Source organism: Conger conger, chromosome 16 (genome assembly GCF_963514075.1).
Source record: "Conger conger chromosome 16, fConCon1.1, whole genome shotgun sequence".
Lineage (NCBI taxonomy): Eukaryota > Metazoa > Chordata > Actinopteri > Anguilliformes > Congridae > Conger > Conger conger.
The window spans coordinates 33,429,666-33,542,903 of NC_083775.1; the positions used below are offsets into that span (position 1 = coordinate 33,429,666).

At 43.3% G+C, this 113,238-nt stretch overlaps 7 protein-coding genes across 11 annotated transcripts in view; 1 reads left to right on the plus strand and 6 right to left on the minus strand.

The window, feature by feature from the left end:
• Positions 1–3,514: 3,514 nt before the first annotated feature.
• LOC133114328 (tripartite motif-containing protein 16-like) lies at positions 3,515–7,382 on the minus strand. The gene is made up of 5 exons (XM_061223614.1): positions 7,091–7,382; positions 6,629–6,862; positions 6,308–6,467; positions 5,646–5,696; positions 3,515–4,865 (listed from the first exon to the last, which is right to left on the minus strand). The coding sequence occupies exons 1-5, from the start codon at positions 7,196–7,198 to the stop codon at positions 4,336–4,338; spliced, it is 1,083 nt and encodes a 360-aa protein (XP_061079598.1). The 5' UTR covers positions 7,199–7,382; the 3' UTR covers positions 3,515–4,335.
• A 7,822-nt stretch (positions 7,383–15,204) lies between these two features.
• On the minus strand, positions 15,205–30,004 carry LOC133114316 (E3 ubiquitin/ISG15 ligase TRIM25-like). Its single transcript, XM_061223603.1, has 7 exons — positions 29,984–30,004; positions 21,756–22,392; positions 18,716–18,811; positions 18,254–18,487; positions 17,942–18,101; positions 17,280–17,330; positions 15,205–16,506 (listed from the first exon to the last, which is right to left on the minus strand). The coding sequence occupies exons 2-7, from the start codon at positions 22,344–22,346 to the stop codon at positions 15,980–15,982; spliced, it is 1,659 nt and encodes a 552-aa protein (XP_061079587.1). The 5' UTR covers positions 22,347–22,392; positions 29,984–30,004; the 3' UTR covers positions 15,205–15,979.
• LOC133114327 (E3 ubiquitin/ISG15 ligase TRIM25-like) lies at positions 29,913–35,049 on the minus strand. The gene is made up of 5 exons (XM_061223613.1): positions 34,459–35,049; positions 31,422–31,517; positions 30,960–31,193; positions 30,646–30,805; positions 29,913–30,034 (listed from the first exon to the last, which is right to left on the minus strand). The coding sequence occupies exons 1-5, from the start codon at positions 35,047–35,049 to the stop codon at positions 29,967–29,969; spliced, it is 1,149 nt and encodes a 382-aa protein (XP_061079597.1). The 3' UTR covers positions 29,913–29,966.
• A 5,324-nt stretch (positions 35,050–40,373) lies between these two features.
• On the minus strand, positions 40,374–55,698 carry LOC133114314 (E3 ubiquitin/ISG15 ligase TRIM25-like). 5 transcript variants are annotated; one of them, XM_061223601.1, is made up of 8 exons: positions 55,074–55,698; positions 53,374–53,469; positions 52,912–53,145; positions 52,607–52,766; positions 51,000–51,009; positions 49,587–49,603; positions 41,181–41,210; positions 40,374–40,822 (listed from the first exon to the last, which is right to left on the minus strand). In XM_061223601.1, the coding sequence occupies exons 1-8, from the start codon at positions 55,662–55,664 to the stop codon at positions 40,374–40,376; spliced, it is 1,587 nt and encodes a 528-aa protein (XP_061079585.1). In that variant the 5' UTR covers positions 55,665–55,698. The 5 variants fall into 5 exon arrangements, with proteins under 5 accessions (XP_061079585.1, XP_061079583.1, XP_061079582.1 ...); XM_061223599.1 differs by lacking the exons at positions 41,181–41,210; positions 49,587–49,603; positions 51,000–51,009 and adding an exon at positions 51,869–51,932 and having other exon boundaries at positions 52,611–52,766; XM_061223598.1 differs by lacking the exons at positions 41,181–41,210; positions 49,587–49,603; positions 51,000–51,009 and adding an exon at positions 51,869–51,919.
• A 3,637-nt stretch (positions 55,699–59,335) lies between these two features.
• LOC133114322 (tripartite motif-containing protein 16-like) lies at positions 59,336–63,518 on the minus strand. Its single transcript, XM_061223608.1, has 6 exons — positions 62,928–63,518; positions 61,737–61,832; positions 61,279–61,512; positions 60,971–61,130; positions 60,306–60,356; positions 59,336–59,969 (listed from the first exon to the last, which is right to left on the minus strand). Exons 1-6 carry the CDS (start codon positions 63,516–63,518, stop codon positions 59,443–59,445), a joined length of 1,659 nt encoding a protein of 552 aa, XP_061079592.1. The 3' UTR covers positions 59,336–59,442.
• A 6,235-nt stretch (positions 63,519–69,753) lies between these two features.
• On the minus strand, positions 69,754–75,389 carry LOC133114178 (E3 ubiquitin/ISG15 ligase TRIM25-like). The gene is made up of 6 exons (XM_061223347.1): positions 74,772–75,389; positions 72,048–72,116; positions 71,587–71,820; positions 71,279–71,438; positions 70,601–70,651; positions 69,754–70,283 (listed from the first exon to the last, which is right to left on the minus strand). The coding sequence occupies exons 1-6, from the start codon at positions 75,387–75,389 to the stop codon at positions 69,754–69,756; spliced, it is 1,662 nt and encodes a 553-aa protein (XP_061079331.1).
• Positions 75,390–82,976: 7,587 nt separating this feature from the next.
• Positions 82,977–113,238, plus strand: part of LOC133114627 (rho-related GTP-binding protein RhoN-like) — a 53,175-nt gene continuing 22,913 nt past the window's right edge. Inside the window, exons 1-2 of the mRNA XM_061224166.1 lie at positions 82,977–83,313; positions 84,067–84,154. Coding sequence (XP_061080150.1) covers positions 83,212–83,313; positions 84,067–84,154 — 190 coding nt within the window. The 5' untranslated portion in view covers positions 82,977–83,211. The remainder of the gene's footprint in view (positions 83,314–84,066; positions 84,155–113,238) is intronic.

A 113,238-nucleotide genomic window follows, 5' to 3' on the forward strand; every position in this document is an offset into this window, starting at 1 on the left:
GTCATCCCTGTTCTATCCCTCAGGTTTAGAGATGGACTCAAGCCAGAGTACAAAGACAGTGGGAACTGTAGCAGCACTGAGCTTGCAGTCACTAAGGCATCGCTCTGTCATTCGATGCAGTTGCACACCATGGCCTGGGGATCACACTCTGGTCCTGCCAGATCCAAGTATGGCGGGCCCATGAGGGAGAGGCATAATTGGGCCGCTGCTCCGAGGGTGTGGGGAGCGACTCGGCAGGGAGGTTTGGAGGCGTGTTGGTATGGTCAGGAGAAGGCCACAAAACAGAGGAAGAGCCAGAAGAGGCACATGGTCTCCCGTGAAATGAGGGCCACCATTGTGGACCATGTGATCAACCATAGTTTTACAATGCCAGAGGGCTGGTTGATGATGTGGGCCGGTCGGTGTCTTCAATTATACAAACATTCAGAAGAGAAAACAGGCGCTCATTCTGCATGCTATTTCAATGCATGTTTGACGTTCATAAAGAAAACACAAACTGTGATGTATTGGTGATTTACAACTGATTCTCCTGCATTGTTGTGTTTTCTGTTTACTGTATTGCACTCTGTCACCGTGAGATTGATTCTCAACAAGTGAGATTGTTGTCCAGTCTCTTACCGAGGTGTTTTACATATTTCAGTGTGAAAAATTGTACTGAAGAAAGAGAGACTAATTTTAAGTTACTGGAACAAATGCTCTTCGAAAGACAATGTTCCCTGTCAAAAAGACAGTTTCTCTAACCATTTTGACTGTCTTGATTTCAAACAATGATAAAGGGACTTTTCACTTTGATCACACTGAGTCATTGAAACAATGAGTTAAAGATTTCGAGTGAGGGATGCATTTTTGGTGGAGAACCATAACATTTCACTGTATGCATGAAATGTTTTGGCAAATGCTCCTATAAATGTTGTGGGAAATGTGCCAACGCGATTGAGAAAAACTTTAAAGGAAAAAAACAATTAACATTGGCTACAGCTAAAGGCATTCAATTAGCAGCAATGTAATTAATTTTCTCCCTGGCCCTGCATTGATTACAGTGCCTGCCAATCACCTTGCAGGACCTTCACATGGCAGAGATGCAGCTCGCTTGAAGCTAGCACACTCCAGTGGTTACCAGAGGTATTGCAGTTTACTAAGCCTAAATCTCCCCATTGACATTAATTCAAACTATGACTTTACCCTGGCAAATTTATGCTATTTTGGACAGTATGTTTAAATTGTAAAATTTCTTTGCACTGAACAAATTGCTCTCTAATGTCTCTTTTTTTTATGAGCCGCACAGAAGGTATACAAATGTTTAATTCCTATTCACTCCTTCCTGTTGTGGTATGCAGTGTGCATGATCTGGTGCCCGTAGGAATCCATGAAAATGATAAGTGGAAGCTGTCTCCAGGACTTGTATATCTCAATGGACACTCCTCACTGTTTAACTCTGGGGAGTATACTACAACATACCCAAGGTTTCTTAGCATTAGCTGGGTTCGCAAAACCAACAACTGCAACCAGCCTGAACCGGTATCACAAAAGTTTTCGATCAAATGGCTAAGTGATGACAAGCTTTGTTAATTAAGCTTTCCCCATAAAAGTGGCAGTATCAGCAGAAATTAGCCAAGCCTACAACAGTACTGATCACTGATATGGAAAGATTTAATGACAGACACAAAGACCATCAAACAATTATAATAATTTTTAAAAAAGGCAACTAGTGTAAATTTGTTAGTTAATCCCAACAGTGGGCTCCAGAATTATTGACACCCTTGATGAAAAGAAGAATCTTTATTATTATTTATGTTTTCATTAAATAATGACACATTTCTGAAAACCATAGGTGCCAAAATTATTGGCACCCCTGGTTTAATACCCTCTGCAAACACCACTGCTGAACATGACAGCCATGAGACTTCTCCTATATTTTCTGATATGGTTAGAAAACACATTTGGATGGATTTTTTACAATTCCACCAGAAATAAAATCATTGATATCCTTTGGTTTATGCTTATCCTTTCTTCAGTTCAGATCACAGGTTTTTAATAGGATTTAAGTCCGGAGACTGAGATTGCTATTTCAGAACATGGATGTTGTTTTTTCTTCACCATTTCTGTGTGGATTTTGACATATGTTTAGAGTCATTGTCCTGCAGTCAATCTACCTACGACCATGCCCCAGCTTCTAACCAGATTTTCTGCCAAAATGTCTTGGTACTTTGTTGAATTCATTTTGCCATCTGAAATAGTGCCCCCTGACAACTAGCAACAGACAATACCCAAAATGTGAATGATCCAGCTCTATATTTGACAGTATCAGTGCAGTATAAGGTGATTCTCAACATGTTTGGTTTTGTTTATTGTGTTCAGTAAGGGCTGTCTATGTGCCAGCCTTCCATGGTGATGTACCCATTACCAGACTTGTGACAGTCAATTACCATCTGTCTCTTCCAAATGGACAGTTTGGCTTTGGCTGAAATGCCAAAAGCATGACAAAGGCATTTTGCATGTTTGTTCACCACTAGTGAAACATGAAGTGATGGAGTGACACAATAAGGTTCCCGAACTTATTTACAATAATTGTGACGGTTCCCAATAATTTTGCCACCTATAGGTTCAGAAAGGAAGGAAGGAAAGCTTCTTCCCTTCTGCTGGCTCTCCAGGGTGAGGGGCTGGTGTGAGTCACTCGTGTGCCTGTGCTGGCCTCTCTTCCCAGGGCACTGTGAGCTCCATGAGCTGTTTCACGCCTCTCGACCAGACCATGTCTGGACTGAGGCTTGTGTTGGTCATTTCCTCCACACATTTTAGTTACCTCTTGAGATCCACCAGCATCTCCCAGTCAGCTGCTGTGTAGAGCTCTTCAAAGTTTTTGGTGCACTCTCCCTTGTTCTGAGAAACTTACTGAATACAGAGATTATTAAACCATCTGGATTACTTTTTCAACAAACCGTACCTGTCCCACTACTTCAGCCAATGCACCTATTTTAAAGATCTTTGAGTCAATCCAACACTGCCAACAAGCTCCCTGTATCTCTGTGACCTCATTCTCTATAGTGGGTGTGGCCAAATAGAAACTGACTGACCATGTTCCTGACTGAGTGAGTCATATGCTCACTCAAATGTGTCAGTGATTCTGGAGTCCCAGAAGCACCCCTGGTTGTTTCAGTTTGTCTCATGTACAGGAGCATTTATCACCATATCCAGCAGAGGGCGGCAGTGAGCTGCATACTAAGAACAGCCTTCCCTGTCCTGTGATGTCTATACATTTTAGATCTGCTGTTGACACAGTTATTTTTTTTGACAACAAAGAAACAATATAATTTTGTTCCAAAACCCTGCTGGAGCTCCCCTCCTCACTGCCTACCGCTGTGGGTCCTCCAGAGGGCTGCTTGGCGCTCCTGTTTTGCCCTCTTTCCCTGCTATACTTAAACAGTACTCTCCTTCTCTTGAGCCCTCCACCTAATTTAAACATGAGGATATCAAATGTAAGTTTCTTTCACCATAGAAAACCCCTGTAGACAGTGGCTTAGTGAATTAAGTTTTTATTGAAGATTTTTCATAAAGAATCAGAAATAACTTGCACAAAAAATATATAGGATACATGTTTTTTGAATTGTAATGATTCATTTAAAGGCAGTTCCATTTTGTAGTGAAATCAGCTTCTTACAGTAAAGACAATAACCCCTCCCATTCTGGCCAGCCAACCCCACATTGGTACAAAGACACGTGAACATAAACTACAGAATGACTTTCTGTCAACAGAGTAATTATTACAAAGCGTTATAAGTCTTGTGTGGAAGAAGCAGAAATAAAAGCATTTTCCACACCCACATATTTCCTGTCTTATTCCAGCTTTATCTCTGTTCAGTTTCTGATCCATTATTTTGATCTTTTTCTCCATGTCAGGATGGAGGACTGAATTGAAGGCCTCTTGCAGTCCACTGGGTTAATGAGTGTTCAGAATTCAGCTCACATATTTATTAAACGGACAGTGCAGGTAATCCTTTTGACAGAAAAAGATGTTCCACCTGTTTTTCACGATTTAATCATATTATAATCCCCATAATGTACAATTTCCCAATTTACAATTTTGCTCAGAACTGTGTAAAATGTGCTCCTCTGACCCCAGTGTGGTAGAGGTGTAGAGGTGTGTAAAATGTGCTCCTCTGACCCCAGTGTGGTAGAGGTGTAGAACTGTGTAAAATGTGCTCCTCTGACCCCAGTGTGGTAGAGGTGTAGAGGTGTGCCCCTCATCAGACCCTCAACTTTCATCTTTTATGTTTTATTTACTTCTCCTCCCTTTCTCCCTGCAGTGTTTTTCTCTCACTCTGGTTACAGCTGGTCTCATCAAAGATCACACAGTTTTACAGAACTTCCCAAACTAACCCAGTACCCAGGATAGAGGGGCTGAGTGAATGTGGTCTGGACTCTGTGCAGGAGGGATATTGTGTCAGAGACGCTGTAGAAGGACAGAGTTCCTGCCCTGTGATCCAGGTACACTCCTATTCTGGAGGAGGAGGGGGGGACAGGGATATCAGTGCTAACTTTATTGTGCCTGAAAAAGTAACTGGAGAGAGCGCGGTAAAAACTCCAGGACAGGTTATTATTTCCCAGACCACACTGATGACCCTGTCCTTCTTTCCTGCTGATGTGTTTATATGACATGGCTAAACAAACCCAATCCCCACTCCACTCAGTCTCCCAGTAACAGCGTCCAGACAGACCCTCTCTGCACAGGACTTGTGCCGTGCCATCAAATCTCTCTGGATGATCAGGATATGACTGGCTCTCTCTCACATGGGTCACCACTCTGTTCCCCTCTGACAGACGCAGGTTTTTATACACTGTGTTGGGGTCCAGTGTGAGCTGACAGGAATCTGATAGAGGAGAAAGTTTAGATTTAATATGAGGACAGGTAAGGTCTGTCTATAAGTCATTATTTTCTCCATACTATCAGTGTACAGCATTTATTCATTCATTATCCTAACCCGCTTAGCCTGAAAAGGGTCACAGGGGGGCTGGAGCCTATCCCAGCATACATTGGGCGAAAGGCAGGAATACACCCTGGACAGGTCACCAGTCCATCACGGGGCACACACACCATTCACTCACACCTCTGGGCAATTTAGACTCTCCAATCAGTCTAACCTGCATGTCTTTGGACTGTGGGAGGAAACCAGAGTACCCGGAGGAAACCCACACAAACACGGGGAGAACATGCAAACTCCACACAGAGAGGCCCCGGCCAACAGGGATTCGAACCCAGGACCTCCTTGCTGTGAGGCAGCAGTGCTACCCACTGCACCATCCGTGCCGCCAAGTGTACAGCATGATTTAATTTATTTTCCATCTCCACATGTGTGTACAGTATGCATGTGTGTTCATGATTGTTTCAGAGGAAATACACAATGATGGAATAGGAGAAGTTATGATAAATGTTTTGTAATGAAAATACTTGTTTTAGGGTACATTTCAAGTGTAATACCTTATTAAATAGACAGTGTGTGTGTGTGAGTGTGTGAGTGTGTGTGTGTGTGTGTGTGTGTGTGTGTGTGTGTGTGAGTGTGTGAGTGTGTGTGTGTGTGAGTTTGTGAGTGTGTGTGTGTGTGTGTGTGTGTTTCTGTGTGTCAGCTCAGAGTTTCAGAGTGAGCACTCACACTGTAAGAAATCCTCTCTGGTCCTGGGCTCTACAGTAGGGACGTTTTTCACTGCAGAGACAGAGTGAGAGAAAAATGCACTTCATTGGTTTTGTGTGGAATGAAAGCTGGTTAAAATACAGTACTGTGCAACAGTCTAAGGCACCTGTATAACACTGTCCAGATAAGATTCTTTCAAAATAATTCAATGAACGGTCCTAAATAAACGTACTATACATTTTACATTACATTTCAGTAATTTGGCAGAATAGTTAAAAACTGAATCAAATCAATATTTTTTGCGACCACCCTTCGGCGTTAAAACTGCATCACTTCTCTGAGATAGCCAACACTGTCCTGCAGTTCTATAAGACAATCAGCAGGGAGGTTGTTCCAAGCATGTTGGAGAACTTCTGTTCTTCTGCAGGCTTTGGTTGGCTCCTTGCTTCTGATCTCAGTTTTTAGGTAAAAAGTAGTCAATTGCTTACAGTAACATGTTACTTTTTTAAATTAAATACTAAAATGTCTCTGTAAAATGAAATCTTTTGGAAAATTTATATTTGGAAATCTCAAATGTGTTCTTTTATACTAGCACACAGAAAAAAAGAAAAGAAAAAAAAAGTCTTGGGTGCCTAAGGCTTCTGCACAGTACTGTATATTTTGCTCATTAAAGTTTTTTCAACCTGATTGAGAAACTTTGACCAGTTCCCCCTTGCAGATATCCTCCAGTCGCTCTTTCAGTTCAGAGACAGATTTCCTCACAGCCTCAAAAGACACATGTGGACTGACAGTGATGCTGGGTAAGTCTGCAGGTCCAGGAGGGGCACAGAGAGACTGACAGCTCTACAGACAGACAGACAGACAGACAGACAGACAGACAGAGAACAGTCTCATTACATATTGCTGTGCAGATACCAGGAGCTGATCTTTGTAAATTAGGAACACACATCACCAAGCATGTACAATGTACATAGTGCAGACTGTCAGAGAGCCAGTGATGTTACCTGGAGGAAATGTATGTGGTCCTCTGTGTGTGAAAGCTGCTCCAGCTCAGCATCTCTCCTCCTCAGCTCAGCAATCTCCTGCTCCAGTCGCTCCAGGAGTCCTTCAGCCCGACTGACTTCAGCCTTCTCCTGATCTCTGATCAGCTCTTTCACCTCAGAGCACCTTCTCTCAATGGAGCGGATCATCTCAGAAAAGATCCTCTCATTGTCGTCCACTGCAGCCTGTGCAGAGCGCTGTTAGGAGACACAGAGAGAGAAGGCCTGTACATTTTAACTAGGCCTTACACTCAGCCCTTATATGGACCCCAGAGAGCTTGTTCCCCACAGTGTGGCTCAGTGAGCTTCAGCCCCACAGAGCTGGAATGTGGTCCAACACTGGGCTCCTCACTGACTGACTGGAGGAGAGCCCTGACTGAGCTCCAACATAGTCAGCTGTGGTGTTCTCCTCTGGTCAGTACCCACCTTGAGTGACTGCACAGCCTGCCTCAGATCCTGCAGCTCCTTCTCTCTCTCCTGGATTCTCTGCTGGAACTTACTCTGTGTTACCCCCAGCTGCTTCTGTGGACACATTATTTTTATGTAACATGTTAACAAGGTACAGTATATCCTGTTTTCAACTACATCATCATATTCCAAATTAAACAGGACTATGACATGTTTCAAAAGCTCATTGATGCGGGGGGCGCCGTGGCTCAGGCAGTAAGAGCAGTCATCTGGCAGTCGGAGGGTTGCCGGTTCGATCCCCCGCCTGGGCTGTGTCAAAGTGTCCCTGAGCAAGACACCTAACCCCCCAAATGCTCCTGACTATCTGTTCGGCGCCTTGCATGGCAGTCAATCGCCGTCAGTGTGTGAGTGTGTGTATGAATGGGTGGATGAGAAGCATCAATTTTACAGCGCTTTGGATAAAGGCATGATATTAATTCCAACCATTTACCATTTACTGTGTGTAGCATTGCCTTTACCACACCAACAAGTTATCGTGTTTGAATCCTAGATGATGGCCTTTCTGTTTTTAGTTCTCTTTTTGCCCAAATGGATTTCCTCTTTGTACTCTGTTTTTCCCCCACAGTCCAAAGACATGGAGGTTAGGCTAACAGGAGAGTCTAAACTACATTAGGTAGATAAAGAAAAATAAATCCAGTCTGTCTCTCTCACTCTCCCACTCACTCCTGTAGCTGAGGGGTGCACTGCATCAACACCACTGTGTCCTTGTTTGTAGAATCTGATCTTCGGTCCATAGTGTTTACATTACATGTCCTGCATGTGACCTGTGTGCTTATATGTCCCTGCGGCTTGTATGGTGCTGAAGTGCACAGAGTACAGATACCAACATGGAGCCCAGTGAAGTTACAGTTACGTTCAGTTTTTTATAAGTCCTGTGTGTCAAATAACTCTGCAACAGTAAGGGTTCACATTGCCCACCTTGTGGGTTGGAGGAGAGTGTTGCAGGGAGAGGCCGAAGGAGTGGATTAGTGGTAGGAAGGCAGCAGCCTGGGAGGCTTCAAGGTGGATGTTGAAGTCTCCAAGGAGAATCAGTGGGGTGCCATCCTCAGGGAAGGAGCTGACAACTTTCACTTACTTTACCTTAGGCTCTATAATGAGATGTTTCTCATAGATTTTTCATATTTATGAAAAATATTTTAAAAAGGGTTGTAATTTTGGAAACAATGTGAAGGCGACAACCAAAGTGGCAAACTATTCCTATTACAATGATTGTGTGTTTATCTGAACTATTGGTCTCAATTTCACATTCTCAACCCCAGACATAAGAGGTCAAAAGATCTTAACATTATAGGAGTGTCAATGTTTAATATTTCACTCTTGTGTTTTCTTCAGGGTCAAAATTGACCCGCCAATATGATCTTTTTTCAACTTTAAATTTGATGATGCAGTTTGTGATGAGTTACAGGCTTTTTCTTCATTCAAAATAGATTTGGGGTTTTAAATTCAATTTTGTGGCTTTATTTTAGGAGTTGAGTGAAGGTGGATCATTTTGTACCCTTAAGACAAGGGGTGCATCGAGAATGTTGAGACTGCACAAGGGTTAAATGTAATATTTACTGCTCGCCCAGTTGAGAGAAGGCTTTGGATGCACAGCTGGAATCAGGAGTGTTGGAACTGTGTTGTGCACTCTTTCAGTGACTCCTATTGGTGGGACATTTTTAGGATATCCAGAGCGACGTACAATTGATTAGACTAAGCAGGAGACAATATCCCCTGGGAGTAATGTGGAGTGAAGGGCCTTGATCAAGGGCCCAACAGCTGTGCGGATCTTATTGTGGCTACACCAGGGATCGAACCACCGACCTTGCATGTCCCAGTCGTGTACCTTAACCACTATGCTACAGGCCACCTTTGCTTCCTGTTTACTGCTTTATTGCTGTGTACTTCAAACCTGTAATATGTAAACATTCAACATATTCCATGAAATACAATTGATAAGTATGCAGGTTGTCACTCCAATCACTGTAATTATGTGTCAGAGCTCCAGTCCCTACCTGTTTCTCTGTCCATTCTGCTGCAGCTGAGACTGTATCATGGCCTCTGTGTTCATGCATCGTACACAGCAGACAGATACACTGCTGATCGGAACGACAGTAAACTTCCAGCAGTCTGTCATGATGAGAACAGATCTTCTCCTGCAGGTTTCCAGTGGCTTTGACCAGTTTGTGCTTCTTAAAGGCAGGAGATTCATAGTGAGGCTGGAGGTGAGTTTCACAGTAAGAGGCCAGACACATCAGACAGGATTTAACGGCTTTGCGCTTTCTCCCAGCGCAGACATTGCACACCCTATCTCCAGGTCCAGCATAGCAGTGAGCAGGAGGAGCAGCTTGGAATCCTGTCTTCTTCAGTTTCTCCACCACGTCAGCCAGTATGGTGTTTTTTCTTAAAACAGGCCTTGGGAAGAAAGTCTCTCTGCACTGGGGACAGCTGAAGACACCAGTATGATTATCCTGATCCCAGCAGCCCTTAATACAGCCCAAACAGTAACTGTGTCCACAGGGAATAGTCGCTGGATTCTTCAGTAGATCCAGACAGATCGAACAGCTGAACTGGTCTTGATCCACTGAGACACTGGCTTCAGCCATTCTGCCTCTCACACGGACAGAGAGTTGAGTTTCTGTTTCTCTGAAACTGCGTGGCAGAGAGAGAGAGAGCGGGAATTATTTCCTGGTTCTGTGCACAGCTGCAGGAGGTGTGGTGTTGGACTGAGGCCAGGCTGAGCAGAGCAGTGAGTGTAGAGAGAGCAGACTTTCAGTAAGTCATCAAACACAATCTCTCAAGTGCGGTGAAGTTAGTTTTGTGTTTGATTTTCGATTTTCAGACTTCAATAGCCCTTCAACGAAATGGACCACAGTGCGCAAAATAACTTTTTCATAATCAGAGGAGCTCAGAGAACGCAGCACAACACTTTGTTTGATCTTTTATTGCACATTTAAGATTACAAAAACATTTTTGTCAATAGCAAAAAAAAGTGGTTGTCAAATAAAAATGTTGAGAACTTTCTAACCACAGAGCTCAGAGTGCTGAAATAATACCTTGGTGATCAGGAGGACATGAACATATGTTAATATTTCAATAGCTTCCAGGTCACATGACCTATTAACTCCAGACCAATGGAGCTCCATATTCATTCTACTATCAATCCTTAAAATTGATATTATTTTCAATGGAAAAATTATGTTTTCGTTTTAAATAGCTTCCAGGTCACATGACCCATGGACTCAAAACCAATATGGATCCTTCAATAGATCCAGACAAATTGGACAGCACAACTGGGCTTGATCCATAAGTTTCAGTACAGAATGGTGTATAGTTTCTCTAAATATTTTTGAGGAAGAAGGGAAGATGTTTCTGGTTCTGAGCCGGCCCGCCTAGATACTAACCTTATTTTAATCCACACACAGGGACAGGGACTGAGTTTAGTTTAGTTTCTGTGAAACGTCATGACAGAGAGAGTGGGAGTGACTTCCTGGATGTGCCAACAGTTGCAGGAGGTGTAGTGAGGAGAGGCTGAGCAGAGTAGAGTCAAGCCATGATACAACAGTCACCCTTTTCTGCGCACACTGACAGAGACAGCGTTTAGTTTAGTTTCTCTGAAATGGCATGATAGAGAGAGTGGCTTCCTGCCAACAGTTCCAGAAGGTATGGTGAGCAGAGGCTGACTAGAGTAGGCATTGTGAAGAGAGAGATGTGATCTGTCTGGTCATCCCTGTTCTATCCCTCAGGTTTAGAGATGGACTCAAGCCAGAGTACAAAGACAGTGGGAACTGTAGCAGCACTGAGCTTGCAGTCACTAAGGCATCGCTCTGTCATTCGATACCGTTGCACACCATGGCCTGGGGATCACACTCCGGTCCTGCCAGATCCAAGTATGGCGGGCCCATGAGGGAGAGGCATAATTGGGCCGCTGCTCCGAGGGTGTGGGGAGTGACTCGGAGGGGAGGTTTGGAGGTGTGGTGGTATGGTCAGGAGAAGGCCACAAAACAGAGGAAGAGCCAGAAGAGGCATATTGTACTCAGTTACTGTAAAATTGATTCTCAGCAAGTGAGATTTTTGTCCAGTCTCTTACAAGTGGTGTTTTACATATTTCAGTCTTAAATATTGTACTGAAGAAAGAGAGACTAATTTGAAGTTAGTGGAACAAATGCTCTCCCAAAGAAAATGTTCCCTGTCATGACAGTCTCTCTAACCATTTTGACTGTCTTGATTTCAAACAATGATAAAGGGACTTTTCATTTTGATCACACTGAGTAATTGAAATAATGAGTTCAAGATTTCGAGTGAGGGACGCACTTTTGGTGGGGAACCATAATGTTTCACCGTATGCATGAAATGTTTCGGCAAATGCTCCTAAAAATTTTTTTGGGAAATGGGCCAAAGCGATTGAGAAAAACTTTAAAGGAAAAAAAAACTAATAACATTGGCTACAGCTAACGCCATTCAATTAGCAGCAATGTGATTCATTTTCTCTCTGGCCCTCCATTGATAACAGTGCCTGCCAATCACCTTGCAGGACCTTCACTTGGCAGAGATGCAGCTTGCTTGAATCTATTATTGCAGTTTATTAAGCCTCAATCTCCCGATTGACATTAATTCAAAACTATGACTTAACACTGGCAAATTTATGCTATTTTGGACAGTACTTTTAAATTGTAAAATTTCTTCACACTGAACGAATTGGTCTCTCATGACTCTGGTATGCAGTGTGCATGATCTGGTGCTCATAGGCATCCATGGAAATGATAAGCTGAAGCTGTCTCCAGGTCTTGTATATCTCGATGGACACTCCTCACTGTTTAACTCTGGGGAGTATACTAAAAAAGGAAGCTTCACAATCCCAAGGATTCTTAGCATTTGCTGGGTTCGCAAAAGCAACAACTGTAACCAGCCTGAACCGCTATCACAAACGTTTGTGATGACACGCTTTGTTAATAAAGCTTTCCCCATAAAAGTGGCAGGATCAGCAGATATTAACCAACCCTACAGCAGTACTGATCACTGATATGGAAGGATTTAATGATGAATACAAAGACCAGTTAACAATTATAATGTAAGCCAGTCATAAGTAACATTTGGTGTCATACGCTCGTCAGCTTGCTGACTTACCCCTCCTGGAGCATACATTGTTAGCCCCCACCTTTTGGCACACATGCCTGTGGGGGAGAGCTAGAGAAGGATTCCTGGAGCCCCCCTTCTCTCACATTCCTTACAGGGTTTGAGCACAGGAATACTGGAGATGGCATAAAGATGTTTCATGATAATCAGAATATTGTAATGTTTGGTGTTATTCTGATTGGTTCAGTCCAACTGGTGTAATGGTCTAGTTTTTGTAACAGTCTACCTTTGATATCATAAGCATTCAGGAGCCAAGGGGAAATTGGGCAAAAGCTGTCTCTGTAGAAGCCATTTGTTTTAGGTCCCTGACTAAGGTCTCACTGGTGGGAGTTTGGCGTATAGATTACAGATGGGTGACCCGTTTTTAGGGTCAAGAACTAAGTCCTGGATTTCGGAGATAAGGAGAAGAAACCAAGCAATCTGGGGTTGTGTCTCCTTTCCTTTAATTCACCCAAATCAGGTTTATCCAAAAGGTATATTACCATGAGAGGCACAAATACATATTTACAGCATAATGCAGTTACCATGAAAACTCCCAACTACAGCATTCATAGATATGATGGGGCGGCCTGTAGCATAGTGGTTAAGGTCAGGAAGGGCTGCCATTTGTGAGGGGCTTGAGAGCCGGTGTTTCTGTTCAATGTTGTTTAGACTACCTTTTGGGGAGTCTCGGGCAAAGATAAGGGAAAGATGTATGAGTGGTCCAAGGGCAGTTGGGTCATGGGAAAAGAATCCTCCAGAACATTGGCGACCTCCCTATGACCCCATACCTGGTCACTTCCAAGGGGGAAGACTCCGGACAATGCCACAGTGTCCTCATTTGGGCACTGCTGTCATTACACCGGTGACTGCTCTCCTAGATTAAATATTCAACACTGCTATTAAGATAGTAAATAGACCCGGTAAAATCTTGAAAACATTGTACATGTGATCCTTGTATTATTGCATTAAGTCTTATGTAATGGTAACAGGAATTGCATGTAAAATGTAATATCAGGAGGGAAGTTTCATGATAACTGCAACATAATAAAACATAAGGGTAATCTGTTTGGTAAATCTGTGGTAGTTAAACGATCGGTGACACACGGCTCTTGTAATTTGGTGCGAAGGGAACCCATGGGCGTTACGGCGCTGGTTCCTATCAAATTAGCTCTAAGGAGCCGAGTTAGTACTACGCCAACCTGGGCTCGCAACTATCATGGCAGTTTTGCATGTATTGTGTTGGCTGTGTTCTCCACCGAACTGAGATTTCAGCAATAATGCTAATCCCGGGAACATCTATTGAGTAATGGTGGCGCAGGTACGAGTCGAGTGTAATCACTCCCGAGGTTCACGTAAGTTTCAAACCCAAATTTCTCAATTCTAATCTTAAATGGAGTCAGATAAATGAGTAAAACTATAATACCCATTAAGCTTACAACATGGCCCCGTTTGAGAACGGAGAATATTAAGAATTGTACTGGCTTACAGGCCAGCCGTAAGCGGGATATGGGGCAAGTCAATCCATATCGTAATTGTGCTCTGTTCTTGGATGGAGGATAATAATTAACCCTACTAATATTCTCCCAGCAACGCCAGAAGGACAAGCACGCAAAATCCCTTTCGGCCCCCGCTAAATTCCGTCATTGGGTTACCGTGGGGTTTTACAATAATAATAAAAAATGGAAACTAGCACTCTCTTCCAGTCATAATTTCAATGATGTTTGGCAAACTCAACATGTTTGGTTTTGTTTATTGTGTTCAGTAAGGGCTGTCTATGTGCCAGCCTTCCATGGTGATCTACCCATTACCAGACTTGTGACAGTCAATTACCATCAGTCTCTTCCAAATGGACAGTTCTTTGGCTTTGGCTGAAATGCCAAAAGCATGACAAAGGCATTTTTTCATGTTTGTTACATCATTTTTATACTCTAGTGAAACAGGAAGTGATGTAGTGACACAATATGGTTCCCAAACTTATTTACAATAATTGTTACGGGTGCCAATCATTTTGCCACCTATAGGTTCAGAAAGGAACTCCCTTCTGCTGGCTCTCCAGGGTGAGGGACTGTTGTGAGTCACTCGTGTGCCTGTGCTGGCTTCTCTTCCCAGGGCACTGTGAGCTCCATGAGCTGTTTCACGCCTCTCGACCAGACGATGTCTGGACTGAGGTTTGTGTTGGTCATTTCATCCACACATTTTAGTTGCCTCTTGTGATCCACCAGCATCTCCCAGTCAGCTGCTGTGTAGAGCTCTTCAAAGTCTTTGGTGCACTCTCCCCTGTTCTGAGGAACTTCTTTTAACGTACTTATGAATTCAGTACATATTCTGCATAAATTCAGAGATTATTAAACCATCTGGATTACTTTTTCAACATGCTGTACCTGTCCCACTACTTCAGTCATTTGACCTATTTTAAAGATCTTTGAGTCAATCCAACACTGACCACTGCCAACAAGCTCCCTGTATCTCTGTGACCTCATTCTCTATAGTGGGTGTGGCCAAATAGAAACTGACTGACCATGTTCCTGACTGAGTGAGTCATACGATCACTCAAATGTGTCAGTGATTCTGGAGTCCCAGAAGCACCCCTGGTTGTTTCAGTTTGTCTCATGTACAGGAGCATTTATCACCATATCCACCAGAGGGCGGCAGTGAGCTGCATACTAATAACAGCCTTCCCTGTCGTGTGATGTCTATACATTTTAGATCTGCTGTTGACACAGTTATTTTTTTTGACAACACTGCCGGAGCTCCCCTCCCCACTGCCCTGCCCCAAAACCCTGCTGGAGCTCCCCTCCTCACTGCCTACCGCTGTGGGTCCTCCAGAGGGCTCCTTGGTGCTCCTATTTTGCCCTCTTTCCCTGCTATACTTAAATAGTACTCTCCTTCTCTTGAGCCCTCCATCTAATTTAAACAAGAGGATATCAAACGTAGGCAAGTTCCATTCACCATAGAAAACCCCCGTAGACAGTGGCTTAGTGAATTCAGTTTTTATTGAAGATTTTTATATAGAATCAGAAATAACTTGCTCAAAAAATATATAGGATACATGTTTTTGGAATTGTAATGATAAATCTAAAGGCACTTCCATTTTGTACTGAAATCAGCTTCTTACAGTAAAGACAATAACCCCTCCCATTCAGGCCTGCCAACCCCACATTGGTACAAAGACACGTGAACATAAACTACAGAATGACTTTCTGTCAACAGTGTGATTATTACAAAGCATTATAAGTCTTGTGTGGAAGAAGCAGAAATAAAAGCAGATAATACCATTTTCCACACCCACATATTTCTTGTCTTATTCCAGCTTTATCTCTGTTCAGTTTCTGATCCATTATTTTGATCTTTTTCTCCATGTCAGGATGGAGGACTGAATTGAAGGCCTCTTGCAGTCCACTGGGTTAATGAGTGTTCAGAATTCAGCTCACATTTTTATTAAACGGACTGTGCAGGTAATCCTTTTGACAGAAAAAGATGTTCCACCTGTTTTTCACTATTTAATCATATTATAATCCCCATAATATACAATTTCCCAATTTACAATTTTGCTCAGAACTGTGTAAAATGTGCTCCTCTGACCCCAGTGTGGTAGAGGTGTAGAACTGTGTAAAATGTGCTCCTCTGACCCCAGTGTGGTAGAGGTGTAGAGGTGTGCACCTCATCAGACCCTAAATCTTTTATGACGTATTTACTTCTCCTCTCTTTCCCCCTGCAGTGTTTCTCTCACTCTGGTTACAGCTGGTCTCATCAAAGATCACACAGTTTTACAAAATTATCTAAATAAACCCAGAACCCAGGATAGAGGGGCTCAGTGAATGTGGTCTGGACTCTGTGCAGGAGGGTCATTGTGTCAGAGACGCTGTAGAAGGACAGAGTTCCTGCCCTGTGATCCAGGTACACTCCTATTCTGGAGGAGGAGGGAACAGGGATTTCAATGCTGACATTATTGTGCCTGAAAATGTAACTGGAGCCAGCGGGGTACAAACCCCAGGACAGGTTATTATTTCCCAGAGCACACTGATGACCCCTTCGTTCTTTCCTGCTGATGTGTTTATATGACACGGCTATACAAACCCTATTCCCACTCCACTCAGCCTCCCAGTAACAGCGTCCAGACAGACCCTCTCTACACAAGACTTGTGTCACGCCATTAAATCTCTCTGGATGATCAGGATATGACTGGATCTCTCTCACATGGGTCACCACTCTGTTACCCTCAGACAGACGCAGGTTTTTATACGCTGTGTTGGGGTCCAGTTTGAGCTGACAGGAATCTGATAGAGGAGAAAGTTTAGATTTAAAATGAGGACAGGTAAGGTCTGTCTATAATTCATTATTTTCTCCATACATACTATCAGTGTACAGCATTCATTTATTCATTAATTGTCCTAACCCGCATATCCTGAACAGGGTCGCAGGGGGGCTGGAGCATGACAGCATACATTGGGCAAAAGGCAGGAATACACCCTGGACAGGTCGCCAGTCCATCACAGGGCACACAGACCATTCACTCACACACTCATACCTATTGCCAATTTAGACTCTCCAATCAGCCTAACCTTCATGTCTTTGGACTGTGGGAGGAAACCGGAGTACCTGGAGGAAACCCACGCAAACACGGGGAGAACATGCAAACTCCACACAGAGAGGCCCAAGCCGACGGGGATTCAAACCCAGGACCTACCCACTGCACCATCCGTGCCACCGAGTGTACAGAATGATTTAATTTATTTTCCATCTCCACATGTGTGTACAGTATGCATATGTGTTCATGATTGTTTGAGAGGAAATACACAATGATGGAATAGGAGAATTTATGATCAATGTTTTGTCAGGAAAGATTCATGCTTTTCTACTTGTTTTAGGGTACATTTAGGGTACATTTTAAGTGCAATACCTTATTAAATAGACAGTGTGTGTGTGAGTGTGTGTGTGTGTGTGTGTGTGTGTGTTTGTGTGTGTGTGTGAGTGTGAGTGTGAGTGTGTGTGTGTGTGTGTGTGTGAGTGTGTGTGTGGGCCAGTTCAGAGTTTCAGAGTGAGCACTCACACTGTAAGAAATCCTCTCTGGTCCTGGGCTCTACAGTAGGGATGTTTTTCACTGCAGAGAAAGAGTGAGAGAAAAATGCACTTCATTGGTTTTGTGTGGAATGAAAGCTGGTTAAAATACAGTACTGTGCAAAAGTCTTAGACACCTGTATAACACTGTACAGATAAGTCAATGAACGGTCCTAAATAAACGTACTATATATTTTACATAACTACATATTTTACATTACAATAGTTAAAAACTGAATCAAATCAATATTTTTTGCAACCACCCTTCGGCGTTAAAACTGCATCACTTCGCTGAGACAGCCAACGCTGTCCTGCAGTTCTATAAGACAATCAGCAGGGAGGTTGTTCCAAGCATGTTGGAGAACTTGCCACAGTTCTTCTGCAGACTTTTGTTGGCTCCTTGCTTCTGATCTCAGACAGTCTTGATCAAATTCTTATGTAAAAATTAGGCAATTGCTTACAGTAACATGTTACTTTTTTAAATTAAATACAAAATTATCTCTGTAAAATAAAATCTTTTGGAAAATGAATATTTGGAAATCTGAAATGTGTTCTTTTACACTAACACACAGAAGAAAAAAAAACATATATAGACATATACTTAATAGACTTCTGCACAGTACTGTATATTTTGCTCATTAAAGTTTTTTCAACCTGGTGGAGGAATTTTGACCAGTTCCCCCTTGCAGATGTCCTCCAGTCGCTCCTTCAGTTCAGAGACAGATTTCCTCACAGCCTCAAAAGACACATGTGGACTGACAGTGATGCTGGGTAATTCTCCAGGTCCAGGAGGTACACAGAGAGACGGACAGCTCTACAGACAGACAGACAGACAGACAGAGAACAGTCTCAATATTAGATATTGCTGTGCAGATGCCAGGAGCCAATCTTTGTAAATTAGGAACACACATCACCAAGTATGTACAATGTAAATAGTGCAGACTGTCAGAGAGCCAGTGATGTTACCTGGAGGAAATGGATGTGGTCCTCTGTGTGTGAAAGCTGCTCCAGCTCAGCATCTCTCCTCCTCAGCTCAGCAATCTCCTGCTCCAGTTGCTCCAGGAGTCCTTCAGCCCGACTCACTTCAGCCTTCTCCTGATCTCTGATCAGCTGTTTCACCTCAGAGCACCTTCTCTCAATGGAGCGGATCATCTCAGTAAAGATCCTCTCATTGTCGTCCACTGCAGCCTGTGCAGAGCGCTGTTAGGAGACACAGAGAGAGAAGGGCAGTACATTTTAACTATGCCTTAGACTCAGCCCTTACAGGGACTCCAGAGAGCTTGTTCCCCACAGTGTGGCTCAGTGAGATTGGGCCCCACAGGGCTGGAATGTGGCCCAACACTAGGCTCCTCACTGGCTGACTGGAGGAGAGCCCTGACTGAGCTCCAACATAGTCAGCTGTGGTGTTCTCCTCTGGTCAGTACCCACCTTGACTGACTGCACGGCCTGCCTCAGATCCTGCAGCTCCTTCTCTCTCTCCTGGATTCTCTGCTGGAACTTACTCTGTGTTTCCCCCAGCTGCTTCTGTGGACACATTATTTTTATGTATCACATTAACTTGTACAGTATATCCTGTTTTCGAATTTTCACATTCGAAATTAAACAGGACTATGACATGTTTGAACAGGACACTGATGCAATGATCAACTTTGTCCCCTCCAGAGAATTTGTGTTTGAATCCTAGATGATGGTCTTTCTGTTTGTCCACATGGATTTCCTCTTTGTACTCCGGTTTCCTCTCAGTCCAAAGACATGCAGGTTAGGCTAACTGGAGAGTCTAAACTACATGAGGTAGATAAATAAAAATACAGCGGGTAAAATAAGTATTGAACACGTCACCATTTTTCTCAGTAAATATATTTCTAAAGGTGCTACTGACATGAAATTTCCACCAGATGTCGGTAACAACCCATGCAACCCACACATGCAAAGAAATCAAACCTTAGATGTCCATAAATTAAGTTATGTGTAATAAAATGGAATGACACAGGGAAAAAGTATTGAACACATGAAAAAATGGAGGTGCAAAAAGGCACCAAAAGCCAAGACAACAGCTGAAATGTATCAGTAATCAGAAAGCAATCCTGCCCCTTGTCAGTGCAAATTAATATCAGCTGGTTCGGTCCCAACTGATGGCTTATTAAAAGGTGTCTCATTGCCAAGGTGTCACACAAGAAACATCTCATGATGGGTAAAAGCAAAGAACTCTCTCAAGACCTTCGCAACCTTATTGTTGCAAAACATACTAATGGCATTGGTTACAGAAGGATATCTAAACTTCTGAATGTTCCAGTGAGCACTGTTGGCCATAATCCGGAAGTGGAAACGAAATCATTTCACCATAAACCGGCCACGACCAGGTGCTCCTCGCAAGATTTCTGACAGAGGAGTCAAAATAATTATCAGAAGAGTTGTCCAAGAGCCAAGGACCACTTGTGGAGAGCTTCAGAAAGACCTGCAATTAGCAGGTACAATTGTTTCAAAGAAAACAATAAGAAACGCACTCAACAGCCATGGCCTGTAGGCACGCTCACCACGCAAGACTCCATTGCTGAAGAAAAAACATGTTGAAGCTCGTTTAAAGTTTGCTGCACAACATTTAGACAAGCCTGTGAAATACTAGGAGAATATAGTCAAATGGCACAGCACATCACCCCAAAAACACCATACCAACAGTGAAGTTTGGAGGTGGGAACATCATGGTGTGGGGCTGTTTTTCAGCATACGGCACTGGCAAACTTCATGTAATTGAAGGAAGGATGAATGGAAAAATGTACTGAGACATTCTTGATAAAAATCTGCTGCCATCTACCAGGATGATGAAGATGAAACGAGGGTGGACATTTCAGCAAGACAATGATCCCAAACACACAGCCAAGGAAACTCTCACTCGGTTTCAGAGAAAGAAAATAAAGCTGCTAGAATGGCCCAGCCAATCACCTGACTTGAATCCAATAGAAAATCTATGGAAAGAACTAAAGATTAGAGTTCATAGAAGAGGCCCACGGAACCTTCAAGATTTGAAGACTGTTTGTGTGGAAGAATGGGCCAAAATCACACCTGAGCAATGCATGCAACTAGTTTCTCCATACAGGAGGCGTCTTGAAGCTGTTATTAACAAGGCTTTTGTACGAAGTATTAAATAAATGTAACTAAGTGTGTTCAATACTTTTTCCCTGTGTCATTCCATTTTATTACACATAACTTAATTTATGGACATCTAAGGTTTGATTTATTTGCATGTGTGGGTTGCATGGGTTGTTACCGACATCTGGTGAAAATTCCATGTCAGTAGCACCTTTAGAAATATATTTACTGAGAGAAATGGTGACGTGTTCAATACTTATTTTACCCGCTGTAAATCCAGTCTGTCTCTCTCATTCTCTCACTCACTCATGTAGCTGAGGGGTGCATTGCATCAACACCACTGTGTCCCTGCGACTTGTATGGTGCTGAAGTGCACAGAGTAATTCAGGCAAGGTCGGCATGGCAACAGACAGATACCAGCATGGAACCCAGTGAAGTTATGAACTCTGCAACAGTAGCTGATGGTAAGACAGTGGAGAGAAAGGCTATCACTTAACCCTCCTATTATGTTTGGGGTCAATTTGAACCCTTTATTGTTTGACATCTCTTCAAAATCAGTTGATCTTGTTTCATATTGATACTCTATGATTTTTCCAAACTTTATATTTTGGTGGGATTAAATGGTAAACATACTGCGATGCTAAATCCTGTACCAACGTTGCATACAACTGTGTTGTGTGGGGTTCTCTTGACCCCCCAAATGTTTGAAATTATACAAGCATTTTTATTTTTATCTCAGATGTTTTGTGGATGATTCTGGGGGCACTTTCACATACAGATGCCAACATTCGCTCGATAATGAGATGTTTCTCACAGATTTTTCATATTTATGGATAAAAGGCTAGTAATTTTGGAAACAATATGAACGTGACAACTAAAGTGGCAAACTATTTCTATTACAATAATTGTGTGTTTATCTGAACTATTGGTCTCAATTTATTTTCAGACATAAAAGAGGTCAAAAGATCTGAACATTATAGGAGTGTTAATGTTTAATAATTCACTCTTGTGTTGTCTTCAGGGTCAAAATTGACCTGACAATATGATCTTTTTTCAACTTGAAATGGGTTTGAAATGAGTTTGTGATGAGTTACAGGTTATTTCTTCATGCAAAATAGATTAGGGGTTTTAAGTTCAATGAAGCTGCTTTATTTTCGGAGTTTAGAGAGGTTGGATCATTTTTTACCCTTAGGACAAGGGGAAAATACAGAATGTTAAGACTAAGGGTTAAATGTAACCTTTACTGCACTGATCACTGCATTTCTCATAGATTTCAAAAACATTCATAAAAACATTCAACATAGTCCATAAAATACAATTGATAAGTCTGCAGGTTGTCACTACAATCACTGTAATTGTGGGTAAGAGCTCCAGTCCCTACCTGTTTCTCTGTCCATTCTGCTGCAGCTGAGACTGTATCACAGCCTCTGTGTTCATCCATCGTACACAGCAGACAGATACACTGCTGATCGGAACGACAGTAAACTTCCAGCAGTCTGTCATGATGAGAACAGATCTTCTCCTGCAGGTTTCCAGTGGCTTTGACCAGTTTGTGCTTCTTAAAGGCAGGAGATTCATAGTGAGGCTGGAGGTGAGTTTCACAGTAAGAGGCCAGACACATCAGACAGGATTTAACGGCTTTGCGCTTTCTCCCAGCGCAGACATTGCACACCCTATCTCCAGGTCCAGCATAGCAGTGAGCAGGAGGAGCAGCTTGGAATCCTGTCTTCTTCAGTTTCTCCACCACGTCAGCCAGTATGGTGTTTTTTCTTAAAACAGGCCTTGGGAAGAAAGTCTCTCTGCACTGGGGACAGCTGAAGACACCAGTATGATTATCCTGATCCCAGCAGCCCTTAATACAGCCCAAACAGTAACTGTGTCCACAGGGAATAGTCGCTGGATTCTTCAGTAGATCCAGACAGATCGAACAGCTGAACTGGTCTTGATCCACTGAGACACTGGCTTCAGCCATTCTGCCTCTCACACGGACAGAGAGTTGAGTTTCTGTTTCTCTGAAACTGCATGGCAGAGAGAGAGAGAGCGGGAATTATTTCCTGGTTCTGTGCACAGCTGCAGGAGGTGTGGTGTTGGACTGAGGCCAGGCTGAGCAGAGCAGTGAGTGTAGAGAGAGCAGACTTTCAGTAAGTCATCAAACACAATCTCTCAAGTGCGGTGAAGTTAGTTTTGTGTTTGATTTTCGATTTTCAGACTTCAATAGCCCTTCAACGAAATGGACCACAGTGCGCAAAATAACTTTTTCATAATCAGAGGAGCTCAGAGAACGCAGCACAACACTTTGTTTGATCTTTTATTGCACATTTAAGATTACAAAAACATTTTTGTCAATAGCAAAAAAAAGTGGTTGTCAAATAAAAATGTTGAGAACTTTCTAACCACAGAGCTCAGAGTGCTGAAATAATACCTTGGTGATCAGGAGGACATGAACATATGTTAATATTTCAATAGCTTCCAGGTCACATGACCTATTAACTCCAGACCAATGGAGCTCCATATTCATTCTACTATCAATCCTTAAAATTGATATTATTTTCAATGGAAAAATTATGTTTTCGTTTTAAATAGCTTCCAGGTCACATGACCCATGGACTCAAAACCAATATGGATCCTTCAATAGATCCAGACAAATTGGACAGCACAACTGGGCTTGATCCATAAGTTTCAGTACAGAATGGTGTATAGTTTCTCTAAATATTTTTGAGGAAGAAGGGAAGATGTTTCTGGTTCTGAGCCGGCCCGCCTAGATACTAACCTTATTTTAATCCACACACAGGGACAGGGACTGAGTTTAGTTTAGTTTCTGTGAAACGTCATGACAGAGAGAGTGGGAGTGACTTCCTGGATGTGCCAACAGTTGCAGGAGGTGTAGTGAGGAGAGGCTGAGCAGAGTAGAGTCAAGCCATGATACAACAGTCACCCTTTTCTGCGCACACTGACAGAGACAGCGTTTAGTTTAGTTTCTCTGAAATGGCATGATAGAGAGAGTGGCTTCCTGCCAACAGTTCCAGAAGGTATGGTGAGCAGAGGCTGACTAGAGTAGGCATTGTGAAGAGAGAGATGTGATCTGTCTGGTCATCCCTGTTCTATCCCTCAGGTTTAGAGATGGACTCAAGCCAGAGTACAAAGACAGTGGGAACTGTAGCAGCACTGAGCTTGCAGTCACTAAGGCATCGCTCTGTCATTCGATACCGTTGCACACCATGGCCTGGGGATCACACTCCGGTCCTGCCAGATCCAAGTATGGCGGGCCCATGAGGGAGAGGCATAATTGGGCCGCTGCTCCGAGGGTGTGGGGAGTGACTCGGAGGGGAGGTTTGGAGGTGTGGTGGTATGGTCAGGAGAAGGCCACAAAACAGAGGAAGAGCCAGAAGAGGCATATTGTACTCAGTTACTGTAAAATTGATTCTCAGCAAGTGAGATTTTTGTCCAGTCTCTTACAAGTGGTGTTTTACATATTTCAGTCTTAAATATTGTACTGAAGAAAGAGAGACTAATTTGAAGTTAGTGGAACAAATGCTCTCCCAAAGAAAATGTTCCCTGTCATGACAGTCTCTCTAACCATTTTGACTGTCTTGATTTCAAACAATGATAAAGGGACTTTTCATTTTGATCACACTGAGTAATTGAAATAATGAGTTCAAGATTTCGAGTGAGGGACGCACTTTTGGTGGGGAACCATAATGTTTCACCGTATGCATGAAATGTTTCGGCAAATGCTCCTAAAAATTTTTTTGGGAAATGGGCCAAAGCGATTGAGAAAAACTTTAAAGGAAAAAAAAACTAATAACATTGGCTACAGCTAACGCCATTCAATTAGCAGCAATGTGATTCATTTTCTCTCTGGCCCTCCATTGATAACAGTGCCTGCCAATCACCTTGCAGGACCTTCACTTGGCAGAGATGCAGCTTGCTTGAATCTATTATTGCAGTTTATTAAGCCTCAATCTCCCGATTGACATTAATTCAAAACTATGACTTAACACTGGCAAATTTATGCTATTTTGGACAGTACTTTTAAATTGTAAAATTTCTTCACACTGAACGAATTGGTCTCTCATGACTCTGGTATGCAGTGTGCATGATCTGGTGCTCATAGGCATCCATGGAAATGATAAGCTGAAGCTGTCTCCAGGTCTTGTATATCTCGATGGACACTCCTCACTGTTTAACTCTGGGGAGTATACTAAAAAAGGAAGCTTCACAATCCCAAGGATTCTTAGCATTTGCTGGGTTCGCAAAAGCAACAACTGTAACCAGCCTGAACCGCTATCACAAACGTTTGTGATGACACGCTTTGTTAATAAAGCTTTCCCCATAAAAGTGGCAGGATCAGCAGATATTAACCAACCCTACAGCAGTACTGATCACTGATATGGAAGGATTTAATGATGAATACAAAGACCAGTTAACAATTATAATGTAAGCCAGTCATAAGTAACATTTGGTGTCATACGCTCGTCAGCTTGCTGACTTACCCCTCCTGGAGCATACATTGTTAGCCCCCACCTTTTGGCACACATGCCTGTGGGGGAGAGCTAGAGAAGGATTCCTGGAGCCCCCCTTCTCTCACATTCCTTACAGGGTTTGAGCACAGGAATACTGGAGATGGCATAAAGATGTTTCATGATAATCAGAATATTGTAATGTTTGGTGTTATTCTGATTGGTTCAGTCCAACTGGTGTAATGGTCTAGTTTTTGTAACAGTCTACCTTTGATATCATAAGCATTCAGGAGCCAAGGGGAAATTGGGCAAAAGCTGTCTCTGTAGAAGCCATTTGTTTTAGGTCCCTGACTAAGGTCTCACTGGTGGGAGTTTGGCGTATAGATTACAGATGGGTGACCCGTTTTTAGGGTCAAGAACTAAGTCCTGGATTTCGGAGATAAGGAGAAGAAACCAAGCAATCTGGGGTTGTGTCTCCTTTCCTTTAATTCACCCAAATCAGGTTTATCCAAAAGGTATATTACCATGAGAGGCACAAATACATATTTACAGCATAATGCAGTTACCATGAAAACTCCCAACTACAGCATTCATAGATATGATGGGGCGGCCTGTAGCATAGTGGTTAAGGTCAGGAAGGGCTGCCATTTGTGAGGGGCTTGAGAGCCGGTGTTTCTGTTCAATGTTGTTTAGACTACCTTTTGGGGAGTCTCGGGCAAAGATAAGGGAAAGATGTATGAGTGGTCCAAGGGCAGTTGGGTCATGGGAAAAGAATCCTCCAGAACATTGGCGACCTCCCTATGACCCCATACCTGGTCACTTCCAAGGGGGAAGACTCCGGACAATGCCACAGTGTCCTCATTTGGGCACTGCTGTCATTACACCGGTGACTGCTCTCCTAGATTAAATATTCAACACTGCTATTAAGATAGTAAATAGACCCGGTAAAATCTTGAAAACATTGTACATGTGATCCTTGTATTATTGCATTAAGTCTTATGTAATGGTAACAGGAATTGCATGTAAAATGTAATATCAGGAGGGAAGTTTCATGATAACTGCAACATAATAAAACATAAGGGTAATCTGTTTGGTAAATCTGTGGTAGTTCTAAACTGTGAGGCCAGCAAGTTTCTGCCCATTAAACGATCGGTGACACACGGCTCTTGTAATTTGGTGCGAAGGGAACCCATGGGCGTTACGGCGCTGGTTCCTATCAAATTAGCTCTAAGGAGCCGAGTTAGTACTACGCCAACCTGGGCTCGCAACTATCATGGCAGTTTTGCATGTATTGTGTTGGCTGTGTTCTCCACCGAACTGAGATTTCAGCAATAATGCTAATCCCGGGAACATCTATTGAGTAATGGTGGCGCAGGTACGAGTCGAGTGTAATCACTCCCGAGGTTCACGTAAGTTTCAAACCCAAATTTCTCAATTCTAATCTTAAATGGAGTCAGATAAATGAGTAAAACTATAATACCCATTAAGCTTACAACATGGCCCCGTTTGAGAACGGAGAATATTAAGAATTGTACTGGCTTACAGGCCAGCCGTAAGCGGGATATGGGGCAAGTCAATCCATATCGTAATTGTGCTCTGTTCTTGGATGGAGGATAATAATTAACCCTACTAATATTCTCCCAGCAACGCCAGAAGGACAAGCACGCAAAACCCCTTTCGGCCCCCGCTAAATTCCGTCATTGGGTTACCGTGGGGTTTTACAATAATAATAAAAAATGGAAACTAGCACTCTCTTCCAGTCATAATTTCAATGATGTTTGGCAAACTCAACATGTTTGGTTTTGTTTATTGTGTTCAGTAAGGGCTGTCTATGTGCCAGCCTTCCATGGTGATCTACCCATTACCAGACTTGTGACAGTCAATTACCATCAGTCTCTTCCAAATGGACAGTTCTTTGGCTTTGGCTGAAATGCCAAAAGCATGACAAAGGCATTTTTTCATGTTTGTTACATCATTTTTATACTCTAGTGAAACAGGAAGTGATGTAGTGACACAATATGGTTCCCAAACTTATTTACAATAATTGTTACGGGTGCCAATCATTTTGCCACCTATAGGTTCAGAAAGGAACTCCCTTCTGCTGGCTCTCCAGGGTGAGGGACTGTTGTGAGTCACTCGTGTGCCTGTGCTGGCTTCTCTTCCCAGGGCACTGTGAGCTCCATGAGCTGTTTCACGCCTCTCGACCAGACGATGTCTGGACTGAGGTTTGTGTTGGTCATTTCATCCACACATTTTAGTTGCCTCTTGTGATCCACCAGCATCTCCCAGTCAGCTGCTGTGTAGAGCTCTTCAAAGTCTTTGGTGCACTCTCCCCTGTTCTGAGGAACTTCTTTTAACGTACTTATGAATTCAGTACATATTCTGCATAAATTCAGAGATTATTAAACCATCTGGATTACTTTTTCAACATGCTGTACCTGTCCCACTACTTCAGTCATTTGACCTATTTTAAAGATCTTTGAGTCAATCCAACACTGACCACTGCCAACAAGCTCCCTGTATCTCTGTGACCTCATTCTCTATAGTGGGTGTGGCCAAATAGAAACTGACTGACCATGTTCCTGACTGAGTGAGTCATACGATCACTCAAATGTGTCAGTGATTCTGGAGTCCCAGAAGCACCCCTGGTTGTTTCAGTTTGTCTCATGTACAGGAGCATTTATCACCATATCCAGCAGAGGGCGGCAGTGAGCTGCATACTAATAACAGCCTTCCCTGTCGTGTGATGTCTATACATTTTAGATCTGCTGTTGACACAGTTATTTTTTTTGACAACACTGCCGGAGCTCCCCTCCCCACTGCCCTGCCCCAAAACCCTGCTGGAGCTCCCCTCCTCACTGCCTACCGCTGTGGGTCCTCCAGAGGGCTCCTTGGTGCTCCTATTTTGCCCTCTTTCCCTGCTATACTTAAATAGTACTCTCCTTCTCTTGAGCCCTCCATCTAATTTAAACAAGAGGATATCAAACGTAGGCAAGTTCCATTCACCATAGAAAACCCCCGTAGACAGTGGCTTAGTGAATTCAGTTTTTATTGAAGATTTTTATATAGAATCAGAAATAACTTGCTCAAAAAATATATAGGATACATGTTTTTGGAATTGTAATGATAAATCTAAAGGCACTTCCATTTTGTACTGAAATCAGCTTCTTACAGTAAAGACAATAACCCCTCCCATTCAGGCCTGCCAACCCCACATTGGTACAAAGACACGTGAACATAAACTACAGAATGACTTTCTGTCAACAGTGTGATTATTACAAAGCATTATAAGTCTTGTGTGGAAGAAGCAGAAATAAAAGCAGATAATACCATTTTCCACACCCACATATTTCTTGTCTTATTCCAGCTTTATCTCTGTTCAGTTTCTGATCCATTATTTTGATCTTTTTCTCCATGTCAGGATGGAGGACTGAATTGAAGGCCTCTTGCAGTCCACTGGGTTAATGAGTGTTCAGAATTCAGCTCACATTTTTATTAAACGGACTGTGCAGGTAATCCTTTTGACAGAAAAAGATGTTCCACCTGTTTTTCACTATTTAATCATATTATAATCCCCATAATATACAATTTCCCAATTTACAATTTTGCTCAGAACTGTGTAAAATGTGCTCCTCTGACCCCAGTGTGGTAGAGGTGTAGAACTGTGTAAAATGTGCTCCTCTGACCCCAGTGTGGTAGAGGTGTAGAGGTGTGCACCTCATCAGACCCTAAATCTTTTATGACGTATTTACTTCTCCTCTCTTTCCCCCTGCAGTGTTTCTCTCACTCTGGTTACAGCTGGTCTCATCAAAGATCACACAGTTTTACAAAATTATCTAAATAAACCCAGAACCCAGGATAGAGGGGCTCAGTGAATGTGGTCTGGACTCTGTGCAGGAGGGTCATTGTGTCAGAGACGCTGTAGAAGGACAGAGTTCCTGCCCTGTGATCCAGGTACACTCCTATTCTGGAGGAGGAGGGAACAGGGATTTCAATGCTGACATTATTGTGCCTGAAAATGTAACTGGAGCCAGCGGGGTACAAACCCCAGGACAGGTTATTATTTCCCAGAGCACACTGATGACCCCTTCGTTCTTTCCTGCTGATGTGTTTATATGACACGGCTATACAAACCCTATTCCCACTCCACTCAGCCTCCCAGTAACAGCGTCCAGACAGACCCTCTCTACACAAGACTTGTGTCACGCCATTAAATCTCTCTGGATGATCAGGATATGACTGGATCTCTCTCACATGGGTCACCACTCTGTTACCCTCAGACAGACGCAGGTTTTTATACGCTGTGTTGGGGTCCAGTTTGAGCTGACAGGAATCTGATAGAGGAGAAAGTTTAGATTTAAAATGAGGACAGGTAAGGTCTGTCTATAATTCATTATTTTCTCCATACATACTATCAGTGTACAGCATTCATTTATTCATTAATTGTCCTAACCCGCATATCCTGAACAGGGTCGCAGGGGGGCTGGAGCATGACAGCATACATTGGGCAAAAGGCAGGAATACACCCTGGACAGGTCGCCAGTCCATCACAGGGCACACAGACCATTCACTCACACACTCATACCTATTGCCAATTTAGACTCTCCAATCAGCCTAACCTTCATGTCTTTGGACTGTGGGAGGAAACCGGAGTACCTGGAGGAAACCCACGCAAACACGGGGAGAACATGCAAACTCCACACAGAGAGGCCCAAGCCGACGGGGATTCAAACCCAGGACCTACCCACTGCACCATCCGTGCCACCGAGTGTACAGAATGATTTAATTTATTTTCCATCTCCACATGTGTGTACAGTATGCATATGTGTTCATGATTGTTTGAGAGGAAATACACAATGATGGAATAGGAGAATTTATGATCAATGTTTTGTCATGAAAGATTCATGCTTTTCTACTTGTTTTAGGGTACATTTAGAGTACATTTTAAGTGCAATACCTTATTAAATAGACAGTGTGTGTGTGAGTGTGTGTGTGTGTGTGTGAGTGTGTGTTTGTGTGTGTGTGTGAGTGTGAGTGTGAGTGTGTGTGTGTGTGTGTGTGTGAGTGTGTGTGTGTGTGTGTGAGTGTGAGTGTGTGCGTGTGTGTGTGTGTGTGTGGGCCAGTTCAGAGTTTCAGAGTGAGCACTCACACTGTAAGAAATCCTCTCTGGTCCTGGGCTCTACAGTAGGGATGTTTTTCACTGCAGAGACAGAGTGAGAGAAAAATGCACTTCATTGGTTTTGTGTGGAATGAAAGCTGGTTAAAATACAGTACTGTGCAAAAGTCTTAGACACCTGTATAACACTGTACAGATAAGTCAATGAACGGTCCTAAATAAACGTACTATATATTTTACATAACTATATATTTTACATTACAATAGTTAAAAACTGAATCAAATCAATATTTTTTGCAACCACCCTTCGGCGTTAAAACTGCATCACTTCGCTGAGACAGCCAACGCTGTCCTGCAGTTCTATAAGACAATCAGCAGGGAGGTTGTTCCAAGCATGTTGGAGAACTTGCCACAGTTCTTCTGCAGACTTTTGTTGGCTCCTTGCTTCTGATCTCAGACAGTCTTGATCAAATTTTTATGTAAAAAGTAGGCAATTGCTTACAGTAACATGTTACTTTTTTAAATTAAATACAAAATTATCTCTGTAAAATAAAATCTTTTGGAAAATGAATATTTGGAAATCTGAAATGTGTTCTTTTACACTAACACACAGAAGAAAAAAAAACATATATAGACATATACTTAATAGACTTCTGCACAGTACTGTATATTTTGCTCATTAAAGTTTTTTCAACCTGATGGAGGAATTTTGACCAGTTCCCCCTTGCAGATGTCCTCCAGTCGCTCCTTCAGTTCAGAGACAGATTTCCTCACAGCCTCAAAAGACACATGTGGACTGACAGTGATGCTGGGTAATTCTCCAGGTCCAGGAGGTACACAGAGAGACGGACAGCTCTACAGACAGACAGACAGACAGACAGACAGAGAACAGTCTCAATATTAGATATTGCTGTGCAGATGCCAGGAGCCAATCTTTGTAAATTAGGAACACACCACCAAGTATGTACAATGTACATAGTGCAGACTGTCAGAGAGCCAGTGATGTTACCTGGAGGAAATGGATGTGGTCCTCTGTGTGTGAAAGCTGCTCCAGCTCAGCATCTCTCCTCCTCAGCTCAGCAATCTCCTGCTCCAGTTGCTCCAGGAGTCCTTCAGCCCGACTCACTTCAGCCTTCTCCTGATCTCTGATCAGCTGTTTCACCTCAGAGCACCTTCTCTCAATGGAGCGGATCATCTCAGTAAAGATCCTCTCATTGTCGTCCACTGCAGCCTGTGCAGAGCGCTGTTAGGAGACACAGAGAGAGAAGGGCAGTACATTTTAACTATGCCTTAGACTCAGCCCTTACAGGGACTCCAGAGAGCTTGTTCCCCACAGTGTGGCTCAGTGAGATTGGGCCCCACAGGGCTGGAATGTGGCCCAACACTGGGCTCCTCACTGGCTGACTGGAGGAGAGCCCTGACTGAGCTCCAACATAGTCAGCTGTGGCCTTCTCCTCTGGTCAGTACCCACCTTGACTGACTGCACAGCCTGCCTCAGATCCTGCAGCTCCTTCTCTCTCTCCTGGATTCTCTGCTGGAACTTACTCTGTGTTTCCCCCAGCTGCTTCTGTGGACACATTATTTTTATGTATCACATTAACTTGTACAGTATATCCTGTTTTCGAATTTTCACATTCGAAATTAAACAGGACTATGACATGTTTGAACAGGACACTGATGCAATGATCAACTTTGTCCCCTCCAGAGAATTTGTGTTTGAATCCTAGATGATGGTCTTTCTGTTTGTCCACATGGATTTCCTCTTTGTACTCCGGTTTCCTCTCAGTCCAAAGACATGCAGGTTAGGCTAACTGGAGAGTCTTAACTACATGAGGTAGATAAATAAAAATACAGCGGGTAAAATAAGTATTGAACACGTCACCATTTTTCTCAGTAAATATATTTCTAAAGGTGCTACTGACATGAAATTTCCACCAGATGTCGGTAACAACCCATGCAACCCACACATGCAAAGAAATCAAACCTTAGACCATAAATTAAGTTATGTGTAATAAAATGGAATGACACAGGGAAAAAGTATTGAACACATGAAAAAATGGAGGTGCAAAAAGGCACCAAAAGCCAAGACAACAGCTGAAATGTATCAGTAATCAGAAAGCAATCCTGCCCCTTGTCAGTGCAAATTAATATCAGCTGGTTCGGTCCCAACTGATGGCTTATTAAAAGGTGTCTCATTGCCAAGGTGTCACACAAGAAACATCTCATGATGGGTAAAAGCAAAGAACTCTCTCAAGACCTTCGCAACCTTATTGTTGCAAAACATACTAATGGCATTGGTTACAGAAGGATATCTAAACTTCTGAATGTTCCAGTGAGCACTGTTGGCCATAATCCGGAAGTGGAAACGAAATCATTTCACCATAAACCGGCCACGACCAGGTGCTCCTCGCAAGATTTCTGACAGAGGAGTCAAAATAATTATCAGAAGAGTTGTCCAAGAGCCAAGGACCACTTGTGGAGAGCTTCAGAAAGACCTGCAATTAGCAGGTACAATTGTTTCAAAGAAAACAATAAGAAACGCACTCAACAGCCATGGCCTGTAGGCACGCTCACCACGCAAGACTCCATTGCTGAAGAAAAAACATGTTGAAGCTCGTTTAAAGTTTGCTGCACAACATTTAGACAAGCCTGTGAAATACTAGGAGAATATAGTCAAATGGCACAGCACATCACCCCAAAAACACCATACCAACAGTGAAGTTTGGAGGTGGGAACATCATGGTGTGGGGCTGTTTTTCAGCATACGGCACTGGCAAACTTCATGTAATTGAAGGAAGGATGAATGGAAAAATGTACCGAGACATTCTTGATAAAAATCTGCTGCCATCTACCAGGATGATGAAGATGAAACGAGGGTGGACATTTCAGCAAGACAATGATCCCAAACACACAGCCAAGGAAACTCTCACTCGGTTTCAGAGAAAGAAAATAAAGCTGCTAGAATGGCCCAGCCAATCACCTGACTTGAATCCAATAGAAAATCTATGGAAAGAACAAAAGATTAGAGTTCATAGAAGAGTCCCACGGAACCTTCATGATTTGAAGACTGTTTGTGTGGAAGAATGGGCCAAAATCACACCTGAGCAATGCATGCAACTAGTTTCTCCATACAGGAGGCGTCTTGAAGCTGTTATTAACAAGGCTTTTGTACGAAGTATTAAATAAATGTAACTAAGTGTGTTCAATACTTTTTCCCTGTGTCATTCCATTTTATTACACATAACTTAATTTATGGACATCTAAGGTTTGATTTATTTGCATGTGTGGGTTGCATGGGTTGTTACCGACATCTGGTGAAAATTCCATGTCAGTAGCACCCTTAGAAATATATTTACTGAGAGAAATGGTGACGTGTTCAATACTTATTTTACCCGCTGTAAATCCAGTCTGTCTCTCTCATTCTCTCACTCACTCATGTAGCTGAGGGGTGCATTGCATCAACACCACTGTGTCCCTGCGACTTGTATGGTGCTGAAGTGCACAGAGTAATTCAGGCAAGGTCGGCATGGCAACAGACAGATACCAGCATGGAACCCAGTGAAGTTATGAACTCTGCAACAGTAGCTGATGGTAAGACAGTGGAGAGAAAGGCTATCACTTAACCCTCCTATTATGTTTGGGGTCAATTTGAACCCTTTATTGTTTGACATCTCTTCAAAATCAGTTGATCTTGTTTCATATTGATACTCTATGATTTTTCCAAACTTTATATTTTGGTGGGATTAAATGGTAAACATACTGCGATGCTAAATCCTGTACCAACGTTGCATACAACTGTGTTGTGTGGGGTTCTCTTGACCCCCCAAATGTTTGAAATTATACAAGCATTTTTATTTTTATCTCAGATGTTTTGTGGATGATTCTGGGGGCACTTTCACATACAGATGCCAACATTCGCTCGATAATGAGATGTTTCTCACAGATTTTTCATATTTATGGATAAAAGGCTAGTAATTTTGGAAACAATATGAACGTGACAACTAAAGTGGCAAACTATTTCTATTACAATAATTGTGTGTTTATCTGAACTATTGGTCTCAATTTATTTTCAGACATAAAAGAGGTCAAAAGATCTGAACATTATAGGAGTGTTAATGTTTAATATTTCACTCTTGTGTTGTCTTCAGGGTCAAAATTGACCTGACAATATGATCTTTTTTCGACTTGAAATGGGTTTGAAATGAGTTTGTGATGAGTTACAGGTTATTTCTTCATGCAAAATAGATTAGGGGTTTTAAGTTCAATGAAGCTGCTTTATTTTCGGAGTTTAGAGAAGTTGGATCATTTTTTACCCTTAGGACAAGGGGAAAATACAGAATGTTAAGACTAAGGGTTAAATGTAACCTTTACTGCACTGATCACTGCATTTCTCATAGATTTCAAAAACATTCATAAAAACATTCAACATAGTCCATAAAATACAATTGATAAGTCTGCAGGTTGTCACTACAATCACTGTAATTGTGGGTAAGAGCTCCAGTCCCTACCTGTTTCTCTGTCCATTCTGCTGCAGCTGAGACTGTATCATGGCCTCTGTGTTCATCCATCGTACACAGCAGACAGATACACTGCTGATCGGTACGACAATAAACTTCCAGCAGTTTGTCATGATGAGAGCAGATCTTCTCCTGCAGGTTTCCAGTGGCTTTGACCAGTTTGTGCTTCTTAAGGGCAGGAGATTCATAGTGAGGCTGGAGGTGAGTTTCACAGTAAGAGGCCAGACACATCAGACAGGATTTAACGGCTTTGCGCTTTCTCCCAGCGCAGACATTGCACACCCTATCTCCAGGTCCAGCATAGCAGTGAGCAGGAGGAGCAGCTTGGAATCCTGTCTTCTTCAGTTTCTCCACCACGTCAGCCAGTATGGTGTTTTTTCTTAAAACAGGCCTTGGGAAGAAAGTCTCTCTGCACTGGGGACAGCTGAAGACACCAGTATGATTATCCTGATCCCAGCAGCCCTTAATACAGCCCAAACAGTAACTGTGTCCACAGGGAGTAGTCGCTGGATTCTTCAGTAGATCCAGACAGATCGAACAGCTGAACTGGTCTTGATCCACTGAGACACTGGCTTCAGCCATTCTGCCTCTCACACGGACAGAGAGTTGAGTTTCTGTTTCTCTGAAACTGCGTGGCAGAGAGAGAGAGAGCGGGAATTATTTCCTGGTTCTGTGCACAGCTGCAGGAGGTGTGGTGTTGGACTGAGGCCAGGCTGAGCAGAGCAGTGAGTGTAGAGAGAGCAGACTTTCAGTAAGTCATCAAACACAATCTCTCAAGTGCGGTGAAGTTAGTTTTGTGTTTGATTTTCGATTTTCAGACTTCAATAGCCCTTCAACGAAATGGGCCACAGTGCGCAAAATAACTTTTTCATAATCAGAGGAGCTCAGAGAACGCAGCACAACACTTTGTTTGATCTTTTATTGCACATTTAAGATTACAAAAACATTTTTGTCAATAGCAAAAAAAAGTGGTTGTCAAATAAAAATGTTGAGAGCTTTCTAACCACAGAGCTCAGAGTGCTGAAATAATACCTTGGTGATCAGGAGGACATGAACATATGATAATATTTCAATAGCTTCCAGGTCACATGACCTATTAACTCCAGACCAATGGAGCTCCATATTCATTCTACTATCAATCCTTAAAATTGATATTATTTTCAATGGAAAAATTATGTTTTCGTTTTAAATAGCTTCCAGGTCACATGACCCATGGACTCAAAACCAATATGGATCCTTCAATAGATCCAGACAAATTGGACAGCACAACTGGGCTTGATCCATAAGTTTCAGTACAGAATGGTGTATAGTTTCTCTAAATATTTTTGAGGAAGAAGGGAAGATGTTTCTGGTTCTGAGCAGGCCCGCCTAGATACTAACCTTATTTTAATCCACACACAGGGACAGGGACAGTTTAGTTTAGTTTCTGTGAAACGTCATGACAGAGAGAGTGGGAGTGACTTCCTGGATGTGCCAACAGTTGCAGGAGATGTAGTGAGGAGAGGCTGAGCAGAGTAGAGTCAAGCCATGATACAACAGTCACCCTTTTCTGCGCACACTGACAGAGACAGCGTTTAGTTTAGTTTCTCTGAAATTGCATGATAGAGAGAGTGGTTTCTTGCCAACAGTTCCAGAAGGTGTGGTGAGCAGAGGCTGAGTAGAGTAGGCATTGTAAAGAGAGAGATGTGATCTGTCTGGTCATCCCTGTTCTATCCCTCAGGTTTAGAGATGGACTCAAGCCAGAGTACAAAGACAGTGGGAACTGTAGCAGCACTGAGCTTGCAGTCACTAAGGCATCGCTCTGTCATTCGATGCCGTTGCACACCATGGCCTGGGGATCACACTCCTGCCAGATCCAAGTATGGCGGGCCCATGAGGGAGAGGCATAATTGGGCCGCTGCTCCGAGGGTGTGGGGAGCGACTCGGCAGGGAGGTTTGGAGGCGTGGTGGTATGGTCAGGAGAAGGCCACAAAACAGAGGAAGAGCCAGAAGAGGCACATGGTCTCCCGTGAAATGAGGGCCACCATTGTGGACCATGTGATCAACCATAGTTTTACAATGGCAGAGGGCTGGTTGATGATGTGGGCTGGTCGGTGTCTTCAATTATACAAACATTCAGAAGAGAAAACAGGCGCTCATTCTTCATGCTATTTCAATGCATGTTTGACGTTCATAAAGAAAACACAAACTGTGATGTATTGGTGATTTACAACTGATTCTCCTGCATTGTTGTGTTTTCTGTTTACTGTATTGCACTCTGTCACCGTAAGATTGATTCTCAACAAGTGAGATTGATTGGTCTTTTAAATATTTCAGTGTGAAATATTGTACTGAAGAAAGAGAGACTAGTTTGAAGTTACTGTAACACATGCTCTTCCAAAGAAAATGTTCCCTGTCAAAAGGAGAGTTTCTCTAACCATTTTAACTGTCTTGATTTCAAACAATGATAAAGGGACTTTTCATTTTGATGACACTGAGTAATTGAAACAATGACTTAATTGAAACATGAGTCAAAGGTTTTGAGTGAGGTACGTGCTTTTGGTGGTGAACCATAATGTTTCACTGTATGCATAAAATGTTTTGGCAAATGCTCCTATAAATGTTGTGGGAAATGGGCCAAAGCAATTGAGAAAAACTTTAAAGGAATAAAACAAATTACATTGGCTACAGCTAAAGGCATTCAATTATGTGATGAATTTTCTCTCTGGCTCTCCATTGATTACAGTGCCTGCCAATCACCTTGCAGGACCTTCACTTGGCAGAGATTCAGCTTGCTTGAAGCTAGCACACTCCAGTGGTAACCAGCGGTATTGCAGTTCATTAAGCCTAAATCTCCCCATTGACATTCATTCAAAACTATGACTTTACCCTGGCAAATTTATGCTATTTTGGACAGTATGTTTAAATTGTAACATTTCTTTGCACTGAACTAATTACCCTCTAATGACTCTTTTTTTTCAGAGCTGCACAGAAGGTTTACAAATGTTTCATTCCTATTCATTCCTTCCTGTTGTGGTATGCAGTGTGCATGATCTGATGCCCATAGGAATCCATGGCAATGATAAGCAGAAGCTGTCTCCAAGATGGACACTCCTCACTGTTTAACTCTGGGGAGTATACTACAAAGGAAGCCTTACATTCCCAAGGTTTCTTAGCATTAGCTGAGTTCGCAAAACCAACAACTGCAACCAGCCTGAACCGGTATCACAAAAGGTTGCTATCAAATGGCTAAGTGACGACATGCTTTGTTAATTAAGCTTTCCCCATAAAAGTGGCAGTATCAGCAGAAATTATCCAAGTTTACAACAGTACTGATCACTGATATGGAAGGATTTAATGACAGATACAAAGACCATTAAACAATTGTAATTAAAAAAAAGGGCAGCTTGTGTATATTTGTTAGTTAATCCCAACAGTGGGCTCTAGAATTATTGACACCCTTGATAAAAAAGAAGAATCTTTATTATTATGTACGTTTTCATATAATAGTGACATTTCTTTCTGAAAACCATAGGAGCCAAAATTATTGGCACCCCTGGTTTAATACCCTCTGCAAACACCCCTGCTGAACATGACAGCCATGAGACTTTTTCCATATTTTCTGATATGGTTAGAAAACACATTTGGAGGGATCTTTGACAATTTCACCAGAAATAACTTTCAGAATCATTGATAACCTTGGGTTTATGCTTATGGACCTCTCTTCCATTCTGACCACAGGTTGTTGATGGGATTTCAGTTTGGAGACTGAGATGGCCATTGCAGAAAATGGATGTTGTTTTTTCTGAACCATTTCTGTGTGTTTAGAGTCATTGTCCTGCAGTCAATCTACCTACAACCATGTCTCAGCTTCCGAGCAGAGACAACCAGATTTTCTGCCAAAATGTCTTGGTACTTTGTTGAATTCATTTTTGCCATTGATTTAAAATAGTGCCCCTGGACAACTAGCAACAGAAAATATCCAAAACATCAATCATCAGGCTCCATATTTGACAGTATTGGTGCAGTATGAGGTGATTCTCCGTGGATCATTCCTCATGCAATTTTGGTCTCATATGACCACAGCACTCTCTTCCAGTCATAATTTCAATGATGTTTGGCAAACTCAACATGCTTGGTTTTGTTTATTGTGTTCAGTAAAGGCTGTGCCAGCCGTCCATTGTGATCTACCCATTACCACAACTTGTGACAGTCAATTACCATCTGTCTGTTCCAAATGGACAGTTCTTTGGCTTTGGCTGAAATGCCAAAAGCATGACAAAGGTATTTTTTCATGTTTGTTACCTCATTTTTATACTCTAGTGAAACAGGAAGTGATGGAGTGACACAATATGGTTCCTGAACTTATTTACAATAATTGTTAGGGGTGCCAATAATTGGGCACATATAGGTTTAGAAAGGAAGGAAAGCTTCTTTCCTTCAGAGATTATTGAACCATCTGGATTACTTTTTCCACAAACTGTAACTGTCCCACTACTTCAGCCAATGCACCTATTTTAAAGATCTGTGAGTCAATCCAACACTGCCAACCAGCTCCCTGTATCTCTGTGACCTCATTCTCTATAGTGGGTGTGGCCAAATAAAAACTGACTGACCATGTTCCTGACTGAGTGAGTCATACGCTCACTCAAATGTGTCAGTGATTCTGGAGTCCCAGAAGCACCCCTGGTTGTTTCAGTTTGTCTCATGTACAGGAGCATTTATCACCATATCCACCAGAGGGCGGCAGCGAGCTGCATACTAAGAACAGCCTTCCCTGTCGTGTGATGTCCATACATTTTAGATCTGCTGTTGAAACAGATATTTTTTTTGACAACAAAGAAACAATATAATTTTGTTCCGAAACACTGCCGAAGCTCCCCTCCCCACTGCCCTGCCCCAAAACCCTGCTGGAGCTCCCCTCCCCACTGCCCTGCCCCAAAACCCTGCTGGACCTCCCCTCCTCACTGCCTACCACTGTGGGTCCTCCAGAGGGTTCCTTGGTGCTCCTGTTTTACCCTCTTTCCCTGCTATACTTAAACAGCACTCTCCTTCTCTTGAGCCCTCCACCAAATTTAAACATGAGGAAATCAAATGTAGGCACGTTTCATTCACCATAGAAAACCCCTGTAGGCAGTGGCTTAGTGCATTCAGTTTTTATTGAAGATTTTTAGGACACATATAGGACACATTTTTTTCGAATTGTAATGATTAATTTAAAGGCAGTTCCATTTTGTACTGAAATAAGCTTCTTACAGTAAAGACAATAACCCCTCCCATTCAGGCCAGCCAACCCCACATTGGTACAAAGACACGTGAACATAAACTACAGAATGACTTTCTGCCAACAGAGTGATTATTACAAAGCGTTATAAGTCTTGTGTGGAAGAAGCAGAAATAAAAGCAGAGAATCCCATTTTCCACACCCACATATTTCCTGTCTCATTCCAGCTTTATCTCTGTTCAGTTTCTGATCCATTATTTTGATCTTTTTCTCCATGTCAGTATTGAGGACTGAACTGAAGGCCTCTTGCAGTCCACTGGGTTAATGAGTGTTCAGAATTCATATTAATCATATCATATTTAATCATATTATAATCCCCATAATATACAATTTCCCAATTCACAATTTTACTCAGAACTGTGTAAAATGTGCTTCTCTGACCCCAGTGTGGTAGAGGTGTAGAACTGTGTAAAATGTGTTCCTCTGACCCCAGTGTGGTAGAGGTGTAGAGGTGTGCCCCTCATCAGACCCTCAATCTTTTATGTGTTATTTACTTCTCCTTCTCTCCTTCTCTCTTTCTCCCTGCAGTGTTTCTCTCTCACTCTGGTTACAGCTGGTCTCATCAAAGATCACACAGTTTTACAGAACTTCCAGAATCAACCCAGATCCCAGGATAGAGGGGCTGAGTGAATGTGGTCTGGACTCAAGGAGTGTGCAGGAGGGTCATTGTGTCAGAGATGCTGTAGAAGGACAGAGTTCCTGCCCTGTGATCCAGGTACACTCCTATTCTGGAGGAGGGGGGGACAGGGATTACAGTGCTAACATTATTGTGCCTGAAAGAGTATTTGGAGTAAGATTGGTACACACTCCAAGACAGGTTATTATTTCCCAGACGACACCTATGACCCTGTCCTTTTCTGCTGATGTGTTTATATGACACAGCTATACAAATCCAATCCCCACTCCACTCAGCCTCCCAGTAACAGCGTCCAGACAGACCCTCTCTACACAGGACTTGTGTCGTGCCATCAAATCTCTCTGGATGATCAGGATATGACTGGATCTCTCTCACATGGGTCACCACTCTGTTACCCTCAAACAGACGCTGGTTTTTATACGCTGTGTTGGGGTCCAGTGTGAGCTGACAGGAATCTGATAGAGGAGAAAGTTTCGATTTAATATGAGGACAGGTAAGGTAATTCATTATTTTCTCCATACATACTATCAGTGTACAGCATGATTTAATTTATTTTCCATCTCCACATGCGTGTACAGTATGCATGTGTGTTCATGATTGTTTCAGAGGACATACACAATGATGGAATAGGAGAAGTTATGATCAATGTTTTTAATGAAAGTCTCATGCCTTTCTACTTGTCTTAGGGTACATTTTAAGTGCAATACCTTATTAACTAGACCTTGTGTGTGTGAGAGTGTATGTGAGTGTGTGTGTGTGTGTGTGTGTGTGTGTGTGTGTGGGCCAGCTCAGAGTTTCAGAGTGAGCACTCACACTGTAAGTAATCCTCTCTGGTCCTGGGCTCTACAGTAGAGATGTTTTTCACTGCAGAGACAGAGTGAGAGAAAAATGCACTTCATTGGTTTTGTGTGGAATGAAAGCTCGTTAAAATACAGTACTGTGTGTGTATAACATTCTGTACAGATAAGATTCTTTCAAAATAATTCAATGAAAGGTCCTAAATAAACGTACTATACATTTTACATTACATTTTAGTAATTTGGCAGAATAGTTAAAAACTGAATCAAATCAATATTTTTTGCGACCACCCTTCGGCTGCATCACTTCTCTGAGACAGCCAACAGTGTCCTGCAGTTCTGTAAGACAATCTGCAGGGAGGTTGTTCAAAGCATGTTGGAGAACTTGCCACAGTTCTTCTGCAGGCTTTGGTTGGCTCCTTGCTTCTGATCTCAGACAGTCTTGATCAAGTTTTTATGTAAAAAGTAGTCAATTGCTTACAGTAACATGTTACTTTTTAAAATTAAATACAAAAATGTCTTTACGCAGAATAAAATTGTAAAATTAAATCTTTTAGAAAATAAATCTTTGGAAATCTCAAATGTGTTCTTTTATACTAACAAAAAAAACAAAAAAATAAAAAAATGTTTTTTCCGACCTGATTGAGAAAGTCTCCAGGTCGAGGAGGGGCACAGAGAGACTGACAGCGCTACAGACAGAAAGAGAGACAGAGAACAGTCTCATTACATATTGCTGTGCAGATACCAGGAGCCAATCTTTGTAAATTAGGAACACACATCACTAAGCATGTACAATGTACATAGTGCGGACTGTCAGAGAGCCAGTGATGTTACCTGGAGGAAATGGATGTGGTCCTCTGTGTGTGAAAGCTGCTCCAGCTCAGCATCTCTCCTCCTCAGCTCAGCAATCTCCTGCTCCAGTCGCTCCAGGAGTCCTTCAGCCCGACTCACTTCAGCCTTCTCCTGATCTCTGATCAGCTCTTTCACCTCAGAGCACCTTCTCTCAATGGAGCGGATCATCTCAGCAAAGATCCTGTCATTGTCATCCACTGCAGCCTGTGCAGAGTCCTGTTAGGAGACACAGAGAGAGACGGCCTGTACATTGTAACTATGCCTTACACTCAGCCCTTACAGGGACCCCAGAGAGCTTGTTCCCCACAGAGGAACAAGCTTCCTTACAGGGCCCCACAGGACTGGAACATGGCCCAACACTGGGGTCCTCACTGACTGACTGGAGGAGAGCCCTGACTGAGCTCCAACATAGTCAGCTGTGGTGTTCTCCTCTGGTCAGTACCCACCTTGACTGACTGCACAGCCTGCCTCAGATCCTGCAGCTCCTTCTCTCTCTCCTGGATTCTCTGCTGGAACTTACTCTGTGTTACCCCCAGCTGCTTCTGTGGACACATTATTTTCATGTAACATGTTAACAAGGTACAGTATATCTTGTTTTCAACTACATTATCATATTCCAAATTAAACAAGACTATGACACGTTAAACAGCACATTGATGCAGTCTGTAGCATTGTCTGTACCACGGCAACAAGTTATTGTGTTTGAATCCTAGATGATGGTCTTTCTGTTTTTAGTTCTCTTTTTGTCCACATGGATTTCCTCTTCGTACTCTGTTTTCCTCTCAGTCCAAAGACATACAGGTTAGGCTAACTGGAGAGTCTAAACGACATTAGGTAGATAAATAAAAATAAATCCAGTCTGTTTCTCTCACTCTCTCATTCACTCATGTAGCTGAGTGGTTCATTGCATCAATGCCACTGTGTCCTTGTTTGTAGAATCTGATCTTCGGTCCATAGTGTTTACATTACATGTCCTGCATGTGACCTGTGTGCTTATATGTCCCTGCGGCTTGTATGGTGCAGAAGTGCACAGAGTACAGATACCAACATGAAGCCCAGTGAAGTTACAATTACGTTCAGTTTGTTCAAAGTCCTGTGCGTCAAATAACTCTGCAACAGTAATTGATGGCAAGACAGTGGAGAAGGGCTATCACTTAACCCTCCTATTATGTTTGGGGTCACCCTTTATTGTTTGAAATCTCTTAAAAATCAGTTAATCTTGTTTCATTTTTATACTCTATGATTTTTCAAACTTTCTAATTTGGTGGGATTAAATGGTAAAAATACTGCCATGCTAAATCCTGTACCAACGTTGCATACAAATGTGTTGTTCTCTTGACCCTCTGAAACTGTATAAAATGTAAGAAATTATACAACCATTAAAATTTTTATCTCCGATTTTTTGAGGATGATCCTGCCGGCACCCATACAACTTTCACTTACTTTACCTTAGGCTCTATAATGAGATGTTTCTCACAGATTGTTCATATTTATGGATAAAAGGCTTGTAATTTTGGAAACAATGTGAAGGCGACAACCAAAGTGGCAAACTATTTCTTTTACAATAATTGTGTGTTTATCTGAACTATTGGTCTCAATTTAACCCCAGTCATAAAAGAGGTCAAAAGATCTGAACATTAAAGGAGTGTTAATGTTTAATATTTCACTTTTGTCTTTTCTTCAGGGTCAAAATCGACTCGCCACGATGATATTTTTTCAACTAGAAATTTGGTTACGCAGTTTGTGATGAGTTACAGGCTTTTTCTTCATGCAAAATAGATATTGGGGTTTTAAATTCAATTAAGCTGCTTTACTTTAGGAGTTTAGTGAAGTTAGATCATTTTTTACCTTTAGGACAAGGGGAAAAAACAGAATGTTAAGACTACATTAGTATTAGTACTTAAATGTAATATTTACTACACTGATAGCCCAGTTGAGAGAAGGCTTTGGATGCACAGCTGGAATCAAGAGTGGTGGAACTGCACTCCTTCAGTGACTCCCAGTGGTGGGACATTTTTAGAATATCCAGAGCGACATACAATTGATTAGACTCAGCAGGAGACAATACCCCCTGGGAGTAATGTGGAGTGAAGGGCCTTGCTCAAGGGCCCAAAGCTGTGGCTACACCAGGGATCAAACCACTGACCTTGTGTGTCCCAGTCGTGTACCTTAACCACTACGCTGCAGGCCGCCACTGCTTCCTGTTTACTGCTTTATTGCTGTGTACTTCAAACCTGGAAATCACTGCATTTCTCATAGTGTTCAACATTTTAAAATGTAATATGTAAACATTCAACATATTCCAGAAAATACAATTGATAAGTGTGCAGGTTGTCACTACAATTGCTGTAATTATGTGTCAGAGCTCCAGTCCCTACCTGTTTCTCTGTCCATTCTTCTGCAGCTGGGACTGTATCATGGCCTCTGTGTTCATGCATCGTACACAGCAGACATATACACTGATGATCGGTACGACAGTAAATCTCCAGCAGTTTGTGATGATGAGAGCAGATCTTCTCCTGCAGGTTTCCAGTGGCTTTGACCAGTTTGTGCTTCTTAAAGGCAGGAGATTCATAGTGAGGCTGGAGGTGAGTTTCACAGAAAGAGGCCAGACACATCAGACAGGATTTAACGGCTTTGTGCTTTCTCCCAGTGCAGGAATCACACACCACATCTCCAGGTCCAGCATAGCAGTGAGCAGGAGGAACAGCTTGGAGTCAGCCAGTATGGTGTTTTTTCTTAAAACAGGCCTTGGGAAGAAAGTCTCTCTGCACTAGGGACAGCTGAAGACACCAGTATGATCATCCTGATCCCAGCAGCCCTTAATACAGCCCAAACAGTAACTATGTCCACAGGGAATAGTCGCTGGATTCTTCAGTAGATCCAGACAGATTGAACAGCTGAACTGGTCTTGATCCACTGAGATACTGGCCTCAGCCATTCTGCCTCTCACATGGACAGAGAGTGGAGTTTCTGTCTCTCTGAAACTGCGTGACAGAGAGAGCAGGAATTTTTTCCTGGTTCTGCACATAGCTGCAGGAGGTGTGGTGTTGGTCTGAGGCCAGGCTGAGCAGAGCAGTGAGTGTAGAGAGCAGACTTTCAGCAGGTAATGAAACACACTCTGTAATGTGGTAAAGTTAGTTTTGTGTTTGACGTTCAACTTTTGGACTTCAATTGCTGTTCAACAATACAGGCCTGTTATGTCCGTAGAGACCCTGGCCCAGACCATGGGATAATTAAGAATTGTATTTATTTAGGTCGAAGTGTCAAAAGCCAGGTAATCCCAAAAACACTGCGCCAAATCGAGTTGCAAAAAGAATGGTAAATAAACTGTCTAAAGTCAAAATCCAGAAGGCAGAAATGCAAAAGGGGTAAGGCAAGCGGATAGTAGAAAACACAAAGTGAAGATCAAAACCAAAAACTGGGAAAAACGACAAATCAAAAGGGCAGAGGCAAACTCGGAGTCAGGAAAAGGTGTGTCTCAGGAATCTCAATCAATAACAGGCTTACACAGAATCGGCACTGAAATGATGATCAACGTTCTAACAAAGTTACTATCAGAGACTGGGGTTAAAATACATGAGGGGAAGGTACATACTAGGTGTGGCACGGGAGTGAGGGGGACTTAACAAATAAACAACAGGTGGGGAACATAATGGGATAGCAATACAATAACAAGGGGAAAACAAAGACGCAAACTGGATACACATAGACCCACATGTAATACAGACGGCTCCAGATTAAGGAGTGGACAATTGAATAGAGTTAGGAACACTTAATTGAATCAAAGCAAATAATCAGTGATAGAATAGAGAGGCAGAGTTACAGAGCAGAATCAAAACTGGAGATAACGTTAGTAAGTTAGTTACGTGATTAAGTCTAAATTACCCCAAACTAGTGACTGTTAGTTGATTAGTGAGACAGTGTGTTAATATAATTAGTACTGTACAATATCTATGTTAGTTGCTATTAGTTTATTAGTGCGATCTACAATTTGAACTGGCGAAAAAGCAGGAAGTAAGAAAATGCAAGGCTGAGAAGGAATTGTTGAATCATTGAAACCCAGAAACTTGGTGTATAGTTTCTCGAAGTCTTTTTGAGAAAGAAGGGAAGATGAGTCTGGTTCTCAGCAGGCCCGCCTAGATACTAACCTTATTTTAATCCACACGCAGGGACTGAGTTTAGATTCTCTGAAACGATATGACAGAGAGAGTGGGAGTGACTTCAAACAGTTGCAGAAGGTGTGGTCAGCAGAGGCTGAGCAGAGTAGGCATTGTAAAGAGAGAGATGTGATCTGTCTGGTCATCCCTGTTCTATCCCTCAGGTTTAGAGATGGACTCAAGCCAGAGTACAAAGACAGTGGGAACTGTAGCAGCACTGAGCTTGCAGTCACTAAGGCATCGCTCTGTCATTCGATGCCGTTGCACACCATGGCCTGGGGTTCACACTCCGGTCCTGCCAGATCCAAATATGGCGGGCCCATGAGGGAGAGGCATAATTGGGCCGCTGCTCTGAGGGTGTGGGGAGTGACTCGGCGGGGAGGTTTGGAGGCGTGGTGGTATGGTCAGGAGAAGGCCACAAAACAGAGGAAGAGCCAGAAGAGGCACATGGTCTCCCGTGAAATGAGGGCCACCATTGTGGACCATGTGATCAACCATGGTTTTACAATGGCAGAGGGCTGGTTGATGATGTGGGCCGGTCGGTGTCTTCAATTATACAAATATTCAGAAGAGAAAACAGGCGCTCATTCTGCATGCTATTTCAATGCATGTTTGACGTTCACAAAGAAAACACAAACTGTGATGTATTGGTGATTTATAACTGATTCTCCTGCATTGTTGTGTTTTCTGTTTACTGTATTGCACTCTGTCACCGTAAGATTGATTCTCAACAAGTGAGATTGTTGTCCAGTCTCTTACCAGAGGTGTTTTACATATTTCAGTGTGAAACATTGTACTGAAGAAAGAGAGACTAATTTGAACTTACTGGAACAAATGCTCTTCGAAAGACAATGTTCCCTGTCAAAAAGACAGTTTCTCTAACCATTTTGACTGTCTTGATTTCAAACAATGATAAAGGGACTTTTCACTTTGATCACACTGAGTCATTGAAACAATGAGTTAAAGATTTCGAGTGAGGGATGCATTTTTGGTGGAGAACCATAACATTTCACTGTATGCATGAAATGTTTTGGCAAATGCTCCTATAAATGTTGTGGGAAATGGGCCAAAACTTTAAAGGAAAAAAACAATTAACATTGGCTACAGCTAAAGGCATTCAATTAGCAGCAATGTAATTAATTTTCTCCCTGGCCCTGCATTGATTACAGTGCCTGCCAATCACCTTGCAGGACCTTCACTTGGCAGAGATGCAGCTCGCTTGAAGCTAGCACACTCCAGTGGTAACCAGAGGTATTGCAGTTTATTAAGCCTAACTCTCCCCATTGACATTAATTCAAACTATGACTTTACCCTGGCAAATTTATGCTATTTTGGACAGTATGTTTAAATTGTAAAATTTCTTTGCACTGAACAAATTGCTCTCTAATGTCTCTTTTTTTTATGAGCCGCACAGAAGGTATACAAATGTTTAATTCCTATTCACTCCTTCCTGTTGCGGTATGCAGTGTGCATGATCTGGTGCCCGCAGGAATCCATGGAAATGAGAAGCGGAAGCTGTCTCCAGGACTTGTATATCTCAATGGACACTCCTCACTGTTTAACTCTGGGGAGTGTACTACAACATACCCAAGGTTTCTTAGCATTAGCTGGGTTCGCAAAACCAACAACTGCAACCAGCCTGAACCGGTATCACAAAAGTTTGCGATCAAATGGCTAAGTGATGACAAGCTTTGTTAATTAAGCTTTCCCCATAAAAGTGGCAGTATCAGCAGAAATTAGCCAAGCCTACAACAGTACTGATCACTGATATGGAAAGATTTAATGACAGATACAAAGACCATCAAACAATTATAATAATTTAAAAACTAGGGCAACTAGTGTAAATTTGTTAGTTAATCCCAACAGTGGGCTCCAGAATTATTGACACCCTTGATGAAAAGAAGAATCTTTATTATTATTTATGTTTTCATTAAATAATGACACTTATTTCTGAAAACCATAGGTGCCAAAATTGGCACCCCTGGTTTAATACCCTCTGCAAACACCACTGCTGAACATGACAGCCATGAGACTTCTATATATTCTGATATGGTTAGAAAACACATTTGGATGGATTTTTTACAATTCCACCAGAAATAAAATCATTGATATCCTTTGGTTTATGCTTATCCTTTCTTCAGTTCAGACCACAGGTTTTTAATAGGATTTAAGTCCGGAGACTGAGATTGCTATTTCAGAACATGGATGTTGTTTTTTCTTAACCATTTCTGTGTGGATTTTGACTTATGTTTAGAGTCATTGTCCTGCAGTCAATCTACCTACGACCATGTCCCAGCTTCTAACCAGATTTTCTGCCAAAATGTCTTGGTACTTTGTTGAATTCATTTTGCCATTGATCTGAAATAGTGCCCCTGGACAACTAGCAACAGAAAATATCCAAAACATCAATGATCCAGCTCTATATTTGACAGTATCGGTGCAGTATGAGGTGATTCTCCGTGCATCATTCCTCATGCAAATTTTGGTCTCATCTGACCATAGCACTCTCTTCCAGTCATAATTTCAATGATGTTTGGCAAACTCAACATGTTTGGTTTTGTTTATTGTGTTCAGTAAGGGCTGTCTATGTGCCAGCCTTCCATGGTGATCTACCCATTACCAGACTTGTGACAGTCAATTACCATCTGTCTCTTCCAAATGGACAGTTCTTTGGCTTTGGCTGAAATGCCAAAAGCATGACAAAGGCATTTTGCATGTTTGTTCACCACTAGTGAAACATGAAGTGATGGAGTGACACAATAAGGTTCCCAAACTTATTTACAATAATTGTTACGGTTGCCAATAATTTTGCCACCTATAGGTTCAGAAAGGAAGGAAGGAAAGCTTCTTCCCTTCTGCTGGCTCTCCAGGGTGAGGAGCTGGTGTGAGTCACTCGTGTGCCTGTGCTGGCCTCTTCCCAGGGCACTGTGAGCTCCATGAGCTGTTTCACGCTTCTCGACCAGACCATGTCTGCACTGAGGCTTGTGTTGGTAATTTCCTCCACACAATTTAGTTGCCTCTTGACATCCGCCTGCATCTCCCAGTCAGCTGCTGTGTAGAGCTCTTCAAAGTTTTTGGTGCACTCTCCCTTGTTCTGAGAAACTTACTGAATACAGAGATTATTAAACCATCTGGATTACTTTTTCAACAACCTGTACCTGTCCCACTACTTCAGCCAATCCACCCAATTTAAAGATCTGTGAGTCAATCCAACAATGCCAACCAGCTCCCTGTATCTCTTGAGACCTCATTCTCTATAGTGGGTGTGGCCAAATAGAAACTGACTGACCATGTTCCTGACTGAGTGAGTCATACGCTCACTCAAATGTGTCAGTGATTCTGGAGTCCCAGAAGCACCCCTGGTTGTGACAGTTTGTCTCATGTACAGGAGCATTTATCACCATATCCACCAGAGGGCGGCAGTGAGCTGCATACTAATAACAGCCTTCCCTGTCCTGTGATGTCTATGCATTTTAGACCTGCTGTTGACGCAGTTATTTTTTTTGACAACAAAGAAACAATGTGATTTTGTTCCAAAACACTGCCGGAGCTCCCCTCCTCACTGCCTACCACTGTGGGTCCTCCAGAGGGCTGCTTGGCATTCCTGTTTTGCCCTCTTTCCCTAGTTAAACAGCACTCTCCTTCTCGTGAACCCTCCATCTAATTTAAACAAAAGTATCAAATGTAGGCAAGTTTCATTCACCATAGAAAACCCCTGTAGACAGTGGCTTAGTGAATTAAGTTTTTATTGAAGATTTTTCATAAAGAATCAGAAATAACTTGCACAAAAAAATATATAGGATACATGTTTTTCGAATTGTAATGATTCATTTAAAGGCACTTCCATTTTGTACTGAAATCAGCTTCTTACAGTCAAGACAATAACCCCTCCCATTCTGGCCAGCCAACCCCACATTGGGACAAAGACAAGTGAATAAAAACTACAGAATCACGTTCTGCCAACAGTGTGATTATTACAAAGCATTATAAGTCTTGTGTGGAAGAAGCAGAAATAAAAGCAGAGAATCCCATTTTCCACACCCACATATTTCCTGTCTTATTCCAGCTTTATCTCTGTTCAGTTTCCAATCCAGTATTTTTTATCTTTTTCTCCAGGTCAGGATGGAGGACTGAATTGAAGGCCTCTTGCAGTCCACTGGGTTAATGAGTGTTCAGAATTCAGTTTACATTTTTATTAAACAGACTGTGCAGGTAATCCTTTTGACAGAAAAAGATGTTCCACCTGTTTTTCACTCTTTAATCATATTATAATCCCCATAATATACAATTCCCCAATTTACAATTTTGCTCAGAACTGTGTAAAATGTGCTCCTCTGACCCCAGTGTGGTAGAGGTGTAGAACTGTGTAAAATGTGCTTCTCTGATCCCAGTGTAGAGGTGTGCCCCTCATCAGACCCTTAATCTTTTATGATGTATTTACTTCTCCTCTCTTTCTCACTGCAGTGTTTCTCTAACTCTGGTTACAGCTGGTCTCATCAAATATCACACAGTTTTACAGAACTTCCTGAATAAACCCAGAATCCAGGATAGAGGGGCTGAGTGAATGTGGTCTGGTCTCTGTGCAGGAGGGTCATTGTGTCAGAGACGCTGTAGAAGGACAGAGTTCCTGCCCTGTGATCCAGGTACACTCCTATTCTGGAGGAGGGGGGAACAGGGATTACAGTGTTAACATTATTGTGCCTGAAAATGTATTTGGAGCCAGCGGGGTCCAAACTCCAGGACAGGTTATTATATCCCAGACCACAGTCAACACCCTGTCCTTCTTTCCTGGTGATGTGTTTATATGACATTGCTATCCAAACCCCACGGCCACTCCACTCAGCCTCCCAGTAACAGCGTCCAGACAGACCCTCTCTGCACAGGAGTTGAGCCCTGCCATCAAATCTCTCTGGATGATCAGGATATGACTGGCTCTCTCTCACATGGGTCACCACTCTGTTCCCCTCAGACAGATGCAGGTTTTTATACACTGTGTTGGGGTCCAGGGTGAGCTGACAGGAATCTGACAGAGGAGAAAGTTCAGATTTAATATGAGGACAGGTAAGGTCTGTCTATAATTCATTATTTTCTCCATACATACTATCAGTGTACAGCATTCATTCATTCATTCATTATCCTAACCTGCTTATCCTGAACAGGGTCGCAGCGGGGCTGGAGCCTATCCCAGCATACATTGGGCAAAAGGCAGGAATACACCCTGGACAGGTTGCCAGTCCATCACAGGGCACACACACCATTCACTCACACACTCATACCTACGGGCAATTTAGACTCTCCAATCAGCCTAACCTGCATGTCTTTGGACTGTGGGAGGAAACCGGAGTACCCGGAGGAAACCCACGCAAACACGAGGAGAACATGCAAACTCCACACAGAGAGGCCCTGGCTGAAGGGGATTCGAACCCAGGACCTCCTTGCTGTGAGGCGGCAGTGCTACCCACTGCACTTTCCATCTCCACTTGTGTGTACAGTATGCATGTGTGTTCATGATTGTTTCAGAGGAAATACACAATGATGGAATAGGAGAAGTTATGATAAATGTTTTGTAATGAAAGTGTCATGCTTTTCTACTTGTTTTAGGGTACATTTCAAGTGCAATACCTTATTAAATAGACAGTGTGTGTGTGTGTGTGTGTGTGGGCCAGCTCAAAGTTTCAGAGTGAGCACTCACACTGTAAGAAATCCTCTCTGGTCCTGGGCTCTACAGTAGGGATGTTTTTCACTGCAGAGACAGAGTGAGAGAAAAATGCACTTCATTGGTTTTGTGTGGAATGAAAGCTGGTTAAAATACAGTCCTGTGCAAAAGTCTTAGGCACCTGTATAACACTGTACAGATAAGATTCTTTCAAAATAATTCAATGAAAGGTCCTAAATAAACGTATTATACATTTTACATTACATTTTAGTCATTTGGCTGAATAGTTAAAAACGGAATCAAATCAATATTTTGTGCGACCACCCTTCGGCGTGAAAGCTGCATAATTTCTCTGAGATAGCCAACACTGTCCTGCAGTTCTGTAAGACAGCAGGGAGGTTGTTCCAAGCATGTTGGAGAACTTGCCACAGTTCTTCTGCAGGCTTTGGTTGGCTCCTTGCTTCTGATCTCAGACAGTCTTGATCAAGTTTTTATGTAAAAAGTAGTCAATTGCTTACAGTAACATGTTACTTTTTTAAATTAAATACAAAAATGTCTCTGTAAAATTCAATATTTTGGAAAATTAAGATTTGGAAATCTCAAATGTGTTCTTTTATACTAGCACACAGAAAAAAAAAAAAAATAATAATAATAAAAAAATATATATATATTATATATATATATATATATATATATATATACATATAATAAAGTCTTGGGTGCCTAAGACTTCTGCACAGTACTGTATATTTTGCTCATGAAGGTTTTTTCAACCTGATTTAGAAATTTTGACCAGTTCCCCTTTGCAGATGTCTTCCAGTCGTTCCTTCAGTTCAGAGACAGATTTCCTCACAGCCTCAAAAGACACATGTGGACTGACAGTGATGCTGGGTAAGTCTCCAGGTCCAGGAGGGGCACAGAGAGACTCACAGCTCTACAGACAGACAGACAGACAGAGAACAGTCTCATTACATATTGCTGTGCAGATACTAGGAGCCAATCCTTGTACATTAGGAACACACATCACCAAGTATGTACAATGTACATAGTGCAGACTGTCAGAGAGCCAGTGATGTTACCTGGAGGAAATGGATGTGGTCCTCTGTGTGTGAAAGCTGCTCCAGCTCAGCATCTCTCCTCCTCAGCTCAGCAATCTCCTGCTCCAGTCGCTCCAGGAGTCCTTCAGCCCGACTCACTTCAGCCTTCTCCTGGTCTATGATCAGCTCTTTCACCTCAGAGCACCTTCTCTCAATGGAGCGGATCATCTCAGTAAAGATCCTCTCATTGTAATCCACTGCAGCCTGTGCAGAGCGCTGTTAGGAGAAACAGAGAGAGAAGACCTGTACATTTTAATTATGCCTTACACTCAGCCCTTATAGGGACCCCAGAGAGCTTGTTCCCCACAGTGTGGCTCAGTGAGATTGGGCCCCACAGGGCTGGAACATGGCCCAACACTGGGCTCCTCACTGGCTGACTGGAGGAGAGCCCTGACTGAGCTCCAACATAGTCAGCTGTGGTGTTCTCCTCTGGTCAGTACCCACCTTGACTGACTGCACAGCCTGCCTCAGATCCTGCAGCTCCTTCTCTCTCTCCTGGATTCTCTGCTGGAACTTACTCCGTGTTACCCCCAGCTGCTTCTGTGGACACATTATTTTCATGTAACATGTTAACAAGGTACAGTATATCTTGTTTTCAACTACATTATCATATTCCAAATTAAACAGGACTATGACATGTTTGAACAGCACAGTGATGCAGTGTGTAGCATTGCCTCCACCACAGCAAAAAGTTATCATGTTTGAATCCTAGATGATGGTCTTTCTGTTTTTAGTTCTCTTTTTGTCCACATGGATTTCCTCTTCGTAGTCTGGTTTCCTCTCAGTCCAAAGACATGCAGGTTAGGCTAACTGGAGAGTCTAAACTACATTAGGTAGATAAATAAAAATAAATCCAGTCTGTCTCTCTCATTCTCTCACTCACTCATGTAGCTGAGGGGTGCATTGCATCAACACCACTGTGTCCTTGTTTGTAGAATCTGATCTTCGGTCCATAGTGTTTACATTACATGTCCTGCATGTGACCTGTGTGCTTATATGTCCATGCGGCTTGTATGGTGCAGAAGTGCACAGAGTACAGACACCAACATGGAGCCCAGTGAAGTTATTACATTACATTATTGGCATTTGGCAGACGCTCTTATCCAGAGCGACGTACAACAAAGTGCATACCCATAACCAGGGATAAGTTTGCTGAAAGACCCTAGAGGGAAGTACAATTTCAACTTCAAGTTACAATTACGTTCAGTTTGTTCAAAGTCCTGTGCGTCAAATAACTCTGCAACAGTAACTGATGGTAAGACAGTGGAGAAGGGCTATCACTTAACCCTCCTATTATGTTTTGGGTGAATTTGAACCCATTTATTGTTTGACATCTCTTAAAAATCAGTTGATCTCGTTTCATATTGATACTCTTTGATTTTTCAAATTTTGTAATTTGGTGGGATTAAATGTTAAACATACTGCTATGCTAAATCCTGTACCAACGTTGCATACAAATGTGTTGTGTGGGGTTCTCTTGACCCCCAAATGTTAGAAATTATACAACCATTTTTTTTTTTATCTCAGATTTTTTGTGGATGATTCTGGTGGCACTTTCACATGCAGATGCCAAACTTTCACTTACTGTACCATAGGCTCTATAATGAGATGTTTCTCACAGATTTTTCATATTTATGGATAAAACGCTAGTCATTTTGGAAACAATATGAACGTGACAACCAAAGTGGCAAACTATTTCTAATACAATAATTGTGCGTTTCTTAACATTATAGGAGTGTTAATGTTTAATATTTCACTCTTTTCTTCAGGGTCAAAAATGACCCGCCACTATGATCTTTTTTCAACTTGAAATTTGATGACGCAGTTTGTGATGAGTTACAGGCTGTTTCTTCATGCAAAATAGATTTGGGGTTTTTAATTCAATTAAGCTGATTTATTTTAGGAGTTTAGAGAAGTTGGATCATTTTTTACCCTTAGGACAAGGGGAAAATACAGACTGTTAAGACTACACAAGGGTTAAATGTAATATTTACTGCACTGATCGCTGCATTTCTCATAGTTTTCATGAACATTTAAAAATGAAATTCATAAAAACATTCAACATATTCCATAAACTACAATTGATAAGTCTGCAGGTTGTCACTACGATCACTGTAATTGTGGATAAGAGCTCCAGTCCCTACCTGTTTCTCTGTCCATTCTGCTGCAGCTGAGACTGTATCATGGCCTCTGTGTTCATGCATCGTACACAGCAGACATATACACTGCTGATCGGTACGACAGTAAACTTCCAGCAGTTTATCATGATGAGAGCAGATCTTCTCCTGCAGGTTTCCAGTGGCTTTGACCAGTTTGTGCTTCTTAAAGGCAGGAGATCCATAGTGAGGCTGGAGGTGAGTTTCACAGAAAGAGGCCAGACACATCAGACAGGATTTAACGGCTTTGTGCTTTCTCCCAGTGCAGGAATCACACGCCACGTCTCCAGGTCCAGCATAGCAGTGAGCAGGAGGAACAGCTTGGAGTCCTGTCTTCTTCAGTTTCTCCACCACATCAGCCAGTATGGTGTTTTTTCTTAAAACAGGCCTTGGGAAGAAAGTCTCTCTGCACTGGGGACAGCTGAAGACACCAGTATGATCACCCTGACTCCAATAGCCCTTAATACAGCCCAAACAGTAACTGTGTCCACAGGGAATAGTCACTGGATTCTTCAGTAGATCCAGACAGATCGAACAGCTGAACTCGTCTTGAACCACTGAGATACTGGTTTCAGCCATTCTGCCTCTCACACGGACAGAGACAGAGTTGAGTTTCTTTTTCTCTGAAACTGCGTGACAGAGAGAGCGGGAACTATTTCCTGGTTCTGCGCACAGCTGAAGGAGGTGTGCTCTCAAGTGCGGTGAAGTTAGTTTTGTGTTTGATTTTCGATTTTCAGACTTCAATCGCCCTTCAACGAAACGGGCCACAGTGCACAAAATAACTGGGCACAACTGGGCTTGATCCATAAGACCTGCAGCCTGTGACATTGTACTGCTCAAATGGACAGAGTTTAGTTTCAGTTCAGAATGGTGTATAGTTTCTCTAAATCTTTTTGAGAAAGAAGGGAAGATGTTTCCGGTTCTGAGCAGGCCCGCCTAGATACTAACCTTATTTTAATCCACACACAGGGACAGGGACTGAGTTTAGTTTAGTTTCTCTGAAACGCTGTGACAGAGAGAGTGAGAGTGACTTCACACAGTTGCAGGAGGTGTAGTGAGCAGAGGCTGAGCAGAGTAGAGTCAAGCCCTGATATGACAGTTACCCTTTACTGCACACACTGACAGAGACAGCGTTTAGTTTTGTTTCTCTGAAATTGCATGATAGAGAGAGTGGCTTCCTGCCAACAGTTGCAGAAGGTGTGGTGAGCAGAGACTGAGTAGAGTAGGCATTGTAAAGAGAGAGATGTGATCTGTCTAGTCATCCCTGTTCTATCCCTCAGGTTTAGAGATGGACTCAAGCCAGAGTACAAAGACAGTGGGAACTGTAGCAGCACTGAGCTTGCAGTCACTAAGGCATCGCTCTGTCATTCGATGCAGTTGCACACCATTGCCTGGGGATCACACTCCGGTCCTGCAAGATCCAAGTACGGCGGGCCCATGATGAGGGAGAGCCATAATTGGGCCGCTGCTCCGAGGGTGTGGGGAGTGACTCGGCGGGGAGGTTTGGAGGCGTGGTGGTATGGTCAGGAGGAGGCCACAAAACAGAGGAAGAGCCAGATGAGGCACATGTTCTCCCGTGAAATGAGGGCCACCATTGTGGACCATGTAATCAACCATGGTTTTACAATGGCAGAGGGCTGGTTGATGATGTGGGCTGGTCGGTGTCTTCAATTATACAAACATTCAGAAGAGAAAACAGGCGCTCATTCTTCATGCTAATTCAATGCATGTTTGACGTTCATAAAGAAAACATGAATTGTGATGTATTTGTGATTTACAACTGATTCCCCTGCATTGTTGTGTTTTCTGTTTACTCTATTGTACTCTGTTACTGTAAAATTGATTCTCAGCAAGTGAGATTGTTGTCCAGTCTCTTACAAGTGGTGCTTTACATATTTCAGTCTGAAATACTATCCTGAAGAAAGAGAGACTAATTTGAAGTTACTGGAACAAATGCTCTTCCAAAGAAAATGTTCCCTGTCAAAATGGCAGTTTCTCTAACCATTTTGACTGTCTTGATTTCAAACAATGATAAAGGGACTTTTAATTTTGTTTCACTGTATGCATGAAATGTTTTGGCAAATGCTTCTATAAATGTTGTGGGAAATGGTCCAAAGCGATTGCGAAAAACTTGTAAGGAAAAAAACAAACAACATTGGCTACAGCTAAAGGCATTCAATTAGCAGCAATGTGATACATTTTCTCTCTGGCCCTCCATTGATTACAGTGCCTGCCAATCACCTTGCAGGACCTTCACATGGCAGAGATGCAGCTCGCTTGAAGCTAGCACACTCCAGTGGTAACCAGAGGTATTGCAGTTTATTAAGCCTAACTCTCCCCATTGACATTAATTCAAACTATGACTTTACACTGGCAAATTTATGCTATTTTGAACAGTATGTTTAAATTGTAACATTTCTTCGTACTGCACTAACTCTCTTATGTCTCTTTTTTTTCTGAGCCGCACAGAAGGTATACAAATGTTTCATTCCTATTCACTCCTTCCTGTTGTGGTATGCAGTGTGCATGATCTGGTGCCTGTAGGAATCCATGGAAATGATAAGCTGAAGCTGTCTCCAGGTCTTGTTTATCTCGATGGACACTCCTCACTGTTTAACTCTGGGGAGTATACTACAAAGGAAGCTTAACATACCCAAGGTTTCTTAGCATTAGTTGGGTTAGCAAAACCAACAACTGCAACCAGCCTGAACCGGTATCACAAAAGTTTGCGATCAAATGGCTGAGTGACGACATGCTTTGTTAATTAAGCTTTCCCCATAAAAGTGGCAGTATCAGCAGAAATTAGCCAAGCCTACAACAGTACTGATCACTGATATGGAAGGATTTAATGACAGATACACAGACCAAGAAAGAATTATAATTTTAAAAAGGGCAGCTTGTGAACATTTGTTAGTTAATCCCAACAGAGGGCTCCAGAAGTATTGGCACCCTTGATGAAAAAGAAGAATCTTTATTATTTATGTCTGTTTTCATTAAATAATGACATTTCTTTCTGAAAACCATAGGTGCCAAAATTATGGCACCTATAGGTTCAGAAAAAAAATGGAAAAAACATGGAAACATGAGTAAATGTATTTTTGAGTAAATATGAATAAAAGTATATAGTTTGAACATAGCATATAGGTTATTGTCTGTGTTGTTTGTTATCCGCAGCCTTTGTTGTTAGTTTTTATCCAGGGTGCCAATAATTCAGGTATCCGTTTCCCTGTTCATTCTGTGAGCTTGTGTCACTACAATCGCTCCTCTCTCCTCCTTCCTCCTTCCTGGCAATACTCCCCCAACTTGGGCAGAGCTGGATAGGGTTCATCTGGTTTTCAAGTGGCCCGTCTCCTTCTTCAGTGCTTCATGCCAGCGCTAGCCCACCACACCCCAGGAGTGCTTGATGGCAGAACCAGCATCCCAGAACCACAACTCCGCCCTCATCTCATTACATTACATTACATTACAAGGCATTTAGCAGACGCTCTCCTTCTCTTGAGCCCTCCATCTAATTTAAACAATAGGATATGAAATGTAGGCAAGTTTCTTTCACCATAGAAAACCCCCGTAGACAGTGGCTGAGTGAATTCAGTTTTTATTGAAGATTTTTATAAAGAATCAGAAATAACTTGCACAAAAAATATATAGGATACATGTTTTTGGAATTGTAATGATTAATCTAAAGCCACTTCCATTTTGTCCTGAAATCAGCTTCTTACAGTAAAGACAATAACCCCTCCCATTCAGGCCTTCCAACCCCACATTGGTACAAAGACACGTGAACATAAACTACAGAATGACTTTCTGTCAACAGAGTGATTATTACAAAGCATTATAGGTCTTGTGTGGAAGAAGCAGAAATAAAAGCAGAGAATCCCATTTTCCACACCCACATATTTCCTGTCTTATTCCAGCTTTATCTCTGTTCAGTTTCCAATCCATTATTTTTTATCTTTTTCTCCATGTCAGGATGGAGGACTGAATTGAAGGCCTCTTGCAGTCCATTGGGTTCATGAGCGATCAGAATTCGGCTCAGATTTTTATTAAACGGACTGTGCAGGTAATCTTTTTGACAGGAAAAGATGTTCCACCAGTTTTTCACTCTTTAATCATATTATAATCCCCATAATATACAATTTCCCAATTTACAATTTTGCTCAGAACTGTGTAAAATGTGCTCCTCTGACCCCAGTGTGGTAGAGGAGTAGAACTGTGTAAAATGTGCTTCTCTGATCCCAGTGTGTTAGAGGTGTAGAGGTGTGCCCCTCATCAGACCCTCAATCTTTTATGTTTTATTTACTTCTCCTCTCTTTCTCACTGCAGTGTTTTTCTCTCACTCTGGTTACAGCTGGTCTCATCAAAGATCACACAGTTTTACAGAACTTCCCATATAAACCCAGAACCCAGGATAGAGGGGCTGAGTGAATGTGGTCTGGACTCTGTGCAGGAGGGTCATTGTGTCAGAGACGCTGTAGAAGGACAGAGTTCCTGCACTGTGATCCAGGTACACTCCTATTCTGGAGGAGGGGGGAACAGGGATTTCAGTGCAAACATTATTGTGCATGAAAAAGTATTTGGAGCCAGCAGGGTCCAAACTCCAGGACAGGTTATTATATCCCAGACCACAGTCATCACCCTGTCCTTCTTTCCTGCTGATGTGTTTATATGACATTGCTATCCAAACCCAATCCCCACTCCACTCAGCCTCCCAGTAACAGCGTCCAGACAGACCCTCTCTGCACAGGACTTGTGCCGTGCCATCAAATCTCTCTGGATGATCAGGATATGACTGGATCTCTCTCACATGGCTCACCACTCTGTTACCCTCAGACAGACGCAGGTTTTTATACGCTGTGTTGGGGTCCAGTGTGAGCTGAGAGGAATCTGATAGAGGAGAAAGTTTAGATTTAATATGAGGACAGGTAAGGTCTGTCTATAATTCATTATTTTCTCCATACATACTATCAGTGTACAGCATGGTTAAATTTATTTTCCATCTCCACATTCGTGTGCAGTATGCATGTGTGTTCATGATTGTGTCAGAGGACATACACAATGATGGAATAGGAGAAGTTATGATAAATGTTTTTAATGAACGTGTCATGCCTTTCTACTTGTTTTAGGGAGCATTTCAAGTGCAATACCTTATTAAATAGACTGTGTGTGTGTGTGTGTGTGTGTGTGTGTGGGTCAGCTCAGAGTTTCAGAGTGAGCACTCACACTGTAAGAAATCCTCTCTGGTCCTGGGCTCTGCAGTAGGGACGTTTTTCACTGCAGAGACAGAGTGAGAGAAAAATGCACTTCATTGGTTTTGTGTGGAATAAAAGCTGGTTAAAATACAGTACTGTGCAAGAGTCTTAGGCACCTGTATAAAATTCTGTACAGATAAGATTCTTTCAAAATAATTCAATGAACGGTCCTAAATAAACGTACTATACATTTCACATTGCATTTTAGTAATTTGTCAGAATAGTTAAAAACTGAATCAAATCAATGTTTTTTGTGAGCACCCTTCGGCGTTAAAACTGCATCACTTCTCTGAGATAGCCAACGCTGTCCAGCAGTTCTATAAGACAATCAGCAGGGAGGTTGTTCCAAGCATGTTGGAGAACTTGCCACAGTTCTTATGCAGACTTTGATTGGCTCCTTGCTTCTGATCTCAGACAGCCTTGATCACGTTTTTATGTAAAAAGTAGTCAATTGCTTACAGTAACATGTTACTGTTTAAAATTAAATACAAAAAATGTCTCTGTAAAATTAAATCTTTTGGAAAATGATTCTTTGGAAATCTCAAATGTGTTCTTTTATACATATCTATAATAAAGTCTTGGGTGCCTAAGACTTCTGCACAGTACTGTATATTTGTTCATGAAAGTATTTTCAACCTGATTGAGAAATTTTGACCAGTTCCCCCTTGCATATGTCCTTCAGTCGCTCTTTCAGTTCAAAGACAGATTTCCTCACAGCCTCAAAAGACACATGTGGACTGACAGTGATGCTGGGTAAGTCTCCAGGTCCAGGAGGGGCACAGAGAGACTGACAGCGCTACAGACAGACAGACGGACAGAGAACAGTCTCAATATTACATATTGCTGTGCAGATGCCAGGAGCCAATCTTTGTAAATGAGGAATACACATCACCAAGCATGTACAATGTACATAGTGCAGACTGTCAGAGAGCCAGTGATGTTACCTGGAGGAAATGGATGTGGTCCTCTGTGTGTGAAAGCTGCTCCAGCTCAGTATCTCTCCTCCTCAGCTCAGCAATCTCCTGCTCCAGTCGCTCCAGGAGTCCTTCAGCTCGACTCACTTCAGCCTTCTCCTGATCTCTGATCAGCTCTTTCACCTCAGAGCACCTTCTCTCAATAGAGCGGATCATCTCAGTAAAGATCCTCTCATTGTCGTCCACTGCAGCCTGTGCAGAGCGCTGTTAGGAGACACAGAGAGAGAAGGCCTGTACATTTTAACTATGCCTTACACTCAGTTCTTATACCCCAGAGAGCTTGTTCCCCACAGCGTGGCTCAGTGATATTGAGCCCCACAGGGCTGGAACGTGGCCCAACACTGGGGTCCTCACTGACTGACTGGAGGAGAGCCCTGACTGAGCTCCAACATAGTCAGCTGTGGTGTTCTCCTCTGGTCAGTACCCACCTTGACTGACTGCACAGCCTGCCTCAGATCCTGCAGCTCCTTCTCTCTCTCCTGGATTCTCTGCTGGAACTTACTCCGTGTTGCCCCCAGCTGCTTCTGTGGACACATTATTTTTATGTAACATGTTAACACATGTACAGGTACAGTATATCTTGTTTTCAACTACATTATCATATTCCAAATTAAACATTTGGCAAAGTCGGCCTGGCAACAGACAGATACCAACATGGAACCCAGTGAAGTTATGATTACGTTGTATTTTTTCAGTCCTGTGCTTCAGTAACTGATGGTAAGACAGTGGAGAAGGGCTATCACTTAACCCTCCTATTATGTTTTGGGTCAATTTGAATCCATTTATTGTTTGACTCAAAAAAATCAGTTAATCTTGTTTCATATTGATACTACATATTGATTACAACATAATGCTATGCTAAATCCTGTACCGACGGTGCATACAATTGTGTTGCATGGGATTCTCTTGACCCTCTGAAACTATAAAATCTAAGGAATTATACAACCATTATACAATTCATTATAAAATGTAAGAAATTATTGTAATCTCAGATTTCTTTGCCGATGATTCTGGTGGCACTTTCCCATACAGCTGCCAACCTTTCACTTACTGTAGCTTAGGCTCTAAAATATGATGTTTCTCACAGATTTTTCATATTCATGGATAAAAGGCTAGTCATTTCTGAAACAATAAGAAGGCGAAAACCAAAGTGGCAAAGTATTTCTATGCAATAATTGTGTGTTTATCTCAACTGTTGGTCTCAGTTAGACCCCAGACATAAAAACGGTCATAAAATCTAAACATAATTGGAGTGTTAATGTTTAATATTCAACCCTTGTGTTGTCTTCAGGGTCAAAAATGACCTGCCACTATGTTTAACAGCAGAGAAAACCCCCGCAAAGATATTTTTTCAACTTGAAATTTAATTACAAAGTTTGTGATGAGTTTGTGATGACAAAAGGCTTTTTTTCTTGCAAAATTCAATTAAGCTGCGTTTAGTGAAGGCGGCTCATTTTTACCCTTAGGACAAGGGGAGGATACAGAATGTTAAGACTACACAAGGGTTAAATGTAATATTTACTGCACTGATCTCTGCTAGCCCAGTTGGGAGAAGGCTTTGGATGCACAGCTGGAATCAGGAGTGGCGGAACCATGTTGTGTTTCAGTCCAGTCCTTACCTGTTTCTTTGTCCATTCTGCTGCAGCTGAGACTGTATCATGCCCTCTGTGATCATCCATCGTACACAGCAGACAGATACACTGCTGATCGGTACGACAGTAAACTTCCAGCAGTTTATCATGATGAGAGCAGATCTTCTCCTGCAGGTTTCCAGTGGCTTTGACCAGTTTGTGCTTCTTAAAGGCAGGAGATTCATAGTGAGGCTGGAGGTGAGTTTCACAGTAAGAGGCCAGACACCCCAGACAGGATTTAACGGCTTTGTGCTTTCTCCCAGTGCAGGAATCACACGCCACATCTCCAGGTCCAGCATAGCAGTGAGCAGGAGGAACAGCTTGGAGTCCTGTCTTCTTCAGTTTCTCCACCACATCAGCCAGTATGGTGTTTTTTCTTAAAACAGGCCTTGGGAAGAAAGTCTCTCTGCACTGGGGACAGCTATTGGGGCCGGTATGATCATCCTGATCCCAGCAGCCCTTAATACAGCCCAAACAGTAACTATGTCCACAGGGAATAGCCACCGGATTCTTCAGTAGATCCAGACAGATCGAACAGCTGAACTGGTCTTGATCCAGAACACCTGTAGGCTGTGACATTTTACTGCTCAAATGGACAGAGATTAGTTTTAGTTCAAAATCTTTATGAGAAAGAACAGGAAATGTTTCCTGGTTCTGAGCAGAGCCACCACGCTATGACAGTAACCTTGCACTGCACACACTGATAGAGACAGCATTTAGTTTAGTTTCTCTGAAATAGCATGACAAAGAGAGCGGCTTGCTGGCAGTGCCAACAATTGCAGGAGGTGTGGTGTTGGACTGAGGCCAGCCTGAGCAGAGCAGAGACTCATATGATCTGTCTAGTTTGACCTGTTTCTGGCAGGAGGTTTGGTGATGGAGTTCAGCCACAGCAGGGCCACACAGACACCTTTCAAGGGGTATGTGCTTAAAGTGAGAGAAACACCAACCAAACACACCCTTATTTTATGGAATATATATTTACCAAAATTAATGATTGAAAATTAATGACAGCAATAGTAATGAAAATCAGCATTTCCCAAAGGATTTTTGGTAGTGGGAGATTTGAACCCTGTAGGGCGCCCCCCCTTACCCCTGTACTGATCTATTTAAAATGGAGTCACATTCCAATGTTGCAGTAAAATATGGCATCACTATGTCAAATAAAATGGTCTTGATGGTGAATGAAAGTTAACATAACAAACAAGCGAAACATTTCTCGAGCAAACAAAGCAACAAAAAAAAGGTTGAACTTCAAATAGCTAAAATGGTTTAGTAGCAAGGCTCAGTTTACGAGAAGGAAGTGTTTACAGGAATCCGCGGACCACGCCTACTGGTTAAGTAGGCACACCCCTGGACGGCATTACGAATCAGTCCAGTCCAGGATTTTAAAAGTGTGCTTCTGTCCAGAGTAGGTGTCTGAGACTGGGTAACCGTCACGTCATGAGAAAGAGAGCTGTGTGTCAGGCCAGAGGAAAGCGTTTTGATTTATTTTGATCAATTTTGATCAATTTTTTATTCTTGTTTTTTATATTTTCCCAGAACATGTGAGGGGGACAGGCAAATATGTTTTGTTTATTTTTGCTCTCGCTCTCCTCCCTGCTCTGCCTTACAAAATAAAATGACGGTGCAATCCGGAACATTCATATCTCCCTGGGTCCTGCTCTTCAGTCCACCCAGGGGTGTGTTACAGCGTGTGACAGTTTTATAAACAGATTTGATTTGAGTTATTTTCTAGAAGGGGGCATTTCACCTACTGTACGTGAATATCTGGTCTCAACATTCAGCTTAAAACAGTACTGTTACCACTTAATGATTAACAATCAATATAATGACAAAAACAGGCCATTCAGCCCAGCAATGCTCGCCTTTTCCTACCACTAAAGCATACCTACTGCCCAAAGGCTTTGGCGTTGCAGCAAGTAAACCAACTTGTTGTAAGGCCTCAACATCAGAGAGGAGGAAAATGGTGGTCGAGGAGGTGCGCCGTCGGGAGGAGGCTGAAAAAAGCGTGAAGGCCGTCTCTCTTGCCAAGCAGGGACAATGGATGAGGTGGGAAGGCCTGGAGAGGAGAAAGCTCAGTTGGAGGGAGCTCTGGGAAATGGAGGCAAGCAACATCAGCTTCATCATCAGAGCTACCTATGATGTGCTCCCATCTCCAAAAAACCTCCACCAGTGATATAGCGAGGACCCAACCTGTGCTCTCTGCCCAACTCCAGCGACTCTCAAACACATCTTGACCAGTTGTAAGGCCAGCCTCACACATGGCTGCTACACCTGGAGGCACAACCAGGTCCTTAAGAGTCTGGCAGCAGCTCTTGAGAGCAAGAGGAATACCACCAACTCCTTGCCCCTGAGAGCAACCAATTCCATCACGGCACCATCATTCATCCGAGAGGGACAGAAAAAGCCCAACCATCCCCCTACCAAACCAGAAGCTGGACAGCTAGCCATGGGCCGGGATTGGAAGATGCTAGTCGATATAGGCCAGCAACTGATCTTTCCACCTGAGATTGCAGCCACCACCCTTAGGCCAGACTTGGTACTCTGGTTCCCTTCACTGAAGTCTGTTTACATCACAGAGCTCACAGTCCCATGGGAGAATTCAACCGAAGAGGCCTTTGAGCGCAAGAAACTGCACTACACAGAACTGGCAGCAGGCGCTCAACAACGAGGATGGAATGCGAAAGTCTATCCGGTTGAAGTGGGATGCAGAGGTTTTGTGGCTTCTTCCACCATCAGGCTGCTGAAAGACCTTGGAATCCATGGACAGGCTCTGCGACAGACAAGTAGGTCAGTCTCTGAAGCGGCCGAAAGAAGCAGCCAGTGGATATGGATCAGGCTTGCTGGGCTCAAAGAACACCAACATTACCTGCTCACTAATCCCCCCCCACCCCACCCCCCACTAGAGAACCCAGGTCAGAACCCTCCAGGAGGAGAGTGAACAAGGTATGCGGTCAGCTTTAGGCTTGACTCAGCGAAGAGGACGCCCCCTGCCCTGCATAGTCCCGTGGGCTGCGCCATTTAAACAACCAGGCAATTCTCATGATTGGGCATGGGACACAAGCTCAGGCTTGATCACCCTGTAGCTGGCCACCTTTGATGAGGGTGTCTAGTGTTGACAGGCCGAAACACCCCCTGATTCAAAGGTACACTCCTGAGGATGTGTCCCGAAATTTACATCCTTCCCATGTCTGAGATACAGCTCCCACGCCACTCTCAACATCAAGGCAAACCTCATATGAATACCATCCATTGGCACAACGGGCAGTTTACCATCACGTCCCGTGTTTCATGATTCTAGCACGTTATCAAGTCTGTTCTTGAAAATCCCCAGTGTTTCTGCCTCCACGACATGTCCTGGCAAGCTATTCCACATGTCACCCTCTGTGTGAAAACGGAACTTATCCTTTGCTAATGTCTATTTATGTCCCTTGTTCTGCTCCCTTTCCTCATAAGTTTTATCTTTTATATGCATTAAGTGCATAATTTTAACCAGGTTTGCTGGACCTTCCTCTAGACGCGGTAACGTTTGATTTGAAATTGCTCATTTGAAAAGCAGAGGTTAGGGCTTGAGCTAGTTTGTTTGTCTCTATTGCTGTTAATCACTTATACTGGTTGCATACCTGTAGAGTGATTGAATGTTTGTCTTAAATAGCAGTGGAATTTGTCAGTAGATTAGCTTTGATTTGACATTGCTTGTGAGCAATTGTAGGCGATTTAAATAGGCGTGTCAAAGCGACGCTTCGTCCCAGTTTGTGATGTTATGTTTCACTCCATCCCAATCTGCTCTCTCCCTCGAAGCCACCCTCTGCAACGTGGGCCTCCACGGTGTCAGAACCCCTCAAACCTCAGCTACCCCCAGCTGACTTTGCTGTCACAGGGGGACTATGGATCTGCCAGTCTGCCACTCGCCACATGCCTTCCTCCAGTCCCTACAATTCCTCGCCCTAATGGAGACCTGGACAACACCGCCACTCCCGCTGCCCTCTTATCCTCCTTCTCCTTCTCGCACACTCCCCGGCCTTCCGGCCGTGGTGGTGGTACTGGTCTTTTAATTTCCCCCTCATGGAAATTCTCTGTTCTCCCCCTCTCTGACCTGTCCATATCCACTTTTGAATTCCATTCTGTTGCAGTATCCTACCCTACTAACCTTTTCATTGCAGTTATCTATCGTCCTCCACGGCCCCTGGGAAACTTCCTTGATGAGCTAGACACCCTTCTCAGCTCCTTCCCTGAGGATGGCACCCCACTGATTCTCCTTGGAGACTTCAACATCCAACTTGAAGCCTCCCAGGCTGCTGCCTTCCTACCGCTAATCCACTCCTTCGGCCTCTCCCTGCAACACTCTCCTCCAACCCACAAGGCGGGCAATGTCCTAGACCTTGTCTTTGTGAGGAACTGCTCATGCTCCGATTTCACGGTTACCCCTCTGCATACATCTGATCACCACTTCATCTCAGTCTCCCTCCCTCTTCCTCCCCATCCTCCTCCCCCTCCTCCCACCCACACTTCCTCAGCCCGCCGTAACCTCCACTCCCTCTCACCCTCTTCCTTTGCCTCCACTGTCACCGCCTCACTCCCCCCTCTCGAATCCTTCTCCAAACTCCCCACTGACTCTGCATCTGCCTTTCATCTCTCTCCTCCGCCTTTGACTCTCTCTGTCCCCCTGTCTCAAAGCCACCTTGCACATCCCCTCCCAGTCCTTGGATATCTGACACCCTCCATACCTCCAGGACCAGCCTCCGCGCAACGGAGAGGAAGTGGTGAAAATCCAGAGACCCTTCAGACCTCACAATTTACCAGTCTCTCCTGGCGGCATTCTCTTCCGCTGTCACTGCCGCCAAACAAAGCAAAATACTATCAGACACAAATTCAGAACTCCGCTTCTAACCCCCGGAAACTGTTCTTTATTTTCTCCTCTCTCCTCAACGCACCGCCTCCTCCACCTCAGTCCTCCTTCGCTGCTGATGACTTTGCAGATTTTTTTGATCCATCCCAGAACCACAACTCCGCCCCTCATCTCGTTACATTACATTACATTACAAGACATTTAGCAGATGCTCTTATCCAGAGCGACGTACAATGAAGTGCAGATCAAACACAGGAACAAGTGTGAAGAGGATCCGCCCCTTCTCTTAGCTCCACCCCTCATCAGCGCCGCCCCTCCTCACTAATGCCCTGCTTGGCTCTTCCATGGATCCTCCCTCTTCAGCCAGATCCAATGGGGCACCACTTCCTTTTGCTGGGTGACATCAGCCACAAGCTTCTTTCCTTCTGCTGGCTCTCCAGCGTGAGGGGCTGGTGTGAGTCACTCGTGTGCCTGTGCTGGCCTCTCTTCCCAGGGCACTGTGAGCTCCATGAGCTGTTTCACGCCTCTCGACCAGACGATGTATGGACTGAGGCTTGTGTTGGTCATTTCCTCCAGACATTTTAGTTGCCTCTTGTGATCCGCCTGCATCTCCCAGTCAGCTGCTGTGTAGAGCTCTTCAAAGTCTTTAGTGCCCTCTCCCCTGTTCTGAGAAACTTTTTTAAAACACATTTATCAATGCAGTACATATTCTGCATGAAAGCAAAGTTTGTTAAACCATCTGGATTACTTTTTCAACACACTGTACCTGTCCCACTACTTCAGCCAATCCACCTATTTTAAAGATCTGTGAGTCAATCCAACACTGCCAACAAGCTCCCTGTATCTCTGTGACCTCATTCTCTATAGTGGGTGTGGCCAAATAAAAACTGACTGACCATGTTCCTGACTGAGTGAGTCATACGCTCACTCAAATGTGTCAGTGATTCTGGAGTCCCAGAAGAACCCCTGGTTGTTTCAGTTTGTCTCATGTACAGGAGCATTTATCACCATATCCACCAGAGGGCGGCAGTGAGCTGCATACTAAGAACAGCCTTCCCTGTCCTGAGATGTCTATACATTTTAGATCTGCTGTTGACACAGTTATTTTTTTGACAACACAAATAAATGTAATTTTGTTCCAAAACACTGCTGGAGCTCCCCTCCTCACTGCCTACCACTGTGGGTCCTCCAGAGGGCTCCTTGGCACTCCTGTTTTGCCCTCTTTCCCTGCTATACTTAAACAGTAATCTCTCCTTCTCTTGAGCCCTCCACCAAATTTAAAGATGAGGAAATCAAATGTAGGCAAGTTCCATTCACCATAGAAAACCCCTGTAGACAGTGGCTTCATGAATTCAGTTTTTATTGAAGATTTTAATGAAGAATGAGAAAAAAATATAGGATACATGTTTTTGGAATTGTAATGATAAATCTAAAGGCACTTCCATTTTGTAGTGAAATCAGCTTCTTACAGTAAAGACAATAACCCCTCCCATTCAGGCCAGCCAGCCCCACATTGGTACAAAGACACGTGAACATAAACTACAGAATGACTTTCTGTCAACAGTGTGATTATTACAAAGCATTTTAAGTCCTGTGTGGAAGGAGTAGAAATGAAAATAGCTTTATTGCTGATCAGTTTCCGATCCCTTATTTATAGTTTTATCTTTTTCTCAGGATGGAGGACTGAATTGAAGGCCTCTTGCAGTCCACTGGGTTAATGAGTGTTCAGTTTTCTCAGACAAGAGCCCCCCAAACTGCTTAGATTCTCCAGTACTGTAAAATCTGCTTCTCTGACCCCAGTGTGGTAGAGGTGTAGAACTGTGTAAAATGTGTTCCTCTGACCCCAGTGTGGTAGAGGTGTAGAGATGTGCCCCTCATCAGACCCTAAATCTTTTAAGACGTATTTACTTCTCCTCTCTTTCTCACTGCAGTGTTTTTCTCTCACTCTGGTTACAGCTAGTCTCATCAAAGATCACACAGTTTTACAGAACTTCCCAAATAAACCCAGAACCCAGGATAGAGGGGCTGAGCGAATGTGGTCTGGACTCTGTGCAGGAGGGATATTGTGTCAGAGACGCTGTAGAAGGACAGAGTTCCTGCACTGTGATCCAGGTACACTCCTATTCTGGAGGAGGAGGGGAGAACAGGGATTAAAGTGCTGACATTATTGTGCCTGAAAAAGTATTTGGACCCAGCAGGGTCCAAACTCCAGGACAGGTTATTATATCCCAGACCACAGTCATCACCCTGTCCTTTTTTCCTGCTGATGTGTTTATATGACACGGCTATACAAACCTCACACCCACTCCACTCAGCCTCCCAGTAACAGCGTCCAGACAGACCCTCTCTGCACAGGACTTGAGCCCTGCCATCAAATCTCTCTGGATGATCAGGATATGACTGGATCTCTCTCACAGAGGTCACCACTCTGTTACTCTCAGACAGACGGAGGTTTTGATTCACTGTGTTGGGGTCCAGTGTGAGCTGAGAGGAATCTGATAGAGGAGAGGACAGGTAAGGTCTGTTTATAATTCATTATTTTCTCCATACATACTATCAGTGTACGGCATGATTTAATTCATTTTCCTTCTCCACATGTGTGTACAGTATGCATGTGTGTTCATGATTGTTTCAGAGGACATACGCAATGCTGGAATACGAGAAGTTATGATAAATGTTTTTAATGAAAGTGTCATGCTTTTCTACTTGTCTTAGGGTACATTTTAAGTGCAATACCTTATTAAATAGACCGTTTGTGTGTGTGTGTGTGTGTTTCTGTGTGTCAGCTCAGAGTTTCAGAGTGAGCACTCACACTGTAAGAAATCCTCTCTGGTCCTGGGCTCTACAGTAGGGACATTTTTCACTGCAGAGACAGAGTGAGAGAAAAATGCACTTCATTGGTTTTGTGTGGAATAAAAGCTGGTTAAAATACAGTACTGTGCAAAAGTCTTAGGCACCTGTATAACATTCTGTTCAAATAAGATTCTTTCGAAATAATTCAATGAATGGTCCTAAATAAACGTACTATACATTCAACATTACATTTTAGTAATTTGGCAGAATAGTTCAAAACTGAATCAAATCAATATTTTTTGCGACCACCCTTCGGCGTTAAAACTGCATCACTTCTCTGAGACAGCCAATGCTGTCCTGCAGTTCTATAAGACAATCAACAAGGAGGTTGTTCCAAGCATGTTGGAGAACTTGCCACAGTTCTTCTGCAGACTTTGATTGGCTCCTTGCTTCTGATCTCAAACAGTCTTGATCAAGTTTTTATGTAAAAAGTAGTCAATTGCTTACAGTAACATGTTACTTTTTAAAATTAAATACAAAAATGTCTCTTTAAAATTAAATCGTTTGGAAAATGATTATTTGGAAATCTCAAATGTGTTCTTTTATACTAACACACACAAAAAAATTTACATATCTATAGTAAAGTCTAGGGTGCCCTAAGACTACTGTATATTTTGCTTATTAAAGTTATTTCAACCTGATTCAGGAATTTTGACCAGTTCCCCCTTGCAGATATCCTCCAGTCGCTCTTTCAGTTCAGAGACAGATTTCCTCACAGCCTCAAAAGAAAAATGTGGACTGACAGTGATGCTGGGTAAGTCTCCAGGTCCAGGAGGGGCACAGAGAGACTGACAGCTCTACAGACAGACAGACGGACAGAGAACAGTCTCAATATTACATATTGCTGTGCAGATGCCAGGAGACAATCTTTGTAAATGAGGAACACACATCACCAAGTATGTACAATGTACATAGTGCAGACTGTCAGAGAGCCAGCGATGTTACCTGGAGGAAATGGATGTGATCCTCTGTGTGTGAAAGCTGCTCCAGCTCAGTATCTCTCCTCCTCAGCTCAGCAATCTCTTGCTCCAGTCGCTCCAGGAGTCCTTCAGCCCGACTCACTTCAGCCTTCTCCTGATCTCTGATCAGCTCATTCACCTCAGAGCACCTTCTCTCAATAGAGCGGATCATCTCAGTAAAGATCCTCTCATTGTCGTCCACTGCAGCCTGTGCAGAGTGCTGTTAGGAGACACAGAGAGAGAAGGCCTGTACATTTTAACTATGCCTTACACTCAGCCCTTATAGGGACCCCAGAGAGCTTGTTCCCCACAGTGTGGCTCAGTGAGATTGAGCCCCACAGGGCTGGAACGTGGCCCAACACTGGGCCCTCACTGGCTGACTGGAGGAGAGCCCTGACTGAGCTCCAACATAGTCAGGTGTGGTGTTCTCCTCTGGTCAGTACCCACCTTGACTGACTGCACAGCCTGCCTCAGATCCTGCAGCTCCTTCTCTCTCTCCTGGATTCTCTGCTGGAACTTACTCTGTGTTACCCCCCAGCTGCTTCTGTGGACACATTATTTTTATGTAACATGTTAACAAGGTACATTATATCTTGTTTTCAACTACATTATCATATTCCAAATTAAACAAGACTATGACATGTTTCAACAGCACAGTGATGCAGTGTGTAGCATTGCCTCCACCACAGCAACAAGTTATTGTGTTTGAATCCTAGATGATGGTCTTTCTGTTTTTAGTTCTCTTTTTGTCCACATGGATTTTCTCTTCGTACTCTGTTTTTCTCCCATAGTCCAAAGACATGCAGGTTAGGCTAACTGGAGAGTCTAAACTACATTAGGTAGATAAATACAAATCCAGTCTGTCTCTCTCCCTCTCTCACTCACTCATGTAGCTGAGTGGTGCATTGCATCAATGCCACTGTGTCCTTGTGTGTAGAATCTGATCTTCGGTCCATAGTGTTTACATTACATGTCCTGCATGTGACCTGTGTGCTTATATGTCCCTGCGACTTGCATGGTGCTGAAGTGCACAGAGTAATTCAGGCAAGGTCGGCATGGCAACAGACAGATACCAGCATGGAGCCCAGTGAAGTTATGATTACGTTGTATTTTTTCAGTCCTGTGCTTCAGTAACTGATGGTAAGACAGTGGAGAATGGCTTTCACTTAACCCTCCTATTATGTTTTGGGTCAATTTGAACCCATTTATTGTTTGAATCAGTTAATCTTTTTTCATATTGATACTACATATTGATTACAACATTATGCTATGCTAAATCCTGTACTGACAGTGCACACAATTGTGTTGCATGGGATTCTCTTGACTCTCTGAAACTGTATAAAATCTAAGGAATTATACAACCATTCATTATAAATTGTAAGAAATTATTGTAATAATTTTTATCTCAGATTTCTTTGTCGATGATTCTGGTGGCACTTTCCCATACAGATGCCAACCTTTCTCTTACTGTTGCTTAGGCTCTAAAATATGATGTTTCTCACAGATTTTTCATATTCATGGATAAAAGGCTAGTCATTTCTGAAACAATAAGAAGGCGAAAACCAAAGTGGCAAAGTATTTCTATACAATAATTGTGTGTTTATCTCAACATGCCTCTTCAGTGTCGCGTGGAGATCGGGGACAGTACCTGTAGAGTGGCAGACCGGGGTGGTGGTCCCCATTTTCAAGAAGGGGGACCGGAGGGTGTGCTCCAATTACCGGGGTATCACACTCCTCAGCCTCCCTGGGAAAGCTTACTCTAGGGTACTGGAAAGGAGGCTCCGACCGACGGTCGAACCTCGGATTCAGGAGGAGCAATGTGGCTTCCGTCCTGGCCGTGGAACAGTGGACCAGCTCTTTACCTTGGCAGGGTTGCTGGCGGGGTCATGGGAGTTTGCCCATCCAGTCCACATGTGCTTTGTGGATTTGGAGAAGGCTTTCGACCGTGTCCCCCGGGGAACCCTGTGGGGTGTACTGCGGGAGTATGGGGTACCGGGGCCGTTGTTACGAGCCATAAGGTCCCTGTATAACCAAAGTGAGAGCTGTGTCCGCATTCTCGGCACAAAGTCAAGCACGTTTCCGGTGGGTGTTGGACTCTGCCAAGGTTGCCCCTTGTCACCGGTCCTGTTTGTGGTATTCATGGACAGGATCTCAAGGCACAGCCGAGGTGAGGAGAGTGTCCGGTTTGGTGACCTCAGAATCGCATGTCTGCTTTTTGCGGATGATGTGGTTCTGCTGGCTTCATCGGACCGTGACCTTCAGCATGCACTGGAGCGGTTTGCAGCCGAGTGTGAAGCGGCCGGGATGAGAGTCAGCACCTCCAAATCCGAGGCCATGGTTCTCTGCCGGAAAACGGTGGATTGCTCCCTCCGGGTTGGGAACGAGTCTTTGCCCCAAGTGAAGGAGTTCAAGTATCTCGGGGTCTTGTTCACGAGTGAGGGTAGAAGGGAGCGTGAGATCGACAGGCGGATCGGTGCAGCGTCAGCAGTAATGCGGGCGTTGCACCAGACCGTTGTGGTGAAGAAGGAGCTGAGCCGGAAGGCGAAGCTCTCGATTTACTGGTCGATCTACGTCCCAACCCTCACCTATGGTCACAAGCTTTGGGTAGTGACCGAAAGAACGAGATTGCGTATACAAGCGGCCGAAATGAGCTTCCTCCGTAGGCTGGCCGGGCTCAGCCTTAGAGATAGGGTGAGGAGCTCGGACATCCGGAGGGAGCTCGGAGTAGAGCCGCTGCTCCTTCGCGTCGAAAGGAGCCAATTGAGGTGGTTCGGGCATCTGATCAGGATGCATGGGTCAAAAAGTCTTAACATAATTGGAGTGTTAATGTTTAATATTCAACCCTTGTGTTGTCTTCAGGGTCAAAAATGACCTGCCACTATGTTTAACAGCAGAGAAAACCCCCAAGCAAGATATTTTTTCAACTTGAAATTTAATTACAAATTTTGTGATGAGTTTGTGATGACAAAAGGTTTTTTTTCATGTAAAATTCAATTAAGCTGCTTTATTTTCGGAGTTGTGAAGGCGGCTCATTTTTACCCTTAGGACAAGGGGAGGATACAAAATGTTAAGACTACACAAGGGTTAAATGTAATATTTACTGCACTGATCTATGCTAGCCCAGTTGGGAGAAGGCTTTGGATGCACAGCTGGAATCAGGAGTGGCAGAACCATGTTGCGCTTCAGTCCAGTCCTTACCTGTTTCTCTGTCCATTCTGCTGCAGCTGAGACTGTATCATGCCCTCTGTGATCATCCATCATACACAGCAGACAGATACACTGCTGATCGGTACGACAGTAAACTTCCAGCAGTTTGTCATGATGAGAGCAGATCTTCTCCTGCAGGTTTCCAGTGGCTTTGACCAGTTTGTGCTTCTTAAAGGCAGGAGATTCATAGTGAGGCTGGAGGTGAGTTTCACAGAAAGAGGCCAGACACATCAGACAGGATTTAACGGCTTTGTGCTTTCTCCCAGTGCAGGAATCACACACCACATCTCCAGGTCCAGCATAGCAGTGAACAGGAGGGACAGCTTGGAGTCCTGTCTTCTTCAGTTTCTCGACTACATCAGCTAGTATGGTGTTTTTTCTTAAAACAGGCATTGGGAAGAAAGTCTCTCTGCACTGGGGACAGCTGAAGACACCAGTATGATCATCCTGACTCCAGTAGCCCTTAATACAGCCCAAACAGTAACTATGTCCACAGGGAATAGCTACCGGATTCTTCAGTAGATCCAGACAGATCGAACAGCTGAACTGGTCTTGATCCAGAACACCTGTAGGCTGTGACATTTTACTGCTCAAATGGAGATTAGTTTTAGTTCAGAATCTTTATGAGAAAGAACAGGAAATGTCTCCTGGTTCTGAGCAGAGCCACCACGCTATGACAGTAACCTTGCACTGCACACACTGATAGAGACAGCGTTGAGTTTAGTTTCTCTGAAATAGCATGACAAAGAGAGTGGCTTCCTGGCTGTGCCAACAGTTGCAGGAGGTGTGGTGTTGGACTGAGGCCAGCCTGAGCAGAGCAGAGACTCATATGATCTGTCTAGTTTGACCTGTTTCTGGCAGGAGGTTTGGTGATGGAGTTCAGCCACAGCAGGGCCACACAGAGACCTTTCAAGGGGTATGTGCTTAAAGTGAGCGAAACACCAACCAAGAAAAATGGTTTTATGACACCCAGTTATTTTATGGAATATATATTTACCAAAATTAATGATTGAAAATTAATGACAGCAATAGAAATAAAAATCAGCATTTCCCAAAGGATTTTGGGAAACTGTGGTGGGAGATTTGAACCTGTAGGGCGACCCCCCTTACCCCTGTACTGATCTATTTAAAATGGAGTCACACTCCAATGTTGCAGTAAAATATTCCATCACTATGTCAAATAAAATGGTCTTGATGGTAAATGAAAGTTAACATAACGAATAAGCGAAACATTTCTCAAGCAAACAAAGCAACAAAAGAAAGGTTGAACTTCAAATAGCTAAAATGTTTTAGTAGCAAGGCTCAGTTTACGAGAAGGAAGTGTTTACGGGACCACGCCTACAGGTTAAGTAGACACACCCCTGGATGGCATTACGAATCAGTCCAGTCCAGGATTTTAAAAGTGTGCTTCAGTCCACAGTAGGTGTCAGACTGGGTAACCGTCAAGTCACGAGAAAGAGAGCTGTGTGTCAGGCCAGAGGAAAGTGTTTGGTTTATTTCTTGTTTATTATATTTTCCCAGAACATGTGAGGGGGACAGGCAAATATGTTTTGTTTATTTTTGCTCTCGCTCTCGCTCTCATTACATTACATTACATTATTGGCATTTGGCAGACGCTCTAATCCAGAGCGACGTACAACAAAGTGCATACCCATAACCAGGGATAAGTTCGCTGAGAGACCCTAGAGGGAAGTACAATTTCAAGTGCTACCTGTACAACAAAGATAAGGACAAGGGCCAATTTTTTTTCCTTTTTTTTTTTCTTTTTTGAACAAAGAAACAAACAGAGCAAAAGTGACCAAAGTTCACTATCCAAACACTGCTTACCTAGCTAACTAAAAATACCGATACACAAAGCAAGTCACAGAGACAACAATTAAGCTTCACAGGGAGGTAGGGAGGGATGGGGAGAGGTGCTGCTTGAAGACGTGTGTCTTCAGCTTGCGCTTGAAGGTGGGGAGAGATTCTTCAGTTCTGACCTCAACGGGGAGTTCGTTCCACCACCGTGGAGCCAGAACAGACAGTAGTCGTGAGCGTGAGGTGGAGGTTCGGAGAGGGGGAGGTGCCAAGCGGCCTGTGGAGGCTGAACGAAGAGGTCTGGCAGGGGTGTAGGGTCTGATGATTGTTTGTAGATAAGCTGGGGAAGACCCCTTAACTGCTTGGAAGGCTAGCACCAATGTTTTGAATTTGATGCGAGCCATGACAGGCAGCCAGTGGAGGGAAGTAAGCAGGGGGGTAACGTGTGAGTATTTGGGAAGGTTGAAGACCAGACGAGCTGCTGCATTCTGGATAAGTTGGAGGGGTCTGATGGCGGACGCTGGGAGGCCAGCCAAGAGGGAATTGCAGTAGTCCAGGCGGGATAGAACCATCGCTTGGACCAGGAGCTGGGTCGAGTAGGGGGTGAGAAAGGGGCGGATTCTCCGTATGTTGTATAGGAAGAACCTGCAAGACTGGGTCACCGCCGCAATGTTATTGGAAAGGGACAGTCTGCTGTCCATCACCACGCCAAGGTTTCTTGCACTGGGTGATGGCGTGAGTGTGGTATCCCCGAGGGAAATGGAGAGATCCAGATGGGGAGAGGTTTTAGCAGGGATGAATATCATTTCAGTCTTGCCTGGGTTGAGCTTTAGATGGTGGTTGTCCATCCAGCTCTGGATGTCCCTCAGGCAAGCAGAGATACAGGCTGAAACCTGCGTATCAGACGGCGGGAACGAGACGAAGAGTTGGTATCGTCCGCGTAGCAGTGGTAGGATAGCTCATGTGCAGTGATCACAGGGCCAAGGGAGCGAGTGTAAAGAGAAAAAAGAAGCGGGCCTAGGACTGAGCCCTGGGGAACTCCTGTGGCGAGGGGCCGAGGTGTCGATACTGAACCAGCCCAGGCAACCTGGAAGGAGCGACCAGAGAGGTATGGACTCAATCCAGTCCAGGGCTGTGCCACAGATGCCCGTTTCTGACAGGGCAGACAGGAGGATGGAGTGATCCACAGTGTCGAAGGCAGCAGAGAGATCTAGAAGAATGAGGACAGAGGAGAGGGAGGCTGCTCGTGCGGCATGGAGTGACTCACTGACGGAGAGGAGCGCAGTCTCTGTCGAGTGGCCCGATCTGAAGCCAGACTGATGGGGGTCTAGCAGGTTGTTGTTAGAAAAGAAAGAAGAAAGTTGAGTAGAAGCGGCTCGAGATACCGGGCGGTAGTTCTGGATGATGGAGGGATCCAGAGTAGGCTTTTTTAGCAGCGGAGTGATGTGGGCCCTCTGGAGGATGCCGGAAAACAGCCGGAAGACAGGGAGGAGTTGACAAGGGAGGTGACAAATGGGAGAATGTCTGGTGTGATAGTTTGGAGAAGAGAAGAGGGGATAGGGTCAAGGGCACAGGTTGTAGGGCGGTGGGAGAGCAGGAGTTGAGAAGCATCAGACTCTGTAAGGGGGGAGAAAGTGGAAAACGAAGGGATGGGCCTGCAGGGGGGAAGGGCACAGTGAGGGGGGCAGTGGTTGTAAAGGATCTGCGGATGACTGTGACCTTCTCATCGAAGAAATCAGCAAAGTCATCAGCAGCAAAGGAGGACTGAGGAGGAGGAGGCGGTGCGTTGAGGAGAGAGGAGAAAATAGAGAAAAGTTTCCGGGGGTTAGAAGCGGAGTTCTGAATTTGTGTTTGATAGTATTTTGCTTTGGCGGCAGTGACAGTGGAAGAGAATGCCGCCAGGAGAGACTGGTAAGTCGTGAGGTCTGAAGCGTCTCTGGATTTCCTCCACTTCCTCTCCGCTGCGCGGAGGCTGGCCCTGGAGGAACGGAGGGTGTCAGATATCCAAGGGGACGGGGGGGGGTGTGCGAGGCGGCTTTGAGACAGGGGGACAGAGGGAGTCAAAGGCGGAGGAGAGAGATGAAAGGAGGGTGGCAGATGCAGAGTCAGCGGGGAGTTTGGAGAAGGATTCGAGAGGGGGGAGTGAGGCGGTGACAGTGGTGGCAAAGGAAGAGGGTGAGAGGGAGCGGAGGTTACGGCAGGCTGAGGAAGGGTAGGTGGGAGGAGGGGGAGGAAGATGGGGAGGAAGAGGGAGGGAGAATGAGATGAAGTAGTGATCAGATGTATGCAGAGGGGTAACCGTCTTCCCTGCTCTGCCTTACAAAATAAAATGACGATGCAATCCGGAACATTCATATCTCCCTGGGTCCTGCTCTTCAGTCCACCCAGGGGTGTGTTACAGCGTGTGACTGTTTTATAAACAGATTTGAAACAGTTATTTTCTAGAAGGGAGGCATTTCACCTACTTTACATGAATATCTGGTCTCAACATTCAGCTTAAAACAATACTTTTACCACTTAATGATTAACAATCAACAGCTTTAAATATATGCATATAATTGACCAAGAGTGTGTCTAGACATTAACATAGGATAATGACAAAAACAGGCCATTCAGCCCAGCAATGCTCGCCTTTTCCTACCACTAAAGCATACCTACTGCCCAAAAGCTAAATAGTATCAAGTCTGTTCTTAAAAACCCCCAGTGTTTCTGCCTCCACTACATGTCCTGGCAAGCTATTCCAAATGCCGACCACCCTCTGTGTGAAAAAATACTTCCTAATGTCTGCACGTGAGCTAATGTCTATTTATGTCCCTTGTTCTTTCCTCATAAGTTTTATCTTTTACACATGAAATCAATCTGGTTGCAAATCTTTGAACCTTTTCCAGCACCTCAATATCTTTCTTCTAGTAGAACTTTCCAGAACAGCACACAATACTACGAAAGTATTCTATCGGGTATTGTATAAGGTGAGTATAACTTTATTTATACTCAATACACCTGGCTATGTATCCTAGCATCCTGTTGGTATTTTCTCTGCAATAGCACATTGACTAGAAACTGAAAGGCTTTGTTCAAATATTACCCCCAAGTCTTTCTCAACTTGAGCACATTCCGATTTTGTACCACCCATAAAGTATTCCAGCCTAATGTTTTTATTTTCCATGTGTATAACTTTACATTTAGTTTTTACAACTTTACCCAATATTAGTTGTAATAGTTATTACAGGCTACCCAATATACTGAGGCAGTTTGGATTGCATTTTAATCAACAAAAATAAAATTTGCAGAAGCATTAGAACTTAAGATAATTTTCCCAAAATGGCTCATGTCTGAACATTTGTGGTAGGGTAGGGGGACATAGTTTTAGGTATGTAGATTATTTACTTTGTCTAAGTACAAATGCTGGAAGGGAATCACAGAGCACATGCAGTACTCCTTGTCCCAGGATGTCAAGGAAAAAACCATCCTACTTGAGTAGCAAGGAAGGAAGGAAGGAAGGAAACACTTGAAAAATGAGCCAATGTCTTGAAGAGATACTTCAAGACATTCTTACCACTACAACATGCTTCAGGAAACTGTGGACAAAGGTTTGGCCTTTTTTACACCTGAGCACACTTTCTTACACAAGAACTCTGAACATGATTATTAGGTGAGAAGATTCCAAGCATTTTCAGTCCATGCTTTTGATCAATAGGCCTAATTGGCTATTGTTTTCAAATGCACAGCAAAAATACAAACCTGATGAACTTGAACATTCCCACACAGGTAAGCATGTTTTGTGGCATTTTAGCCAGCATCAGCGACTGATGATGATGGAATTGCATTCCAGGCTGTTTAAAGAGAAAAAGACTAAAGAAATAAGCTTCTCTGAAATGCTGATTAAAGTGTTGTTAACAGAAGTACAAGCCAAAAACATATTTTATTCAGTAGTGTAAGCAGTGGATTGTCAGTGCTCGGGAAGATTAAAGCCTGGCAAGATAGCTGTTGCCAACTCGGTCTCAAGTTCCACACACTATGTAACAGGTAAAATGAAAAACGTTTGACATTAAACACAAGGCAAAAAATAAAACTTGTCCATAAATGAAGCACACATCAGCCGCAGGGGACAGTCATGCAACTTGTGTGCTTGAAACATACAAGCAATTTTGTAGCTCTAAATGGGCTGACCACATGTAAGATCTATGATTGACTATGGGAATATTTGTGGGCATGGCAAAGAATAATGCTTATGATAGGGCAATCTAAAATCGAAGAAATTACTCTCCATGGACCAATGTTTTTCAGAGCCATAGAGAAGAAGATAATACTTATTTTCCTTTTAATTTTTTTAAAGTTTAGATACTCAGTGTGGTGCAGTGGGTAGCACTGCTGCCTTCCAGCAAGGAGGTCCTGGGTTTGAATCCCCGTCGGCCGGGGCCTCTCTGTGCGGAGTTTGCATGTTCTCCCTGTGTCTTCCTCCGGGTACTCCTCCCTCCTCCCACAGTCCAAAGACATGCATGTTAGGCTGATTGGAGAGTCTAAATTGCCCGTAGGTATGAGTGTGTGAGTGAATGGTGTGTGTGCCCTGTGATGGACTGGTGACCCATCCAGGGTGTATTCCTGCCTTTTGCCCAATGTATGCTGGGATAGGCTCCAGCCCCCCTGCGACCCTGTTCAGGATAAGCGGGTTCGGATAATGGATGGATGGATGGATGGTACTCAGAGTGTGGCATACTTTCCTGGCATACTTTCTCCTCCGCAGTTATTTACCACAAATGATAAATTGAACCTGTTGACTCCGCTATTGCACTGATGCTGGTAGCAAATGCAGAGGATTTGGATTGTAGGCTAGTCTGGATTTTAAAGCAATTTTAATTCAATTCAATTTTATTTGTGTCGTTATTTTCACAGCAGACTGTCCCAAAGACGCTTTACAGAGTAACAGAAGGGAACAAAAAATGGGAAATACCAGCCCGAAGTACCCAAATAGCATATGAGGTAAACAACTCCCCAGTGAGATAAAATACCTCAAGCAGGTTCTCGCTGAAATCTCGGGAGGAACCCGGCTATAGGGGGATGCTCCCCCGGCCTATAGGTTGAGATGGTTCAGGTATTGAACTAGCAGGTAAACTACAATGTTCCCAGGAAAAAGAAAAAAAGAAGGATGCTAGGCACTTGTAAAATGTATCGGTACATAAATATAAATAAAATGTTCTCATGCACTTTTACGTGAATTGATGCAAGTCAATCAGATGAAGCTAAAGTTATAACAAAAAACTTTAATCAATAATTTCTAGTTTGTTTTATGTATGGAACTACGCAGAAAAATTCTCAGCGTAAAATGATAAACAGTATGGTTGAGTAAATTTTACATGAACAGGGTATCTTTTATCTATCCCAGACTCTCTGTTCTGTCCGAACTGCGTTTTCTGCAAGCTGCTTACGTTTTCCAAATGGTTCACTGACAAGTTATTAAAGCGTTCGAATGACGCACTCCAATGACGCTAACATTAGGCTACTTGCTGCAGCTGACCAGTAGATGGCAGAATAAGGTAGGTCTAATGGATGCATCAAGGCATCTCCAGTCTTTTTGGAGAATGGGATAGTTTTGAGTTCTACGCTACACTGATATTATCTGGCAACTGCACGGGGTCCTCTGAGGAGGGCGTGTTAGCCGTCTTTATTCTTTACATGAGTCTCTGGTCAAGTGAGAGTCGCTGAAACAATGCATGAGATTTGAGATTTTTGCTGAAATATCAAAATGCAATTGAACCACATATTTTATAGCCATCTGTCTAGTAATTACCGTATGGTAATCTTCGGTGGGATTGAGTTGGAACAAATGTGTCATAATCTTTGAGCATACCGGTGTTCATGGCATATGGATTTCCAAAGATTCCAATAGTGCCAGGATAGTAGCGTATCCCGTTGTTTTTTGTTTATCTGTTGTCGGTTATTTGTAGCGTATTTTCCTTATTGCAACTTGCTAGAATTTTAACTGTAGCGCTCAATAGACTAGGAGCAACAGGTGACAAAGCATGTGCTGTAATCATGGTAACAGATCATGATGACGCATGACTCATTATGGAAATTAAGCAATTTTATCACAAAAATGTAATATCGACTTTACTATGGTGATGATGAATTATTATGTTTGGCGAACAATACCTGTTTCTCCTAGAACAAATCAATAATGATATATTTCGATAGCATATCAGTATACCACGTTGTTTCTCTATAAATCCATGTCTCACCAATTTGCCAATACTCGGAACATTACTTGTGGGTGAGGGCAATCGTCACATGCTGCCATGTTCTATCAAACGAATGTAGAAATGAATGAATGAATGAATGAATGAATGACTGAATGAATAAACATATCCCAACTCGTTCGCTCGTTGGGCGTAAGTGGCTGTTGGGCGTGGCCATGCGAAATTTTGAGTTTGCAGAATTCAAGCCGCGTGCTCAGGAGGCGAGGATGCAGGCGCAGAGTGCATAGTGTCACTGTCAGAACCGGGGGTAGGCTACTTTGTTGGGTTCCCATTTTCAGATTTTTTTATCCATCTCAGTCTATCGGTAAATGACGAGCTCGTGCCGCGTAAAGCCCAAACATTGACGGAAAACCATGGACAGCCAGGGAAGCCGTTGCAAGATCGTGGTGGTAGGAGACACGCAATGTGGCAAAACGGCGCTTTTACATGTTTTCGCTAAGGACTGCTACCCAGAGGTAAGTTGCAATGGCATTAATGTGATTACTAGGCACAGTTCAAATGTAGCCATGTCCTTTAATACCCACTCTGACATCGACCTGCATTGTGAAGTTTGAGGAAAGCGGAGAATGTAGAGATTATCGTCTTGTATTCCTATGTACAGAATGGCTAAATAACGTGAAACGCTGCCAGAGTAATCTCACCACAAACTCCACGTTTAGTTGAATTGTTTGGTCGAGAACAGACTTGATTGCTGGACACCAAGTTTCCAGACATAGCAAAAATCAGCCATTCGTGTGCGCTCCGGTGAAGTATTCTGGTAAGCACCTAGGACGCAGTGAAATGCCACGACAGTGAAGTAATGACGTAAATATTGTAGACTAAAATGATTGTGTGCACCGATATCTGTATATATTGCATAGATGGTATAAATAATATATTGCACCATGTCTGCTTTATTTGAATTTACGCGATTCAAATGGATAAACCAGTAACATTACGGAGCACAAATAAACACACCTCTACAGCTGTAACTGTCAAGCCACTGTTCTGGACATTTTTTGCGCATACAAAGGGTAGGACAGCTACATCAAGGCGAAATTGTTGGCCTACGCATTGTTTCATTACAATGCGTTCTGCATTATCCAGTAATTGCTACAGTCGCCCCCCATTGGACCGCCAATCATAACTTTTTTCAAACCTTATTGGAAATTGGGTGTTACTTGGAAGCAATGGATGACCTTTAATCTTGTGAAAATGTCTCCTTTCAGAATTACGTTCCCACGGTCTTCGAGAATTACACGGCCAGTTTTGAAATCGATAAACAGAGGATTGAGTTGAACATGTGGGACACATCAGGTAAAAACCATTTCAGAATTCTCTTTTAAAAGTTAAAAGGTCATGGTACGCCGTGCCATGGAATCGAGGTTCTCCCGATAAACTGAATTGGTACAAGTTGACATTCTGTTTGAGCGCGCCTTGCGGGTGCATAGTGCATCGGAGGTTAACAAATAATAGAGAGGCTTTGATGCAGATACAGGGGTGCGTTGGTTTATGAGGGTGCATACGTGTGTGTTTTATTTCTCTGGGTTATTCCTCGTTCACTCCCCGTGAATTGCACCTCGATGACTTAAGGGAAACTTTTTTCTTTTTCCATTTTTTTACTAGGTGTAGCTGTCCCTTGCATTTGTTTAGATTCCTTTTCACCTAGAGCCTTGTGACTACTCTGTCATTTGCTCTGTTGCAAGGCTAGTCCCTCCTTTCATGAACCCTGTGACCCTTTGTTCTGGAAAAAACAAAAAACAACCCAACTTGTGCCAGCTATGCCTTCACACAAATGTCCCCTAATGCTGAGCATTGCCTTATGAAACTCCAGCACCACTGTAAAAGCACTCATATATTCCCTGATACTGTGGACAGCTGAATTAGACTATTCGAATTAGTGTAGTTCAGTGGACCCCTGGTGAAATGTTAACTCCAGCACTCAGCAGGATATTAGCTCAAAGCCACTGCTGAAGGAGGCGGCACTCTTCAGTTGTCAGGATGATTTTGGTTGGTTGTTGAGACTTGTGATCTGGTGATACAGTCTTGTCTGTTCTGACCTTATCAGAGTGGGGGTTTTTTTGTGTAGCGGTAGAATTTCAAATGCGATTTGTCATTTGTGAGGATTTTCTCAAGGCTTTCTTGTCCATACATTGGTTCCGTTCGATATAGCATTTTATCAGCTTGTGTTCAGATGTTAGGTACTAGTGGTTTCCAAGGAAATGGGATAGACCTTTTACTGACCCTGAAAGCAAATCTGCCTGGCTGTGATAAGGAGTCAGTGTCGGTGATTAGCCTTTCTTTTTTGGTGATGATGAAAAAGGACCCCCTCCCTGCCTGTGAAAATGACATCATGTTATCTGCTTCAAGCTGGCCACTTCTCTCTCATTGTGTGTGTGTGTGTGTGTGTGTGTGTGTGTGTGTGTGGGTTTGGTGTTTGCATGTGTGTGTCTTTGTATATGTGTGCACGTGTATGTGTCTGTGTGCCTGTATGTATGTGTGTTTGCGTCGCCTGTATGTATGCATTTGTGTGTACATGTGCATCTGTGTGTGTTTGTCTGTGTGTATGTGTGTATCTTTTTCGGGATGTGTCTGTGTTATGTGTGCGCGCATGTATATCTTGTGGGTGCGCGTGCGTGTGTGTATGAGAGTGTTTGTGTCTATTTGTTCTTGGTGCTGTTACTGGTGTGTGAAGGGATGTAGTGACTGGCAATGAGAAAACATGGTGCGTTTCCTCGCTGCCCTCGGGCCGGGATTGGTTAGCCTCTCCGTGACACGAGCACCCCCAGCCCTCTTCACCCGAACACGGAGCGGCTGTACGATGTTCCGGGGAAGGATCACAGCCTGTCAGTCCGGGGAGTTTGCGCAAGAGGAACACTCGCAATGTGCCGCTCCATGCAAACCAGCCTCCTACTCTTGTTTTCACGGTGCCAGTGGAGCATGAGGGGAAAACCCCCTGATTCTCTGAGCCCGGAACGTTCTCCCACCGAAGGCCTGACCAAGGGAGGCATCTAGCAGCGTGCCAAATCCTGTGACTGTTTTACGACCTCAGTGTCAGATATGCGTTTACACAGGGACATTTAGTACCTTGTCTTGTGTATGATTTGCACGCGCCATTAGTTTTGCTTTGCTTCTCTAATCAAATGTCCTCACACCCGGCCCAATCCGGACTGTTTTATGAGATAATTTGTGTGGCCATTAAAGACACCTGGCACACCTTTAAAAGAGTAGGGGTGTTACCTCCCAGTGTCCTTGTACGATTCCCACAAAAACTGTCTCTACATCTGGCCACCTAATGATCCCTTACATCTAATTGGGCGGCCTGTAGCATAGTGGTTAAGGTACATGACTGGGACCCGCAAGGTCGGTGGTTTGATGGTGTAGCCACAATAAGATCCGCACAGCTGTTGGGCCCTTGAGCAAGGCCCTTAACCCTGCATTGCTCCAGGGGGGGATTGTCTCCTGCTTATTCTAATCAACTGTATGGCGCTCTGGATAGGAGCGTCTGCCAAATGCCAGTAATGTAATGTAATTGGCTACACTGTCCTTTGACTCCCTACCCACATTGAGTCAAAAAGCTGTCACTGTAAAAGAGAATTCAGTTGATCCACCCGGTTAAATGAAGGTCAAATAAACAAAGAATATCCCTGTGAATTATTTTCTAGTGAATAATTTATTTTCTTATATATTATGATTGGGGACAACAGTTTATAGGGCAAATTACCCAAAACATACTTCAACTTGCGTTGCCATCTAAATCCCACTGTGGAAGGCTAGGCATTGGATTGCCACCTTCAAGCCTTCCCCCTTCCTACGTCACTGTAATTTCTAGTTAGCCATGTGTGCTATATGCTGTTATGATTGCACTTGCATATAGTCATTATTTTATAATTCTTCATGTTCTAGTTGCCAAATCTGTGGTATTGCTACTTGGACAGATTATTCTACTAGGGTTCAAGTTTTTATCTATGTGATCACTCTTGCACTTGGACCCATACTTCCCACTAGGGTATGATTTGTACATCGCTGTGGATAAGAGTGTCAAATGACTGTAACGTAATTTAATGTAAAATTAATTACAGGTAGTGATCAGTTGTGACCTCATAAAAGCACTCGGTTGACATAATACACCAGACATGCGTTCAAGACAATAAATCTTAATTACAAAGATAATTCAGGAAAATGTAGGACCAGTAATATCACAAACTTACTGGTCACATGTTAATTTGGCAGTTTACGTAATACTATGCCCAATTACCAACTGAGCAGTGTTTAGCCTTAATTGAATACTGCGTAACTGCAATGCTAATGCCCCTAGTTATTCAGTTATAGAAAGGTAAATGTAGGGTTTTGACAGTTACTGGCTAGGGCAAGGCTCATAATTAGGCTGAGGGTTGTCTATGGCTATTTATAAGAACTGCTTCCTCTCTAGAAACCAACCAAGGAACAGAAAACAGTTTATACAGTTTAATTTTTTCAGTAGCACATTACATGTCATTTGGCTGGTGCTTTTATCCAAAGCGACTTACAGGTGATTAGACTAAGACTACAGGTGATAAGACAATTCCCCCTGTAGCAATGCAGAGTTGAGGGTTATTGTGGCTACGCCGAAGATCGAACCACCGACCTTGCGGGTCCCACTCATGAACCTTAACCACTATGCTACAGGCCGCCCTTAGTAGAATACATTTAAATGGTAAATGGTTGGCATTTATATAGCGCCTTTATCCATAGCGCTGTACAATTGATGCTTCTCATTCACCCATTCATACACACACTCACACCGACGGCGACTGGCTGCCATGCAGGGCACCGACCAGCTCGTCAGGAGCATTTGGGGGTTAGGTGTCTTGCTCAGGGACACTTCGACACAGCCGGGTGGGGGATCGAACCGGCAACCCTCCGACTGCCAGACGACTGCCCTTTACCACCTGACCCATGTCGCTCCATTTACATGCTAAATCCTCATTTAGCAGGTGTTTTCATGAGCAGATGTTTTGTTTTATCTTGGCTGTGGACTCTCAGGATAGGATTGCTCCAGGGAATTTATCCCCAGTTGGAGTGAGTCCATCCCTCCATTTGGACATGAATGAGAAAGGGATAGAAGACAAACTAAGACTGTGAAAGATGGTAGAGATGCAATAACATGATGAAGGAGTGGATGGTCGATTGCTGTTTATAACTGAGGGGAGAAAAACATGTCGCCAGTTAAGGTAATTGAATAAGGGGTTGTCTCAAAAATACTCTTCCGAAAATCGATTGAGTAACAGCAATACACAAATGACTATTGGCATTGTTATATCTATCGAATAAATGTACGCGTACATGAATTTATAACTGGTTAATGTAACCGAATCAGTGCTCATGAAGCCGTGTGTGAAGGAGGCCTAATTATGGTTATGTGCCACTTCTGTTGTATGAACTGGAGCCCCATTATCATCATAATTACAAAACCAGACTAATTCAGAGACCCACATCAAGTTCATATACATGAGTTGTACTGTTGGACGAAAGCAAGCCACGATTACAGTGTCTGAGTGCTAAATGAATAGTCTGGAATTTGGACTCTCGTAGTTTTGTATGACAGTTTTTCTTTCTGTTGAATCTATCCGCATCCCACCCACTGTGAGTCTGTTACCAGTTGAACACAGAAACAAGTTGTTCAGAAAACCATTTGAGACAATGGTTTGTAAGTTAGACTCGGACTGTTATTAATGTTAGTTTAGTTGTTGTATACATTAGGGGAAAGGTGCACTTACAAATTTAATCTGATTCTCATTCAATTAAGCTCTGATCCAGTTCAGTTTTGCATGTTCAATTTAACTTATGCTGCCTGTGTTTTTCTGTAAAAGAATCTATGAGGGAAAGCAACAAACTCTGTGTTCTACCTTTATTAGTAAGCGATACACAACGACTTAATCAAACACAGAGTTTCTCAAGTGCCACCATTGTCACATAATTTGGCCAGCTAACAAGCACCCCCTGACCACTCTCTTCTGCCACTAGCGTGCACATTGAACAGTAGCATCTATCTTTGAGCATAATTCTAGGATACATACAAACATTTCACCACCAGAAATTAGTAATCCGTTATAGCAACAAGTTAAAGCCAAGAATAGCACCTAGGTATTCCAATACAATGGTGAAAAACACTCACTGAATAGCAAAATAAACTCTGAAATTCTTGTGTGTTTATACCCTTTCACTCTACCATCAATATCTGCAACTGAATATGGAATAAATATACTAGCTTACCATTGGTTTTACACATAGAGGTGTCCCTTTCAAGATTCAGTGGTCATTTATTGTCTGTAGCAATCCGTTGGGGAAAGTTTGGATCGGCATCCCAGTTGCTATAGAGCTGAAATGTTTGGTTGTTGACGTAAAGTATTCACCATAGGGAATTGGATTCGTAGATGTTTATGTATTAATTATGTATTATGTATTGGTTTTTTAAGAAATCATGTTTTTAAACCCAAAGTGAAGTACTAGGCTACCCACAATCCTCAAGCCAATTCCACCAGTTCCCAAGGAAATGTCCGCAGCTCAGAGTTCCGTGGGTGGCAGCTACTGAACTCTGTATGGTGGCAGCCAGAAAAGCACTAACTAGTCTCCATCGGTTAGCAACCTGTTCCTCTCCACCATGGTTTCTCTGGAAGTGATGGTATGCCTTTTTTGGGATAAGGAGAAGAGTCACAGTGGGCACAAGCATAATATTAGCATTATTAGTATGAGCTAATAAAACAGCATGCATCTACAGTGTCATGAATCCAAGCAGTTGATTTGTAGTAAAATATACACTCAGTGAGCACTTTCATTGGTCTTTTGCTGCTGTAGCCTATCAAACTCCTGATGTCTGATGCATTATGTATTCTTCTGCATACCGCTGTTGTAATGTGTGGTTATTTACATTACTGTCACCTTCCTGTCAGCTTTGACCAGAGGCCTTCTCCTCTGACACCATTCTGCAACCTCTAGAGCCGTTTCTGAGATACTCAAATCCCCCTGTCTGGCACCGACAATCATTCCACGGTCAAAGTCACCTAGATCCAATTTCTTCCCCATTCTGTCATTTGGTCTGAACAACAGCTGCATCTCTCGCCCACGTCTGCATGCGTTTATGCATTTAGTTGCTGCCGCATGATTGGCTGATTAAATATTTGCATTAACAAGCTGGTGTACAGGTCTACCTAATAAAGTGCTCACTGAGTGTATATTATTTTCTGATCTACACCAGTGCACAATTGAGTTATTGTGGATAGATGTGGATAGATTTGGGGACACTAAGTGACACCAGGGTACAATGCTTCATTTCATTGCATTTTGCTTCATAGATCTTTATTAGTTCAGTATATCACCCTCAGAATTTGCACATTTGGAGTTTATGATCCAGGAAATGTATAGTTTCCCCCTGATTTGCCTTTGTGACTCTCAGTATTTCATTGCAAACTGAAGGAGAACAATTTTTTTTGTTGTACGTTTAGCAATTTCTTCATACCAACCTCATAAAAATAAACTAAACCAAGTTAGTGCTGTAATTGATAGAGGTTTCCTGCATTTAAGCCATGTTACAAGAGTTAACCTACACTTTGAGGTTGTGTGGCAGCCAGTGGTACAGGAAACATTGTGCAGGTGGAAGGGAGAATCGATTCAAGTAAATATCAACAAACCATAGAAGTCAACGATCCAAAACATTCCTCAAAATCAACGGCGGACTACTTAAAGGAATGAAAGATTAAAGCACTGGAATGGCCTTTGCGGTCCCCAGTCTTGAATATTATTGAGAATCTGTGGAGATATCTCACACATGCAGTGCATGAAAGAAGAGCTAAGAATATGTCTGTGCTGGAAGGCTTCTGCGAGGAAGAGTGGGGGGAAAAAATCATAATGAAAGAATAGAAAGTCTGTTAGCTGTCTAAAGGAAACCTTTGAAAGCTGTGATTTCTGCCGAAGGAGGTGTTAATAAATAAACAATAAAAATATAAGAATAATAAGTAATTGTGAATTAACAGCCCAAAGGCTGTGTGGATTTTACTTTGGCTACACTGGGGGTCAAACCATCAACCTTACAGGTCCCGGTCATGTTCCTTAGTTCTTTGGCTGATTAGATAATCGCATGAATAAGTGGGTGTAATAAAGTCCTAATAAAGTGCTCGGTGAGTGTAAATGCAGTACTGTACTGTACTTGCAGCAATTATTATGAATGTAATAATAATTAATTATTAATGTATTGACCTGGGTCTGGTTGGCATTGTTCAACAAATTATAGGAACAGGATGTTCCGGTTACTTGGCTTATTTGACAAAAAGGTACTGTAAATATTTGAGTGTGAGAATGCAAGTGTATGCATCTATGTGTATAAACACTGTTCACACATTGCTAGTTGTTCTGACATGCCTCAGGGTATTTTATCCTTTACGCTGATATCCGGTGCTCGGAAACTTCACACTCCAGGATTAACTTGTTAATATAATCACACACTTGGCATAAGTCTCATTACACTGCTTTAAGGGATGTGGAGGCTTAACATAACATAATATATTGGCGAGAACAGGCCATTCAGCCCAGCAATGCTCGTATTTTCCTGCCCCTAAGTGTACCTGCTGCTTAGTTTGCCTAAAGCAAAATAGTATCTAACACCGTATCAAGCCTGGTCTTGAAAACCCCCAGTGTTTCTGCCTCCACTACATGCCCTGGCAAGCTATTCCACACAGTGACCACTCTCTGTGTGGAAAAATACGGAAGGTTAATGTTCAACCGTGCGAGCAGTCTAAACCACGACACTTACTTTTTCACATTAAACATATACTCTATTTATTTTCAGGAATGTGTCTTGAGTTTCGAAAGTAGTTGGCATTTCTGAAGTTGGACTTTCTCGTTTTTCAAAGCTGTTTTCCAAGTAAATGGCTTCAAATAGGATGTTATTCAGGGAGTCACGCTTTGCAGGAAGCTCGGCTAAACTAAATCCCTCTGCGATGCACTTAAAAACAGAGGGAAAATTGGCTGACACAATTCTCTTGAGTAATGCCAGGAAGGCATCCCGAGCAGTGTATTCACACAGGACTACACTTACGTACCAAGGTGGGTAAAAAGTCATTATACCGCGCGGGTCTGCGGTGAAGTAGTCGGTATGAATGGTGTGTGTGTGTATGTGTGTGTGCGCGTGCACGAGACAACGAAAGGGTGTGTGTGTACCTCAGGGAAGGCGGCCTGTAGCGTAGTGGTTAAGGTACATGACTGGGACACGCAAGGTCAGTGGTTCTAATCCCGGTGTGGCCACAATAAGATCTGTCACAGCCGTTGGGCCCTTGAGCAAGGCCCTTAACCCTGCATTACTCCAGGGGAGGATGGTCTCCTGCTTAATCTAATCAACTGTATGTCGCTCTGGATAAGAGCGTCTGCCAAATGCCAATAATGTAATGTGTATCTGCTGATAAAAAGTATGAGTTTTTGCCCGTGTGAAGCAACAGTTTATGTCATTGAGTCTATGCAAGCATTGACTGCCTGTCTGCTGGAGAGTGTTAAGCCAGATTTGTACTTTGTCGGACAACACTTTCGACAACTGTTGTGTGACAAAATGAAAGTGTCGCACGACGTTCGGCGTTTGTACATCGGGGGGGAATGATATCTCTATGGCAACAGGACACCAAACGGGCAATTTGTTTACGTTTGTAAAGGCTTGGCATTTATATAGCGCCTTTATCCAAAGCGCTGTACAATTGATGCTTCTCATTAACCCCTTCACACACACACCAACGGCGATTGGCTGCCATGCAAGGCACCAACCAGCTCGTCAGGAGCATTTGGGGGTTAGGTGTCTTGCTCAGGGACACTTTGACACACCCAGGGCGGGATCGAACCGGCAACCCTCCGACTGCCAGACAACTGCTCTTACCGCCTGGGCCAACGTCGCCCGTAAACTGTCCAATCACTCTGTGGGTCAAGGTATTGTGGTGTCCGCTACAGAACACAGTGACATCGAGGAAAAGTATCAAGCGACACTATTTTCAAGTGAAAATACAGTGTATCAGTATGTGAGACAGAGAAAACGCCTTTATGAATATTACCGCTTTAACCCAAGAGTCTCAGTGGCCCCGGTGACATCTGTTTCTGCTCTGATTGGTCAAAGCGAGGGTCCACTGTGATTGGTGTGCAGACGTTACTGGGAAGGGGTCCCCATGTACTGGAGGAGAGGGCGTGCAAGAGCCAGCCCTGCTGACAGACAGAGGCTGTAATTAACTACACCGTCACTCCCTCTCCCTCTGAGACTGGCAGGCTAAATCACTACCTGCGCCTCTCTCTCCCTGTCGAGCGCAGTAAGACACGTGCACACACACACAGACATACACACACATGCTCTCTCTCTCTCACACACACACACACACACACACAGACATACACACACATGCTCTCTCTCACACACACACACACACACACACAGACATACACACACATGCTCTCTCTCTCTCTCTCTCACACACATACACACACAGACATACACACACATGCTCTCTCTCTCTCACACACACACACACAGACATACACACAGATGCTCTCTCTCTCTCACACACACACACACAGACATACACACACACGCTCTCTCTCACACACACACACACACACACAGACATACACACACATGCTCTCTCTCACACACACACACACACACACACACACAGACATACACACACATGCTCTCTCTCTCTCACACACACACACACACAGACATACACACACATGCTCTCTCTCTCTCACACACACACACACACAGACATACACACACATGCTCTCTCTCTCTCACACACACACACACAGACATACACACCCATGCTCTCTCTCTCTCTCACACACACACACACACAGACATACACACACATGCTCTCTCTCTCTCATACACACACACACACAGACATACACACACACACGCTCTCTCTCTTTTGCTGTCTCACACACACACACACACACACACACACACACACACACACACACACACACGCACACACACGTGCGCGTGCACAGATAAATTTGACTAATAGTGTTACACTCGTTTACCCCTGTGCTTTTCTCTTCATTTGCATTTCTCCCGTGTAATTAGAGTGTCAAGCATGTCCTTCCGGCCATTTCCACATGCCTTATTAATGGCTCGCATCTCTACGCTGCAGTTAAAGAAGCCTTAAAAATAGAAATGTAAAATGTTCTCAGCACCACACAACATACCCTACACTCAGTTCTGTCTAAGATGGCCACCGGGAGGAGTAGTGAAAAATGGCCGTCACATGCTGGTCACCACCATACAAAAGTACACACAGGTGACCACCATACACAGGTAACACACAGGTGACCACCATACAAAAGTAACAGGTTTCCCTGTATTTGTGTTGTATGACTGACCCCAATTTCCTTTGATACTTTTTGAGCTCTTGTCCCCCTGCCAACTGTTCTAATCACTTTTTTTGTGTTGAGTATCAGTAACTGGCCTATAAGCCATGGTTTTAAAACCAAATGGTTTTGTTTGTCCTTGAACATGCAGCACAGTGAAACACATACAGGTAATGTGTCTGTAATGTATTTCAGCTCAGAGCTGTGGTACTGTAATGTGTCTGTAATGTAATTCAGCTCAGAGCTGTGGTACTGTAAGCCTCCTGGTCATTTAGACCATTAACCCTTTCAGTCCCGAGCCCAGTATGATGTGGCTCCGCCCAAATCACAAGGGGTTTTGGCTTGTGTTGAGATAATGTAGTAGGTTTTTAATAGGGGCTCACTGAAAGGGTTCATGTTCAATCCGAAAACGCTTTGAACGATATGTTTTCTCCCAACGGTGTGCAACGCTACGCAACAGGCTTTGAGATATGTTTGTTCCTGTGTGCTGGTTGTGTCGGGGGTGGAGCCCGAATCAGTGACGTAGGCCTGTGCTTTAAAGCTCGGAGAACGCCTTCTCAGACTCCAGAGGAGCAAACCGTACTATGTCAGTCAGTCCGCCCACGGTTTGCAACAGGATGTTCAAAGCGCCACCGTTTCTGTTTAAATAACGGCTTTGCTACGTTTTGGCGGGGCTGAACGCGGCCCAGGTATCCCCCCATCCCATCCCAATCCACCAATGGGAAAAGGTCCAGTAGCCACACCCTTTCTTCTGAACCTCCATGGTGAGTGGAAAATGGTTGGCATTTATATAACGCCTTTATCCAAAGCGCTGTACAATTGATGCTTCTCACTCACCCATTCATATACACTCACACACCAACGGCAATTATCTGCCATGCAAGGCACCCGCCAGGTCGTCAGGAGCTTTTGGGGGTTAGGTGTCTTGCTCAGGGACACTTCGACACACCCAGGGCAGGATCGAACCGGCAACCCTCCGACTGCCAGACGATTGCTCTTACCGCCTGAGCCTAATGTCCATCTGTTGCATCATGGGATATGTTGTGCTGCTTGTGTCCAGGTTGGTTGTAATCGGGAACTACAGTATGAGTCATTTTGTGGCAACAGACATTGCAAAAAATAGGCATGTTTGATTAATCTTACATGAATCAAAGCTTCTGCTCATAAAGCCTCCTTTATGATGCCTCATCAGGAGATGAGCGGCTAACTGATTAGCATGCAAGAACAGAGGATGTGAAGGGACCAGACAAAAGAGTGCTTTGGAAGGCAGTCAGACTGGCTGTAATGCCAGATGTGCTCCAGGAGCATTTAGGATCTCAACCAAAAACTGGTGAACATGCAGGATAACTGGCTTCCAAGTGTATAGTGCAGCCAGACAGCCTAGCCTGGCAGTGTGTGTATGTGTGTGTGTGTGTGTGTGTATGTGTGTCTATGTGTGTGTGTGTTTGACTGTGTCTGTGTGTGCTTGTGTGTGTGTCTGTGTGTTTAGCTGTGTGTGTATGTGTATATGCGTGTGTGTGTGCATGTATGTGTATATGTGTGTGTATGTGTGTTCGTGTGTGTGTGAGCTGATGGTCAGGGGTGTAGCACAAAATTCTGGGCCCTCTACATAAGCAGTCTCTGTGCACCCCCTTCCTCCTGGCTGACTGCCTTCAGTCTAAACAACTGCTGATATTAGCTTTAACCATTCTTAAACTGTGTTAGTTGTGCTCACCTTTCTTATGTAAGATATTAGTTAGCAGTTTTCCCTCAGTTTGCTTTCTTTCACTTTCCTTTCTTTCTTTAATTTAATGGTACCATAATTTCCCTTTCTTGGGGAAAAACATGATTCTATCACAGTGCACATTGGTGCTCTAGCATCAGCCCAATTAGCTGTGTTTAGAGACAAATCCTAGGGTAGGGGCGGACTAAACCATTTTGCACTTTTTGTTAGGGGTGAGAGGGCCCTCAGAGAGCCTCCACTTTTTTTTTTTGGTTCAGTTGTTCAAGTTGGATACAAAGTCTCAACTGATTTATTCAGCAAATTTTAATTTAGTTATGGCACAAATTACTTTTCAAAAAAATTTCAAACAAACGTTTTCCATTCCAGGCTTGTTGAGGGTCTCCCCCCCCCTCCATTCAGGCACTGGGTAGTCAGTCCCACTTTTCCCCCGATTACGACACCCCTGCTGATGGACCCAAATTTGTGTTGATAAACACTTAATTAGACCCATTAGGGAAATTGAACAGCTTCTGTAGTGCCACCGTGCATGTGTGTCTGTCTGTCTGTATGTCTGTATGTCTGTGTGTTTGTATTAGTGTTTGTTTGTCTGCCTGTGTGTGTGAATTAGAGTGTGTGTGTATTAGAGTTTGTGTGTGTGTGTCTACGTGTTTGTTTGTGTGTTTGTATTAGTGTTTGTTTGTCTGCCTGTGTGTGTGTGTGTGGCTGTCTCTGTCTGTCTGTCTGTCTGTCTGTGTGTTTGTTTGTGTCTATGTATTAGTGTTTGGCTGCCTGTGTATGTGTACTAGAGTTTGTGTGTGTGTGTATGTTTCTGCGTCTATCTGTCCCTCTGCCTGCGTGTGTGTACTAGAGTTTGTGTGTGTTTCTGCATCTATCTGTCCCTCTGCCTGCGTGTGTGTACTAGAGTTTGTGTGTGTGTGTGTGTGTGTGTGTGTGTGTTTCTGCGTCTATCTGTCCCTCTGCCTGCGTGTGTGTACTAGAGTTTGGGTGTGTTTCTGCATCTATCTGTCCCTCTGCCTGCGTGTGTGTACTAGAGTTTGTGTGTGTGTGTGTGTGTGTGTGTTTCTGCGTCTATCTGTCCCTCTGCCTGCGTGTGGGTACTAGAGTTTGTGTGTGTGTGTGTGTGTGTGTGTGTGTCCACGTGCGTGCGTGCGTGCGTGCGCGTGTGTTTATGTGTGTTCATGTCGTTTCTCTTTGAGTGACAGGTTCATATGGCAGCTAGTCCCTAGTTTTCACAATCGACACTGTGACCACTGGGAAAACCAGCTGCACTGGGCCTGCTGAGCCAATGGGACTGCCCTGGCTGTCAGGGGGCGGGGTGAAACACAATCTCAGCTTGGCCAGGAGAGTAAAGGGGTGAAAAACAGGTGTGAAGGGCCAGGAGGAGGCCGGGTCGTCTGCTTGTTCCTCCACACCCCTGTCTCAGCTGGCCCTGTGATGGGGGCCACACACTGGGGGCGACGTTGGCTCAGGCGGTAAGAGCAGTCGTCTGGTAGTCGGAGGGTTGACGGTTCGATCCCGCCCTGGGAGTTTCGACGTGTCACACACGCAGGGCACGTCACCTAACCCCCAATTTCTCCCGACACGCTGGTTGGCGCCTTGCATTGCAGCCAATTGCAGTATGTATGAAAGGGTGAATAATCAATTTTATAACCTTTGGGATAAAGGCGCTATATAAAATGCCGACAATTTAAACTGTTGGCTGGTGGGTATATTATTAAGGACAACATTGGTCATAATCCTAAGAAAGGGACATTGATTATTTTAAATAATGGTTTTGATTAGAGATAAAAATGGATGTTAAGCCACCACAGGTTCTATTCAATTGCACTAATGGTGATAGATTATTATGTACAACCAAGTGTTAAATTGCACTCAAAGTTGACAAATATACTAAATGCTTAGCTCCACTATTGGATAACAAGGTTTTGTGAAGCGAAATCAATGCACTGCAACAGGACCGTTTTAGACATTGTCACGGTCTTGCGTGATAAGCATCGGGAAAAGTTTTCAAGGAAGACGCGTTTATACCGAAGCAATTCCGTTCTCCTCTCTGTGCTGTTATGTTACTATTCACACCGGCTGGTTTCACAGTATAATTAAATCCTTCTTACCAAACAGATGCTTGGATCAGAACAGAACTGAGACGGTCCTGTCAGATCTCAGTAACACGAGCAAGACAGGCAGACAACTGCCGTTTTTTACCCGAAAAACAGAATTCTAGGACGCGTTCCTGTTTCCTGTCCTCGGATAACTTCCTGTCACCAGCCTTGAAAGCAGTCGCGTACATCGCCCAGGTGCGTACGCGACTGCTTTCTAACAGACATCGCAGTTCCACACGGCCAGAAGAAAGAGGCCAGGATGAGGCTCTCGGGGTGTGAGGGCCTCCAGTCCTGTCCTCCATTACGTGAGCGTTCTCACACAGTATGTGTCAGATCAGCTGCATTCTGTTGGCAGTTGAAAGTGTTGTCAATTAGCGACAGTACTGGCACGAATTATTGAAACACTGCATTCCTAAACAGGTTTTGACGGTTAATGCAATATTCTGCAACAGTTTGTTTTTCTGGCACAATGTCAAGTGAAATAAATGTAATATCAACATAAAACAAATATTAGATCATTACAATATGTGTTAACCGCGTAATTATCATTAGACCTTTGTGTACGCATTAGCCCATACGGTGTCTGCATTACTCAGCCGTCAAATGCATCTGTTGGAAATGTTAGAAATGTCACCTTGAACACGTATTTCTTCTGTCCAGTACTTTTTTCAAAATGAAATGATGATATTCATGTGAATAACTTTTTTTTTAGCTTGTTTACTTCATTTCAAATTAATGCTGGTGGCAATGTTGTCGCAACTTGCGGTCGAGAAGACAACCCCGTTTTGAACACATTTCTACAGATCAGAAAAGGGCTCAGAGAAACAAACAGAAGGAATGTGGCAGATAAAAAAGCTAAATGGTAAAGCGCGGTGTTTCCGTAATTCGGTGCCGGTGCTATATACTCAGTAAGTGCTCCATTATGTGTCTGCGGGGCCCATTAGCGAGACTGCTGCGGAACATGCCGGCAAAAGGCAGAGACGGATAAAAGCTTCTGTCTGGGAGGTAAAGAGGTGAAACGGGAACCTGCTTTGTCCTGATCTGTCATCTCCAAACCCGAGTCCCGTACAATCACCCTCACCTCTTCTCCCTCTGAACAAGGCTGTGCGGTCTTTTTCTCGCGAAATTCTTAACCACTGCCACCTCCTGAAGTCTGACACCTGCTCCCTGCTTTGCGAGCTGGGAGAGGCACGCACCTGTCGGCTAAAGCCCTGGCTGAGGGGAACGTTTCGTAAGTCTCGTAGTGTGGCACTGGAAGGGCTTCCGCTAGATACCGCTTGACATTATCGTCAAGCGTTTCTGCCCGTCGGGAGAGCCCCGGTCGTTCGACGTACTTTGGAGCGTTCCGGGCCAGTTGGTCGCCATCTTTAGGACTGCTCCAATCTGCAATGTCTAATCTGAGTGAAGGGGAATTGAAGAATGGATTTATATCATAATCGGAAAGCAGGGAAAGGAGGGGTTCTATCATTGGTGTTGGAGAAGAAAGTATAGAAATACTTTATTAATATCACTCACATTAAAATGAACACTGTCAACTAAAGTAGTTGTAGCTAATTATGTGATAAAAGAAAAACATAATTACAACATAACATTACAACAAAAAAAAATTTTTTTTGCGACCAAAACCATTTGAGTACATTCTGTCGTCACTTTATTAGGTATTTATTATATTATTATTTATTATGTTTTAGACTTATTGCTGTAGCCCATCCACTTCAAGGTTTAATGTGTTGTCTGCTCAGAGTCTCTCTTCTGCATATCACGGCTGTAATGTGTGGTTCTTGAGTTTCTGTCACCGTTCTGTCAGCTTGAGACAGTCTGGCGATTCTCCTCGAACTTCTTTTATTTTGCGCCCACAGAACTTCTGCTCACTGGATGTTTTTTTTTTTTTTTTTTTTTTCACATAATTCTCAGGAAACGCTAGAGAGATTTTCGATAAGTAGAGACTTTTTATTTGATGGTATTTGTATGCATATACACTCAGTGAACACTTTATTAGGTTTTTATTAGACTTATTTCTTAGATTTCTACTGCTGTAGCCTATCCACTTAGAGTTATGTTGTGTTGTGTGATCAGAGATGCTCTTATGCATACCACTGTTGTAATGTGTGGTTATTTACATTTGCATTACTGTCACTTTCCTGTCAGCTTTGACCAGTCTGGCCATTCTCTCATTCACAATGCATTTCTGTCTGCAGAACTGCTGCCCACTGGACTTTATTTAATTTTTTGCACCATTTTTTGCAAACTCGGGAGACTGTCGTGAAAATCCCAGGAGATCAGCCGTTTCTGAGATAACCACCCTGTCTGCCACCGACAATCATTCCACGGTCAAAGTCACATAGATCACCTTTCTTCCACATTCTGACAGTTGGTGTGAACATTAACTGAAGCTCCTGACCCGTATCTGCATGACTGTATGCATCGCACTGCTGCCATCAATTGGCTGATTAGATAATTGCATGAATAAGTAGGTGTAAATAGAGTAAAATTGTTCCTAATAAAGTGAGTGTATGTTTTACCGTTTCACAGAAACAGCTCTTTTCATGTTGTTCTACCTTTACCGTATTTTTGTAGGACACTATATATCTTCATTTTTGAAAAGCATTTGTGTCAGTACTTGTGCATTGGAATTGGGCACAGTCTTTGTGTGCACTAAAAATAGTACAGACGGTAACGTGTAAGTAATGTGATGGTAAAATTCAACACACAGCACTTTGGCATTGTGTCCCTACAATTTTTCCACCAGTCAGCAAAAACCTAGTTTCAGTGCAAATGATTTTTCATCAGGAGAGGATAGAAGATTGCCCTACTTCCATCAGCCCTCTAGTCTCAGGTGCACACAAGAATGTGCGTTGTGTGAAATATTTACCTGTCGGACTGTAAAAAGAATGTGTGCGTGTGTATGTGTGTATTACCTACATAGCCTATAGGAATGCTCAAATTACACACAGTGACCATATGGCCATTGCCTGGAATGCCCTCCATTTTGGCCTACATGCTGCCCACCACCTGCATGGCCACTGGAGGAGGAGAAAATATAAGCTCACAGAACTTTCCAGAGAGCCAAGTCTAAGTACCGCTGTTCAGCAGAGTTTTCACATGATGCCCATCCTGGCACTGAGCTTGTGCTCTTGATGTGGCTTGTCTCTGTGCCTTTAAGTGACGCTGTAAAGCAATCGCATCAACCGCAGGTCTACTGTGTGTAGTTACATCAATCTAACAGGAAAATTTGTGGTAAGCTTTCTAACTGCTGTTGTGAAATGGCAGGCATTAGTGTGCTAACTACGTACACTCAGTGAGCACTATTTGGTATTTATTAGACTTATTTTTTTAGACTTATTGCTTATATAGACTTCTGCTCCTGTAGCCTAACCTCTTTTGTGTGTTCACATTGTGTGTTCAGAGATGCTCTTCTGCATACCACTGTTGGAATGCGTAGTTATCTGCGTTACTGTCACCTTCCTCTCAGCTTTGACGAGTCTGGCTGTTCTCCTCTGACCTCTGTCATTAGCAACGTGTTTTTTCCCCCAGAACTGTTGCTCACTGCATTTTTTTTTTGCGCCATTTTTTGCAAACTCTAGAGATTGTTGTGCATGAAAATCACAGGAGATCAGCAGTTTCTGAGATACTCAAACCACCCTGTGTGGCACCAATAATCATTCCATGGTCAAAGTAATTTAGATCAAATTTTTTCCATATTCTGACATTTGGTTTGAACAACAGCTGAACCTCTTGATCATGTCTGCATGCTTGTATGAATTTAGTTGCTTCCACATGATTGGCTGATTCAATATTTGCATTAACAAGCTGGTGTACAGGTCTACCTAATAAATTGCTCACCGAGTGTACAGTACTGTACATTACTCTGAATAGGATTAGTGGTTCTTTAGTGATCATTTTTTGCAATCCAAAATAATTAGTATTAAACTGTTTTTTTCCCACAAATTATTATAAATGTGATTAAAGCATGATTTAAACCTTAAAAATGTATTTGTAGACAAACATTTTTTGAAAAAAAAAAACCTTATTGGTGAATTAATGTCAATTCCTGTTCATACGACAGTCACATTTTAAAAGTCAATATTTCATCAGTAATAGCAGTAGGACCCAGGTGACACCAGAAACAGATGGCTATTGACCACTGGTCCGTGTGAGAGTTTAACCCTTATTGAATGATTACACGCTCTGGCAGTTGGCAGGTTTGAACTGTCAGAATCAATTTTTCCAGGTTCAGAAAAATATTTCCAGCCCAATAGTCTCTTAAAACCAGCCCACACCCTAACTAAATTGTCGAAGGGGTGGGGTGATAGTGGTGACGGTGTTGACATACTCCGGAAGGGGGGGTCTCCGTGGTGCATCTTAAAAAACACCCAACAATGCTACCTGTGGCAGCTCTGCTGTTTTCCGTTGCTTCTGAAAGCTCTGTTGTGTTCTCCTGGTTTTGTCGGCCATGTCGCGTTCCGCAGGTTTTGTCAGTCAGCTCCGGATGCCTCTGGCTGCCGCCGCGCGCGAGATCACTGAGAGACGGGCCGATTGATGGCGGCTCTCCTGCAGCACGCTAGAGTCGGCTGCTGTTCGCAAAGCAGCGAGTGGGTGCAGGCAAGTGCATCTGAGGAGTGCGCACAGACAGAGAAGCACAGGCTGCCAACGAAGCGTGCCAACAAGGAGGAAGGAAGTGCTTTTGAGTGGCACTCAAAGGGATTTCTTTTTCAGAACGTTGTCAAAATTTTCTCACAGACAAATCAAGTCATATTTTGAAAATAATTAACAGTATAAAAACAAAAACGGAGCCTAAATTTAAACCTGTCCCTATGTACTTCTAGCATTATTGTCGAAATGAAAAGGTACTTCCAACTATTTTCCCACTATCTTCAATAAAATAATAATAAAATAATTTACAGTGGGCTCAGTTGACAATTATTGGCATATAAATTGATAAATGTGGACAAAAATTGCTGTAAACTAAAACATAATATAGTTATTGACATAAGCTTTATTTTCCAACATGCATAAAGTCATGCGCTTTATTAATGATTCAATGGAATCAACCAAGTCTTACATTTTTCAAATAAAATATTTCCCCAAAAAACTGGTTCCACAATTATTAGCACCCCTGGTTTAATACTTACTGTGCAAAAATTAACTATAATTTGTGATGAGGTGAGAGAACACATTTGGAAGGATTTGTGACCATTCCTTCATGCAGAACTTTCAGAATCATTGATATACTTGGGATATCCTCCTTTTCAGTTCACACCACAGGTTTTCATGGGATTTAAGTCTGGAGACTGAGAAGGTCATTGCAGACCATGGTTGTTGTTTTTACTTAACCATTTCCATGTGGATTTTGATTCTGATAGCTTCCTTGCAGAGGCAACCAGATTTTCTGCCAGTTCCTGGTACTTTGTTAAATTCATTATGCCTTTCATCTTAAATAGTGCCCCTGGACCACTGGCAACAAAACATCTCCAAAACATCAATGAGCCACCTCCATATGTGACTAGGTATGAGGTGCTTCTCTTTGTATGCATTCCATTTTGCAGCCAAATATGCAGATAGTGTATCTGGTCGAACAAAAAAAAAATTTGGGGTCTCACCTGACCATAGCACTCTCATAGTCATAATTTCAATGAATGGTAAATGGTTGGCATTTATATAGCGCCTTTATCCAAAGCGCTATACAATTGATGCTTCTCATTCACCCATTCATACACACACCGACGGCGATTGGCTGCCATGCAAGGTGCCGACCAGCTCGTCAGGAGCATTTGGGGGTTAGGTGTCTTGCTCAGGGACACTTCGACACAGCCAGGGCGGGGAATCAAACTGGCAACCCTCCGACTGCCAAACGACTGCTCTTACTGCCTGAGCCATGTCGCCCCAATGAGGCTTGGGAAACTAGCAAGATGTTTGGTTCTGCTTATTGTGCTCAGTAAGGGCTAGCTTCATGCCCCCCGTCCAAAGATCTTGTTGGTATGGAGGTGCCATTGATTTTCAGACTTGGTAACCCCAAGACCCCAAACCAATCTCTGCAATTCTTAAACTGTGATCCTCCACTTTATTAGGTCGACCTGTACACCAGCTTGTTAATGCAAATATAATGTTCATACATGTTCATTGTGTTCATATCCTGGACATACTGTAGTCAATCTTCTTCTGACTCACTTATTATAATCTCTAAATAATACAGATATCAGACAGTGAAGATGATTGGCTCAAAGAAACAGGAGGAATTATTTTGTTGCGCGTCCATTGTAATCATTGAAAAATAACCGTGTATAGAACGCATAAGTTTTGCCTCTCGTCCTCTGCATAAAAAGCGAAAGATTCTGCGTTAAAGTGACCTCTGGTTAAACCGAGGCTCATAGATGCAACGTGAGGGCATAGTCTACACAAGTACAAATAAACTTGGCCCGTTTTCACTTTCAAAGTTTTAGCAATTTCAAAGGTGAATGTGCTTCAGTCCTGCTGTATTCTTACCTCAGAAGTCCCTCTGTAATTCTCTTCCAGTGTGCCTTTACCCACATTAGATGACTCATAGCCTGGCTTAAATGGGGGATAGGCTTATGAAAGAGAGCAATCTTTTGGTGTCATTAATAACTCAGTAATTCTGTCTGCCCTTAAACCTCTTCATGGATCCAATCCAGTTTCCCTGAGTATGTGAGTCATCGTACTGAATACGGCATACTGCAAACACCCAATTAACATCCGTGTTCCTAATGCATCTGTAGACGTCAAAGTTACACGGAATATATGCAGAACACCGTCTTCATCGAAAACCCAAGAAGAGTTGCTTTCGCCCATTGAGAATAAGAACGTCCCGCCAATGAAACTTTCCTTCCCCATGAGACAGATAATGGCCAATGGAATTGTCAGGGTGTCATATACACAACCATAGGACATACTCCTCGTAACCCAGTGTTCTTATAGGAGGAACCACCCAGGAGCCCATAAAAATAACCATTTCTCCTTTATTTCTAGCCTCTTGTGCCCCCCCCCCCCCCCCCCCCCCGCCCATTTACAATTAATTACACACAATGGCAGGAGTCCTTGAGGCCTCTGGAAACACATTCCTGTGTTGGGACTTGATGCCCACGGAAAGTTCTGGAAACTGGGGCAAGGGCCCAAATCTCCATCCTTCTCCCACTTTACACCTCCCTCTTAATGGAGCTCTTGGCACCCCACTTTCTAACTCCCGTCCGACCCCCTCTATTCAAGACCTCACAAAGGAGTCTTTTGGGCTCTGTGTGTTGCTACGCTACGGCTGCCGTAAACCCAAAATGTTTGACTGCTCTTTGAGGGAACTCAAAATGTTTCTCTGCTCTTTGAAGGAGAAAAATACCCCATGGCCTGTGAAATCGAAGCAGAGGCATGGACGCAGATAAATATACATTTCACAGGAGACAAAAAAAAAGGACTAGCAGGGCAGCACGCTTGACTGAATTGGGATGTTTGTGTCTGTGAAATGTCCTAACCTCACATTTAGCACAACAGATTTATTTAGAGAGCCAATGGCACAGTTCAGTCAAAGGAGCCTGTTTATTTAGCCCGTTTAAAAACGGCAGTAGGCTGGTACCTAGCTGAAAGTTGTACCTGCAGGATCAAGCGATTGCACGTTTTGTCCGAGAGGTGAACCTAGAGTAATTAATCATGCAGCATTTGCATTTATTTTTCTATACTTTGCTATCAACCAATGGTGACTCATTCTTACTGGAAAAAAGGTGCAGGATTGAAATGGGAGCTGAAGAGGGATGCATGCTACTTCCTGCCTCTCGTCCTGTTGTGTGGTCCAGCATTCAAATCGCACGTTACCGGTGAGCATCACCTGCAAGTGCCTTAACGTGACTGAGGCGGTTGTGGTCTTAGAGGAGTGACTACTCTGAGCTAGATGATGAGGGGTGCAGAGACACAGCATCACATCACATCACATCACATCACATCACATCACATCACATCACATCACATCACATCACATCACATCACATCACATCACATCACATCACATCACATCACATCACATCACATCACATCACATCACATCACATCACATCACATCACATCACAGGCGTTTGCAGACGCTCTTATCCAGAGCGACGTACAGTTGATTAAGCAGGAGACAATCCTCCCCTGGAGGTGGGGGTTAAGGGCCTCGATCCCGCAGACCCACTTTGTATTCTGGGTTTTCAATGTTACTCAGGAATAAAAAAATAAGATATCATCAAGGTGGCCTCGAGGCTGATTTATTCATTTTGTGTTCAACATTCCCGCCCTAATTTGGAATATCCAATCGACTACTTTAGCTGTGTTCATCCGCACTGCTGATTCAGGAGTGAGCAGACTCACCCCCAGCCAAGCTCACAGTTGAGTTGGAGGAAAACATTTTATATGTGGCTTTTGGCATCTTCACACTGCTATATAAACATTAGCCCAAGGCAATGGCGTAGTTTATGTTTCAGAAGTGATAGGAGCATTTAAGGCAAGAGGTCTAGAGATCCTCCTCCAGTAAAAATAAATGCTCACTACATGCAATTTCCTGCGTTTTTACGATATTTGGCATAACTTGTGGCATCGCTAATATTTGCAGATCTTTTATGGGTCCAAGTAGTTTTACTGCTGGAGCCCAATTTTTGATGATAGTATGATCATTATTGACCCATGAAAACAAATATCTCTGATAACTTAGGAAGTATAGTGATAATTTGACCTTATGGATGCGAAAAGTCAGATTTTACACATATTTATACAAACCATACACTCGTATACCATACACTGCAAGTTGACGAACCTTAAATGGCTCAACAAAAAAAGAATGGAAAGTGGACTATTAATAAATGACAAACAAGCACAAAGTAGCCTTCAGCTGATATTAGTGGGACTGGTGAGAAAATAGTGGCAGGGACATGGTGTAAATACCGAGTGTGACCCACATACCTTGCCTCTCTAAGGCTGTTCTCGAGAAAGAAACAAAATGAGACATGGAGGCGGGTCTCCAGTTTATGCTGGAAGATGGGTGGGAAGAAAGCCTTCTGCTGTCCAGACTGCAGTGGGAAGCTCACCCCAGCCCAAGGTGTGTAGGCCAACGGGGGAAGGGCCAGGCGTCCAGAGATAGCGGTGTAGGGTCTGACGATCTTTTGAACGGAGCAATCCCTTTAGCTGCCTGATAGGCCAACACAAAGGTCTTGATGAGCTCATATACAGTCACCAAGCACTTTATTAGGAACATTTTAACTTTATTACACCTACTTATTTATGCAATTATCTAATCAGCCAATTGTGTGGCAGCAGTACAATGCATACAATCATGTTGATACGGGTGAGGAGCTTCAGTTAATGTTCACCATCAGAATGAGGAATGATTGTTGGTAGCAGACAGGGTGGTTTGAGTATCTCAGAAACTGCTGATCTCTTGGGATTTTCACGCACAGTTAGCACAGTTAGAGTTAGCAGAGAATGGTGCAAAAAACAAAAAAGTGAGCAGCAGTTCTGCAGACAGAAACTCCTTAATGAGAGACCTAAGAGGAGGTCAAAGCTCACAGGAAGGTGACAGTAACGCAAATAACCACACATTACAACAGTGGTATGCAGAAGAGCATCTCTGAACACACACTGAATCGTAACGCTTAAGTTGATAGGCTACAGCAGAAGAAGTCTAAAAAAAGTCTAATAAATACCTAATAAAGTGCTCGGTGAGTGTACGTAGCCAGTTGAGGGATATGAGAAGGGGAGGGACACAGAGTCAGGGGAAGGTTGTAGATCAGAAAAGTATCAGCATTCTGGATGTGCTGCAGAGATCTGAGGGTGGAGGCTGAAGCAGCAAGGACAGAAAAGAAGGGCAGTAATCCAGACAGGAGATGAACAGCAACTGGACCAAGAGCTGGGTTGAGTAGGAGGAAGTGACGGGTTCATTCATAAAGGATGACTCTGTACATCTCACAAACCGTCATATTCTTAGAGAGGGGCGGCCTGCTGTCCAGTTCCACTCCGAGATGCCTAGCAGATGAAGCGGGTGACACTGTCGTGCCAATGACATTTTTGATCACTAAAGATGGTTGAAAATATGTTTAAGTTCTACGATACGTGTCCCTGAAAATTCACAACTTCCTGGTCAGCTATAGACCACTAACTGCTCTGTGGTCCCTATTCATTTAGCTAAACTCTAGATATCGCGGTGTGTCTAATGTATCCTGATTGATTCCATCAAGGCAAGGATCTATGAAGACCCACTAAATCAGCTTGCAGCTCCGTGTTAGATAAAGGACTGATTTTGGCATCGTCGTCCAGGCAAAATTGAACAAAGGTGGCCTCTGTACCCGATGCAATATGTCTTTTAAATGGTATCAGGTTTGCCAAATTTGGTCAGCTGGCTAGATTGAGGTTTTCAATTTGAAACTGTCTCATGCGTGAGGTAGGTGTTTTCGGGGTATTGCTTTTACAGACCGGGTGAGATATTGTTGGCACAAATCGGGGGACAGACACGAAGGAGATTGTGATTGTGGAGACCTGGGTGGTAGGGAGGAGATAGCACTGTGCTGACATCACATAGATCAGCTGGGAGATTTCTTATGAAGTGCAAGAGTGTGAGAGCGAGTGTTACGCCAGATGAATGAGACTAGGCAACCCTGTGATATGCTTCTCAGTACCACAGCACATTAGCAGGACTAGTGGTCAGACCTGCCAGTGTTCATTATCTCGTTGTAGTTGAGAGTGTTGACATAACCCTTGTTATGTCTGCGTGGGGTCTGTTTGTATTACTATTTTGTGTCTTGTGGTTATATTGGCTGTTATGTCTTTAACCTGATTATGCTTCAACAAAACTTCCCTAAGCGAAGTATATGGTCAGCAAAGTAAAGTTTATGAAAAGTGTCCTTCTGAACCTTGTGACCTTTGATAGTTTTGAGACAGTCACCTCTGATTTACTTTAAATGCTAAAATTCCAAGCGCATCACCGTAGCACCCAGAGAAAAATAAAAACCCATTTGCTCCATTCTTGGGCTTGACGAGGCTAACTGTTGGCTGGCTAAAGTAAGTAATAAGTAGCAAGCTGACATTAACTTCATTGTTTTCAGTGCTTTATGTGTGCCCTTGGCATTAGAGTACTATGTTCTCTGGTAGGGCCGGTCCCTCTCCTGTGTGGCTCTGGGTGCCGGTGGTAAAGAGGCTGTCAGCCGAGACGTATACTCTAGATCCACCTCCCCCCCCCCCACCCTGCTCTCCGAATTCAATTGACCTTTTGTTCTACTCCGCTGCCGACACTGCAGATCTGTCCAAGGCGGAAGCGCGTTCAGAGAGGACGATACTTTATTTGATCTGCTCTGTACTTCCATTACAGTCCCTCCTGTTTCTGTAAGCCGTAAAACACAGACGTCTGCTTTGTGCTTCTGGGAGAGAGAGAGAGAGAGGGGGAGAGAGGCGGTTTGGGTTGGAGGCTGTGCGATACTTCTGTTCTGGATGAGTACATGCGCTCATTTCTTTCTGCATGATCCGTTTTACACAATGGTACATCTTTTTTTTTTTTAAAGCTCAAGAGAAGCAAGCTTTTTTTTCGTAGGTTGTAATCTTGCACGAATCTACAGCGGATAAGGTGGATAATCGCTACAGTGTAGAAAATTAAGAATGAAATCTTAACCGGAGGGGATACACTATTCATATTCTGAAATCTGCATAGCACATCGTTTTAAAGCCCTCAGTATTCACGTATGTTACGTGGGTGCATTACTTGACTCATTTGTGCACAAAACCAGAGAATAAGAGCAAGGAACCGTTATCAGAACAAGACAGACAGACAGACAGTCTTTGGTATGATCAGTGAGGTCATTTGGGTCTTCCTGGTTACTGCCTGCTGATGGTAGTGCGTTTGGGCCGTCCCTTTTGGGCCATCACTTACCGGTCTAAATGTTATCTGCAGCTGCACACCACGCACACGTGCCAGACGTCCAAAGTCTCCCAGAATTTCCGAGAGTCTCCCGGACTTTGCACAAGCTCGCTAATACCCGCGAGAGGTCATAAATCTCCCGCAAACATGCGGTCATAATGCCGCTTTTCCCCGGCACGTTGTGCAAGTCTCCCAGAATTCAGTTCTGTCACCTTGAGATGCCTGACATACTGACATTACCAACACACCAGCAAGGTGAGATTTCACGCTTGGGGGATGAAGTAATAACCTGAACATTAGCCCCTGCCATCTTTCATGCCGCACACATGAACAGGACTGGGATCGGTTCTGGATTGGATTGAGAACTGCTGATACATACCAATTTGATTCTTGAATTTGAATTTCAGTTGAAAACTTACACCATTACAATTAGTTTACTGATACTTGAAGATTTTGTTTGAATGTAGTCATTTGAATTTCCTAAAATCTTTTAAAATATGTTTTCTAGAATTAATTTATAAAAATATGATTAATGAAACACAGATGCTAGTGGACTATCTTTACAAAACTGTTGACACCGATGTTTCTGGAAGCTTGCAGAGACAAGATTTTCATTAATAAAATTCAACTTGTAATTGTAATTGTAATAACTGTAATTCCAAAACATTTATACATTTTCATTGCCATTATACATTACATTATCGCCATTATACAGCACTTTGACTGAACCTTCTGCAGCCTGTAAAGAATGCTAAATTGTAAACGTCTGCATTTATATAGCACGTTTATGTGAGGTACTGTACAATTGTTCCTTTCATTCACCCATTCATACAAACGCTCACACCCCAACAGCGACTGGCTGCAAGGCACCGACCAGCTCGTCAGAGAACCTCCGTAGCCTCCCACTTGGAAAGTTATGCAACCTGTCCTTGTTTGTTTCTTTTATTTTTCAAACAAATTGTTTGTTTGCCTTTGCATCACGCCTAAGCAACTGTCCTTTCTCTTCCGCCCAACCCCACCTTCTGTTCTCCTCTGTTTTAATTCCCCTCTTTTCTCGCCAGCATCTCCCCCCCCCTCCCCATTTCAGAAGACATTTTGTCTTCTCCCCCTAGGCTGCAGCTGCGTGATACATTACACGGAGCGCCCCAGGCACGGTGTGGAGCCAATCAGAAAGCTTCCCTTAAAGAGGGGATGGTGGGGTGGGGAGAGGGGATTGGAGCACCAGTGTGCTGGGTTTAATGGTGGAGTCGTCAGGCTGGCACAGCGGGGAAAGGCCGCTGGGGCATTGCTGAAGAGCCAGAAACCCCCTGGCAGATCTTGGGTTCTTGGTGGCCAACGGTTCCAGTGTGAGGGGAGCGCTGCGCTCTTTTTCCCTTCTGTTGGGGAGTCGGACTTGTTTCGGGTACAGCAGCCGCATTAGCTGGGCGATAAGGCACACTTTTAGCATCACTAGCACGCTACACTCTCAGAGAGATAAGCTAGCTTCATTATTAATCATTACTTTACAGTTATTTAGCGGACGCCGTTATCCAGAGTGACTTACAGTTGATTAGACCAAGCGGGGGACAATCCCAATGGGATCTTATCGTGGCTGCATCGGTTTGAACTGAGAGTAAGACCCCATTGGTATGGGTGATATACCAGGTGACGGTCAGATCACAGGGACTGTCAGGGTAGGCAATGCAAGTATCAGGCATAGAAGCCTTCACTTTGTCCCCGGAATTCACTCTCAGAAAAAATTGGTTCTTTGGTTTGTCTCCATAGAGGAACCCTTTCTAGTTCTTTACGGAACCTTCTATCATAAGTGTGACGTGTGAAAGCTCCCAGACAAAGAACCAATTTGCCTGACAGAGGAACCTTGAACTAGACAGGGTTCTCCTATAAAGTCACAGGGTTCCTTTTCTGCGAGTGTAGTGGTTTGTCACCTGACTTCACAGTCACACCACATAAAATGCTATACATGTATACCGGCAAACACAAGGAAAAAAACATTGAGAAAAGCTGAATTGGTCACAGAATTTAGTATCCACCAATACCCCGTGCCTTCCAAACCACATACCGCACTGTATGGTGCTGGCATTTATATGAGCAAAGAGGGTTTACAACATGCAGAACACGCAATATGAAAATATAGCTTCAGTCACACACAACATAATAGTTCCTCTGAATTTTCACAAGGTGAGCTTTTGCTGTCATGGTTACACTGACCACACATGACTGGTGCTGTCATTACCACTGCGTAAAAGTGTACACTCAGTGAGACTTACAACTTTGTTGTATATTTATTAGGTATGAGCACTTTATTATTTTATAAAAAAATTTTAATTTTAATTTACTTATTACTTTACTTTACCATCCTGTCAGCTTTGAACAGTCTAGTCCGGATGTTTTTAGTTTTAGGAGATCAGCAGTTTCTGAGATATTCAAACCACCCTGTCTGGCATCAACAATCATTCCACGATCGAAGTCACTTAGATCACATTTCTTCCCCATTCTGACATTTGGGCTGAAAAACAACTGAACCTCTTGACCACGTCTGCATGTTTTTATGCATTTAGTTGCTGCCACATGATTGGCTGATGAAATACTTGCATTAGCAAGCTGGTGTAGAGGTCTACCAAATAAAGTGATCATTGAGTGTACATAGTGTGTCTGGGAGAAGGCTGAGTAGAGTGTGTTCTTGCTTATGTAAATCAAACAAACAATCAAAGAACATTTTGCCATAAAAATGCCCATTATTGCAGAGTGGGTGTTTTGCAGGCACACAGATGCACATAGACCTAAGGAAGTGAATACAGACCAGACGGTTCCCACAGAAGGCATTCGAGTGTTGGCAGACAAGGCTCTTTAGCGTTGTCCAATCGGAGGGTCAGAGAATCAGCCGTTTGATTGGCTGTGAAATGTAATCGTTCCTCGCTCACGTCACTGCTCTCGGACCAGCTCCTGGGGCCAGGGTGGGCTCCCTTGGGTCTGTGGTGCCCCCACCCAAACTGACTTATTCTGCCCTGACACTTCTTACACACCCGATACAGCAAATGTCACTCCATTTAATGGGGCCCAGTCATAAAGAAATTATTGAATGGTTACAGTTTGAGTATGCAGTGCAGTATGACATCATATTACCATAAAATTGAATGCCAGCAGGAGATTTTCCAAGGTAGTTTGCCTTACCTCAGTGAAAGAACAGGGAAAATAAATTCTATTAACCACACTTTCCAGTTTAAATGCCAGCCGCTCCAATGTTATGTAAAACCGTGACATCTGCCCATATTTAGAAGGAATACATTATACTGTACCCATTCAGTTGTCTCATTGCAACCTGCTG

Coding starts and splice junctions, on each gene's coding strand:
- LOC133114316 (XM_061223603.1), bottom strand. CDS start 22,346: ATGGCTGAAGCCAGTGTCTCAGTGGATCAAGACCAGTTCAGCTGTTCG. Junction 17,331..17,941: donor GGTCAAAATTCCTCCACCAG/GTTGAAAAAACT, acceptor CTTTCTCTGCAG/TGAAAAACATCCCTACTGTA. Junction 16,507..17,279: donor CAGAGAGGATTTCTTACAGT/GTGAGTGCTCAC, acceptor CTCCTCTATCAG/ATTCCTGTCAGCTCAAACTG.
- LOC133114328 (XM_061223614.1), bottom strand. CDS start 7,198: ATGTGTCCACAGAAGCAGCTGGGGGTAACACAGAGTAAGTTCCAGCAG. Junction 6,863..7,090: donor AGGCTGTGCAGTCACTCAAG/GTGGGTACTGAC, acceptor GTCTCCTAACAG/CGCTCTGCACAGGCTGCAGT. Junction 6,468..6,628: donor ACCACATACATTTCCTCCAG/GTAACATCACTG, acceptor GTCTGTCTGTAG/AGCTGTCAGTCTCTCTGTGC.
- LOC133114314 (XM_061223596.1), bottom strand. CDS start 55,664: ATGGCTGAAACCAGTATCTCAGTGGTTCAAGACGAGTTCAGCTGTTCG. Junction 53,146..53,373: donor AGGCTGTGCAGTCAGTCAAG/GTGGGTACTGAC, acceptor TTCTCCTAACAG/CGCTCTGCACAGGCTGCAGT. Junction 51,200..51,868: donor CAGAGAGGATTTCTTACAGT/GTGAGTGCTCAC, acceptor CTCCTCTGTCAG/ATTCCTGTCAGCTCACCCTG.
- LOC133114322 (XM_061223608.1), bottom strand. CDS start 63,518: ATGTCACAGCCTACAGGTGTTCTGGATCAAGACCAGTTCAGCTGTTCG. Junction 60,357..60,970: donor GGTCAAAATTTCTCAATCAG/GTTGAAAATACT, acceptor CTGTCTCTGCAG/TGAAAAACGTCCCTACTGCA. Junction 59,970..60,305: donor CAGAGAGGATTTCTTACAGT/GTGAGTGCTCAC, acceptor CTCCTCTATCAG/ATTCCTCTCAGCTCACACTG.
- LOC133114327 (XM_061223613.1), bottom strand. CDS start 35,049: ATGGCTGAAGCCAGTGTCTCAGTGGATCAAGACCAGTTCAGCTGTTCG. Junction 31,518..34,458: donor CAGAATGGACAGAGAAACAG/GTAGGGACTGGA, acceptor ATGTGTCCACAG/AAGCAGCTGGGGGAAACACA. Junction 30,806..30,959: donor ACCACATCCATTTCCTCCAG/GTAACATCACTG, acceptor GTCTGTCTGTAG/AGCTGTCCGTCTCTCTGTGT.
- LOC133114178 (XM_061223347.1), bottom strand. CDS start 75,389: ATGTCACAGCCTACAGGTGTTCTGGATCAAGACCAGTTCAGCTGTTCG. Junction 71,821..72,047: donor AGGCTGTGCAGTCAGTCAAG/GTGGGTACTGAC, acceptor GTCTCCTAACAG/CACTCTGCACAGGCTGCAGT. Junction 70,284..70,600: donor CAGAGAGGATTTCTTACAGT/GTGAGTGCTCAC, acceptor CTCCTCTATCAG/ATTCCTCTCAGCTCACACTG.